The following is a 144,179-nucleotide window of genomic DNA, read 5'->3' on the forward strand; positions in this document are numbered from 1 at the left end:
CGTCAATGCTTTGGACGTGAATGTAACTTACGCACAGCCATATTCGCGAACGACTTACACAAACTACGTAAAACGTAAAAAAATTGACGGTGGCCCGACGTCCAGACTTAACATTGCATACGCCTCATATAGCGGGGTAACTTTACACCGGAAAAAGCCTAACATAAACGGCGTAAAAAAAAAAGCGCCGGGCGGACGTTTGTGGATCGGCGTATCTACCCAATTTGCATATTCCTCGTGTAAATCTACGGAAGCGCCACCTAGCGGCCAGCGTAAATATGCAACTAAGATACAACGGCGTAAGAGGCTTACGCCAGTCGGATCTTAGAAAAATTCCGGCGTATCTTGTTTTCTGAATACAGAAAAAAGATACGCCGGAGCATCCTAGAAATTACGCGGCGTAACTTCTTTGTGGATCTGGCCCATTGTGTTTTTTTCAAACTTATCACTATTCTTTTGTACTGAAGTGGTTAAGTAAAAAATTGGAGTCTTCGATTATTAGTTCCTCTTTAATTTTTTTGGAGAACAACATTTCCTAATGAGAGACCTGAATAGTGTCACAATGAGGTAGGTGGCCACAGTGAGGATGATGAAGAGGAAAAGGATGACATCCAGCAGCCAATACTGATACCAGGGCAGTTTGTAAGAATAGGGATGAAGATGACTGCCTCCACCCGATTGGATGATGTGCTCCACCCATCTGAGTAATTGCTGGTCTGGAGGAAAGGGCTGTGACCTCCTAATAGCTTGTAGCTTCATTGCTGATGTCTTGTAGCTGTAAACACATAATGAAATACAAGCAGGATCAGGGGCAAAGATTTTAGTTGATCTGAGTAATTTTACAACAGAGCCAAGGGAAATAAAGCAAGTTTTCTAAAGTAACATTTTCCTCCTGCTGTCCCCTAACCACATAAGTGGACTCTCTGTATAGCACAACTTTGAATAATCATAATATCACACTATTATTATTTTAGGTACTTATATAGCACTGTCAATTTACACAGAACTTTACATATATATTCAGGGCTGGATTTGCTCTCCCTGCCGCCTCAAGGCCAGGTTCCGCAATGCACCCCCTCCCCGCCAACCGAACCCACCCCCCCCCCCCAAATCAACAGGGAACGGCAACCGGATGGCAGGGGCGGCACGGTTAGTTCAAATAATTTTTTTTTTAATCACTTTTTTTTTATTTATTTTTTTAGCTTGTCGCTTACTTTTTTTTTTTTTTGTATAATTTTCTTATTATTTTTCTTATTATTTACTTTTTAATTACTTTTTTATTTTATTAATTAAATTATTATTTCTTATTATTTATTCATTTTTTTAGCAATTTTTTTTTACCTAACTTTTTTGCTATCACACAGGAGAAAACAATTCCCTGTGTGATAGCAATTGGAGGTGACATGTTCTCTTTATTGACCCTGTCACCTCCAAAACAGGAGTCCTAGCACTGTGCTATAACTCCTGTCACAGCTGAGATGGGAAGTGTTATACCTGAAGGGTTCCACATGTACTGGCTCTCCCCTCTCACTGTGTACATCGGCAGCAGGAACAGGAGACAGACTTGGTGGCCGTGGGGGGACACTTCGTCATCTCGCCGTTCAGCCAATAGCGGCGCGCGCGCCCTCCGCTCCCCCCTGACGCCGTCGCGTGTGCTCGGCGGGCGCGATCACCTCCGGCCGCCGGGCACCCGTGATCGCTTGTTACAGAGCAAGAACCGGGAGCTGTGAGTGTAAACACACAGCTCCCGGTCCTGTCAGGGGGAGAAATGCCTGATCGTCTGTTCATACAATGTATGAACAGCGATCAGTCATTTCCCCAAGTCAATCCACCCCCCCTTCAGTTAGAACACACCCAGGGAAAATACTTAACCCCTTCCTCGCCCCCTAGTGTTAACCCCTTCCCTGCCAGTGGCATTTTTATAGTAATCAATGCATTTTTATAGCACTGATCGCTATAAAAATGGCAATGGTCCCAAAAATGTGTCAAAAGTGTCCGAAGTGTCTGCCATAATGACGCAGTACCGATAAAAATCGTTGATCGCCGCCATTACTAGTAAAAAAAATATATTAATAAAAATGCCATAAAACTATCCCCTATTTTGTAAACGCTATAACTTTTACGCAAACCAATCAATAAACGCTTATTGCGACTTTTTTAACAAAAAATATGTAGAAGAATACGTATGGGCCTAAACTGAGGAAAAATCTTTTTTTTTATATATATATTTTGGGGGGATATTTATTATAGAAAAAAGTACAAAATATTCATATTTTTTCAAAATTGTCGCTCTATTTTTGTTTATAGCGCTAAAACTAAAAACCGCAGAGGTGATCAAACACCACCAAAAGAAAGCTCTATTTGTGGGAAAAAAAGGACACCAATTTTGTTTGGGAGTCACGTCGCATGACCGCGCAATTGTCAGTAAAGCGATGCAGTGCCTGCAGTGCAGTCAGTTAAAGCGATGCAGTCTCGCAGTTTTCCCGTCGGGAAACCCGGCCATGTGTGCAAGGCTTAACAGTGTATTTGGTTTTTGTTTTGTAAAGTCCATTCATTCCAAAATCAAATGTTAAAAGCAAACAACATTTTTTGTTATATCATCAAATGTGCTGAAAATATTTGTGAAAGTTCCAAAGTCTACTAGTGAATGGCCAGATTTTGATTTAATGACCTTCAGGGATGAGTAATTAACAGGTTTACTTATTCAGCCAGCAGGACTGTTCACTCAGCAACCAGCCATCATAGACAGTCATGCAAAAGTAATGCTGGTCATACATTATACAATTTTCTTCTATAGATTTCCTTTAGATTTACCAAAACCATATAATATGAGGTCAAGTCCAAACACTTTCAATTTGTGTGTAATCCGGCAAGCCCTTCTACTACACAGTTGAAGGTAAATCTAAAGGAAATTGAATAAGAAAATTGTATGGAGTATGGCCAGCTTAAAGCTGGCCATAAACTTTTCAAAATTCTGCAGGGACTAGCCAAACCTTGATCGGTGTATTGCAGGCCTTGCTCAACAGAAATCGATTGCTTGAAAGATTTCTGTCCAAGGAGCATGCTATAAAACTTTTGTTGATCAGCTGCAGGCACTTATCAGTGTATTCCATAGGTGTGCGCAGCCTATTGCATTAGGGTGTGCACCCCAAAGCCAAACACACACTACCGATCGTTCGTGGTGTTCATTCAGAAAGGGAAGGGGGCTGCAAATTACGTATTTACTGGCCCCTTCCCTACTCCTAAAACATCCCAGCAGCAATAGCCAATAGGAGAGAAGACTCAAGCTGGCAGTGCTGCAAGAGGAAAGATGGGAGCCAGGGCAGTAGGGGGAATCAGTGCTGCACAGGGCGATTAGGGTGTGCCTGGGCACACCTGGCACACCCTGTGCGCACGCCTATGGTGTATTCTGATATTGGTAAGTACAAGGTTTCTCCGAGGATTCCTCCATGCACCTCGTTTGTGTGACTGGAGAAATCTGTGACTAGTGAAGTCTTTTTTAACCACCCAGTTTTGGAAGGGGCGTCCATGCACACAGCTGATCACAGATTGGGGTAAAGGGTCAATCAGAGCGGCCCTTTACCATGTGATCAGCTGTGTCCAATAAAACAAACTTGCTTGTTATCATTTATTGCTTATTTGTTATCGCGCTGTCACAGCATAAGGAGAGGAGAGCCGGTAATCGGAAAGTGTGACAGGGCATTTATAATCAGAGCACTGATCAACAGCATCCCGATTATCAGTGCAGCCCCAACAGTGCCAATCAGTTCTCCCCATCAGTGACACCTCATTAGTGCTGCCTATCAATGCCGTCTCATCAGTGCCTCCTCATTAGTGCAGCTTAACAGTGCCGCCTATTAGGGCAGCCTCATCAATGCCTCTTCATAAGTGCGCATCGTTGCTTCCTCATAAGCGCCCATCAGTGCAGCCTTATCAGCGCACATCAGTGAAGGGGAAAAATTACTTGTTTGCTAAATTTTATAAAAAAAAAAAAAAAAAATCTACATTTGTAGTCTTTTTTCATTTGTTTAGCAAAATATATATATAAAAATGTGGTTAAATACCACCAAAAGAAAGCTCTATCTAGAAAAATAATAAAATTTTCATGTGAGTACAGTGTTGCATGTGTTGCAGTGTCAAAGTGCGATAGCGCTGAAAGCTGAAAAAATTCATCTGGGCAGGAAGGGAGTGAAAGTAGTGGTCAATTCAGCCAACTACAGTTTTGTTCAAAATTATTCAACCCCCCAATGCTGTAAAGGGTTTTAGGAAATTTAGTGTACATTTGTAATTGTATTCAGAATGAAATCCTACAAGGACTTCTTAAAGAACCATATGCAACTAAAATGACATCAATTGGTTTTGTAATACAGTAGTAAATGTTTATTTTGTGAATTCTTCATTTACACAATTATTCAACCCCTTAAAGACTACCACTCTGAAGAACAGAGGTTCATTGAAGTGTTTTCAATCAGGTATTGAAAACACCTGTTGATGTAAGGGAGCAGCAATAAAGCCTTATAAGCACCAATCAGGCAGCTTTAAAATGACTGTGATACTCAGCTCCTTCTAGACATTTATTGGTGTGGTTACAAACATGGTGAAGTCAAGAGAATGGTCCAGGAAGACAAGAGAAGAGGTGATTACTCTTCACAGGAAGGGCAATGGCTATAAGAAGATTGCAAAGATGTTAAACATACCAAGAGACACCATAAGAAGCATCATTCGCAAATTTAAGGCAAAGGGCACTGTTGAAACGCTACCTGGTCGTGGCAGAAAGATGCTGACTTCGACTGCTGTGTGCTACCTGAAGCGTAGAGTGGAGAAAAGTCCCTGTGTGACTGCTGAGGAACTGAGAAAAGATTTGTCAGATGTGGGTACTGAAGTTTCTGCTCAGACAATACGGCGCACACTGCGTAATGAAGGCCTCCATGCCAGAACTCCCAGGCGCACCCCCTTGCTGTCTCCAAAGAATGAGAAGAGTCGACTGCAGTATGCAAAAATCATGTGGACAAACCACACACGTTTTGGGATTGTGTTCTGTGGACTGATGAAACAAAATTAGAACTGTGTGGGCCCATGGATCAACGCTATGTTTGGAGGAGGAAGAACAAGGCCTATGATGAAAAGAGCACCTTGCCTACTGTGAAGCATGGCGGGGGGTCAATCATGCTTTGGGGCTGTTTTGCTTCTGCAGGTACAGGGAAGCTTCAGAGTGTGCATGAATTCTCTTCAGTACCAGGAGATATTGGATGACAATGTGATGCAGTCTGTCACAAACCTGAGGCTTGGGAGACGTTGGACCTTTCAACAGGACAATGATTCCAAGCATACCTCCAAGTCCACTAGAGCATGGTTGCAGATTAAAGGCTGGAACATTTTGGAGTGGCCATCGCAGTCACCAGACTTAAATCCGATTGAGAACCTCTGGTGGGACTTAAAGAAAGCAGTTGCAGTGCGCAAGCCTAAGAATGTGACTGAACTGGAGGCTTTTGCCCATGACGAATGGGCGAAGATACCCGTAGATCGCTGCAAGACACTTGTGTCAAGCTATGCTTCAGGTTTAAAAGCTGTTATAACTGTAAAAGGATGTTGTACTAAGTACTAAGATTGAATGTCAATTGGGGGTTGAATAAAACTGATAATGATGTGAGCACAGAAAAGACATTTGTGGTTATTTCATTATAAATGTTATGTTATATTTGTCTGACCTACACGTGTCTCTTTGATTTAATTGTAAGCAGGATGACTGAATGATCAAAATCAATGTCAAACTGGCCAAAAAAATCAATTTCAGTGGGGGGTTGAATAATTTTGAATACAACTGTACCTGTCTATGACCAGCTAAACATTGTTGCATGATCTTTTGGAAAACAGCTGGATCCTGTAAAGTGTTAGTAGGGTTTGGGTTTGGTCCCATGAGTCTGGTTCCTCCTACGCTCACTGTATACCTCTTCCCTGGGCCAGTTGTTAACCTCCCATGGCTTCCAATACCACCTCTATGCCGACGATACCCAGATCTATCTCTCCACTCCTCAACTCACCCCCTCGGTCTTCCCAATATTACATTGCCAACAATTACCTTTTATTTTCTATGATGTGTTGAATAGTGCTGGCAAAGTTTTCAGCTTTAAGTTGCTCGGGTGGAATATAGGTTCCCATTTCACGGTATTTTACTCTGGCCATATTTTCATGCTGATCCCCAAAAAGTGGAATCCCAAGAACAGGAACACCATGGTACACAGCTTCCATCAAACTGTTCATTCCTCCATGTGTCACCAGAAGACGAACTTTGGGGTGCCCTGGAATTGCAAAGACAATAAAAATAAAGAGTCAGACTAGAAGAGGAAAGCGTAGTGGGGAGAAGAGAGGGGTAGGAAGGACTGAGTTAGGGTAGGGAAGAGAGGGCAGATATGAAGCAGGAGAAGGTAGAACAGAATAAAGCTGTTCATACAGGGATCAAAAGTTGGCAGTGACCAGCCGAAAGTTGATCGCTGTGTGGAAGTCCTAGCTCAACAGAAGCCAGTTGTTGAATCAATGTCTGTCAACGGGGCACGATGTAAAACTTTTTTCGATCAAGGGCTGCGGCCATTGATCAGTGGATGGAGGAATATGTTTGAACAGAGAAGAACTAATCATCTATGATCATCTTTGGGGTGGCAGAAGGGAAGACAGATTTAAGGTAGGGGAAGGAAGGACAGAGTTAGGGTGGGGAAAAGTAGGACAGAGTTAGGGTGGGGAAAGGTAGGACAGAGTTAGGGTGGAGAAAGGTAGGACAGAGTTAGGGTGGGGAAAGGTAGGACAGAGTTAGGGTGGAGAAAGGTAGGACAGAGTTAGGGTGGGGAAAGGTAGGACAGAGTTAGGGTGGGGAAAGGTAGGACAGAGTTAAGGTGGGGAAAGGTAGGACAGAGTTAAGGTGGGGAAAGGTAGGACAGAGTTAGGGTGGAGAAAGGTAGGACAGAGTTAGGGTGGGGAAAGGTAGGACAGAGTTAGGGTGGGGAAAGGTAGGACAGAGTTAGGGTGGGGAAAGGTAGGACAGAGTTAGGGTGGGGAAAGGTAGGACAGAGTTAGGGTGGGGAAAGGTAGGACAGAGTTAGGGTGGGGAAAGGTAGGACAGAGTTAGGGTGGGGAAAGGTAGGACAGAGTTAGGGTGGGGAAAGGTAGGACAGAGTTAGGGTGGGGAAAGGTAGGACAGAGTTAGGGTGGGGAAAGAAGGACAGAGTTAGGATGGGGAAAGGTAGGACAGAGTTAGGGTGGGGAAAGGTAGGACAGAGTTAGGGTGGGGAAAGGTAGGACAGAGTTAGGGTGGGGAAAGGTAGGACAGAGTTAGGGTGGGGAAAGGTAGGACAGAGTTAGGGTGGGGAAAGGTAGGACAGAGTTAGGGTGGGGAAAGGTAGGACAGAGTTAGGGTGGGGAAAGGTAGGACAGAGTTAGGGTGGGGAAAGGTAGGACAGAGTTAGGGTGGTCAAAAGGTAGGACAGAGTTAGGGTGGTCAAAAGGTAGGACAGAGTTAGGGTGGTCAAAAGGAGGTCAGAGTTGGGATGGAGGAAAAGAAGACAGAGTTTAGGTAGAGGAAGAGAAGACAAAGTTAGGGTGGGCGGAATGGAAGACAGTGTTAACATAGAAGAAGTGAGGATAGAGTTAGGGTAGGAAAAGGGAGATTGAAGTTGTTAGAGAGGAAGGAAGGACAAAATCAAGGTGAAGAAGGGAGGACAGAGCAGGGCTAGGCCACGGTATAGAAAGAAGAGACGACATCCTAGGGTGCTTAAAGTGGTAGTAAACTGTTGGAAAAAAAAAACTGACGTCAGCGGCTGCATGAAAGAAGAATATCTCCTAAACCATGCTGGTCTCGGAGATATTAATTTTACCTACAGGTAAGCCTTATTATTGGCTTACCTGTAGGTAAACATAACCAAGCAGACAATACAACCACTTTAAGGAGTAGGCGACACATACTGCTGAAGCAGTCCACAGCTCATGGAGTCTGCATTTTCACTGTTGGCGCTATACAGTGGCGGTGCGTCCACAGAGGGCGCAGGAGCGCCGCCCCCTCTCGCTCCTGCACCGCCACTGAAAACAATACATAGATTCATGCATTGCATGAATCTATGTATTGTCGCCGTTGCCGCCCACTATTCAGATGGCCGGCCCCCTGGCGAGCGCCGGCCATCTGAACAACGGCAGCTGCTTGGCCGCGGAAGTGTCTATGAGAGCCAGAGGCCTGAGGGCTGTAATCGGCTTCCAAATAGTTAACCAGGGGCTGCACGGGGTGTGCGTTCCCTGGTTAACACTGACACGCATCTCAGCCAATCAGCGGATCTGGTTACCAGTAACCTGATTGGCTGAAGCGACATCGAGGGCGGGAGAAGACTTCGAGGGATCGTGGAGGAGGATGGCTGACCGAGCAAGGTAAGTGCCGGGCAGGTGGGGCAATCTTGTGGTATTTTGGGGCAATCTGGCAGCATTTTAGGGGCAAACTGGCGGCAATTAATGGGCACAGTGGCAACAGTGGCATGGCACAGTGGCTGTGTTTGGCATGGCACAGTGGCGACAATGGCATGGCACAGTGGCTGCGTTTGGAATGGCACAGTGGCGACAATTGCATGGCACAGTGGCTGCGTTTGGCATGGCACAGTGGCGACAATTGATGGGCACAGTGGCGACAATGGCATGGCACAGTGGCTGCGTTTGGTATGGCACAGTGGTGACAATTGATGGCACAGTGGCTGCGTTTGGCATGGCACAGTGGCGACAATTGATGGGCACAGTGGCGACAATGGCATGGCACAGTGGCGACAACTGATGGCATGGCACACTGGTGACAATTAATGGCATGGCACAGTGGCGACAATTGATGGCATGGCACAGTGGCTGCGTTTGATGGCATGGCACAGTGGCGACAATTGATGACATGAAACAGTGGTGACAATTTTATGGCACAGTGGCTGCGTTTGATGGGCACAGTGGCTGCGTTTGATAGGCACAGTGGCGGCGATTGATGGGCACAGTGGCGGCGATTGATGGGCACAGTGGCTGCGTTTGATGGCATGGCACAGTGGCTGCGTTTGATGGCATGAAACAGTGGCGACAATTTTATGACACAGTGGCTGCGTTTGATGGGCACAGTGGCGGCTATTGATGGGCACAGTGGCGGCAATTGATGGGCACAGTGGCGGCAATTGATGTTGTTCTTTTTTCGTTTGTTTGATGAAAGAACAGAGTTGATTAGGAAAGGGAGGGCAAAATCAAGGTGAAGCAAGCGAGAGCAGGTTTAGGGCAACAAAATGGAGGGAAGGATGTAGAAGGTACAACAAGAACCCCAATTTAAAGGAAAGGAAGTGCAGGCAATAACTAGCATTACAGTAACCATTTTTACTATACATTGCTACTTCCAGCTAAATAGGAAAAGATTTTTACCCAGTAAATCGTTCTGCGACAACCAGTCCATGATTTTCACATTTGGAGGAATTTCCACATCTTGTGGCCATTTTGACCTCTGATACCTCCAGATCACCTTCTGCTGAATCTTAGCAAATCCACCATTCATCTCCTTCATGAATTCCACTAGAGGGACTGAGGACAACATCGATCCCAGCGTCACCACAATGAACCCAGCATCTCCGGACTCAGAAATAAAGTCTTCCAGTTCCTGAATATAATAAAATAAACATATGGCTTTTTATATAATATCTATTGAATTGCTAACAGAACAGATAAACAGTACAAGGCACAAAGTACACACCACAATTCCATGAACAACTGTATAATGGCTGCAAAGCATTAGATATCACAAGATCATACTAATGTCGCGTACACGATCGGAAATTCCAACAACAAAACCATGGATTTTTTTCAGCTGAAACTCGTCTTGCATACACACAGTCACACAAATGTTGTTGGAAATTCCGAACCGCGTGGTCATGTACAACACTACGACGAGCCACAAAAAATTAAGTTCAATGATTCCGAGCATGCGTCAAATTGATTCTGAGCATGCGTAGTATTTTTGTGCGTCGGAATTGCATACAGACAATCCGAATTTCCAACAAGAACTTTTGCTGTCGGAAAATTTGAGAACCAGCTCTCAAAAAAGATTTCTTGTCGGAAATGCCGACAGCAAATGTCCGATGGAGCCTACCTACAGTCGTACACACAGAAACCCTTCTGTGCATTTACGTTTATGTCCACTTTTGCAGCCAAATTGAGACAACACCTACTTTATATTTGTCCTAACAAAGGGTTAAAAGGTGTAAAGACTGGGGCCCGGATTCACAAAGCACTTACGCCGACGTATCTCGAGATACGCCGCGTAAGTATAACTATGCCCCGTCGTATCTATGCGCCGTGACCACAATCTGAGATACGCCTAAAAATAGGCTTCCTACGACCGACGTAACTTGCCTACGCCGTCGTATCGTGGGCGCATATTTACGCTGGGCGGTTTGCGTAAGTTTTGCGTAAGTTGTACGTCTGGCGTAAAGTTATTCCCCATATATGAGGCGCAACTCATGCTAAGGTATGGACCAGGGAACACAGCCGTCGTATTTTACGTCGGTTACGTAGTACGTGAATATGGCTAGGCGTAGGTTACGTTCACGTCGTAGGCAGTGATTCGACGTATCTTAGGGAGTAGTTCCGACGTGATTCTGAGCATGCGCACTGGGATGCATCCACGGGACGGCACATGCGCCGTTCTTTTTAAGCACTTGTATGGCGCTCGGCCCATCATTTACATGGGGTCACGCCTCATTAGCATGGCTCACGCCCACTTCCACCTACAACGGCTTACGCCGAGGAAACCCATCGCAGTTTGGCCAGCGGAGGCTTTGTGAGATCGGTGCGTGCCTCTCTGCGCTGCGTCAGCGTAGCGTATATTAGATACGCTACGCCAGCATAAATATGCGCCAATGTATGTGAATCCGGGCCTGGGCCTCTTACATTGTAAATTACAAGGATAGACTTGGGACAGGCTAACACTACAATTGTTCAAAACACCTTGCAGTCAGCCATGACACCTCCTCCTGAGAAGCATCTAAAAAGGTAAGAAATATTTCAAAAAAACTATTTTTAAGGCATGCCGTGTGAATAAGAACATATATAGTGGTGTTTTCTCCAATTTGACTGCAAAAGTGGAAATACACCGTAACCCTCATTATAATTCTTAGTAATAGCGAAGTTAACAGATTTTTGGAACCTGGAGCTGTAAGTAGAAGTTCATAATAGTACATACAGTGGAACAAAAAAGGTCAAATTAAAGGATTCTTCCACCAAAAGTAAAGAAATGTCAGTTCCAAGCCACAGCATTTGCATACTGTCATGGACCTTGGGATGCTAAAGTGTTTCTACTTGACATCTGTTACACAGGAGAGGGTTGCTAATAAATCATAATTCATATATTACATGAGATGGGACATATTACAGGCGATTTCATGTGGGCCAGAGTGACTCATTCCTCTGCATAACAGACTGTTGAAATGCTAATGTTCCACCACCAGCCAGCTCTCTATTCTAAAGGTAATTGATCTATTGTGTGTGTGAGGAAGACCTTAAGAGTATTTGTATTGTATCGTGGGGAATTGCAGACGAGACGCCTATTCACCTCGTCAGGCTAAATGATTAGATAATTGGCTCAGGTTAATTATTCTGATTACTTCATTGTTGTTCTGTTATTCTGTATTCTGTTACAATTAGTAATTAACTTCACTGAAGTCATTATCTAAAGAAATGTGTCTTGTCAGGGTCGGCACCAGAGTGTCTACCTATAATCTGTATGGAAGTGTGTGAAAAGGGGGTGGAGATTTCATTGTTCTTTGATTGATGATTAGCTTGTAAACTGTATATAACCAGCTGAATGCTGGCATTAAAGAGAGTCATGTTTGAACTTACATACAGCCTGCCTGGTGTGTGTTCTTAATGGGTCCGAATGGCACATAGCTGTAATTCGGATCCCGGAACCTTGGATGACTGGACCATCAGACGTTGCAATCTGCAAGCTGACTCAATAGTAGCAGAGGAGTGTCGGGAGAGCAGAATCGAGCGAGCAAAGGGTCTAGTCACACATACATTTAACCACTTGTCTACCAGGCAATTATTTTATTTTTTGTACCTATGTAAAAATCTGCATTTTGCCAAAAAATTGCTTTAAACCCCCAAACTATATATATATATTTATATATATTATGAAAGCAGAGGCCATAAAGAATAAAATGGTGGCAGTTGTAATTTTTTTATGTAGCACAATATTTGAGCAACTCGTTATCCAACGTACATTATATTTTCATAAAATACACTAAAATAAGTTTAAATGCACACAAATACAATAAAATACCAAATTGGTTGGTATATTATACAATTTATTTGTTGGTAAATAATAAAATGTGGTGTTGCATCAAGTGAATAGATACCCAGCATACCAAGCCTTAAAATTGCATGCATCCATAAAACAGCAAAGAACTATGATACCCTAAAATTGTCCATAGACAATGCTTTAAAAGCCTTTTCTGATGATCACATTAGGCCCTGTACTCACTCTCGAACATGTCCGATAAAAACGTTCCGTGGACCGTTTTCATCTGACATTTCTGCTAGGAGATTTTGGTTGTACACACCATCAAACCAAAATCCCTGCAGACAAACAGCGCGATGACGTTGACGCCGCCACGTCCGCAAACCAGGAAGTAAAATGCTTCCACGCATGCGTCGAATCCATTCGGCGCATGCGGGAGATTTCGGTCCGCTGGTTAAGCGTACTAACCAGCGGACATGTCGGACGGATGGGTTTCCAGCAGATAAGTTTTAAAGCATGCTTTAAAACTTTTGTCTGCTTGAAACCTGTCTGCTAGGCTGTACACACGGTCGGATCTGTCCGCTGAAACTGGTCTGCGGACCAGTTTCAGCAGACATGTTCGATCATGTGTACAGGGCCTTAGAGTGAACTGTACATTATGGCCCAGAATTATTTCTCTCACTGCAAAGCTTCTGGTGGTACCTTACATGTGTGGTACCATTGCCATTTACATACATGTGGAGGGGTGTGAGGGGTGGAGCTAAAAGCAGCTGTGAGCTTGCTTTAACCCCTTCACTACAAGGCCTTTTATAAACATACTGGCCCAGATTCAGGTAGAGCCGCGCAATATTTGCGTGGGCAAAGGGCAACGATTTTTGCTCTGCGCCCACGCAAATATTTCGATTTGCCCGCGATTCATGGAGCAGTAGCTCCGTAAATTGCGCGGGCGCTATGCTAATTTGCCCTGCATAATGGCGCCTAATGTAAATGATCCTGCCGGGGGCGGGAATCATTTAAATTAGGCGCGCTCCCGCGCATAGCGAACAGCGCATGCTCCGTCGGGAAACTTTCCCGACATGCATTGCGGCAAATGACGTCGCAAGGACGTCATTTGCTTCTAAGTGAACGTGAATGGCGTCCGGCGCCATTCACGAATCACTTACGTAAACGACGTGAAATTCAAATTTCACGAGCGGGAAGGGTGGCTATACTTTAGCATTGGCTGCGCCTACTATGAGTAGGAGCAGCCTTATGCTAAAGTCGCCGTACGGAAACTCCGTACCTTGCGTGCGCAGGGCCCGCGCAACTTTTGTGAATCGGTGTTAGTATGCAATTTGCATACTATACACAGATCACAATGGCCGCGCCCCCTAGCGGCCAACGCAAGAATGCAGCCAAAGATATGAAGGCATAAGGAGGCTTATGCCTGTCATATCCTAGGCTGCAGTCGGTGTAACGAGGTTCCTGAATCAGGAGCACTCGTTACACCGGAGCAAGTAAGCACTTGCGCCGCGCAACCGCTTCTTCAATCTGGGCCACTGTATCTTGGAAGACAAGGAATTAAGGCCAGCCTGGCTGGGATCCAGTACCATCTAGAATACAACTTATAGCATGTCTTTTGCATTGAAAACATGGCCATAGAGGGATCAAAATTCGGCCGGGTCAGCAGAACGAATTTTAATCCCTCTATGGGCGGGCTGGTTGAACTTACTGATTAACATCAGTACAACCGGCCTGTTTTTTTTTTGGTTTTGTTTATCATTGTAGTCTGCCGGTGGAGAAGGCTCCCTGTGCTCCCCACCGGCAGAACAAACTAGTGCTGAGGGAGGGATTCCCCTGTCAACACTGACTGTGGTTAAGGGAAAGAAAATTGCATAATGTATGGCCTGCATTAGAGGAAACATGGACCAGTCTGGTTATTTTCATTTTATGACTTTTCAACAGCATAATACCACGGTCCTACATCAAGAAGAGGAGGAGCCAAGGGTGCCAGTGGGGGACCCCAAAAGAGGAAGTATGGGGATGCTTTGTGCAAAACTATTGCACAGTTAATCTCTCCCCATCGCCCATTAGTTTCGTTCTATTGCCACCCAGCCTTCTATCCTGCCTACTCCGACCCAGCTTCATTTAGGTTATGGCATTCTCTGAACTTAACCCGACTACTTGACTTGTCCACTGACTCAATGCTAAAAGCTTCTCCAGTTCTCCAAGAGCATGCTAGTTTACCCCAAGGGAATTCTTTCAGCTATTCCATTTCTTTGCTACGTACACCCGCTCATGCTCATCCCTTTCCAGTTTGTCTCTCTTTGAAGGTATTTGTAATTCAGACCCACATGCCCCAGGCCTTATCACTAAACTTTACTCTCATCCTAACTCACAACCCCCACCCCCTCTGCTACCCTCTTATGTCTCCAAATGGGCCTCCGATCTCAAGGTACAGTTGGAGCAGGAAGACTGGGATGGAGTCTGGACAGCAACTAAGTCCTCTTCGCAAAATATGCTAGCAGTGGAGTCTAATTATAAGGTTTTACTCTGATGGTACTTGGTCCCAAGAATCTCAAAATGTTTACCTGGTTATCCCACCAAGTGCTTTTTTAGATGTAAAGAGCCGGGCACACATGTCCATATATGGTGGACTTGCCCGATTGAGAGGCTGTTTTCTGCTGAAATATTCAAGATGGCCTCAACATTACTTCAACAAACTTTAGAACCCGTTGCCCCCCCCCCCTCCCTTTGGTCTTTATGGTTCTGGGGACCTAAAAGCCCTATTTCTATTCAACATTGATTTTTTGGATGATGCTACTATTACTAACAAGATTATGCGTTCTTTATTAAGAGGCTAAAATTTAATTCAAGATGGCCTCAACATTATTTCAACAAACTTTAGAACCCTATCCTGTTATTGCTATTTTGAACCACTGTTCACATGACTTTACAAAAGCACAGACAAAACTGCTACAGCAACTTATGACGCGCTTCTATCAATCTATCCAATGATGAGCCGAGAACCCCCTGGCATAGATCCAGCGCGTTCGCAATGCGGGACTTTTCAGGGCTCAGGTAAGTAAAACGGGGGTGGTAATCGCCAAAGGTTTTTTCACCTTAAAGCGGTAGTTCACCCTCACCCACATGATTTTACCATCGAGACAGGCATTGTAGCGCGAGCTACAGTATGCCTGTCCCGATTTTTTTAACCCCGGACTCACCTTGTAATCGTACATTGTAGATTTCGGCTCCCGCGGGGAATGGGCGTGCCTATGGAGAGGGAGGATGATTGACGGCCGGCCCTGGCACGTCACTCTCCCCGAAGACAGCCGGAGTAGGTCTCGGCTCTTCACGGCGCCTGCGCACAGGCTATGCGCAGGCGCCGTGAAGAGCCAAGCCTATTTCGGCTATTTCCGGAGAAGCGTGACGCGCCAGAGCCGGCTGTCAATCATCCTCCGTCTCCATAGGCACGCCCATTCCCCGGTATCTTCGATGTACGAGTACAAGGTGAGTACGGGGGTAAAAAAATCGGGACAGGCATACTGTAGCTCGCGCTACAATGCCTGATTTTATGGTAGTAGAAAAAAAATAAAATAATTCCGTTCATAGGGTGAACCCCCGCTTTAATGCATAGGATGCATTAAGGTGAAAAAACGGGAACCTTTACAACCCCTTTAGCCTCCATGTTCTCTATACTCTATTTTTTATACTCCATATTCTCTATATTCTCACAGTCGTGAGATCATTTGCGATTCTATATGTTTTTGTGTTACTACCAGTCAGGGTCAAATCCTGGGGAAAAATAGTGAGGGAACTCCCACCCAAGATCCACTCCCCCACCAAAAAAAAAAAAAAAATGATACGCTCATATGCATAATTACTAAACCGCATGTTTTTTTTTCTAAACAAGTTCTTTCTAAATCCCGCGATAACTCACGGCAGACCTCCACAATGTCTCCTGGGAACAATGACAAAAGGTCCCAGGAGACATTGCGGCATCGAGGAAGTGACGGAATACCCGCACACTACCCGATGAATCCAGGAAGCTGCCAGTAACATAAGGATTACTAAGGTTCGTCTGCCCCTGACAGTGACTCGAGCTGGGCATCGCCGCTTAGTGAAGGATTGGCTCGGGCGGCTCGACTGCTCTAGTCCTGCTGTGAAAAAAGTGCAGGAACTCCGTTCCCACGCGTTCCCGCAGGACTTGAGCCCTGCTACCAGTGCTAATTGCGCTATTACTGTTATATATATTTTATATTTCTTACAATAAAAGAAAAAAAAACATTGCACAGAGCAGGCAAGTAAACACGTTTGTTATTTTACAAAAATAAAATTGCATTTTTGACCTCTTTAACCACTTAACCCCCGGACTATATTGCTGGTCAAAGACCAGAGCACTTTTTGCGATTCGGCACTGCGTCGGTTTAACTGACAATTGTGCGGTCGTGCGACGTGGCTCCCAAACAAAATTGGCGTCCTTTTTTTCCCACAAATAGAGCTTTCTTTTGGTGGTATTTGATCACCTCTGGGATTTTTAGTTTTTGCACTATAAACAAAAATAGAGCGACAATTTTGAAAAAAATGAATATTTTTTACTTTTTACGATAATAAATATCCCCCAAAAATTTATAAAAAAACATTTTTTTTCCCTCAGTTTAGGCCGATACGTATTCTTCTACATATTTTTCGTAAAAATAAAAAAATCGCAATAAACTTTATTGATTGGTTTGCACAAAAGTTATAGCGTTTACAAAATAGGGGATAGTTTTATGGCATTTTTATTAATATTTTTTTTTACTAGTAATGGCGGCGATCAGCGATTTTTTTTCGGTACTACGACATTATGGCGGACACTTCGGACACTTTTGACACATTTTTGGGACCATTGGCATTTTTATAGCGATCAGTGCTATAAAAATGCATTGGATTACTATAAAAATGCCACTGGCAGGGAAGGGGTTAACACTAGGGGGCGGGGAAGGGATTAAGTATGTTTCCTGGGTGGGTTCTAACTGTAGGGGGGGTGGCCTCACTAGGGGAAATGACTGATCGCTGTTCATACATTGTATAAACAGACGGTCAGGCATTTCTCCCCCTGACAGGACCGGGAGCTGTGTGTTTACACACACAGCTCCCGGTCCCCATTCTGTAACGAGCAATCGCGGGTGCCCGGCGGCGATCGCGCCCGCCAGGCACCCGCACGGGAGTCACGGACGCGCGGGGGGTGCGTGTGGCCTCAGAGAGAGCCAGTGTTATTGTACAGGCTCTCGCGCAGGGGAGCCGACCTGCCGCCGTAGAACTGGGGGAAGTAGTTAAGATTATGGTTATAGTGACAGTAAGTTACGGTTAGTGCCAGGGGCTGAAGTAAGTGAAGAAAGAGCTTCTCCCAAGTTTATGTCCTTGTCTGCTTCTTTCTGTTCAATTGACCCAACAATGAAAACCTGCCAAATACTCTGACCCATTATCACTCTATCCAAAACCAATAAAAAAATGCTTGCATGAGAATTTAATATCTATTGAGCATGTTTTATTAAGATAAAGGTTATTCAGTCATACTCACTTGTGATATTGGTTTTACAGGTTTGGCCAATAATCCCCCAATGTACTGAACGTGAGGCAGAAGTGGACGAGGATACTCAAGGGTGAAGTCTATATTGTACAGCCAGAGCTCAGCTTTCAAGATAAGATCAGCTATAGTTGGTCTAGACTCAGCAGGAAAATGCTCTTCGATGACATCATCATACAGCGAGTCCATCTTTTTCTGGATTACTAATGAACCCAGAAACATCATTGTGTTCTTTAAACGTCCAAAGAAATCCATCTGGTCAGAAAGCTGCGTCTGGAACAATGGAATATACGACAGAGGAGTCGGCATTCCTACACGATCAGCATTGGCCATCATCCCAGGAAAGAAAGCAATAAAAGGGAGTCCCAGCTTTTCAGAGACCAAAAAAGTGCAAGGGTTGAATGCCTCCACCACCGCAATGTCATAATGTTCCTCCTTCAAGAAGTTTAAGATTTCTGTCTGGTGCAATGTTATGTTGCACTGGTAAGACAGATCCTTCAAAAATGTAAGGATAGACTGAATTCCTTGACTGAAAAAGAGAAGTTTATTCCACCTACTTAGTTGAATGGATCATAAATTACAACTATATTTATATAAAATAGCAATTAATAACATTTGTAAATAATGGTAACAAAGATAAATCCGCCCTTCCTGTGTTCCCACCACTGCGCTTATGAACAAATAGTGATAATCAAATTGGCAAAAGAGTGAAGCGGCTACTTCAAAATCAAACTGTGAAAACATATTCTAAAACCCTAAAATTAGTGTAATAAAATATAAGCAGCGCTAACTGCCTCTTGGGGCTTCTGTTATTTATATTAATATGAACTTACTGTAACCCTATTGATAAATCTCAATAAAAATTATTGAAATCGAAAGAACAAAAAAAAAATATATATATATATAAGCAGCGCTGTAAACAATGTAAGATGAAATATCCGTTTTCACAGGTATTCAAAAATAATACTAATGTCCATAAACATCACCATGTGACAAAAGTGAATATGTGCACAATATACAAAAAATATATATAAATGTCTTTAAATATTAATTAACCGAAAACCGAGTATATTGGTCACAGCAGACCCAAGGTGTCCCAAGGTGTCAACTGATCGCTCACCACCTCCCCGCTGTTCCTTCCTGGATCTCTGCTTCCTTGATCGGCCTTGATATGTCACACGTTCACTTCAGATGGTTGCCGCACAGCCACGCCCCGACATGTTTCGTCATAAAAGACTTAGGGGCAGATCCACGAAGAAGTTACGACGGCGTATCTATTGATATCCACAAAACAAGATACGCCTGAAGCTGGGCTAGATCCGACTGGCGTACGTCTTAGTACGCTGTCGGATCTAAGGTGCATATTTACTAGGTGGCGTTTCCGCGTCGAGTATGCAAATTAGCTAGATACGGCGATCCACGAACGTACGTCCGGCCGGCGCATTTTACGTCGTTTCCGTAAGGCTTTTTTCGGCGTATAGTTACCCCTGCTATATGCGGCGTATCCTATGTTAAGTATGGACGTCGTTCCCGGGTCGAATTTTGAAAATGTTACGTTGTTTGCGTAAGTCGTTCGCGAATAGGGCTTTGCGTAGAATGACGTTCACGTTGTAAGCATTGGCTTGTTGCGGGTTAATTTCGAGCATGCGCATTGGGATACCCCCGCATGCGCCGTAAAAAAAAAACGTAATTTACGTCGGGTCAAGACGTATTAACATAAAACACGCCCCCATCACATCCATTTGAATTGCGCGCCCTTACGCCGCCAAAGTTACACTACACCGCCGTAACTTACAGCGCAAATTCTTTCAGGATAAGGAAAATACGCTGTAAGTTACGGCGGCGTAGTGTATCAGAGATACGCTACGTCGGACGCAACAATGCGCCACGCTACGTGGATCTGGCCCTAAGTCATGGGATTGATCAATATACTCGGTTTTCGATTAATCTCTGAAAGAGTGTTTGCTGTGCAGTGTATTGCTCTATTTTTTTGAGATTCATGTGAGTGCTATATTTGAAGATTCAAGTGTGTTATTAAACTGGTTTTACGGTATCACCCTATTTTGAGCACTTCTTTTATTTACATGCGGAGCTTTCTGGCAGTGAATCGGTTGGAACTGGAATTATCTGCTATACCTACCAGTGAGTTCTTTTTGTACACGTTTACACGCCGAACACGAGAGTGTAAGGCAATTTGAGTTGGTGAGTTTTGCATCTGACGGGAGAGGATTCACTGACACCGGGTGTGGTGGAAGATTGGAAGCTATTATCATTATTTTTTCACAAACCTACTTGATGTGTTTTCATGGGCGTCTGCTGGTATGGGCAAGGGGCGTCAAGTGACCCCCCTGGAATCGGCAAGGTGTCTGCACACAGACAGTGATGTTTGTGAGCAGTCCTTGCAGGCACGGCGTGGAGGAGAGGGGGCACCAGATGCGAGCTGCACTATGCTCAGAACACTCAGGAGAAGCTCTTCAGCATCTTATCTTGCCCAGCTGTCACACTACCCCTTGTTCTGAACTCTTATACAGCCCGCACACTGAACTGAGTGCCTCCTTCTCTGTAGCTGCAGCCGTACCAGACAGGAGAAGGACAAGAAGGACGATCCCCCCCAGGCTTGACTGCTGTCCAAGTCAGAGAGATCACAGTCAGAGCAGCATACCTCGCAACTTTTCAACTTCAGAATGAGGGACAAATGAGCATACCCCCCAAACGAAGTTGTTGAGCGGGGTCCGCGGATCAAAGTTGTTGAGCGGGGGGGGTCCGCGGATCAAAGTTGTTGAGTGGGGGGGGGGGGGCGCGGATCAAAGTTGTTGAGCGGGTGGGGGGGCCACGGATCAGAGTTGTTGAGTTGTTAAGCGGGGGGGGGGGGTTTACCGCGAATAGCACTGCTCGCGGGACCGCGGGGCATTCCCGCGAAATCCGGGGCGGTTGGGAGGTATGAGTGAGTGAGTGAGTGAGAAACTTATATAGCGCAAACAAATGCGAACTTAATCGCCTCAAGGCGCTGACTTCCAGAGTTGTACAGGTCTTTCAGAAGAGGTGGGTCTTCAGTTTTTTCCTAAAAACCCGATGGTTTTCTTCCAAGCGGATGGTCGTGGGTAGAGCATTCCAGAGCCGTGGTCCTTGGACCGAAAATCTACGTTCTCCCTTAGATTTGTAGCGAGATTTGGGGATTTGGAGAAGGTATGAGAGCAGCAGTGAGGGTGGGCAGAGCAGGAAGATAACGTTCACTCAGCAGCCACTTTCCAGCACAGCAGTCACCAGAGCTCACCACAGGCCAGCTAAGAAGTTCCTGAATCAAGCCATGGAAGCTGCCAGGTGAAATGCCAACTTATATTTGCAGAACAGGTTAGGTTAGTTTCAGCTTGTTTCTGTGCCATGGTCTGTCTGTAATCAGTGTTTGTAGATTACTGTTAAATTATCAGTATCCAGCAACTCTGATAAGACCCCAGACCAGGACAATTCTACTACTTCCCAGGCTCATTACAAATCTGTAATGGACATTTTAAAGGCTACATGTTTTGATTGCAAAGGAGGTGAGCATCTGCAAAAAAATCATTTCTGACCAAGCATGTGATCAGTTACATATTATTTAAGGTCAGTTACAAATGTCTAAAAAATCTCTCTCTTGCTCAGTATAAATCATTTTGGGCATTCTGTATGTAGCTGTTAATTTTTTACAAGAAATCTGTATTTTAGGCTAACTGAAGACAGTCCAAATTTAGCGTACTTTGGCATCTTCACCCTGGTCACCAGATAACCTTGTCCCGACGCTGGCAGCACTGCAAGGTCAGTGTCACTGGGCACAATAGGAGACAGTAGCATTTGTATGGCCACAAAGAGTTATATGGACACAATATCATCGTTATGCCATTGTGCCCATATAACTGCTATTGTGCACACCAGCATCTATATGGGCACAAAAGCAGCTATATGGGCATAACAGCATAAAGATGCTATTGTGTCCATATAGATTTTAAAATCTCCACTGGCTTGAGCCAATGCTGCACCATGCAGGTGTAGTTTTTTTTTTTTTTTTGTAATTGATTGACTGTAACTTAATTGTATGTTTATTTATACCTTTACTTGCTGTGGTCGCTCGCAGCATATTTTTCATGGTTTTGCATGTGGCTCAGATCGCCACAGCAAATCCAGGTACACTCTATCCCCAAAAAAATGCCAAATGTGGCAGAGGAAGGGGGGGGGGGGGGGGGCAAACAAGTGGAGCTTCCCCTTTTGGGTGGAGCTCTGCTTTAAAACTGCCACAAGCCACCAATAAGGAGGGTAGATTGAAAGTAGAATTCCAGCTTGCGCTAGCCTTAAAAACTTCCCCCGCCCCCTTACCCCTAACACCTATGCGGACTAACCTATTTTCAGGCTGTTCCAATCTGGCCATGTTATCTCACCTGTGTGATCCAGCAGCATATGCAGGGGAGACAACATGGGAATCTATGGGTAACATCTGCTCACCAGGCTTTGCCCAGGTTCACACTGGGTACGATTTGGTACGATTTGAGATGCGATTTCACATGTCAAATTGCATCTCAAATCGGCGGCATTTGCCGGCTATTGTCGGCAATGGCACTGTCCTAATCAGTGCGACGCCGCTGCACCGATTTCAAAAAGTAGTTCCTGTACTACTTTTTGCGATTTCGGGCCGCGATTTACATTGAACACTGCACAGATGTCTGTTAAATCGCGGCCGAAATCGCGGCAAAATCACAGCCGCAAAATCGCGATTTTACCGCGATTTTGAATTCGCAGCAGTGTGAACCTAGCCTTTATCAGCCATCGCCAAGCACTTTCTCCCCTGTAGCCGCTGTTGACTGACAAAGGTAAGATCACACGACCAGACCTTAAAATGTTGCCCCCCTCTGAAAAAAGTTCTGCGGACGCTCATGTGTGTTTTATGGACTTAAATTTAATTTATATTTAAACACATTTATATATATTTTTTGGATATTGTGCATATATTCACTTTTATCACATGATGATGTTTATGGACATTAGCATTATTTTTGAATACCTGTGAAAACGGATATTTCATCTTACATTGTTTACAGCGCTGCTTATCTTTTATTACACTAATTTTAGGGTTTTAGAATATGTTTTTCACAATTAATAACATTTACAGAATACGTGTTTACTAGATCACAGGGAAATTTGCACTCTGTCTTCTGGAATCCTAGGTCTTGTGGGAGACTGGGACACTCATGGGTGAGATGGAGAAAAGCGGGAGGCCAAGGCAAGTTTATTGCCTAGTTTTTCTCCCAAGTAACACTCACTAGTTCAGAGATGTCAGACCCCAACTGCAAAAATGGCAGATCCTGGAAAGTTTGTACTCTTTCCTCTTTGGACATGGCGTGGAGAAGGGATCAGGGATCTAATTGACCCATGATGCCTTTATAAAGAGTACCTGCCTCCTCAGATATGCTGTTACATATGGTGTTTGTCAGTTATTGTGTGCAAGCAATGTCATTTAGCAAAACTGTTTAAAAAAAATTCTAATATATTAAAATAAATGAAAAACAAAAACAAAATGTAATTACATACAAACAAACACAAACAAGCACAGATGAGGCGCATGGGTATGTAAATGGCAATTGCCCAACACACACTGGGTATTGCCGTGCACACTGAAGTGAAAGGAAAGATTCATAGGTCACCATTTCTTGTTAACTCTAAGGCCGAGTACTCACGACCAAACATGTCCGATGAAAACGGTCTGCAGACCGTTTCCATCGGACATGTCTGGCCGGGGCCTGCCCGGGGACTTCTGTTCGATGGCTATACACACCATCGAACAGAAGACCGCGCGTAAACAATACGCGGGGCGTGTCCGCGGTGTCGACGCGTCGATGACGCGGTGTCGCCGCGACAATGACGCGCCGGCGTGGGCGGCCTGCCTTGAAAATGCTTCCACGCATGCGTCGAAGTCACATGGTACATGTCCGGGCGGACAGGTTTCCAGCGGACTGTTTTAAAGCAAGTCCGGGAAACAGTTGTCTGCTCAGAAACGGTCTGTCAGACAATTGTTTGCTGGAATCCTGTCCGCGCGGCTGTACACACGACGGAACATGTCTGCTGAAATTGGTCTGCCGACCAGTTTCAGCAGACATGTTTGGTCGTGAGTACGGGGCCTAAAATGATGACAGGCTTTTAAAGTCTCACCTATGGACAATTTTGAGGACAGTAATTTGCCACTTTTTTGTGGATGTGTGTATTTTTGTGGCTTGACATATTTGGTATCTATTTACTTGACACAGTCTCATCTCATCTTTAACAAAACATTTTGAGTTTGCGTTTTGTAAAAGAAAATTTGGAGGGTATTTTTTTTTCAGAAAATAGAAGATTTCTTAAACAGATATGCACATGTCTTTTTATTCTACAAATTCTTTCAGAAAATATTTATTGTTTTGGGTTGTTTGAAGTTCATTCATGTAAAAAGAATGTTTGGTTGTGTGTAAAAAATAAAAAAAATAAAAATCTGTGTTAAAAAAAAGGTGTTAAAGCCCAAATGACCTTTCTGTTGTAATCGGAAAAATAATTCAAAATTAATTAATAAATTAAAGTTCATCCAGAGAAAAGGTGTGCAGTTTGATGCAAAGCCCAGCTGGGACTATTTTCAAGCAAAGGCCATGCTTTACCAGGCAGGGCTGCACAACAAAGATCTCAAAGGAAGAGCTAAAGGTAAGTATTTGGTTTTCCCTCCTACCAGGCAGGGACATGCGGTGAGGTCAGTGACTGGTCAGGCACTGGCTAGTATCAGAGCCGGATAAACACAGGTTACATACGCCACGAACGTTAGAGAGCGAGAACAATAATTCTAGCACTAGACCTCCTCTGTATCTCTCAACATGTAACCTGCACATTTTTTTTAAAGTGTTGCCTATGGAGATTTTTAAGTACCGAAGTTTGGCACCATTCCACAAGTGTGCGCAATTTTAAAGCGTGACTACAAAAAAAAAAAATCGGGCTAACTTTAGTGTTTCTTTTTTTTTTTTATTCATGGAACAGTTTCTTTCCCAAAAAAAAAATGCACTACAAAAATTGCTGCGCAAATACTGTGTAACATAAAAAGTCGCAGCGACCACCATTTTATTCCATAGGGTGTCTGCTAAACAATATATAAAATAAATGAAATAATAAAATGTTTGGGGGGGTTCTGAGTAATTTTTACATGTAGGAGAGAAGTGTCAGAATTGGCCTGGGTAGCAAGGGGTTCATTACCATAAGTAAGTAATATACAAATAATTATTATATATTATTTTTAAGGTACTTTACAATATTTTCAAAAACTGTGCTCAAGCAGGTAACTTAAAGCGGAACTTCAGTTATTTTTTCATCTTTCCATCTATTAAATCTTCTTGTTGTGGACATTAAAACATTTTTTTTCTGCCAGTAAATTCCTTATACAGCCCACTTCCTGTTTCTTGTCTGGAAAAAAAGCACAGGCTTATGACATCATGCACAACTCTCTCTCTTACACTCTTGAGAGTTTTCCAGAAAGGGAGGAAGGGGCAGTGAGTCACAAGAGGGTCAATGAGAGCTGCAGAGCTGGAGGTGTGCCTCTGTGTGTCTGTGTAAATCCAGGATGAGAACAGGCAGCAGCTTCAGCTGCCCACAGTTAAAATGGCTGCAGCCAGACTTGGTGGAGGGAGATTTCTGCAGCATATTTGGCAAGTCCAGAATCACAGTATATATAAAATAATATGCAAAGTGGTTGGAGGGAAGCTTCAGAATGGCAAAGATGTTTTTATCACAAAATTACATGAGCAGACTGCAGTTCCTCTTTAACGGACAAATTACTGAAGTTTGAAGTTATAACTTCAAACCAGTAATTTCACAGTATCTAGATAAATAATAAATTATTATCTTATAACATATTGCATAATAATATATGATTTAGCTTGTACCTTTTCAGCAGAAAATTCTCATTCTCCCTCTTAACTGTGTGAGAAAAGCATGGGATTGTGGGTAAATCTCATACCCATAAACACATGTTTTTCCCTTGTAGTTAGGAGGGCTGGGCTGGAAGGGAGCATGTGTCTTTAGACACATGCCCCCTTCTATGAGACTGCAGTGAGAGGCATGCCTCCACTGCAGCATTTTAATTCGACAGCTTGGGCCAATGATACTTTACCATTGGTCCAAGACTCCAAGCTGTCCATTGAGCTCAGTGCCTCTGACAAGAAGCAAGGAGAGGCACTGTGAGCTCATCCTCTCAGTCTACTGCAAACAGAATGTGACAGCTTGTATTTAAACTGGCTGCTCTGTATGTAGCTTCTGCGCAAAGAGCCCCGTATCTCCGGAGCCGTAGATGATAGGCTCAGTGCCTCTGACAAGAAGCAAGGAGAGGCACTGTGAGCTCATCCTCTCAGTCTACTGCAAACAGAATGTGCCAGCTTGTATTTAAACTGGCTGCTCTGTATGTAGCTTCTGCGCAAAGAGCCCCGTATCTCCAGAGCCGTAGATGATAGGCTCAGTGCCTCTGACAAGAAGCAAGGAGAGGCACTGTGAGCTCATCTTCTCAGTCTACTGCAAACAGAATGTGCCAGCTTGTATTTAAACTGGCTGCTCTGTATGTAGCTTCTGCGCAAAGAGCCCCGTATCTCCGGAGCCGTAGATGATAGGAGTCCTAAATTGACCAGTGGTGGGGTAGGGCTTCAGCTACATACCCCCCAAAAATTCTCTTTTTGGTCAAGCTATGGCCCTCGAAGTCGATCGTTATTTTTATGTTCATGGCAGGTGAGGCTCTGCCTCCACTGACTGAACGTCCCTGCTACCAGGTATGTTTTCCGATTTCCACCCTGAATATGTTTCTGGTCATTCTCGTCCCCACCGCTCAACCCTTCTGGACCCCTACTGAGTACTTTTGACCATACCTGCCCGTAAGGAACTTTTTCTGATTTTCTACAAAATGATCCATAAATTCCTGAAGATATTTCTCATCCAGGGAATAGGTGGTCACTGGATATGGACTTGGTTGTCGCTTGTAACCTGAACATCAGAAACAGTTTTTTAGTTATATGCACTATTACTTTTTCCATAGATGACCCTGCAGACAATAAGTCATCTATCTGTTAAATTACACCCTGAAAATGCATATAATATTTCTTTCTATGGCAGGCGCTAGAACAAACAAGGAAACCAACAAAAGTCAAGACAGTTGTTTCAGCATTTTTGATCAATCACTATCCCATATCTGGCCATCCAAAAGTGGCCCTGGGTTGTCTGTACACAAAACTCTATAAAAGAAAGGACAATATAGTGCACATACCTTTCTGGTTGCCCATTTGTTCAAACACAGGTGCTTTGCTTCTCCGTAACCCCTGCAGGTATTTGATCTATTGGGTAGGTGGAATATCTGAGTGAGTGAATTACTTATATAGCGCTACAAATGCGAACTGAAATGCCACAAGGCGCTTGGCATCCGTTTTCGTTCAGTTTAGCCCTCAGAATAGATGGGTCTTTAGTTTTTTTCTGAAGGCCTGGTGATCAATTTCCATTCGGATATTAGTTGGTAAAGCGTTCCATAGTCGAGGTCCTTGAACTGAAAAACAACGTTCTCTTTTGGTCTTATATCGGGCTTTGGGAATTTGTAATCATTTTTGGTTAGATGATCTAAGAACTCGATTTGGGTTTTGTTGCTTTATTTTCTCACTTAAATATAGGGGCACGCTTCCGTGTACACATTTGTGCGTTATGCATAAGGCCTTGAAAGTGACTTGTTCCTTTATGGGCAGCCAATGGAGGGATCTCAGGGACGGGTTGATTGGCTCCCAGGGTTTTTTCCCTGTTACCAGTCGAGCTGCCATGTTTTGGATGATTTGGAGCTGGTCGAGTTGGTACGAGGTAAAGGGCATTTGCATAATCCAATCTGGAGTTAATGATTGACCCTACCACTACCGCTGTGTCTTCTTTAGGGATGAAGGGATATCTGTACCCCCGTTGCACACTGTGGTTTCTCCTACTAGCATACACATTGTAGAGATGTACATGCCACAGGGAGAAACCACAGTGTGTGGCTGGAGAGCAGGTATTCATACTTGAAAATATGGAATATTTGCAGCGGCCAGGAAGAAGCAAAGCAATGGTGTTTCAGGAAAAGGAGTTTTGGAAAGGTATGTACTGTATATTGCCTAATCACAAATTACTCTGTGGCTACAAGGTCACTTTAACCGCTTAAGGACCGCCTCCTGCACATTTACGTCGGCAGAATGGCACGCCTGGGCACATGCACGTACAGGTACGTCCTCTGCTAGTGCCCAGCCGTGGGTCACGGGCGCGCGCCCGCGACCCGGTCCGAAGCTCCGGGACCCGATCGACGCTGGAGTCCCGCGATTGGTCCCTGCAGCTGAAAAACGGGGAGAGCTGTGTGTAAATACAGCTTCCCCGTTCTTCATTGTGGTGCTGTGATCGATCGTGTGATCCCTTTTATAGGGATACACAATCGATGACGTCACACCTACAGCCACACCCCCCTACAGTTAGAAACACATATTAGGTCATACATAACCCCTTCAGCGCCCCCTGTGGTTAACTCCCAAACTGCAATTGTCATTTTCACAGTAAACAATGCATTTTGAATGCATTTTTTGCTACGAAAATGACAATGGTCCCAAAAATTTGTCAAAATTGTCCGAAGTGTTCGCCATAATGTCGCAGTCATGAAAAAAAAAAAAATCGCTGATCGCCGCCATTAGTAGTAAAAAAAAAAAATAATTAATAAAAATGCAATAAAACTATCCCCTATTTTGTAAACGCTATAAATTTTGCGCAAACCAACCGATAAACGCTTACTGCGATTTTTTTTACCAAAAATAGGTAGAAGAATACGTATCGGCCTAAACTGAGGAACAAAAATATTTTTTTACATATTTTTGGGGGATATTTATTATAGCAAAAAGTAAAAAATATTGCATTTTTTTTTAAATTGTCGCTCTATTTTTGTTTATAGCGCAAAAAATAAAAACCGAAGGGGTGATCAAATACCACCAAAAGAAAGCTCTATTTGTGTGAAAAAAAGGACGCCGATTTTGTTTGGGAGCCACGTCGCACAACCGCGCAATTGTCTGTTAAAGCGACGCAGTGCCGAATCGCAAAACCTGGCCGGGTCCTTTAGCTGCCTAAAGGTCCGGGTCTTAAGTGGTTAAAGCAAACCTACTTAAAGAATATGTAAATCCAACATTTCACATTTCTGATATGTGCCTGCTGTACCATGTACTTGTATGAAAAAGTATCCTGTTCTCTTTAGATTGCTTCCTTTGTGTGAAATACCTGGTGTTCCTTTGTTTTTCTATTAAACTGACCACACTAGGAATTAGAGAAAAGTGTGGTCAGTTCTCTAGCTGTGCAGACTTCCTGATAAACGCCCCTTGCACAGCCAATCACTGGCAAAATCAGTGTGCTGCTGTTTCTCCTCCGCTAGCTCTTATGAAGCTGAGAACAAAGGATATGTGATCATTTATAGAAAATGTTTATAAATTTATAGAAAATGTATAATGTTTTTTATATCTATACATAAATATTTTGCCTTTCATTTCTATTTTAAACTGAATGAATTGTTGTACAAGGTAAGGGTTAACATATATTTAAAGCCCTGCTTATTAGCAAACACCAAAATGCCTTACAATTGTTATGGACTACAAAAAGCTCCCCTGTGTGCTTCACATAAACTAATTTCACTTTTTTCTTTTCTTTTTTACTCATATCTGTCTGGACAAGAAGCAAGTACCATGGGGATATCCCAAATTTATGAGCCCCTACATGTAGCGCTCAGCCCCGAAGGAGCCACTGAGAATACATAGGTTTTCCAACAATAAAACAGAGACTGCCATCCACAACCAACGTTCCATGCACACCGATAATACACGCGCAGTCTAGGGGATGTCTTTTTAGAATTTATTGCTGAGTAACTTGAAAGTGGTTGTAAACACACTTGGCCCTACAGGTAAGCCTTCCTGTAGGTGCAAGTAATATCTCCTTAACCTACATGGTTAAGGAGATATTTGCAGAAAAGACTGCACCAATGCAATGATCGTGCCGTTAATGAATGGGACCGTGCCGTCCCTGAAGGCTCCCACGCGCATTCGCGGGGGTAACGTCATCGCTGCTCCAGCCAGTCACAGCGCCAGAGCAGTGATACCCGGAAGTCACTCTGGGTATCATGGCGGAGGAGAGGAACGAGGGTCGCTGCGGGGGCTTCGATCTCAGGTAAGTATTTCATAATGAGCTAGTATGCTATGCATAGGCCGGCGTAGGTGGAAGTGGGCGTGAGACGGACGTACAACTTACGCGCACATCGCGTAGCCTGCGTCGGGTGCACATACGTTCGTGAAACCGCGTATTTCCCTCATTTGCATATTTGAATAGAAAAATCAATGGGAGCTCCACATGCGTCCAGCCTAAATGTGCGCCCACGCTACGCGGGCGTAGGCAAGTTACGTCGGCGGGATGAAGCCTATTTTTAGGCGCATCTTAGTTTGTGGGTCCAGCGCACAGATACGACGGCGCACATTTCCACTTACGTCTGCGTATCTTGTTCTACGTCGGCGTAAGTGCTTTGTGAATCCAGGCCGTAGTGTCTGACTGATTATTTTACACTTTACTGTGCACCACACATCCCCCCCCCCCCCCCAAATAAAGAGATCCTTTCACCAGGGTACCTTCACACAGCACCAACACAATTGGAGCTTGACCCCAGGAATTAGACACCGAACTTGAAGAATCCAGGCCCAGTCCTTTCTTCCTGACACCCTGGCAAACCCCTTAGGCCCCTTTCACATTGAGGAGTTTTTCAGGCAGTACAGCGCTAAAAATAGCGCTGCTATCGCGCCTGAAAAACTCCTTCACTGCAGACTCAATGTGAAAGCCCGAGGGCTTTCACACTGAGGCGATGCGCTGGCGGGAGACAAAAAAATCTCCTGTCAGCAGCATCTTTGGAGCGGTGAGAGGAGCGGCATGTATACCGCTCCTTCACCGCTCCTTCCCATTGAAAACAATGGGAAACCGCGGCAATACCGCCCGCAATGCGCCTCTATAGAGGCGCATTGCGGGCGGTATTAACTCTTTATCGGCCGCTAGCGGGGGTTAATACCGCACCGCTAGCGGCTGATACCCACGGCAATTCCGGCGGTATAGCGCCGCTATTTTTAGCGGCGTTATACCGCCACCGCAGCTCCCGCCCCAGTCTGAAAGGGGCCTTATGGTTGCCTGCCAGCTCAGGGTCAGCTATAATCCCCCCTTTCACCGCACAGCCAGGTGTGCAGCCCAGTACTACACATTGTACGCGGCATGAATGCTGAGGTTTTAGTTTCAATACCTGCTGGTGTTGTATTTGTTATTTGTGTATTGTCCTTGTAGCAGTTCTGGTCAAATGCTAGGTGTAAGGGATTACTAACCAAAAGGCAAAATGTTCTATGTTTTCTTCACTGTATAAATTCCTCCTATTGAATGTACTGGATAATGTGTCATATGGTACTGTCTGGCAATGTAATGTTATGCAATTCTATAATAAAGTTCTTTATGGGAAAAAAAAGATAAATCATTTTGCTGTACACCCACCTGGAAGTGTTCCTTCTGTGGACTGCAGAAACATTCTCACTTCATGTCCATTGTTATGGAGGATCTGGGAGATCTGATCCATTAGAAGGTAATGACTCCCACCTGCAAACACAAACAATGAAAAGCTCTTAGGCTTGGTGATTTTTGCCTTGTAGCACTAGGCACAGTGGTTCAAACCCCAACCATAAGAGCCGGTTCACACTGGGGCGACTCGTCAGACTCGTTGTCGCGTCCCATTCTATGCAATAGAACCGTTCTAATGGGAGCGACGTAAGTCGCTCCGACTTAGAAAAAGGTTCTTGTACGACTTCGGGGGCGGCTCGGGGCGATTTGCATTGACTTCTATACAGAAGTCATTTTGCTAATCATCTCTGAAGTCGTCTTCAGGATGACTTGCAGAGTCGCTGTCATGATCTGTGTCATGACTCTGGTCACCTGCTGGTGGCACTGTTCTCTTCAGTAACAGGGGTGCAGTTCTGGTGGCCTCCAGCAGGTGTCGCCCAATACAGATTTGCACAGGTATTTAAGCCCGCCCTAAACTGGAGTTCAGGGCTTCAGTATTTTGCTTGTCAGCTTTACCCTGTGAGAGAACCTTGAAACCTGAATACCCTGACCTGTTTTGACCCGGATTGGACCTTGACTATTCTCTGCCGTCTCCTACCCTTGACCCCTGCCTGCTTATCGGATTTGCTGTTGTCTCCTGCCCCTTGACCTTGGCTTGCTCTCACGGACTTCCTCTGATCTCTCCAACTCCTGAGCCACGGCCTGTGACCCGGATTTGCCTTGTTTCCTGTTGGTCCCTTCTGGACTTACCTGCCTGTTCCTGCCTGATCAACGACTGTCTCCAGTCCTCTGCACCTGCCCTGTTTTCGTCAGCTGCACCAAGTCTGCCTACCAGTTCCCGGCAACGGTGCCTCCTTGTGCCGTCCCTCCTCTGTTCTAACTCCAGGGAGTGGTCTGCACAGGGTCGCAAAGGTGAGCCGCCCTCAGCATCTCGGCCTCGGTGAGTACTTACCTTAATGGTCCTGACAGTCGCCCCCGAAGTCGTGCTGCCGCAGTGTGAACCGGCTCTGACTCTATCTGCATAGAGTTTGCATGTATTCCCTGCACTTCTGCAGGTTTCTTCTGGCACTTCAAAAGATGCTGGTAATTTGCCATAGCATGTGTATGTATGTGAGCAGTGGTGGCCCGTCCATTAGCGGCGCCAGAGCGCCACCCCCTCTATCCACTGCCGCCACCCCCATGCTCTATCCATGGCCGCTATTTTGACAGAACCCAGCCACCCCCTATTCATGCGTCCGGCCCCTTTCAGGATGCTAGGCACATGAATTACAGCCAAAAGGGGTGTTTTTTTTAAGCACCTGATTAGAGCCATAGGCTCTAATAGGCTTCAAAATAGGGTGGGCTTGTGGCGCAGAGCATTGCGCCAGGAGCCCACACAGGTGTTACAACAACAAATGAATATTCGCTATTGAAACACTGACCCTCAATATGGCCAATCAGAAGTAGTTCTGAGACCTGTTTTCTGATTGGCCAAAAAGAAAAGAGTCCCAATTTGCCACGAGAAGGAGGGAGGAAACGGAAGCTGCAGCGATGCCCATGGAGAGCAGGGGAAGGGAAAGCCGTCTCTGAGCAAGGGAAGCTGCCCACCATAGATGCACCAGACCCACCCGACTGACTGTCTGGGGGGGGTCACTGTTTGCCAGCCCCCCCAAAAAAATGACCACCGGCCACCACTGTATGTGACATAGGGACCTTAGACTATAAAGCTCCTTAAGGACAGGGACTGGTTTCCATGTACAATATATGTACTTTATGTATAGTGCTGTGCAAATCCCCCCCAATCCCCCCTCCTAGCCCATCCAAATTTTCCCTCCTAGGTTGGCTCCCCTGCGCAAATTGCCATTGCTGTACATAGGAGCTGATGCATGTGCCTGGCGGCAGCGATGTCTGCTGGGCACCCACGATTGATTCTGAGAGACAGAACGGGGGTCTGTCAATGTAAACAGACAGATTTCGGTTCTGTCAGGGAGAGGAGACAGATCTACTGTTCATACTGATTATGAACAGTGATTGGTCTGTCCTAACAGAGGGGTGCAGAGGAGAAAGAAGGTACATCGGCAGAACACATGAGCAGGGCGTTACAGTGGTGGGGCATAAGAGCAGGGGGAACAGATGTGGGGCAGATGTGCTGGAGGTACAGTGGTAGGGCAGATGGGAAAGGGGGTTACAGTGGTGGGGCAGATGAGCAGATTAGTTCAGTTTTAGGACAGATGAGAACATGGTTCAGCGGTGAGACAGAAGAGCATGGGGGTACGGCGGTGGAGCAGATGTGCAGGGAGGTACAGTGGTAGGGCAGATGAGAAAGGGGGAACATTGGTGGGGCAGAAGAGCAGGGTGATACAGTGGTGGGACAGGTGATCAGGGGGTTACAGTGGTGGGGCAGATGTGCAGGGGGGTACAGTGGTGGGGCAGATTTGCAGGGGGTTACAGTGGTGGGGCTGATGAGAAAGGGGGTACATTGGTGGGGCAGACGAGAAAGGGGGTACATTGGTGGGGCAGATGAGCAAGGTGGTACAGTGGTGGGGCATAGGTACAGGGGGATTACAGTGGTGGGGCAAATGATCAGGGGGTTACAGTGGTGGGACAGACGAGCAGGGGGGTACAGTGGTGGGGCAGACGAGCAGGGGGTACAGTGGTGGGGCAGACGAGCAGGGGGGTACAGAGGTGAGGCAGAGGAGAAGGGGGGTACAGAGGTGGGGCAGATGTGAAGAGGGGTGCAGAGGAGAAAGAAGGTACATTGGCAGAACACATGAGCAGGAAGTTACAGTGGTAGGGCAAAAGAGCAGGGGAACAGAGGTGGGACAGATGTGCAGGAGGTACAGTGGTGGGGCAGATGAGAAAGGGGGCTTCAGTGTTAGGACAGATGTGCAGGGGATTCCAGTGGAGGGACAGATGAGAAAATGGGTACATTGGTGGGGCATATGAGAAAGGGGGTACATTGGTGGGGCAGATGAGCAGGGTTACATTGGTGGGGCAGATGAGAAGGGGGTACAGTGAATGAATGAATGAATGAAAAACTTATATAGTGCGGCACATGCGAACTAAATCGCCTCTGGGCGCTCGTTGTTCCTGTCTCTCTTGATATCAAAAGAGATGAGTTTTGATCTTTCTTCTGAAGGTCAGGTGGTTTTCCTCCAACCGAATGCTGGTTGGTAAAGCATTCCATAGTCTGGGACCTTGGAGTGCAAATCTTCTTTCTCCTTTGGACTTGAATTTGGCTTTGGGTATCTGGAGCAGATTTTGGTTGGTGGATCGCAGAACGCGATTGGAGTTGTGAGCTTTTTTTTTTTCTTTTCGCATAGATATTGCGGAGCAGATGAGCAGGGGGTACAGTGGTGGGGCAGATGAGCAGGGGGTACAGTGGTGGGGCAGATGAGCAGGGGATACAGTGGTGGGGCAGATGAGGGGGGGGGTACAGTGGTGGGGCAGATGAGCAGGGGGGGCAGTGGTGGGGCAGATGAGCAGGGGGTACAGTGGTGGGGCAGATAAGCAGGGGGGGCAGTGGTGGGGGAGATGAGCAGGGGGTACAGTGGTGGGGCATATCAGCAGGGGGGACAGTGATCTTGGGGCTGATCTGAGGCATGAGAGTGCAGGATGTTAATTTCTCACTAAAGTTTTTTACAGAATTTACTTTATTAAAAAAAAAAAAATCCTCTTCGTGATTGAGAGTGAATTTTTTTTTTTTTTTTTTTTTTAAATAAAATTGGCACACTGTGCTCAAAGGGTTGCCTACCCCTGCTTAGAAAATAAATGTAACCACTGATTACATGGTAAACAATTGTATTATTGTATTGTATCTCTTGTTACAAAGACAAATGACTTTCCTCTGCTCCTCAACTCAATTTTGTGATCATAAGGTGGTACTTTAATACTGCCCATAATAAAATAACATTTGTTCAGAAGAGAAAATAGGCTAAAGAACCTTAAAGCGGGGAGTTCACCCGAAAAAAAATGTTTAACATTAGATTGAGGCTAATTTTAGTAAGCAGAATCGGGTGTTCTTTTTAAAATGAATGCAGTACTTACCGTTTTAGAGATCGATGTTCTCCCGCCGCTTCAGAGTATGATCTTCGGGACTGGGCGTTCCTATTTGATTGACAGCCTCCCGACGGTCGCATACAGCGCGTCACCAGTTGCCGAAAGAAGCCGAACGTCGGTGCGGCTCTATACGGCGCCTGCGCACCGACGTTCGGCTACTTTCGGGAACTCGTGACGCGCTGTATGCAACTGTCGGAAGGCTGTCAATCAAATAGGAACGCCCAGTCCCGCAGTCCATACCCGGAAGCGGCGGGAGAACATCGATCTCTAAAACGGTAAGTACTGCATTCATTTAAAAAAAAACACCCGATTCTGCTTACTAAAATTAGCCTCAATCTAATGTTAAAAATTAATATTTTGGGTGAACCTCCACTTTAACCCTCCAAACCCCCCCCCCCCCAATTGGCACAAAACAAATGTACATGCAGAACAAATGTATATTGTAAATAGTTAACCCCACACTAAGGTTGAAAAAGCAGAAACTGCAAACTTTGCAAAGTTCTACAAACACTTTGAAAATATGATAATGAATTAAATGCAGTTCATTTCTGGGTTGCACATTGCTCAAAATAGCAGATTATGTCTAAAAATGCAGTTTTACTGGATTTGCAAAATACCTAAAATTTCATGAACTATGTCAAAGTACATAACACATAGGACATAGGCAATAAAAAAAAAAGGTATGGGTAATACAAGAATAGTTTTTAATTTTCCGTCTCCATAATTCAGTAGAATTTAACATTTTATAAACATGTTATATAGAAAATACTACAGTATATGTAATATATATGAAATAACTCACCAATTAAGCAGATTGTCAGGATTTTGGCCCCATCAATAAAGAGGAACTGCAGTGCAAAGATCAGAAGGATCCCAGCCTGCTTCTTACATGCAGCCATTGTAGTGAGGAATCAGAAGGAATGGACTGAACTCTACACTGTACAGAGATCATTGATAGAACTGAGACTGGGAGGGGCCAGAACAGTAGCCACACCCCTCCTGGCATTATGCCATTTGACTCCAATAGTTGAACTGAACCAAATGAAATGTGTTCTTGGAAAAAAGCAGAGAGAATAACTATTCTCACAGTGCAAAGTCTGAGGCTGTAGAGAAATTGCCTTGTACACACAATCGGTTTTCCCGGCGGTAAAAAGTCTTCCGGGAAAACCGAGGGGAAAATCAAGAATCTGCTCAGTAGCTTTTTTCCCCTACACACGGTCGGGTTTCCCACGACAGGAAAACTGCCATGAGAGCTTTGGTCGGGAAACTAGACATGTGCACACTGAAATATTTTGTTTCGTAATTTCGTTTTCGTCCGAAAAATATATTTATTTAGTTACTCCCGAAATTCGTTTTTATTTATTTTGTTTTTCGTAAAAAAAATGCATTCGTCCGAAAATCCAAATTAAGGTCGAATCTGTTATTGAAGGCGTATGGTGTCTGTCGAATGTTCTAAGAAAAAAAAAAAGAAGATTGGACAGAATCTTAAAAAAAAAATAAAAAAATTTGACTCTTCATGTCTCTCTATGTCGAATCTTCATGTCTCTCTATGTCGAATCTTCATGTCTCTCTGTCGAATCTTCATGTCTCTCTATGTCGAATCTTCATGTCTCTCTATGTCGAATCTTCATGTCTCTCTATGTCGAATCTTCATGTCTCTCTATGTCGAATCTTCATGTCTCTCTCTGTCGAATCTTCATGTCTCTCTATGTCGAATCTTCATGTCTCTCTATGTCGAATCTTCATGTCTCTCTATGTCGAATCTTTTCTCTTTATGTCGAATCTTCTTCATGTCTCTATAATGTCGAATCTTTTCTCTTTATGTCGAATCTTTTCTCTTTATGTAGAATAATATTGGACTAATAGAGTTAAGGTTAGGCACATTCGACCGCAATGAAAACGAAAATAAAGCATTTGTTTATGTCGGATCTTTCGGTTTTCGTTTTCTGTGCTTTTGTTATCGTTTGTTAAAACGAAAACGAAAATACCTGAAATTCGGACGAAAATGCATTCGGACAAAAACTAATGCACATGTCTACGGGAAACCCGGCCGTGTGTATGCTCCACCGCAGGTTTTCCCCAAAGGGGATTCCGCTGGGAATCACGGCGGGAAAAAAGAGAAAATGTTCTCCTTTTTCCCACCAGGATTCCCAGCGGGTTTCCTGTCGGGAAAACTGTGATTGAGCATACACATGGCCGTGATTCCCGGCCAAAAGCTCTCATGGCAGTTTATCTGCCAGGAAAACCGGTCGTGTGTACGAGGCATAATGCCGCGTACACACAACCATTTTTCATGACGAGAGAAATGCCATTTTTTAAATTGGTTGTGAAAAACAGTTGTGTGTATTCTCCAGAGCATTTTTCTCGACGAGAAAAATGCCCGGTAATAATTTAGAACCTGCTCTGTTTTTTCTCGTCGTTTTTCACGTCATGAAAAACGGTCGTGTGTGCGCTTTTACGAGGCACGCATGCTCAGAAGCAAGTTATGAGACGGGAGCGATCGTTCTGGTAAAACTAGCGTTTGTAATGGACATAGCACAATCATCATGCTTATTGCATCGTTTAATGCAGCACATTCATTTCTTCTTTATAATGCTACAATAATGAACTTCTTTTGCTGCTGATATTCACATAGAGTTATGACAAACTTGTTTCTTTATTATTTATCGTGATCTCATGAATAATCTTTATTTTTTGTAAGCCATATCTCCATAAAAATTGTTTTAGTAATTTTTTCAATCTTTTAATGAAGATCTTCTTTGGTTACTAATTGTATAATATTTTAGACTAATTTCCATTTTTTTTTTTTTTTTGTGTGTCAAGTTACCACAACAATATTATTATTTAGTATTATTTACCCTCAAGGAGGTTAGCGTCCCTTGTTAATTTTAAAATGTATTTTTGCAATGTCCCTGCCTACTCACTAGTAAACTCTCTATTTTGAATAAAAACACATGGTCAAGTTTTTACAGTAAACCAAAAAAACATTTATTCTGGCACAAAAAAATAATTAGAGATGAAGGCAGCACTGGAGACCCTGTTTGAATTTGTGCAGACACAGATCCCCACAGCAAACAACCAAGAATATAAATCCAAAATTGGGACCATGAGAAGCACATATCTTTGGGACCACAATAATTTTTTTCTTTTCTTTGTAGCCTTCTCTGCAGCCTTTGTTAACCGCGGCTGTGTCCCTGGAGGAGAGCTTGTGGCAGGAGCAGGTGCAGGAGCAGGAGGAGGAGGCCCAATTTTTCTGTTTAACAGGGGCATATAATTACAATTCTTGATATAATATTTCACAGCGGGGCCCGTTCCTGTGCCCAACAAGAGTAACTGTGAGGGCTTACAGTGTTCTGGTAGCATCAACACCTAAGGCCCAATATTCTGCAGAGTATATAGGGCAGGCCATATAGTATATATACTGCTATTCAGAGTATATAGTGCCTGGGGGACCCCAAAAAGAAAATCGGGTGTGGGATTCCCCTTAATATTCATACTAGACCTGAAGGGCCTGGTATTGATTTTGGGGGGGACATCCATGCCATTTTTAGGGGGGGGGGGTATTTTTGAAATTTTATCTTTACTGCGGGGATCCAACAATACATTACAGCCGTGAACAGTTTTTCCTTTAGACATTTTTTTTTGTGGCACTGTTATAAACATGGGAAAGATGCCCTAAGGACAGCCCCCGCCTCATGATAATTAAAGAAATATTACATTTTTATTGTTTCACTTTAAGCATTATTAAAATCACTGCTCCCGAAAAAAAATTACATTGCATTGAACCCAGGTTCCTAAACACTTTTTATGGCAATAACGTGCATATAATGCCGCGCACACAGGGCCGGATTAACATAGGGGCTTTTGGAGCTGCAGCTCCAGGCCCCTTCCTCAAGATAGGCCCATTTGCTAAAAAAAAAAAAAAAAGATCGACTTTGAGGATTGTAGCTCGGCTACCAGGGGTCACAGGGACCCCACATTTGGGGGGTATGTAGCTGAGGACCCACCCCACTCACTATCATACCCTCCATACTTCTCTCCTGAACATACTGCCCACATTCATAAACTCCTCTATTGTACATAGTGCCAGCTGTCATACCCTCCACACTCCTCTCCTGTAGATACCGCCCACTCTGATACCCTCCACACTCCTCTCCTGTACATACTGTAACCCAAGCTTCACACTCTACATACTGCCAGCTATCTTTCCCTCCACACTCCTCTCCGGTACATACTGCCCTCTGTCATACCCCCCAAACTCCTCTCCTGTACATACTGCCCACTGTCATATCCTCCACATTCCTCTTCTGTACATATCGCCCACTGTCAAACCCTCCACACTCCTCTCCTGTACATACTGCCCCCTTTTATACCCTCCTCTCTGGTACATACCACCCTCTGTCATACCCTCCACACTCCTCTGCTGTGCCTACTGCCCACTGTCATACCCTCCACACTCATCTCCTGTACATAGTGCCCACTGTCATACCCTCCACACTCCTCTCCTGTACATAGTGCCCACTGTTAGACCCTACACATTCCTCTCCATCACCTGCACATACTTCCCAGTTTTATACCATACATACTCCTCTCCTACGCCTCTTATCCACAAAAACAGTTCTTTAAAATTATACTGACAATCCTTAATGTTACCAGCTCTAGAATGGGCACACTTTTGTTAGTTCAACTAAAATAAATCTTCTCAGTCCTCATATTTGTTCTGCCCATTATTAGTACTCATTTTGTGATTACTACTGTGATGTATAGAGGAACATAGGGGATCTCAGCTACTCTAAATATAGCACTTGTAAAAAAAGTGTCCCTTAAAAATATTTTTTAAATATTGGCAACTATGCACTTAGGCACTGCCCAAGGGTCAGTAGGCTCCTGGGATCCGTGATAATAAAGCGGTAGTAAACTTCGCTAGACATTACTACTTTTTAGAGGTCCTGAGGTAGGTTATGCCACAATGTACAAGAATGCACAGCATATTAGCACATTAGGGTACACTTAAATTGTCAGACTGAGCCCTCCAGTGCTGCATTGTGATCAGTCCGGCGGGTCTTCCTTCTGGGCTCTGTGCCTTCGGTCACTTGCCTTGGCTGGGCTGCGTTGATGTCATTCCCATGCATGCTCATGCGCATTCTCTCTCATCCCCCCTTTCTCTCTCATCCTCCCTCCCTTACCGCTATCCCCTCTCTCATTCCCTCTCTCTCTCTTTAATTTAATTGTTTATAACAAAAAATTGTTTGTATATTTATTTATTATTTATAAAAGGCCCACCAAAATCCTCAGCACCAGGCCTGTGATGTTCTTAATCTGGCCCTGACCTGGGCCCCTTTAAATGTGACTCTACATCCACAAAGATTTGACTCCCATGTCAGATCATGGCAAAGAGAGCAATATCTAAATAGAGTGAGCTACATCACAAAGGACGTTCAGAGAAAACCGGGGAAGTCTAGTTCTGGCAGCCTTGCAAGTTATCATGATCGGTCTGAACCAGACTACAACCCTCATCACCCATATCCCAAGTTACAGTATGCTGAGCTGATTGCCTCTTGTGACATTGTCAGGATTACTAGTGGAATGGATAAACAAAGCTTTCCTTTATAGGCTAGGTCGATGAATGAGGAGTTTAGAGAGAGTCACAGAAGAAAGAGTAAAAAAATCAAGCACACTGCAAGCTGTGTGTAAAGTATTTTAACATTTTTCTTCCATTTTTCTATAGCCTTCACTGGGTGTTTTGTTTTTTTGTTTTTTGTGGGGGAAGAAGAGCTGCAATATAAGAGGACCTTGATTTTTCTTCTTCAGTAATTTTTATTGAAATGTTTACAATAAAAACTATTATTTAATAACATAATTTGCCATGTATATGGGTCAGGGTTATTAGAGGCAAGGGCTGGATGACTCATCATGGCAGCTCTCTGGTCCCTCCCCTGTTTCTAAAATGTAGGAGAATGTTCTGGAAGATAGTGGGTGGAGGCTACTGTGAATATTTAGGGGCCTTAGCCAATCCCCAGGAGTTGGCCTGGCAGGGGAGAAAAAAAGACCTTAAATAGACATAAGCCATGCCAGCAGGGGAGACGGGTGGAAGATGGAGAAGCAGTGCTGAGGGAGCTGGCCATTGAGGGACCCCTTACCAGGGGGGATTTACCTTGGGCTGGAGCTCGGGAGGCTGGCCTGGAAGGATCCCACCACAGGAGGCAGGTTGAGGGATGATATGCATATTGCTGCTTTAAAATCTAATGGAAGCTTTATACAGTACAATAAAACTGATAATGATGACTTTGATCAACCCATGAAGGTTGTGTAAGAAAAAAAACAATTGTACTGGGTCATTCAATGGTGTTTTTTTGTTTTTACACCCTTACATGTAGATTGATCACAAGAGATTTACAAGGACACATTAAAAAAGCCATCAATCGACCCTGCGTGATTGTTTTTTTCCTGCCACAACCTACTGACTTGGGTTGATTAAAACCATCGCTGTCTGTTGCTCGTTGCTTGACCATGCAATTTTTGAACGTTTCGTTGAATCGAATGTCAATCATTCAATTGTGTCGTACCATGTATGGCCATCATGAGTCTTAGGATCACAGCAATGTCCCTGAGGTTATTGATCAGCGGTTACAAACTTTCAATGACACTTGAGGTATCCATGTTGTGAGCACAATTAAATCATCTTCAGTTCTAATACAAGGCCAAGTTTCTTCAGTTCCTCTTTAGTTTTCCTGGAGAACAACATTTCCTAATGAGAGCCCCGAATAGTGTCACAATGAGGTAGATGGCCACAGTGAGAATGACAAAGAGGAACAGAATAACATCCAGCAGCCAATACTGATACCAGGGCAGTTTGTAAGAATAGGGATGAAGATGACCGCCTCCACCCGATTGGATGATGTGCTCCACCCATCTCAGTAATTGCTGGTCTGGAGGAAAGGGCTGTGACCTTCTAATGGCTTGCAACTTCATTGCTGATGTCTTGTAACTGTAAACACAAAACATAATGCAATAAGGGTCAAGTACAATGCTTTTACGACTTATTGTCTAATGTGATTTTACAAAATAATTTTAAAGCCTGGTGCATACTAAGATTTTTTTTCGTTCAACCCAGCGGGCTGAATGAAAAAAAACTGCAGAGCTTGGGAGGAGCTGCCGTACCAACAACGCAATGTTAGCACAGCATTGTACTGAACACCCTGGCCAGCCATTGGCTGAGAACGCTGATCGGATGTCGGCTTCTGTTGGACCGGCTGTCATACTCACGGGCTGAATGTCGGATGTTTTGTTATTGAACCGACCGATGCAGCCGGATATTTGGCCCGTGTGTATTAGGCTTTAAGGTGAATTCCATAGGTATGGCAGGTTTTGTCTTGTATGTATATACCATAGCTGTGGGATCCCTCTAGAGGCTGGAAATCACTGTAGTGGCTATGCTACTCCAGTGATCTCCCACTAGCTTCCGAGTCCAGTGCCAACCAGCTGCCCTGCTTCAGCTGTCCATAACACATTCTATGTCTGTTACAGTTAGCTACAGTTAGCTACTCTGTCTAACGCATAGATGTATCTATGGGAATGCTCCCCATTATCTATGCAAAAAAATAAAAGCTCATAATCCCAATCGCGTTCTACGATTCACCAATCAAAATCTCCTCCAGATACCGAAAGCCAACTACAAGTCCAAAGGAGAAAGGAGATTCGCGGTCCAGGGTCCTAGACTATGGAACGCTTTACCAACCAGCATTCGGTTGGAGGAGAACCACTTAGCGTTCAGGAGAAAGATCAAGACTCATCTCTTTTGATACCAAAGGAGACAGGAACAACAAGCGCCCAGAGGCGATTAAGTTCGCATGTGCTGCGCTATATAAGTTTTCATTCATTCAGTTATCTGATGTCTAACCTCACAGATATCAGATGTATGTTGATCGGTGCAAACCCCACAGATATTAAATAGCCAACAATTACCATTTATTTTCAATGATGTGTCGAATGGTGCTTGCAAAGTTGTCAGCCTTAAGTTGGTCCGGTAGAATAAAAGTTCCCATTTGTTTGGCTTTTACTCTGACCATGTTTTCTATCTGATCCCCAAAGAGTGGAATCCCAAGAACAGGAACACCATGATACACAGCTTCCATCAAACCGTTCATTCCTCCATGTGCCACAAAAAGACGCAGTTTCGGGTGCCCTGAAATTGGTAAAGGTAATACAAAAAAATCATTCAAAGAGGGGAGTGGCAAGTTGGCAACAATAAGTGATGGGGAGAGGAAAGGTGCAGTGGGGATAGGAGAAGTGGGGTGGGGAATAGTAATTATTGGCAGTGAAGGAGAGAAGTGCCAAAATAGGCTTCTTACCCAGTAAATCATTCTGTGGCACCCAGTCCATAATTTTCACATTGGGAGAAATTTCCACATCTTGTGGCCAATTTGACCTCTGATACCTCCAGATCACCTTCTCCTGAATCTTGGCAAATCCACCATTCATCTCCTTCATGAATTCCACTACAGGGAGTGAGGACAACATCGATCCCAGAGTCACCACAATGAAACCAGCATCTCCGGACTCGGATATAAAGTCTTCCAGTTCCTGAATATAATGAAAATACATTTCATTTGGCAGGAAGAGAATGTCCGTCTGGATTTTTTTCCATGAATCCTTGATAAATTTAAGGAAGAAGAAATCATTCCAGCAGACACTAAACATGCCTATATTACAAAGTCCTGCAGGCTAGTAAAACACATGAGTATATAAACCCAACATTTCATATTCTTGATATGTACTTGCTGTATTTTGTACTTGTATGAAAACGTATCTTACTCTGTTTGTATTGCTTCCTTTGTGTGAAATCCCTGGTGTTCCTGCCAGTCCCTCTGCTTTCCGGACCAAAACATGTACAACACTAAGACCTCTCTTTACACTGAGGGCGTATTGCAGGCGCTTAAAAATAGCGCCTGCAATCCGCCCTTAAAAAGCTGCTTCATTGGCTATAGCCGCTGGCAATAATTTCATTAAAAATCGGACAGAATAGTGTACTCAAGCTGATCGATCAATCAACTTGGCTGCAATCAGTCTGCCCATACATGGTTTAATGTCAAACTGTCCCTGCTAAGATTCAAACAATCTATGGCTGGCTTTAGACCCATTTGATTAGGCATGTTAATTCTGTAATGCACTCTTCAGGGACCAGGAACGATGATTGCATTTGCAGTCCTGAGCACTCATTTCACATTAAAACTACCAAGGATGCTGAGAATCATTTCTTGTAAGTGCTGGTGACCCTTGCAAACATAGGATTGGACTTAAAGCGGAGTTCCATCCGGTGTCACATTAGGCACCTTTCGGGGGGAGCACATGTCCGGCCCCTCCTCTGCCCCCCCCGCTGTCTTCTGGGAGACACACAGGTCCCAGAAGACAGCAGGGACCAGTGAGGACATGCAGCGCGACTCGCGCATGCGCAGTAGGGAACCAGGCTGGGAAGCCACAAGGCTTCACTTCCTTATTTCCTTACTGAAGATGCCGTCGCCTGCACCCGGGAGCTGAGGGACAGATCGGCTTAGGGTGAGGACATTGCGGGTGCCCTGGACAAGGTAAGTATCCTAATATTAAAATAATTAATTAATTATTTTGTTTTATTTTTTCGGCTGAACTTTGCTGTATTTTTCCACTTTTGATCCAGTTTTTTTTTTACTGTTGCTTAATTATATTTAAAAACATTAAAGCTGAATTTTTGAATGCTCCAATTAGACATGAAAATACTTTGCCTTTAAACGTCACCATAGTGTAAACTCTGTTACACGCCAATCTGGGCATGGCAGCAAGGTCAGAAAAGTCAGAATAGCTCCCACTGGGGTAGATAGGGTAACTAATCCGACATGAATTCCTATTTATGGATTTTCTTTGCCTGTCCGATTTAAAAAAATTTAAGTTTGTGGCTTCTCTCTTTCCGGACCAAAAAATGTACAACACTAAGACCCTTTTCACACTGAGGGCGCATTGCAGGCGCTATAGCGTTAAAAATAGCGCCTGCAATCCGCCCTTAAAAAGCTGCTCTGTTGTCTCTGGCTGAACTTTGCTGTATTTTTCCACTTTTGATCCAGTTTTTTTTACTGTTGCTTAATTATATTTAAAAACATTAAAGCTGCATTTTTGAATGCTCTAATTAGAAATAAAACACTTTGCCTTTAAAGGTCACCATAGTGTAAACTCTGTTACACGCCAATCTGGGCATGGCAGCAAGCTCAGAATAGCTCCCACTGGGGTAGATAGGGTAACAAATCCTACGTGAATTCCTATTTATGGATTTTCTTTGCCTGTCCAAAATGTAATCTCGTATCTCTGAGTCCGAGCGGTCCTATCTATGCGCCTGATTCTTAGAATCAGTTACGCATAGATTTCTATTAGATCCGACCGGCGTAAATCTGTTACGCCGTCGGATCTTAACTGCATATTTACGCTTGCCGCTAGGGGCGCGTACGCTGATTTACGCCTAAAAATATGTAAATCAGCTAGATACGCGAATTCACGAACGTACGCCCGGCCGAAGCAGTACAGATACGCCGTTTACGTTAGGCTTTTCCTGGCGTAAAGTTACCCCTGCTATATGAGGCGTACATGCGGCGTACCAATGTTAAGTATGGACGTCGTTCCCACGTCGAATTTTGAATATTTTACGTTGTTTGCATAAGTCGTCCGTGAATTGGGCTGGACGTCATTTACGTTCACGTCGAAACCAATACGTCCTTGCGGCGTACTTTGGAGCAATGCACACTGGGATATTCCACGGATGGCGCATGTGCCGTTCGTGAAAAACGTCAATCACGTCGGGTCACAAGTTATTTACATAAAACACGCCCCCCTGTTCCAAATTTGAATTAGGCGGGCTTACGCCTTCCTATTTACGCTACGCCGCTGCAACTTACGGAGCAAGTGCTTTGAGAATACAGCACTTGCCCGTCTAAGTTGCGGAGGCGTAACGTAAATCGGATACGTTACGCCCGCACAAAAATACGCCAAGCTACGAGAATCTGGCCCTGAGATTTTACAGCCTGGGGTGCTAGCTGGAGTGACCAAATACACTAAAACCAAAACATTTACACTGTTATACAGCTAAACAAATTCTCTGCTTCTAGGTTGGGTTCACACCGATACTACACGATAGTCATATGACTGTCATCCTACTTCCTACATCCTGTTCTGCGACATCAGTCCAACATCGGTCCTACATCCATCCAACGTAAATGAACAGGATACTACTTTGATCCAACTTTGCGATAGTCTGACTTGTCTTTTGACCAATCCAAAACAATCCCAATGTGACATAAATTCCTTTTACTGCTGCTGTAATCACCATGTCGGATGTCACAAGTCGGATGACAAGGACAAGGATCCTACTTTAATCCGACTTCAATGATATTCAATGGGCTGAAGTAGGACCAAAGTCGGACCAAAGTAGTGCAGGAACCTTTTTCAGCCCTGGTTCACACTGGGTACGATTTGAGATGCGATTTGACATGTCAAATCGCATCTCAAATCGGCGGCAATTGTCGGCAATGGCACTGTCCTAATCAGTGCGACACTGCATCTGCGATTTCAAAAAGTAGTTCCTGTACTACTTTTTGCGATTTCGGGCCGCGATTTACATTAAATCGCGGTAAAATCGCGCATTTTACCGCGATTTTGAATTCGCAGCAGTGTGAACCTAGGCTCAAAGTCGGATCTGACTTGTGTCGGACCAGTTAAGATAGCTCTCATAGGAAACCATTGATTTACACACGTCGTGCGACATGTGCTTCCAAAGTCGGAACGTTTGTCGTACCAGTGTGAACCCAGCCTCAAAGGGTGATCAGTGATTAGTAACAGTTGTGAAGTCACCTCCTATGCATCTGACTTCAGCTGTTCTTGACTGGAATTGCTGCAGGGGGTATAGAATCAGTGTCAACGGCCACCTCTGCAATCCTTAAAGTGGTAGTTAACGCCGCTATATATTTTTCTTTTTAGGGGCCCCCAGCATATTAATACATTATGGCAGACTTACCTGTCATATGGTGCCCTCCAGCGCTGAGGTGGTATCGATCCGTCGGGCTCCCGGCGCTTCCATCTTCGCCCAGTCTTCCTCCGGTTTCTGTGCCTTTGGTCGTTTGATAGATCCAGCCGTGATGACATTACTCCCCATGCAATGGCGATTGGCGACAGGTGCTGCAGGATTTTGGGGGGGCGCAAGCGGGCCACTCCAGGTCTGCATTAACCCTACGGGTGGAGCCCTTTCAGTGGTCACGGCTCTCCTGGTGTCCAATGCCACAGCTTCTGTATTGACCTGGTCTTCTTTCTGGGTTCTGGGTGTTTAGCCTCCTGTCCTGATTGGCCTGATTGGCCTGATGTTGATTTGCTGGTATCGCAGGGTGGGAGGAATCGGGGTACGTCCCGAAGACAACATGAAACGGGCCAATTGGGGCCTTGGGCACGTGCTTGTGAGGGACCTGGTAGAGACCTGTTGCTCTGACGCCCCACACGGTGCACAGCCACATACATGGATTGTGCAGTCCTGGCTTCTCCCCCCCCCAAGTGTCCCCAATAGCAAGCCTCTTGCTATGGGGGCACTCTAACAGGCTTTCATGCGATCCTCACTCCTGTGAATGGATATTGTCCATTCACACACAGCTCATCCTGGCCCCCCACTTTCTTCTCATTAGATCACTGGCTGTGATTGACCGCAGCATGTTCCAATGGATCCTGCTGCTGTGTGAGCCAATGAGGAGAGAGAGACCTGGGAGCGTTGCTGCTCTCAGCAACATTGCTGGATCGAGATAGGCTTTAGAGTTTGAAGAAAATAAAAAAACACTACTTTTTTTTTCTAGTAAAATGAAGAAATGCTAGAACCTGCTAGTTTATTTTTTTGCTGTCTGTCTTTCTGTTCTATTAACCCCTATTCCCTTTATTTCTAATCCTAGTGGTGGATCACTGTCTCCAAACTAATAAAAGGTTTGGCTTGAGTTGGACTTTAATATCATTTTAGCTTGTTTTATTAAAACAGAGGTCATTCAGTCATACTCACTTGTGATATTGGTTTTACAGGTTTGGCCAATAATCCCCCAATGTACTGAACGTGAGGCAGAAGTGGGCGAGGAAACTCAAGAGTGAAGTCTACATTGTACAGCCAGAGCTCAGCTTTCAGGTGAAGATCAGCTATAGTTGGTCTAGACTCAGCAGGAAAATGTTCTTCGATGACACCATCAAAAAATGAGTCCATCTTTGTCTGGATTACTAATGAAGCCAAAAACACCAACGTGTTCTTTAAACGTCCAAAGAAATCCATGTGGTCGGTGAGCTGTGTCTGGAACAATGGAATGTAGGACAAAGGACTTGGCATTCCTACACGGTGAGCATTGGCCATAAACGTAGGGAAGAAAGCAATAAATGGGAGTCCCAGCTTCTCACAGACCAGCATTGCGCAGGGGTCAAATGCAATCTACAACTGCAATGTCATAATGTTCTCCCCTCAAGAAGTTCATGATTTCTGACTGGTGTAATGTCAAGTTGCACTGGTAGGACATTGTGTTCATTAATGTCAGGACAGTCCACATTTCATTTCTGAAAGGAAAATTAGACAATTATGGGAATATTATGATAATGCATTATCCAGATTGCGTTCCAGGAAAGCTCATTAAAGACTAGGGCCCGGATTCAGAAAGCACTTATCTTTCTATACGCCGCGTAAGTGCACTGATGCGCCATCGTATCTATGCACCTGATTCTTAAAGCTAGATACGCCTGAATTTTGGCTCCATCCGACCGACGTAAGTCTCCTACGCCGTCGTATCTTGGGCGCATATTTACGCTGGCCGCAAGGGGCGCTTCCATTGTTTTTTACGCGTCGAATATGTAAATGAGCGAGATACGCCGATTCACGAACGTACTTACGCCCGTCGCAGTAATCTACGGCGTTTACGTAAGGCGTACATCCGGCGTAAAGTTAAGCCTCATAAAGCAGGTGTAAGTCATGTTAGGGTATGGACCAGGGAACAGCCGTCGTATTTTACCTCGTTTACGTAAGTCGTACGTGAATGGGGCTGGGCGTAGGTTACGTTCACGTTGTAGGCATTGAGCCGTCGTATCTTGGGGAGTATATGCAAAGTGATTCTGAGCATGCGCGCACATGCGCCATTCGTTCTGCCCTTCATTTGCATGGGGTCACGCTTCCTTTTAATAGATCACGCCCACTTCCTTCCTACTTTGAATTAGGCGGGCTTACGCTGGTCAATTTACATTACGACGGCGCAACAAAGGGAGCAAGTGCTTTGTGAATACTGTTCTTGCCTCTCTATGTTACGTCGGCGTAGCGCATATGAGATGCGCTACGCCGCTCTAAAGATGCGCCGATCTACGTGAATCCGGGCCTTATTGTATTGCTGAGAATGTGACACAACCATAGGTTGGAATCAGCACATTGAGATGACATAATCAATCTGTAGATGCTGTAATGCCGTTATCCGAAAAACTTGAACACTCCAAATATGGAGAGTCTCAAGGTGGATTTAGCTTGTGTTCTGTCAGAGAAAGAGATGTCCACATATGCACTTCAATAGGGACCACTAAGACAGCATTTATATAGTTGGTACAGTATTTTACAGTCTCTAGGTGGAGTTAACCTGTCATTGGCATTACACAGATGTCCACATGCAGATCTCTACAGGGACCACCAAGACCTTGTATGCAGAGCTTAGATGGCACCCAAATTATTACGAGCTCTTTAAGCAGATTGCCATAGAAGAGAAAAATACAAAATACTCCACGCACCCAAACAGAAATTCAAATTGTATAGGCTTCGTACCACATGTAAAAGCAAAAGTCCATCCACCATGAAGGAGTATGGAGAGCACCACCACTAGATCGAATGGGAGAAAGACTGATGTCTAATTTACAATCTCAGAAGTGTAGGCAGACAGGTAACTAAACAGGATGACACCTTGAAGATCTTTTAAGTTGAGGTTTAACCCAAAACTGTGCAGATTTTAAAAACAGTGAACATTGAGATAGTGGATTATAATAATAACCACTCCAGCAACACACACGTGGATGAAATAGTGACTGGAACATAATGCAAGAAGGATGGAATTACCAACAGACAGAAAAACTAGTTTACGGGAGGGGGGAGTTGGGACAAAATACTAAGAGGCAAATTGAAACAGCAATTCACAGTGAACGTATAACATGGCACGTAAAGAGCAGGGGTCTTTCACTACCGCATTTACCATACCTGCCCTGAAGAAATGCCTTCTGGATTTTTATAAATGTAACCATAAATTCTTGAAGAAATTTCTCATCTAAGGAAAAAGTGGTCACTGGATATGGACTTGTTGGCCGCTTGTAACCTGAACATCAAAAACAAAGCACAGTTTCTTTATTAGTTTGGACCGTGGCAACTAATTTCATAGTGGCTTGTGCAGCCAATACCACTCATATAATAATCTTTAGACTAGTTGGAGTGAGTGGTGATCAGTTATGGAGGCCCTGTTGGAGAACTGGACAGATGCCTGTTTAATCTACCATTCTTAGTAGATGGGACCATATCTTAGCACCCACTGCGGAATGTAGCTCTCCAGGGGCTGGGCTTGGACCATGAATGTGTGAGGCCTTGCAGAGTATTTGGTTGTTTTCTTCAATGCCATGTAAGTAAAGAAGAACTGGTGGAGGATAATCAGTGTTCTGCAGGATTTTCCTCAAAATTACTCTGAGGTAGTTGCCGGGACAATTGTCCCTGGTGGATGAGAAGACATGTTCCTTCTGGTTTGAGGCCTGCTGAGGTGGTCTGTTTAGTGACCACAGGTGTGAGAGAACTCACACATTAATCGGGTAAACCGAAAACTGCGGAATGCAGTTCCACTGTGCTGCCAACGTCCTGTTTAATAGACAGCAATAAAATATTGAAAGAGGTTCTAACACTTCCACGTTCTACAAAAAAAAGAAAAAAAATAAGTTTTGGCTAGAGTTGGATGTTATATAACTTTTAACATATAATTTTCACAAAGCTAAACATATATCTAACTACATCTGTAATTATCATCAGAGATCTTGTTAATTTTATTGTACAATCACCTGGTGGCATTTGGTCTGCATACTGCAGGAACATTCTCACTTCATGCCCATTGTTTTGAAGGGTCCCGGAGATCTCATCCATCAGGAGGTAATGACTCCCACCTGAAAACACAGAATGTGAAGCCGACATCACTGGACTACCACTGGAAAATCTCACAATGAGGAAAACAATGCAAACTTGATAAAAATTCTTCTACAGAGAAAAATAGAGAGTATTGTCATTACTGAGTATAATCCAAATTAGAAGCTGCACTCCTTGCAGTGCTTGACCTTAATAGTCTTCCAACTTTTACAGGGGTATATACTTCAAGTGCTTGTTGTAAAAGTCTCCAGTCAACAAAGTTACTTAAGCACCTAAATCAAGGAGAGCAATTGTGTAAAACCCTTCCACTAGCACAGGCAGCACTGGGAAATCAACTTGCCAGGTATTCTGGTAGTTTTGATTGACGAGGCAGGTCTAGTCAACATAACTTGTTTCATTCTTCGGCAGTGCCCAAAGCAGGGTTTTCTGACAATGTTTTGCAGACTGGTGGATGTCTCCCTCTTGATCAGCTTATACAGAAACAGCTATCCCCTGTTGTCTCTTTGGGGTGTCAGCTGAGGCCCTACTAAAGAGCACAGGCCTATCCCTCTCTCTTGTATCATAAAATGATCTGAAGCTGGCTGAGTTAGTCAAGCATCTGGCCAACTCTTGGGAAATTCCCTGTCTCCTCTCTGCCAGTGGTCTTCCCCTTTTGGCAGACTTGGGCTTTCAAGTTGGTAGTGGCCTACATCTCCACATTTGTAGCAGATCACCAAATCTGCTGAACGTTTAGGATAAGTAGCTTGCGTTATCTTCCCAAGTTGCTCACTGAACCTCTCCGACAGCAGGGTTATAATTTACTTCAATTGGGACACTGCCACCTTCAGTGTAGCTATTTCTGGGTTAACCTCAACAGTGCTGGCTGTCTTGTACGTCTCCAGATCAGTCTACCTCACTTGAGCCAGCTGATCTTGCAATGTTGGATCAGAAGCCACTTGGTGAGGGGTCTGTCTCGGCAGCCCAACACCTGGCTTAAGCACTGACTTGTCGTCATCCTTCAGGGAGTACTCTTCTGCCGGAGCAGAGCGTAGGAGGACTTCCCCTTTGAGCATTTGCTTTGTCCTGTTTTTTTTTTCTCTTCCGTCAGAGCCTTTTTCTCTCTGACTTCCCTCATCAACTCTGGAAAGGTGAAAGTGATTTTGGAGCCCCCCGGGAGAAACTTTAGGACAATAGGATGGTTTGGATGGGCTCCCTGTAAGATTTGACGAGCTAAACTCTGTTGGTGTCCCGTGGCACATTCCCTTTCTCCTGGATGATCTGGTGTAGAATCTTGTCCAATTAGACTATGTAGTCAGACAACTTCTATCCTCTATTGATAAGTGGGTTCAAACTTGTACATTAGGTAAGAAAGTTTCTTGAATCTCCCGAACACAGCCAATAACGCCTCAGTTTTGTGTGAGGTTATACAGTTCTGTTTTCCCAACTTTAGGTTGCCAATTGCCTCTGCAGCTAGTGCTCTCAGACTCTCCTCGTTGATTCTCTGTTTCTTTAGGGCCTTGGAGATATCCTATTCCTCTAATGCTTGAGAGGCTAGATCCATTCATGCTTTAAAGTCCTCTTATCCTGATGGGACAGGGACTTCCTGAAAAGACCCTCGGTTTCCTATACCCATGGTTAAGGGGGATGGAACCATTCTTCACAAAGTTCTCCACCAGCTTTCCCACATCTACTGACCATGGGTGCAACGTTTTGTAACGTTTTGTAGGCTGCTGTATATATAAAAGAAAATTATATTTTTTACCTGTAAAATATTGCAGATATTTTGTTTTTAAAGGAAAACCTATCCTTTAAGAAGAAATGGTCATGAGATGTCTGAGGAGACTGGGCAGCATCCATTGGCATTTGATTATTTATAGACTCAATCATAACCAGCTAAATCTGGTCAAGATCATCTTATGACATGGGCAACTTGAGAAATGATTGGGATTAGGGCAAATAGCATAAAAGATCCATGCCACTTAAAGAAGAATTCCAGGAATGGATATTTTTACATTGTTCCAGCTTGGAAAATTGCAACTGTGCACATACACTTGCCCCTGGTGACGGCTCTCTAAGCCAAAACGCGTCAGGTTCCGCTTTACAGCATCCCATACTGCTTTTACAATTGTTCACTTTTTTATTCATGTTTTTTGTTATATGAATTTTAAAATAAAACCTGTTACGGTTTATTATTTGACCTGCACCATTTGGAGCACTTTTTTTCATCTTCTTTCCATTGTTCTGTGAGTCCGTTTGGAGTTCTCTATCCACATCCTGCATTGGAAGGTCCACCCGTCCAGTTACTGTGGCTTGCGGCATCCATTCCACCTGATTGGAACACCACCGTCTGGGGAGATCCTCTGTGCAGAGATCCAGGTCTGCTGAGACCATCAAGCTTATGAGACTAATGCCGCGTACACGCGGTCGTTTTTCAGCATGAAAAAAACGTAATTTAAAATCATTGTGTGTGGGCTTCACATCGTTTTTCGGCTTCTGAAAAACGACAAATAAAAATTTGAGCATGCTGCATTTTTTAATGTCGTTTTTTGGGTTGTAAAAAATGATCGTGTGTGGGCTAAAACGACGTTTTAAACCCGCGCATGCCCAGAAGTGAGTTATGAGAGGGGAGCTCAAAAAAGCGCAAACCGTCTTTTACTAACAAGGAATCAGCTAAAAGCGGCCCAAAGGCGAATAGAACTTCCCCTTCAGAGTGCCGTCGTACGTATTGTACGTCACCACGCTTTGTTCATCATTTTTTAAAAACGATGGTGTGTGGTCAACATCGTTTTTAATGAAGTTGAAAAAACTTTGTTTTTTGGACATGCTGAAAAATGTTGTTTTTTTTTCATGCCGAAAAACGACCGTGTGTACGCGGCATTACTGTTGCAAAACAGCTGAGTCCACACCCTCTGGTAAGAGTACCTTATCATACTTATATCTCCATTGTGATGCCTTGGTGATGCCTTCAGGCAACTATATATTCAGCATTTACGTCAATGATTGAAAAGTATTTATGGACTAGTATTTCACACACTAGGTTGTGTGATCATTTCACTGATCCAGTATCACATTTATTGTGATATATGGTCTTTATATGGACTTTTTTACATTTATATAGCTTGCATTTTCATATCATTTTTGATCCCGTGTCACCATAACTATTGTGCACAACATATTTTAGCGCTGCACTATTGTTCCACATGTGCACATACACTACCTGTAGGATACTCGTGGAAGTTGGAAATCACTGAATTAGGCACCAGTACTTCAGTGGCTCCCAGACAGCTTTGCATTTTCTCAATAAATGCAAACCATTCTCTGATTCGACCAGGTGGTGAATGTGATCTCATCTCCCTGCCTCTCCACTTCAGCTAATCAGATTATGCTTTGAATTCACTGAGCATAGGCAAAGCATTCTCCTAATGGCACCCGTGCCAAGTGCCCAACCTCCTGTGTTCACAATGCATCAGACTGGCTGCTTAGCAAAGCACCCCGAAGCAAGTGGCGATCGCTGATATAGCAGTGTGTACTTCAGTGATTTCCAGCTTCTAGAGGGATCCCACAAGTATGGTACCAAGCTGGACCAATGTAACAATATTTATACCTGGAATAGATCTTTCACCCAGGAAATGCTGCAGGTTGTGCAGCATCCACCACACATGCTATCTCACATTCTCTTTTCTTGAAATCGGACATGTAATGATAACTAAAAGATGTGTGACAGTCCCGTATGACCTATTACCTGCATAGTAGAAACACACAACATGTCCTGTGTAACCTCACCTGCTGGGAGAGTCTCTGCTCTCACGCACGCTGCCTGCTGCTGCCACACCACATGAATGATTATTCTCTAAAAACTGTGAATGTCGCACCAATATCGTTAGGAGAAATCATAGATTCAACTCATCACCTGCTGGACAGGTAAGTATTAAAACTATTCTTTTACTTTATTACATAATATACAATCACACTTACTAAGACTGGAGCAGATATGGCAACCAATCAGCTTCTACCTTTCATTTTCAAAGTGTAACTGAACAAGTTGATTGGTTGAGCTCAACTATGTCACAGTAGACAACACATGATGCTGAAAAATACATACATGGGCAGCGCAGAAGTAGATTTTGCTTCAGGCCTTATGCACACAGCTTATAGAAAATGTTACAATATGTCTGCGCATATGGCGTTTGAGTATAAATGCATTCTACTGGCCAGAATATTTACAGTGCTTTGAAAAAGTATTCATGCCCCTTGAAATTTTCCACATTTTGTCATGTTACAACCAAAAACGTAAATGTATTTTATTGGGATTTTATGTGATAGACCAACATAAAGTGGCACATACCGTATTTATCGGCGTATACCGCGCACTTTTTTCCCCTTAAAATAAGGGGAAAATCGTGGGTGCGCGATATACGCCGATACCCGCTTCCGGCGCTCAGTTTGAATGCCTGCGCCGACATATACCGAGTGCAGTACACTCAGCTACATTCAGCCAGGCTCGGCTTCGCTCGTGCTCACGCATAAACGTCACTGAGCACGAGCGAAGCCGAGCCTGGCCGAATGTAGCCGCGTGTACTGCTCGACGGTATATGTCGGCGCAGGCATTAAAACTGAGCGCGGGAAGCGGCGATTCGACGTGTAACAGCGCGGGAGAACACCACCGAAGCCGCAGACGGACACCGGACCCGACGAGGAGGACACCACCAAAGCTGCAGATGGACGCCGGACCCGACAAGGAGGACATCACCGAAGCCGCAGACGGACGCCGGACCCGACGAGGCCTCCGATGGACGCCGGGCAAGACACCAAAACTGTAAGTACTAAAATGTTTTTTTTACAGGAATGCGGGTCCACATTAGGGGTGCGCACTATACGCCGGAGCGCGCAATACCCCGATAAATACGGTAATTGTGAAGTGAAAGAAAAATGTTAATTTTTTTTTACAAATAAATATCTGAAAAATGTGGCGTGCATTTGTATTCAGCCCCCCTGAGTCAATATTTTGTAGAACCGCCTTTCACTGCAATTGCAGCTGCAAGTCTTTTTTGGGATGTCTCTACCAGCTTTGTACATCTAGAAAGTGAAATTTTTGCCCCTTCTTTGCAAAATATCTCAAGCTCTGTCAGATTGGATGGAGAGCGCCTGTGAACAGCAAGTCTTGCCACAGATTCTCAATTGGATTTAGGTCTGGACTTAGACTTGGCAATTCTAACACATGAATATGTTTTGATCTAAACCATTCCATTGTAGCTCTGGCTGTATGTTTAGGGTCGTTGTCCTGCTAGAAGGTGAACCTCCGCCCCATTCTCAAGTCTTTTGCAGACTCCAAAATGTTTTCTTCTACGATTGCCCTGTATTTGGCTCCATCCATCTTCCCATCAACTCTGACCAGCTTCCCTGTCCCTGCTGAACAATATGCTGCCGCCACCATGTTTCACGGTGGGGATGGTGTGTTCAGGGTGATGTGCAGTGTTAGTTTCCCACCACACATAAGCCTTTTGCTTTTAGGCAACAAAGTTCAATTTTGGTCCCATCTGACCAGAGCACCTTCTTCCACCTGTTTGCTGTGTCCCCCACATGGCTTCTCGCAAACTGTAAACAGGACTTCTTATGGCTTTCTTTCAACAATGGCTTTCTTCTTGCCACTCTTTCATAAAGATCAGATTTGTGGAGTGCACGACTAATAGTTGTCCTGGGGACAGATTCTCCCACCTGAGCTGTGGATCTCTGCAGCTCCTCCAGAGTTACCATGGGCCTCTTGGCTGCTTCTCTGATTAATGCTCTCCTTGCTCGGCCTGTCAGTTTAGGTGGACAGCCATGTCTTGGTAGGTATGCAGTCGTGCCATACTCTTTCCATTTTCAGATGAAAATGGGAAGAGTATGGTTGTAACATGACAAAAAGTGGAAAAAATTTCAAGGGATATGAATACTTTTTTAAGGCACTGTATCCTGGTCATTGGAATACATATACATGTACGTTTAGAGATGTGCATTTTTTTCTGCTCAAAAGGACCTTTCAGAACGCACCCTTTGTGACTTTTTTTTTCCTGCCTGTAAATGCTCCTCTTCAAATACACCTGTAAACTCCTATGTATGCATGACTACACAGGCTAACATGGGTTCTTTTACAGGCATAGAAAAAAAAGCTGAATGCTTGTAGCGGAGATTGCCTAGGGGTGTTTTTTAACCACATCCCACCTGGCCTATAGCAGAATGACGGCCAGGCAGGGGTTCCATTATCCTGACTGAACGTCATATGATGTCCAGCAGGATAAGCCACTTGTGTGTGCCCAGGTGGCGCATAGCGATCGGTAGTGTGTTGCTCTGGCACAACTATGACATAGGCTCTTTACCATGTGATCAGCTGTGTCCAAACACAGCGTAACCAAGAAGTGCCGGTTATCGGCTTTTCTCTATTCGCACTGACAGGGTTCCGAGTAGAGGAGAGCCGATAACGGGGTGGGGTCTGCACTGATAATCAGAGCATTGATTAAAAATGCAGCCTCATCAGCGGTGCCCAACAGGATGCCCACAAGTGCCCACCTGGGATGCTAATCCATGCCCACCTAGAATGTCAGTCAGTGCCCATCAGCAATGCCCGTCAGTGCCACCTATCAGTGCCACTTATTAGTGCCGCCTATCAGTACAAATTGATGCTGCATATTAGTGCCTCCTCCTCAGTGTCCATCCGTGCCCATCAGTGAAGGAGAAAACGTATTTATTTCCAAAAAAAAAGAAACAAAGAAAAAACGTTTTTTTTTTTTTTTTTTAAAGTTTGGTCTTTATTTTATTTGTTTAGCAGCAAATTAAAAAACAAGTGGTGATCAAATACCAGCTAAAGAAAGCTCTATTTCTGATGGAAAAAAATAAAAAAAATGTCATTAGGGTACAGTGTTGCATGACCGCGCAATTATCATTCAAAGCACTGAAAGCTGAAAACTGACCTTGGCAGGAAGGGGGTGAAAGTGCCGGGTATAGAAGTGAATAAGCTCCATGTGGCTGAGGCCTTCGCTTTGGTAATTCAGGAATGTTAACTTATCTAAAGAGGAAAAATAATATAATAACAATAATAAGGAAAAAGACTCACCCAGGAAGCAGATTGTCAGGATTTTGGCCCCACCAATAAACAGGAAGTGCAGTGCAAAGACCAGAAGGAACACAGTCTGCTTCTTACATGCAGCCATTGTAGTGAGAAGTCGTAGGGAACCAAGTCGTTTCTGCTCTGTGTGTACAGAGATCATTTACAAGACTGAGGATGGGAGGGGTCAGAATATTAGACACACCCGTTCTGGCTTTATGTCATTAAGTCTAACAATTCAACTGAACTGATTGAAATGTGTTCCTGGAAGAAAGCCCTGAGAATAGCTATATAGAGAAGTCTAATTTTTCACAGCAGAAAGTCTGAAGTTGTAAAGAAATATATTTTTTCTGCAGGCTAACAAAGCAAGTCTGTGGCATGCATGTTGAAGCACTTCACATTATGACCATCCATTATAACTACCTGCCTAATATTGAGCAGGCCCCCCTTTTGCCACCAAAACACACCTGACCCATTGGGGCGTGGACTCCACTAAACAAAGCATCACACTCGCTTCTCGGCCTTTTGGCTAAGATCAAGTGTAGTATCTGTTCTTATCAGTTGCCAGGAGGGGGCGCTATGCTAAAGGTCCTTAGTACACGGCGAGGTGGAAAGGGATTGCGGTGGCAGATGCAGAACCTGCTGGCGTGGAGGTGAAAGCCTTTTGATCGGGACGGAGAAACATGCGGTCGAAGCGGAGGGCCAAGGGTTTTTCCGGCCTTCTGGCTGGTGTTGGTGTTGGCGATGCTCCTATCAGCATCCGGTGGAGGAGCTGGTGAACCTGGTCCGGGAAGGCGAGCCTGGCCTGGGTTGAGCCATGTTAATCTGCTGGATTGTAGGGGGCCTGTAAGGGTTAGTACCGGTGGAGACTGCTGGATGTTAGCCAGCGGTTCTCCCTGAGAAAACCCAGAAGGGCTTTCGATCTGGTAGGAGAGGAGTGCCACACTGATCCAGTCAGGGGGTCAGATGGGAACCGAAAAGCCTATGGTGAATGTGCCCCTGGAGTGGCAGTTCAGGGGTGCCATAATTGCACTAGTGTTTCTCTCAGCACTTTTGCTTTTTGGCACCATGGTCACTTCATCATACACACTTTTTTAGCACCTGCCTCTAGGGCCGAGTCTTTAGGGCTGGGACCAGAGGAATTTTTGATTTCAGGCCGGAGGGCCGGCCATCGTATTGCACGATGGTCATTTTCACTCTCCCTCATCTTTCTTCTCCCCCACTTTCTTTAATTTACCCCCGTGTCTGGAGCCTAACGCCCTGGGGGATCAGGGTCAGGTCCTTTGTAATGGAGGACCGATTGACGCAGCACCCGTTGCACGTTTTTGTGTTTCACTCTTTATGTGTGTGCACATTTTTTTGGCACCGGGTGGAGTTTTTGGGGGTGTTTTGCACGCCATAGGCTTTTCAATAAAAAATAAATAAATCAAACTCCGCTGGCTTGCCTTCTTCCCATAGCGCATCCTGGTGCCATCTCTTCCCCAGGTAAACCAAACACACACTCCGGCCATCCACATAATGTAAAAGAAAAGGTAATTCATCAAATATGACCAACTTCTTCCATTGCTCCATTGTCCAGTTCTGATGCTCACATGCACATTGTAAGCACTTTTGGTTGTGGACACAGGGGTCAGCATGGGCATCCTGACCAGTCTGTGGCTACACAGCCCCATACACAACAAACTGCAATGCATGGTTTGTTCTGACACCTTTCTATTGGAACCAGCATTTACTTTTTCAGCAATTTAAGCTACAGTACTATTGGATCACCCCCTGCTCCCCGCCATGTCAATCAATGAGCCTTGGCCATGACCCATGCATTACTGGGTCACCAGTTCCCCATTTTTCCTTCCTTAGCCCACTTTTGGTAGATCCTGACCACTGCAGACCGGGAACATCTCACAAGAGCCCCAGTTTTGGAGTAGCTCAGACCCATTCGTCTAGCCATTACAGTTTGGCCCTTGCCAAAGTCAATCAAATCCTTATGCATGCCCATTTCAACACATCAACTTCAGGAACAATATGTTCACTTTCTGCCTAATATATCCCCCCCCCCTTTAAGATGGAATGGTAATGAGATAAAAAAAAGTATTCTCTTTACCCGTCAGTGGTCGTAATGTTGTAGGCAGGTTGCCTATTTCAGCCTAGCTAGGTGCTGCCCCAGATGGGATGGATAGAGTTAATTGTGTTCCCGGGTTTTTCTTGGCGGGTTTCTTGGGTCCGACCCACTGATCCTGTGTTAATATAAAAAGTGAAAATATTCCAGGTCCAAGAGGGGGACTCTTGGCTTTTTGCAGCTGTCGTCGTTGGTGTTCCTATTCCTGATACCGTGGCTGGAGTCCGTCCAGCCAACCTGTTGCATCATGCCTGAGTGCCTGCTAATAAACATCTGGCTTTAGGAACTTTCCTCAGTGTAGGGGGAATGCTGGGACCTGCATTCCACCCTGGAGATCTACCACTATGGACTCTATCAAAGATGAACTCTTTCTTATACAGGTATGCTGGGGCAGCCACAAGCGTGAGTTAGGGATTGGTTTAGGGAAAGACTGTTATCCTTGTTCTACTGTTTTGCCACATTATTTACATTAAGCTTTTGAAAGGTTGGCCTTGCCTGGTCTGAAGTTACTAAAGGAATGCAAAGCAAGTAACTGGCACACATAGTCTACAGCTCCGGTCAGTTAAACACATTGTGGTATGAAGACTTTTAGTTACACAAAGCCACAGATTTTCATTGAACAACCTTCTAGCTGCCAACCACCTAACGACCAATGACATCATCAGTTGATAAGGAGGATGTCAGTCGCCTGTATAGCATCCTTATTTGACCCACCCCCTGCCTCTCTCCATCAGCTTTGAGGTCACATTAGCTGAGTGATGGCGAGGATTGTCTTGGCCGAATTCTAGCGTAACTGATTCTAAGAATCCGGTTGCATAGATACGACGGCTCTCATTCGGACTTACGACGGCGTACGTGGAGATACGCCATCGTAAGTCCTTTGAGAATCTGGCCCATCATCTCTACGTTTTAGAGACTCTTTAAAGCGCAACTTCAGTTTAATAAAAAAATGAACAAAATCAGTGCCCAGGCACTTTTACTGCCATACTCACCATCAATTAGAAGACGCTCCCTGCAGCACATCCTGTCTGCCACGAAACGTCACCAGTCTTCAAGGATAAATGATGACCACCATCACCAGAATTCTGGTACTTTTATTAAAGGAGTTGTAAATAAAAAAAACATTTTTGCTGAAATTACTGTTTACAGGGTATAGAGACGATTAAAAATAGAAAATAAATCAATCATATAATGTACCTGTAGTTTCTAGCTCTCAAAATTTTCTTGGCGGAAATTACGATGGAGCCTACACACGGTTGGAATTCCTGACCAAAGGCTCACATCGGACTTTTCTTGTCGGAATTTCCGATCTTGTGTACGCGGCATAAGGGTACAGTTAACAGTGGACAGATCAAAGTTTGGTTTTCAGAAAGAAGCAGGCATTGTGGAGGCAGCAGTATCACCTCCTAAATTCCTGCAAGCCCCCTCTGAAGGCATGTATGACAGAGGCCCTAGTTTAACCACCAAAAATGTAGCTGTTGATTTTCCAAGCAAAATGCTGTGAAGTTCATGATTCAACAAGCTGATGAGCATAAAACTGCAATGTCTGGTCACCTTTGACTTGGAGCTGAACACCCATTCCAAGGTACCCGTTTTCCCCATAGGTGCCTGATGTACTACATCTGTGAGTATATAGCACACCAGTGCCAAACCTGCAGCCCTTTGTTATACGATGTGCAGCCCTTGGACCTCAGTAGCCTGTAGTGGAAACATTGACATGGGTAATCGTATTGATCTCTTCTAGGCTCATGTAACATGTTCCCAGTTTGGTATTTTCTTCTACATCAAATCCCCAGCCAACAATGTAACATGTCCACACTCTATGACCTTCATTTTCTCCATTAGCTCTGCAGTTTCTGACAGTCCTCTCAAGCATTACATATATTGAGCATCTGCTCCATTAGGGGTGCAGGACACCACCCCCCCTAATCTCCATGCAGGGCGCCGGACACATGGATTTCAATGGGGCTTTTTATTTTTATTTTTTAGAAGGCACATGATTAGAGCAGTTCCCAATTGGCTTAAAAAAAAGGTGGCCCCAGTGTGCAGAGCCCTGAGCCCACTCAGTTGTGCGACAATAGCGAATTAATATTAGTTATTGTCTTCCGGAGTCTCCTCCCAGCCAATCAGGAAGCAGGTCTTAAGACCCGATTGCAAAACAAACATGTAGTGTAGCGCATAAAAATGGAAGATCACCCAAATGATGCGACTGCTGCCACTTTGTACATTTGAAAGCGCTGATCACCTTTTAGAATGTAAGTGTTTTTACCTACATTAAACATCGGTACCTTTCAGTATTACGCTGCGGTACAGTATTAGGATATTGGAGAACTGGAGAAAGTGCAGAGAAGGGCAACCAAACTGATAAGAGGCTTGAAGGAGCTCAGCTATGAGGAAAGATTAGAGGAACTGAATGTATTCACTCTTGAGAAGAGGAGAATAAGGGGGGATATGATCAACATGTACAAATATATAAGAGGTCCATATAGTGAACTTGGTGTTGAGTTATTCACTTTACGGTCAACACAGAGGACAAGGGGGCACTCTTTACGTCTAGAGGAAAAGAGATTTCATCTCCAAATACGGAAAGGTTTCTTCACAGTAAGAGGTGTGAAAATGTGGAACAGACTCCCTCCAGAGGTGGTTCTGGCCAGCTCAGTAGATTGCTTTAAGAAAGGCCTGGATACTTTCCTAAATGTACAGAATATAACTGAGTACTAAGATTTGTAGGTAAAGTTGATCCGGGGAAAATCCGATTGCCTCTCGGGGGATCAGGAAGAAATTTTTTCCCCTGCTGTAGCAAATTGGATCATGCACTGCTGTTTTTTTTGCCTTCCTCTGGATCAACTGTGGGTATGGAGTTGGGTGTATGGGATTGTACAGTGTTTTTTATTTTGTTTGTTTATTTTTTTGTGGTTGAACTGGATGGACTTGTGTCTTTTTTCAACCTGACTAACTATGTAACTATGTGCCTTTCTCTTCTTCTCCTACATCTCTACATATTGGTTTAAACTTTTGGCCCGCATTGGGTACCCCTGGAAGCGACCTTTTACCTGATTCGATCTCTGGGTTCCTCTCTGATTGACGTGCGAGATGTCTCCATGAGAATTGCAGCCGACGATCCAGGCCTGAGAGTGGTTCATACCCTGCTTTACTGACCCCTCTGGGCATATGTCCATTAGGATACAGTATTTCTGATAAGCCTTCCATTCAATGATCGGTGGTGGATTTCTTTATTGAACTTCATTCCGAGGCATTGGGACTATTATCACCAATTCTTACCACATTGGACTTTTTTTCACATACATTTTTATTTAAGATATTAGATATACACCATCTAGTGTTTATACATATATATCCTTTTTTTGTTTGCTATATTGTCATCATAATTTTTTCACCATTTGTTTGATGCACTGTTTATTCATCCTTTCATTTGGGTGATCTTCCATTTTTATGCACTACACTTTTTATGTTTGTTTTGTATTCCACCATTGTCCATTGGTAGTGTGAGCTGCTTACTAGTGTTGAGCAGAATATGCCATATTCGATTTCGCGATATATCTCGAATATATATTCGAATATTCGAGATATATTCGCTAAATTCGAATATTCGTGATATTTTATCGAAATTAAATGATTGCGATTTTTCGCTATTGCGAATGCGAAAATAATTGCGATTTTTTGATAACTGCGGTAGGAGCACTCTGATTGGCTCAGAATATTCGTGATATTTTATCGAAATATCGCAACATGCGAATGCGATATTTATTGCGCAATTTCGAGAAATGCTGGAGGAGCGCTCTGATTGGCTCAGAATATTCGTGATATTTTATCGAAATATCGCAACATGCGAATGCGATATTTATTGCGCAATTTCGACAAATGCTGTAGGAGCACTCTGATTGGCTCAGAATATTCGTGATATTTTACAATACAAAATAATTGCGAATATTCGGCAAATGCGGAAGGAGCACTCTGATTGGTTCAGAATATTCTTGATATTTTACAATACAAAATAATTGCGAATATTCGGCAAATGCAGAAGGAGCACTCTGATTGGCTCAGAATATTCTTGATATTTTACAATACAAAATAATTGCGAATATTCGGCAAATGCAGAAGGAGCACTCTGATTGGCTCAGAATATTCGTGATATTTTACAATAGAAAATAAAAAGTGTTTTGCATTGGTGGTGATTCTTTACTCTATCCATCTGTCACAGCCGTTTGTCAATCAAACACCTTGAAGATTGAACACGTTCATGCTGCATGCTTTGGACTTTTTTTCACTTCACATATCAAAGACATTTTTATGAAAGATTATTTTTCTATTATTGGGACTATATTTCTTTATATATTTGTTTCACTGTGTATTTCACAAGTTATTTGCGCTTGCTTATTTTAAAATTTGCCCACATGTCTTGTCACTAGACATATTTTTTATTCTTGTAGAGCGACTCCATTTTCTGTCTTGTATTAAATTATGTTGTATAACATTTTTGAGTTGCTGCTGTATTCTCCCCTTTTTTTAAGGTATGCGCAATTTTTTCCTTCTTACAAAAAAAAATAATATCAAACATACAAATATTCATAACAGAAACATACACAAAGCCCCCCCCCTTTTGCATCAGAGACAATCAGAGTTCTCCTACCACAGTTATCGAAAATTCGCAATCATTTTCGCATTCGCAATAGCGAAAAATCGCAATGTTTTTTTTTATATATTCGGCAACATAAAAGGATCGCCTCAGCTTAGCTACTCGGCCCAGGGTCTCTAATCATACCAGCAATGCTTTTAGACGTCGATAGGATGTGATCTGTTTTAAAAATCAAATTGAAAAAATGCGAATATTCGGAATTGCGAATATTCACCGCGAAATTCGAAATATAGCGCGATTTCTCGAATATGCCATATTCGAGCCGAATATTCGCAATGCGAATATTCGTGAGCAACACTACTGCTTACTATTGATAGCGCGGAATTTTCTGTTTTCTTAAGACCCGATTGGCCAGAAGGAGAAGCGACTGTCCAGTCTCCAGAAAGTCCTCCTCTCCTCCGGTGACTGGTCGGAGCTCGGTGTTCCCCCCATCACCTGGCCCGAGCCAGCTTCTTCTATCTGGGTACTTCCTACAAGTCCCTTTTTATGGGGAACTGAGCCCAGCAACGTCCCGATCCCCCTGCAACCAGACGGACACTGGGCAGAGACTGCCCGGGGAGCAGGAAAAGAACAACCCCGCTGTCTACCCTGAGTTACTGTACCTTCTATACCGGCATGTAATGGGCACCTCCTTAATGCCTGTTTTAACCCCATTGCGACAAACGTGCCACAACTGCATGCATTCCACGCGGTTGCAGGGTGTTTGTGTCGCTTTCTCATTTGCTTGAGTGTGTAGCGTTCAGCAGGCTTGCCGCCCACCGATCGCTACATGTCGGGTAAACTTTGCTGCAGGTTCAAGCAATTGCATGTAAATAACCTTGTCCGCTGCCTATTGGATGTAAAGGCTCAAGGTTGTGGCTGTGTGTGAATGGACACGTAGAGCCGCGACTCATTAGCCCCCATTGCAATACAAGCTGCTTGCTCTGGGGGCACTCGGCAGACAGGAGGGGCCAGAAGTGCCAGCGAGGAATCCGAGAAGAGGAGGATCGGGGCTGCTTTGTGCAAAACCACAGCACAGAGCAGGCAAGTATAAAACATTATCAGGATGACAGCAATGTCATCCTAATAATATAAACCTGAAATGAGTTCCCTTGGTTTCAACAGCAGCAGCGATTACTCATTATTAATCATCCAGGTGCGGTTCACAATTAATTCTCCCCGAGTATAAAACATGTAATTTAACCACTTCCCGCCCGGCCTATAGCAGAATGATGGCTGAGCGATGGTTCAGTTATCCTGACTGGTTGTCATATGACATCCAGCAGGATAACTGCCGGCGCGCGCCTGTGGGGGCGCACATCGCGGCGATCAGTGGTGCGGCGTGTCAGTCTGACGGAGGCTCTTTACCACGTGATCAGCCGTGTTCAATCACGGCTGATCACAATGTAAACAGGAAGAGCCGTTTATCGACTTTTCCTCCCTCGCATCTGACAGATGTGAGTAGAGGAGAGTCGATCAGCTGCTCTCCTGACAGGGGGGGGGGGTCTGCGCTGATTGTTCATCAGCGCAGCCCCCCGATGATTGCCCACCGGGGATGCCGCCAGGACCACCAAGGAAGCCCTCAACATGTGGATGGCCAGGTATGTCCCCCATGGCAAGCAGGGATGCCACAGTGTGCCCAATATATGCCAGTGCCCACAAATGGTGCCAGTCCGTGCTCATTATGAATGCCTGCCAGATCTGTGATGCCCAGCTGGCAGCCAGCAAAAACATGGCACAACCCCACATTTTTGCCACCCCTCCCTCCCAACCACACGTCTAAATGAAGCCTAAGGCTGCTTGCTTAATCAAAACATTTTTTAACTTTACAATAAACTTTGGCTCGTCCCTCCACAAAAGTCCCAGATTCTCATGTAGCCCCTAGGGGAAAAATCTACTGCCCACCCCTGCTCTAGAGGAACCCATGTGTAACGGAATGACCCGTGACACCCAGAGACTTTTGAAGGATGGGGGGTACTCCTGTGCCAGCGTCACTAATGACTCTTGGGTCTAGGGCAGGGGTGGGCAAACTTTTTGACTCGAGGGCCACAATGGGTTCATATATTGGACACGGGGGCCGGACCAAGAGTAGATGGACGGTGTGTATGTGTGAATTAATATAAATTAAATTTAAATTTGTAACATTAAAGGTTTAGATTAATTTAAGGTATAAAAGCATAAAGAGAGTTATTTTACAAAAATTTTAAGCAATGTATTTCTTTCATAAAATAGTACCTTCAATTTTAGTGGGAACAGTGTTGTTGGTCTCCCTTTTTTTTTGATGGCATGGCACAGTGGCTGCATTTGGCATGGCACAGTGGTGACAATTGATGGCACAGTGATTGCTTTTGATGGCATGGCACAGTGGTGACAATTGATGGGTATGGTGGCTGCATTTGTTGGGCACAGTGAGGCTGCATTTTTTTTTTCGTTTGCGCCCCCCCAAAATTTGAGCACCAGCCGCCACTGCCCCCTAAGTGCATTTGAAAAACTATATAATGGGCACATATATAAAAGTGGATATAAGAGTGGATATAAATGATGGTTTTAAATTAGTCTTTTTGACCTCTCTTACCATATCCAGCTGTTCGCGCGCTGTGGTCATGTGACCGCCGTGTTATCTGCAGCCTCCGGCCAGCACCTTTCATGTGTCTCCCCGTAGGTGGCACCGCCCTCTCAGAGGAATTCCCTAATCCCCCAGAGCGAGAGGCGGCTGGAGGCGGAGCGCCCGCAGCCTATCTGCGCTCTCTATTTATATCATCCCCGACCCCGCACAGCTGACGGCGGCTCCATGAAACTCGAAGCATAGGCCACAAAGTGGGGGGGGATGCACGGCCAACGCTCACAGGATACCCTCAGCTCTGCTGCCCTGTTAGCTAGCGCTCCGCGGGCCGGATTAAAAGGTCCGCCGGGCCATATACAGTCCCCCGGGCCGTAGTTTTCCCATTCCTGGTCTAGGGTCACCCTGTGCCCCTTTTGGGCATAGGGTGACTGATAAACGATAATTCATGTTTTGCAGGATATCTTGAAATATTACAAGTTGTTCTGAACTCAACAGGTGAATTGAAAGATGTTAATTCCCTCCAACTCCCTGGCTGTAGTGATGAAAGCTGTGATTGCATTCTGTTGTGCTAATTAGGTCTGCTCCTAAGACATTCTATTGTGTGATGCTAATGACATGGTTTGTGTGAAAAGTCTATTGATGATACTATGTGATGGGAATAGCAGGTGAGAGTCATAACGTCTGACTTCTCAGGTGTAGTAATTAGGTCATGTTAATTATGTCAGACCGGTGCTGAAAAGTCTGTGGAATGTGATTGAAGCCCCATTGTGTGATGTGTGGGTGGAGTGTGTCTTTGTCCCTGTGATTAACTGTAACATTCTTGTACTGTATATAAGAAAACTAAGATACCATTAAAAGTATTCATTCATTTTGAAACCAGAGAACAGAGTGTATGTCTCGTTTATTCTGGGAAATTAGATGGATCGTGTCTGCTGGCTTGTCGGACTGTCGGATAAGCTGCCGTGGGGCGATGGAATGGATATCGTAAATGGTGGTGACCGTTACACCATGGAACCCTGGTTGAGAAAAGTTGGTCTATAGACATACTGTACAACCGTTTCCTGATTCAACCATAACCTGATAGATCAGTCTACAAGGTTATATCTGTGGGTACCTAAAGATCAGTGAAAGACAAAACAAGCAACACAAAAGGTGTAAAAGTATTTACAGTATTTTATTTCATGCAGATCATTGTACATGACAAAGAGAAATCTCAGCAAAGGAAAGGTATCAAACACACTACTAAAATAACTTAACAGTTAAAAGAAAAATCAATAAATTATCCCAGCATCCTTCACCCCCGGCTTGAATATTAAGGCAAAGAAAAAAAGTTACATGTCATCTTCTAATAAATGATGGTACGTACGTCACAGAGCAAGACTGATATGACAATATCTTGTCCCCCCAGAGAGGACCTGAGCGAAGCTTTAGCCACAATGGTGAACAAACTTCCATATGCAATATAAAAGGTTTTAAATCTACCCCAACAATATATACAACCTATGAAAGGCCCAATGTCCTATTTAACAGCAGAACAGAAAATAATTGCAACACAAATAAAAAAAAAAAGGGGGCTTTTCCTGTAACCGACACCCCGACTTCATTAATGAGCACCGAGCAGGAAAATGTTAACAATTCGTCAACAGAAATAGTGTTTTTTTTTTTTTTTTATTATTATTATGTATCAGGAGTTTTTTGGATACATTGGGGCTGATGTACTAAAGGTAAATAGACTGCACTTTGCAAGTACAGTTGCACTCTGCAAATGCAATTTCTCCAAAACTTAGTAAGTGAGGGGAAGCTCTGCCGACTTCAATCATCAAATCATGTGCAAGCAAAAATGCGTTTTTTTTTTTCCTTGCATGGGATGGTATATGCGTTGCAAAGTGAAGCTTAACCTATCGGGAGCTACTACACTTGTAAAGTGCACATTCTATTTGCCTTTAGTAAATCAACGCCATTAGGTATGCAGTCACAGCTTCAAGCTGAGTGGATCATCAGTATGGCTGATGTTCAGTGACCTCAGAGGGATGGTGCATCAAACTGAAGGTTCTTTAAAGAGCATCTAAACCCCCCCCAAAAAATGTAGTACAGTGGAACCTCGGTTTACGAGTAACGCGGTTAACAAGCGTTTTGAAAGACGAGCAACTTTAAAAAAAAAAATTCTGACGGTTTGCGAGTGTTGTCTTGCAAAACGAGCAGAATGCAAGCTAATGGGGTGTGCAATAGCGCATTTGGCCAGAGGTGCAGGGGCGCCGGTGACACTTGGAATGGTTCAAAGCCGTTCAGAAATACTGCGTTCCTGGGTGTTTCCAAGATCAGCCGAGCTGTCCCTGAGTATTTCTGAGGCTCTCCAAAGCCTCCCCCCTCACCTCTGGCCACATGCGGCATTGCATGCCACAGAACTCAATGCGGAACAAATTATCTTTGTTTCCATTAACTTCTATGGGGAAACTCGCTTTGATATGCAAGTGCTTTGGATTACAAGCATTCTCCTGGAATGGATTATGCTTGTAATCCAAGGTTTTATGGTATAGGTCAACTTAATATTCATTAGATGAGGTGGCTGCTTTCGTTTTCTGTCATTCAGGATGTTTTCCTTTCTTTTCACCTACGAATCCTGCAAATAACAAATTTCCTGTTCTAGGGTAATAACTCAAGTAAGCCAGCCATAGATGGTTCGAATCTCAGCAGGGACTAGCCAAAATTCAATCTAGCTATGAGCAGGCTGGTTGTATCCAAGTCATTCCATCTATCGACTTCAGAACAATCAGCCTGTCAGATTTTGTACATGCGATTACTGCTGGCGGCTGTAGCTGCTAGCAGTAATCATTGTGTTCTGCCAGCCAGGAAGGCTCTCCGCCGGCAGAACACAATAGCGCTGCCATTATGTTGATGGGGGAATTGAGCGATTTTCTTTCCTTCCACCCGTGGTGGAAGGAAAGAAAATCTCATAATCCGTGGACTTCTGTACTGTGAGGGAGCAGCATTATCACACTAGGCCGCTCTTTTGATTTGGACGTCCTCTGGAGGTATTTGTAGAAGGACAGCTTGAAAAGGAAGAGATACTCAGTGCACAAGTGACAAGGCATTGCATTGCCAAAGTGCCACATAACGGTAATGTGCAGTAAAACAAGTTCATCGCATGTTACCGCAAGGCATCGATCTGAAGCCAGTCTGATGCCGCGTACAAACGATTGGTTTTTCCGACGGAATTCCGCTCAAGCTTGGCTTGCATACACACGGTGTCTGAACTTTCGTCCGTCAAGAACGCGGTGACGTACAACACTACGATGAGCCGAGAAGATGAAGTTCAATGCTTCCGAGCATGCGTTGAATTGTTTCCGAGAATGCATCGGAATTTTGAGCGTAGGGATTGCTACAGACGATCGGATTTTCAGATAGGAATTTTTTCAGTCGGAAACCAGCTCTTAATCTTTTGCTGGAGGAAATTCCGCCAAAAAAGTCGGATGGAGCCTACACACGGTCGGAATCTCCGTTCAAAAGCTCACATCGGACTTTTGCGGTCGGAATTTCCAATCTTGTGTACGGGGCATTACAGGATGCAATTAGAAACTTTTTGTTCTGGGTAGGTGCTGGTAGGCAGAGACATTCTCTGGCATCCAATGCTTCTCGAGGACTGATCAGGGGGGCACTTTGGTTCCTCAAATCCACCGACTCAATGAAGCCACTACAATAGGATCTTCACGCTATTTTTTATTTATTTTACATCCTGTAAAAATTGTGAGAAAAGCGAGATGGAACACTCCACACGGCAAATCTCGCAGCTATGGGGAAGAGGAAGATTCTCGATTCAGACCACCCGCATGACCTATAACCGAGTTAACAGACTTCCAGATAAAAACCTGTCTAAATAAAAAGTCCTTTCCTCTCTCCTTGCTTTGAGTGACAGGTTATTTACATATCTAACTTGGACATGTTTATCATATGTTATGTTTATCATAATATGAGGTGATCCACAGTATAAATAGTGGGAAATCCACCCCTCCCCCACATAACACATCCTGGTAATATACAATGAACTGTGGATCACCTCATATTATGATAAAGATGTCCAAGCTAGGTATGTAAATAACCTGTCACTCAAAGCACGGAGAGAGGAAAGGACTTTTTATTTAGACAGGTTTTTATCTGGAAGTCTGTTTATTTTCACTAAACAATAAAAGAGGATTGCTCAGAGCTGGATTAACTCTGTGTGGCAAGACTGGGCACAGATGATAGGAAATCTTATACTCTACATTGTGACATTAAAAAAAAAATGTTGGGTTTACATCCACTTTAAAGCAGCCATTCCCAACCAGGGCTCTGCGACATGATAGGGTTCCTTCAAAGTTCACTAGAAATTCCTGGGGCTGTGGCTGATTGAACCCCCATCTGATGGTGCCTGCATAGTGCCAGGGCCAACGCCATTTGGCAGAACCAGCTGAATGAACCCAATGATCTTTTTAGCAGTTTGGAAGGAGGCAATTTTCCTACTGACCACCAACGTAGGGGGAATTTTACCCATTAATCCCTGATGAACTGATTTTAATAAGGGCCCCGCGTGACCTGAAAATTGTTTTAGGGGTTCCCCTTGGGGAATTTTTTTTGCGAAAGGCTGGTTTAAAGAAGGGGTTGAAGACTGAGTTGGGAAAATATGGGATGTGGTTACAGTCCTGCAGAAATTTGACACATAAGTGCAAAATCAGTCGATAAATAAAGTTTCTGAAAGCAATACACAGAACAGACTAAAACAGAAGATTTACATAACTTTTTCATAAACAGTTACAATACTTGACAACCGATAGGAAAGGGTAATGATACATATATGTACAGCGTTTATATACAAAGTTCTCTGTGAAAACATAAAAAAAAAAAATCCTATAGACAAAAAAAACGTAATATTTTTTTTCAGTTTTGGAGCTTAAACTGCGCATTTCCCACCCTGTATATGTTAAAAATACTATCCACATATTCCTATAAAATCTTTTCTTTTAGATTTATCTGAACGCTTCTCATAGTGTGCCCATAAAATACAAAAAGTCATTTGTTTGCTTAAAGTTGACCGGTGTCCACAATTGCAAACATAAGTGGATTCTGCTGGGGTGAGGGGTTCCAGGCAAACAAGGATTTCTACTACAAGGACTCATCCATACTGGACGTTTTTAATGTGGCTGTTGGGGGTATCCAGCATTTTTTTCCCTTTTCTACCTCTAAATGCCCCTGCATGTTAGCCTATGTGTTCATGCACACATAGGCATTTACAGGCAGAAAAAAAAAAAAAAAAAACCCCACAGCCAGGAGCAGCGAAGTTTTAGCAAAAAAAAACCCTTAACCCGTGTAAGCGCATCAAAACTTGTGTTAAAGGGGGGTTCCACTCGCAATTTATTTATTTTTTCCTTAAAAGTCAGCAGCTACAAACACTGTAGCTGCTGACTTTCAATAAGGACACTTACCTGTACTACTCGCTCCGTGATGTCAGCCTCCCCCGAGGCCGATCCCTCGATCCTAGCAGCTCCCGGCGCTGTCATCCTCAGTAAGGGAAACAGGCAGTGAAGCCGTGCGGCTACACTGCTCGTTTCCTACTGCGCATGCGCGAGCCTCGCGGCTCTTTGTGAATGGGCCGGCTGCTCTCTGGGATACACACAGTTCCCAAAAAGCAGCGCGCCCCATTCACCAGAAGACACCGCGACTAGGACAGAGGAAGAAGACCCACCGCAGACGATGAAGAGGCAGATTACGGACTTCCGCATAGCAACCGCTATTTCTGGTAAGTATAAAAAAAATATATTTATATTTTTTTCTATTTTGTTTAGGATTTTTGGTAAAAAAAAAAAATTCAGGGTGGAACTCCATTTTAACAGCAAACCCGTCCCCACCCCTATCTCCACTAACCTGAACCAATACTGGAATTCTCCCTCCCGCAGATTACTGCATTTCATATGCTGCCGCTACCTCTTGTATCTGCCTGAAGAGCTGATTGCCTTTATAACATATGTGCCTTACCGGCCGACTCTCTGGCTAATGTGCATCCCATACTCCAGCCAATACATGTTAAATGAAACACATCGCTTTTGTAATATCCAATGTTATTCACATGTTAAATGATGTTTTATCTCAATAAACATTCCTTCTGTTAACAGTAGACGAGTTTAGCACTTGAGCGTCAATTCATTTCAATGGCCATAATGTGTTACGCACGTTAACAAATAAGGAAAGGCATCTAGAAGGGATAGTAAAAAGTACTGGGGTAGATTCAGAAAGCAATTACGCCTGCGTATCCATAGATACGCAGCGTAATTGCTAAGTAGCGCCGACGTATCTACTTTCTGTATTCAGAAAGCTAGATACGCCGACTGTAGCCTAAGATACAACTGGCATAAGTCTCTTATGCCGTCGTATCTTAGGGTGCATTCTGACGCTGGCCGCTAGGTGGCGCACCCGTAGTTGTCAGCGTAGAGTATGCAAATTGCATACTTACGCCGATTCACAAACGTACGCGCGGCCGGCGCTCGTTTTTTACGTTGTTTGCGTACGTCGTTTTCGCCGTAAGGCTGCTCCTGCTATTAGGAGGCGCAGCCAATGGTAAGTATGGACGTCGTTCCCGCGTCGTGATTTTCATGGCTGGACGCCATTTACGTTCACGTAGAAGCCAATGACGTCCTTGCAACATCATTTACCGCAATGCACGTCTGGAAATTTTCCCGACGGAGCATGCGCAGTACGTTCGGCGCGGGAACGCGCCTAATTTAAATGATCCACGCCCCCTACGGGATCATTTAAATTACGCGCGCTTACGCCGGCCCCTTTTACGAAACGCCACCGCAAATTACGGAGCAAATGCTTTGTGAATGCAGCGTAGCTCCAGTAGTTTACGGAGGCATAGCGTAAAAACGATACGCTGCGCCGCCGTATCAGTGCGCGCCCCTACCTGAATCTGGGCCACTGTGTGCATGAGGCGGGGTCTGTTTCATGCGGCCATCTGATTGGCCGAGCTGCGATGACACATCCGAGTGGGAGTCACGGACAGTGGTATGGAGCTCTGAAGGGACGGCTCTGCCGTTCCTTCAGAGAGCATGCGTCGGTGACGTCACCAGGTTTAGGAGATATTCACTGTACCTACAGGTAAAACCCTTCTAATAATATTAATTATGAAGAAACAAGCAGATGGCGCGGCACCCACAGGACCTGCACTAGCAGAATGGATGAGAATATGGGAACAGTCTATGGGGATAGCAAGGGTAGGAAAAAAACAAAATACTGCCGTCGGTAAAAAAGAAGAGATATATTGCAATAATTTCTTCAATTTTTTTTTACATGCAATTAGGTAGATTCAGGTACGTGAGCCTAAAGATGCGGCGGCGTAGCTTAGCCTGTTTAGGCTACGCCGCCGTAAATTAGCTAGGCTAGTAATGATTCTAAATCAACTTACCTGCTAATTTACGGCGGTGTAGCCTAAAACGAGCGGGCGTAAGGGCGCCTAATTCAAATTGGTTGGAGGGGGGCGTGTTGTATGGAAATGAGGCTTGACCTCACGTTTTTTGACGTTTTCTTACACTGCGCATGCGCCGGGTGCCTACATTTCCCAGGGCGCATTGCGGCTAAGTACGCCGTACGGGCCTATTGATTTCGACGTGGACGTAAACGACGTAACTCCCGATTCGCGGACGACTTACGCAAACGACGTAAAAATTTCGAACCTCGCGGCGGGAACAGCGGCCATACTTTAAGATTGTTATTCCGCCTCATAGGCGGAATAACTTTAGGCCTACTAACTGATTTACATAATCTACGCCGGCCGCAATGGAAGCGCCACCTAGCGACCATCCGAAAAATTGCAAGCTAAGATAGAACGGGGCAAGCCGTCCTATCTTAGCTTTGTTTAAGCGTATCTCTGTTTGAGCATACGCTTAAACATACGGCGGCGTAGATTCTGATTTAGGCCGGCTTATCTACTGATAAGCCAGCCTAACTCTTTGTGAATCTACCTAAAAGTGTTTACCTTAATACATTCTCTGCACCAAGTTAAAAGGGCATGGCATTTAGTACTTCTTTAAGTTGAATCAGGCACTGGGAATTTTAAGTTTCTAACATACACTAAATATGAAAGATTTTGCCCGATCAGCACTGTAACTGGCTGAAGGGGCTTAAATAAAGCTACTTAATGCTTCCGGAAAGCTTTGCAAATACTTGTTCTATATATTACTAAATCAGATTAGCATTTGAAAACTGAAGCCCATGTAAACTGGGCAAACCTAAACGTGTGGCGAACTACAGTACATAGCAGGGGATCACATGTTCAAAAACCCATGAATAAGATATGCAGGCCGAGGAAGAAATATGCCATTACTACTCATCAGAAAGCCAACAGCAGGCGTGCATTCCCTCATTAGGAGAGGTGTCCCCCAACTAGCTCCCCCAGCCTGACCAGACCCTGAAAATTGTTCCAAATACAGACCATTAATAGTCTCTGGACACACATGGGATCTGGGAGAGAGCCACGTTGTGACTGCCAGCTCCAGCACCTCCCCTCCTGCCGTGATAGAGCAACTATTACCCAAGAAATCATGTAGGCAAAAAAAGGTCTGAAGCTCATTTACATCAGATCAGAATAACAAAGCATGCAGAAACTTGTGCAACTTGTAGGGATAACATTCTTTATCGTGCATTGTAATGCTAAGATCGGGGTCGCTTTACTAAAACCAAAGAGTGCAAAATCTGCTTCAGCTCTGCATCAAAACCAATGAGCTTCCAGGTTGTATTTGTCAAAGCTTAATTGAACAAGCTGACATTAGAAGCCGATTGGCTACAATTAGAGATTAGCTCAGGCATGTTCGAAATCCCACGTGCCCGATCCTGCCAGGAAGCCGACACTGCCAGGATGCCGACACTGCACATGGCTAATCACAGGCATCGGTAATCACAGGGGTGGCGAGCACGCGGGTCTCAAGGGGGGTTTGCTGGACAGATTTTTTGGTTATGATGGCTCTGAGGGATTGTTGAATCTGATACAATTGAGCATCTGCTTTGTTTGACTGCAGTTTGGGCTTTCTGTTTTAATGTATATATATATATATATGGAATTAGTGTTTAATAGATGTCCATACTACTGAGGCTTTATGGTTTATATTGTCCAAGGGGCACACACAGGTCCAAGAAGCCGGCGGGATCATTCAGAAAGCGCAGCACGACTCACGAGTGCGCAGTAGGAAACTGGCTGTGAAGCCTGAAGGCTTCATTGCTGGTTTCCCTTTGTTAAGATGCCGGCGTCTGCACCCAAAGTCAATTGACAAATTGGCTTGGTCTCCTGGACAGGCAAGTGTCCTTATATTAAAAGTCAACAGCTACAGTATTTGACTTTATTCGTTTTTTTTTTGCCCAGACTGGAGCTCCTCTTTAAGACCCCTTTCACACTGAGGCAGCTTTCAGGCGTTTAAGTGCTAGAAATAATGCTTGAAAACCACCTCCCATTCATTTCAGTGTAAATTTTCACACTGGGGCGGTGCGCTTGCGGGACCGTAGGAAAAGTCCTGCAAGCAGCATCTTTGGGCAGATTTGTATGTGCTGTATACAGCGCTCCCAAAACACCCTGCTCATTGAAATGAATGGCCAGCGTTTTCCAAAGCGCCTGAAAAGCGATTTTGAAGGGCCGCATCACAGGCCCTTTAAACCCCTTCTTCGGCCACTAGTGGGGGTTAGAAGCGCCCCTCTAGTGGCTGAAAAGCACCACTTAAACATTGGTAAAGCGTCGCTAAAATGAACGGCGCTTTACCGCTGACGCTTTACCCAGTGTGAAAGGGGTCTTAGTGTATGATAAAGCTGCTTGTGTGAAGCTGCCCTTTAACCTCCTGGGACCCACGCTATAGTCAAATGACGGCTTCAGCGCGGATCTGAATATCCAACAGGCTGTCAATTGACGTCTGCCCATTTGGGCGTTCCCCGCGCGCGCTCCAGAGCACGCAGTGGGGAAACTCTGTGTTGGCCGTGTCCCTTGGACACAGCCAATTACAGATCGCTGCGAACGGCCAATCAGAGTGGCCGTTTGCGATGCGATCTGTGCGGCCAATGAGAGATGATCTCATATGTAAACATATGATATCATCTCTCATTGCCGTTTTACACAGAGACAGCGGCGCTGTCTCTGGAGAGGAGAGCGATCTGTGTCCCTTGTACATAGGGACATAGATCGGTCACCTCCCCCAGTCACCCCCCTCCACCTACAGTTAGAACACAATGCAGGGATACATTTAACCCCTTCCTCACCCCCTAGTGTTAACCCCTTCCCTGCCAGTCACATTTATACTGTAATTAGTGCATATTTATAGCACTGATCGCAGTATAAATGTGAATGGCGCCAAAAATGTGTCAAAAGTGTCCGATGTGTCCGCCATAACGTCGCAGTCCCAATAAAAATCGCAGATCGCCGCCATTTCTAGTAAAAAAAAATAAAAAATAATAAAAAAAAATAATTCTGTCTCCTATTTTGTAGGCGCTATAACTTTTGTGCAAACCAGTCGCTTATTGCGATTTTTTTTTTTTTACCAAAAATATGTAGAAGAATACGTATCGGCCTAAACTGAGAAAAAAAAATGTGTTTTTTTTTTTTAAATTGGGATATTTATTATAGCAACAAGTAAAAAATATTGTATTTTTTTCAAAATTGTCGCTCTTTTTTGTTTATAGCGCAAAAAATAAAAACCACACAGGCGATCAAATACCACCAAAAGAAAGCTCTATTTGTGGGGAAAAAAGGACGTCAATTTTGTTTGGGAGCCACGTCGCACGACCGCGCAATTGTTAAAGCGACGCAGTGCCGGAAGCTGAAATTTCACCTGGGCAGGAGGGGGGTATATGTGCCCAGTAAGCAAGTGGTTAAAGAAGAACTCCAGACTAAAAAAAAAAAAAAAATGTTTCCAGAGCTGTTCAGAACTATAAATGCAATCAATTACAAATTTCAATCAGTATCTAAAGCTGCTCACATTTATATTTGATATGCAAATAAAAAAATAACCAATACACATCCTTCAAAGCAGACCCACTCATCCGAGTTTGTTTTAGGCAGCTTTGATTGCCCCTCACTAGATAAATATGAATCCCTGGCGGTTTCAATATTGTCATTTACTGAACGCAGACTATTGGCTATTAAGTGGGTTTCTACACTATGCCCCACCATTGAGGAATGGGTACAAGAGCTCAGCTAATGTCTGGTGTTCCAGAAACATACTTATTTACGTAACGTCACTTGTAAATTCAACCGCATTTAGTCGCAATGGCTAGCCACAGCACTTCTCACTATCAATTCAAGCATACAAATGTATAAAGTTTTGCTCTTTTACGGTCTGGTTACATTGATGACATAAACCTAGAATACCAGCGGTGAAAAAACTATAAAATGATTGTTTGTTATATGACCTGGAGCTGTAAATGATAGATATGGGGGTCGATTTACTAAAACTGGAGAAATGAACATTATCGCTCGGACGGAAAAAAAAATGTGATGGCTCCCTCATCACACTACTGTCTTTGTACTTGACATACAGTATCTTTCAATAAATTCTCTAAAAAAAAAAAAAAAAAATGGAGTGCAAAAATAAATCGGAACCCAATCAGCTTCCAGTTTTTTTTTTTTTCAAGCTGAAGTTAGAATCTAATTGGTTACCATGCAGAGCTACCCCAGAATTTGCACTTCAGTTTTAGTAAATCAACCCCATTTTCTTTTCTTTTTTTCCTGTGTGTGTTTTGTTTGACATGTTGTGTGCTTGTATCTATATTGCAAAAAAAAAGTACAAAGAGAATCTGATTTTGAAAAAAAAAAAAAAAGAAGATCTCCAATACCCAGGACCCACAATAATTAGGGGCCTGTGTTCTGTCGAGAAGTGACAGTTATCGAGAAGTACCCGGGAAGTACTGCGCATGCAGCGTACAGAACAGCAAACAGTTGATTTTACAATCAGCTGTTGTGCTAGGACGTATGGCGCATGCGCAGTTCAACCCGGGCACTATTCGATGGGGGGCACTTCTCGACAGAACACCGCGCCCACCCAGCTTTATTGACAGCTGATGGGAGTCATGACAAGAAGAAAGCCTCCCGTTAATTCACAGGATCAGAGCTTTTCCATCATCCTGGTTCAGACAAGCTATCATGTTGCGGAGTAGCAGTGACCACACACAAGTTCTAACTTTTTTTAAATAGTTCCACATGTGCACGATTGTTCCGCCTCCAAGAAAGGGTTACCATCTTTGTGAAATCATTCCAAGGTCAGTTTTCTCTTCCATTTTGAGGGTAAAAAAAAAAAAAAATGCTTCGTATAGGAAAATACATGACGGAGGATGTACCACCTCCCCACGCTTTCCAGAGTTTTGTCTGGAGTTCCACCTCAGTATTAAGGACGAGAGGAAATCAAATAATAAAGCTGCAGTACCCATTTTGTGCCTCAGCAGCTAAAATGATCAGAAATCATTCAGATTTTGTACAATGACGAAGCAGTTCATCTGCTTATGCTGTGCAGGCAAGGTAAACTATATATTAAAGCTGAACTCCAGGATTTTGTTTTTCGTAAACACCACAAGTTATACAAGTGTCCTCCAATTAGGACTATTTTAGGTCCAGATGGGTGCTGGTTACTGCAAAAACAATAGCTGTTCTGATGTGAGCTGTGTCTACGATAGTGAAGAGCTCCCATTGTTTGACTACACTTTTCTCTCCACTCATCTATTCACAAAAAGCCTTGTGTTCTTCTCATGTTCGTCTACAAGGCAATCTGTGAATAGGCAGGGAAATATCTTGTCATCTATTCACCAACTCCTCTGCCTTTGTCCATACACAGAACACTATGCATTCCGTGAGAAGAACACAAGGCGCTTTTTTTGGATGAAAAAGGGGAGGGGAAAAGGGTGGGTGAGCAAGGGGAGGGGAAAAGGGTGGGTGAGCAAGGGGAGGGGAAAAGGGCAGGCGAGCAAGGGGAGGGGAAAGGGGCGGGCGAGCAAGGGGAGGGGAAAGGGGCGGGCGAACAAGGGGAGAGGAAAAGGGCGGGCGAACAAGGGGAGAGGAAAAGGGCGAACGAACAAGGGGAGAGGAAAAGGGCGGGCGAACAAGGGGAGAGGAAAAGGGCGGGCGAACAAGGGGAGAGGAAAAGGGCGGGCGAACAAGGGGAGAGGAAAAGGGCGGGCGAACAAGGGGAGAGGAAAAGGGAAGGCGAACAAGGGGAGAGGAAAAGGGCGGGGGAACAAGGGGCGAGGAAAAGGGCGGGCGAACAAGGGGCGAGGAAAAGGGCGGGCGAACAAGGGGAGAGGAAAAGGGAAGGCGAACAAGGGGAGAGGAAAAGGGCGGGGGGACAAGGGGCGAGGAAAAGGGCGGGCGAACAAGGGGAGAGGAAAAGGGCGGGCGAACAAGGGGAGAGGAAAAGGGCGGGCGAGCAAGGGGAGAGGAAAAGGGCGGGCGAACAAGCGGAAGGGAAAAGGGCGGGCGAACAAGGGGAAGGGAAAAGGGCGGGCGAGCAAGGGGAGAGGAAAAGAGCGGGCGAACAAGGGGAGAGGAAAAGGGCGGGCGAACAAGGGGAGAGGAAAAGGGCGGGCGAACAAGGGGAGAGGAAAAGGGCGGGCGAACAAGGGGAGAGGAAAAGGGCGGGCGAGCAAGGGGAGAGGAAAGGGGCGGGCGAACAAGGGGAGAGGAAAAGGGCGGGCGAACAACGGGAGCTATTCGCTGTCACAGCAGCAGTTCTTCATCACTTCTAGCGCTGTGTGTAGGAAAATAAGGAAAGGCTGCACACAGCAATGAAAACGATCCAACGTGATTTATTCAATCCAATATAAGTTACACATGACAGCCAACAAGACACGGAACCCAGGAGGTGACGCGTTTCCAGGTTTGAAGAAGCACTATTGACAGTGTGAAACGCGTCACCTCCTGGGTTCCGTGTCTTTGTTTTGGCGGCTGTCATTTGTAACTTATATTGGATTGAATAAATCATGTTGAATCGTTTCCGTTGGTGTGCATCCTTTCCTTCTTTTCCTATGGTCTTCGGTGGCGAGCCGTGGCTAGCACCCAGAACATGCGGATTGCACCGATTTGATCACCTGGAGCGCGTTCTTTCCTCTTGAACTTTGCTGTGTGTAGGATACAGCATCAGAGCTACTATGATTTTTGCAGTAACCAACAACCCTCCTGCAGATTCATTAGAGATAACTTATTGAAATTGTGTTTAAAAAATAAAAAAACGTTCAGGTCAGAGCATGCCCCTTTATATACAATGTTACAGTTCTTAGTCATTAATAAATACATATGAGTACAATATCGCAAATGCCTCTCCAGTGTAATACCATGACGCGCGTCTGGATGAATGTCAGATGAAGAAGTCCGCAGGGCTACAAGCATTTGCTCGCGTGCTCTTTCATTCCAGCTCAGGATTATACGTCATCAAATATTCTGCTGTTTGATTTAGACATTGATAAATAGCGTCCGGCTGGCTGATATCTACGAAACACGAAATAAAAAAAGACAGCAAAGTCAAATGGTTGAGCCAAATATTGAAGAGGAACTTTCCCCGCACCGGGTTTTGGTGTGAACCGGCCCTGAATGTAAGTGATGTCACACCTTCTATTGTCATATCACCTTGTGTTATAGATGGTTTGGGTAAGTCAGGGCTCAGAAGCTGGACTCAATTGTTGGATGGTGGCTGCAATAAAACACATGTACTCTCATGACCTGTACACACAACCGTTTTTTCCGTCGGAATAAACTCGGTCACACCAAATTCCGACTGTCAAGAACGCGGTGATGAAAAACACTACGACGAGCTGAGAATAATGAAGTCCAATGCTTCCAAGCATGCGTCGACTTGATTCTGAGCATGCGTGGTTTTTAGTGCGTTGGAATACCATACAGACGAACAGATTTTCCGATAGGAATTTTTTTCTGACGGAAAAATAGAGAACATGTCCATCGGAATTTCGGACGGTGCACGATTGGGCATACACACGGTCTGGATATCCGATGAAAAGCTCCCATCAGACTTTTTCCATCAGAAATTCCGACCGTGTGTACAGGGCATACGAGAATTGCTGGTACTTTAACCACTTGCCTCCCGCCTTATGCAAAAAGACGTTGGGGCAAAGTGGTTTCAATATCCTGAGTGGACGTCATATGACGTCCTCAGGATATTGAGCCGCTGCGCGCCCCCGGGGGCGCGCATCGCGGCGATCGTTGTTGCAGGGTGTCAGTCTGACACCCTGCAACACCGATCTAGGTAAAGAGTCTCAGACGGAGACTCTTTACCACGTGATCAGCGGTGTCCAATCACGGCTAATCACGATGTAAACAGGAAAAGCCGGTAATCGGCTTTTCCTCACTCGCGTCTTTCAGACGCGAGTAGAGGAGAGCCGATCGGCTGCTCCTCTGACAGGGGGGGGGTTTGTGCTGATCGATTATCAGCACAGCCCCCCCAAGGATGCCCACACTGGACCACCAGGGATGCCACTAGACCACCAGGGATGCCCACCACAGGTATGCCACCCTAGACCACTAGGGATGACAATCACAAATGGATGCCAATCAGTACCCACAATGAATGCCAATCAGTGCGCATCACTGATTGGCAGGCATTGTTTGGCACTGATTGGCATCCATTAGTACAACACATACTATTAGTACATTTGTGCCACCTATCAGTGCCCATCCATGCCGCCTATCAGTGCCGCATATTAGTGCCCATCAATACCACCACATCAGTGCCACCTCATCAGTGCCGCCTTATCAGTGCCCGTCAGTGCAGTACCATCAGTGCCCATCAGTGAAGGAGAAAACATACTTATTTACAATGTTTTACAACTAAAAAAAAAACTTTTTTATTTCTAAATTTTCAGTAATTTTTTTATTTATTTTTTGCAGAACATAAAAATCCCAGGGGTGATCAAATACCACCAAAAGAAAGCTCTATTTGTGGGAACAAAATGATAAAAATTTAGTTTGGGTACAGAGTAGCATGACCGCGCAATTGTCATTCAAAGTGCAACAGCGCTGAAAGCTAAAAATTGGTCTACACACTACACACTCATGAGGCCAAGTGTGTGGCATTCTAGGTTGGCATTCCACCATTGGATCGTCCAGGTCTGACATTTAACCCATCAGTGCCCCAGTCAGCTCTGCAGCCAATGTGGTAATACTACTGTTTTCATCATCCTCTTCACAAATAAAGTACAGTGGAACCTCGGATTGCAAGTATCGTGGTAAACTTGCGTTTCGCAATACGGTTTGCGAGTGTTATCTTGCGAAACAAACAGGATTCAAACCAAAGCGGTGTGCAGTACCGCGTTTGACCGGAGGTTGGAGGGGGGGGGCGCGGGAGTCGGATGGCGCAGTTCAGAAATGATCGGAAAGACTTGGAAATATGCCGTTCCCGAGGTCAGCTGAGCTGTCTTCGGGCCTTTTCGTGTGTTTCCGAGGCTCTCCGGCGTCTCCCGACCTCTGGCCTCATGCAGTATTGCATGGCATCGAAGTCAATGCGGAACAAATTATTTTCGTTTCCATTAACTTCAATGGGGAAACTCACTTTAATATGCGAGTACTTTGGATTACGAGCATTCTCAGGGAACGGATTATGCTCGTAATTCGAGGTTCCACTGTACCAGCAATTCTCTGAGAGTACATGTGGTTTATTGCAGCCACCATCCAAAAGTTGAGTCCAGCTTCTGAGCTCTAACTAACCCAAACTATCTATAGCATTCCAGTATTTAATCCCATGACCATAGACAGTAGCACAGCCTAGCAGCGCTTACTATCCAATTGGGTGTATCACCTGTGATCAGTGCCTCAAACCTTTTTTTCTGTCTTTTTATATCACTTTGTGCGCCTCCTTGGCTTCTAGTCTCATGACAACACAAGGCTGCAGATGACCCAATCCACAATACAAACCGCCATCTACCGCCCAGCCTGAGCAAACCGTCCCAAAAGCTGTTTTTCCACAGAACTTCCAATAGCTCACCTGCTTCCAGACTCAGACTCCAATGGGTCATCTGTAAAATTTTCTGCATTAAAATCCTGCGGTTCAATATCCTGAAGGAGTTCAATTCGATCCCTCTCTGTTCGGTTGTTCTGTCTTGTGTACTTTGATGCTGTGAAAAGTAAAAAAAATATGGCCATTAATGGAAACAATTCTTGAGAGTAAAAGCAATAGAAGAGACAATAAAAACAGAATACAGAAACCACATGATGGATTTCTTTATCAGAACAGCTAGCAGGGAAATTCCTAACAGAGATCTCACAATCTGGTGGTCCGATATAACACGGGAATGGTAGGCATTGATGAAAATACACAATGGATATCTCTGGGGGTGCATCTAGACCAGGGGGGTAGGCAACCTTGGCACTCCAGTTGTGGCGAAATTACAAATCCCATCATGCCTCTGCCTCCAGGAGTCATACCTGTGATTGTCAGGGTCTTGCACTGTCTCATGGGACTTGTAGTTTCACCACAGCTGAAGGGCCAAGGTTGCCTACCCCTGAGCTAGACTCTGCAACAAATGGAACACACTACAAAGACTCCCATGTAAAGAAATGGGGCATTTCAAAGAATAAAGGTGCAACCTCCCAGGGCACCAAGTTGTAACCGAGGCTTCAGCCTCCTATCTGGAAGATGCAACCCCCAAATGAGAGGTAACCTTTTACTTAGGGCCTTATGTACCAACACATCCTTATTATTTCACCATAATCACCAATCAGATTCAAACTTTCAGGGACGATCTGATGGTGAGAACAAAGTCCCTAGTAATAACTGGACTGAGGGTAGGGAATAAGACTACTATGGATATTACTACAGAGGGCTTTGGTGTCCCTCAACAGATAATACAAGTTGATATCGGACAGCACGGTAATGGCACATATCTACTATAAGCAACATCTCATTAAAGTGTATATAAACACTTACCACAAGCATATTTGCTTCTTTTTGGTCTGTTAGGTATATGATTAAACAGGTTTTGTAATAGCTGCTCAATAAATGCAAAAATATAACTGTTGATCCTGCCAGAAATCTTGAGCTGGTAACTTTAATGTGCAGTTCCACCCTATTTTTTAACTTCAGCCCCAGTTGTTGCTGATCGCTATGTCATTAATGTTAGGAATTTGTTTTTTTCTTAAAGTATTACTAAACCCACAACAGTAAAATCAGTGGGGTAGATTCAGGTAGCTTTGCGCTTTTCTTACGGAGGCACAGCGTACCGTTTTGCTGCTGCGCCTCCGTAAATTACCTGCGCTACGCTTGATTCACGGAGCAGTAGCTCCGTAATTTGCGTGAGCGCTCCGGAAAACTGCCCGGCGTAAGCGCGTGTAATTTAAATGATCCCATAGGGCGCATGGATCATTTAAATTAGGCGCGTTCCCGGGCCGAGCGTAGTTCGCATGCTCCATCGGGAAACTTTCCCGACGTGCATTGCGGCAAATGACGTCGCAAGGATGTCATTTGCTTCAAAGTGAACGTAAATGGCGTCCAGCGCCATTCACGATTCACTTACGCAAACGACGTTAAATTTTAAATTTGCGACGCGGGAACGACGGGTATACGTAGCATTGGCTGCCTCTGCTAATAGCAGGAGCAGCCTTACGCGGAACCCGACAAACGGAAACAACGTAAACTGCATACTATACGCTGACCACTACGGGAACGCCCCCTAGCGGCCATCGTAAGAATGCAGCCTACGATACGACGGCATAAGGAGCCTTATGCCAGTCATATCTTAGGCTGCAGTCGGCGTATCGAGGTTCCTGAATCAGGAGCATTCGAGGCGCCGGCGCAAGTAAGCAATTGCGCTGCGTAACTATGGTTACGCAGATGCAATTGCTACCTGAATCTACCCCAGTGTGTATATGCAGAATAGCATGCTTGGTATACTCACTGTGGGGCTTAATGGGTTAATCCTCTGCTTCGTGTAAAAAGGCTGTTCTATCCTAGATGCACAGATCCGCCCCTCTCCTGCAATTTCGACCTTGGAAAGAACAGGCAAGGTAGCCAACCTCAACCTGCACATGCTCAGCTGTATCTTTTATGATGGAGAGAACAGTTTCTTGTTCTCAGAGCTAGCCAGGTCACATGATATTGACATCAGAAATGTGGTCGTGTAAACAGACAGTAGTGAAAAACTCCACCTTCCTGAACTCTCAGCACTGGAGAAACTCTGCAGTTTATCGCTGAATGTGGTATACAGATCATCCAAAAAGGAATATAGTGGCAGTTATTTTAATGTAAAAAGAAGATTTATAAGCTGTGGGCTGTAGGAGGATGAACTATTTTCATATTAATGGGTTAAGTAACACTTTAAGGTTTAGTACTTGTAGGGTTAATAAAGACCTCCACTTCGGTCCTACCGTACATCATACCTTTCCACCCATTGGCTCCTGGTATACAAGTGTCATCAATCCCAGGAGTCGATTGGCGGATTAATGGACAGGTTGCCATAACAAAAGTGGGAACTTCCTCTGACACCGCCATTGCTATGGCAGCCTGCAATACACAGAGTGTGCCACACTTTTTTTACACTGCCCATGTGTGAGATCGGGAGGTGCATGCTGGGTAGCCAGCTGCACCCTATCCCTGAAGAAACTCTGAGCGGGCTACACTCAAGATGAGAGCTTACATGATACAGAGGGTGCAGTGAATACATTAGATTTATAAACAACTAAAACTATGACATATACAGCATATGCAGAATAATAAAAAATTTAAAGTGTTAAAGCTCCGCTTTAAAGCGGAGTTCCACCCAAAAATGGAACTTCCGCTTATCCCACTCCTCACCCCCTTACATGCCACATTTGGCATGTAATTTTTTTGGGGGGGGAGTGGGGGCTTCAGGAGAAGGGGACTTCCTGTCCCACTTCCTCCTTCCGCCGAGGGGCTGCAAAGGCGATTAAGCTTAATCGCCTTTTGGCAGCCCCTCTCTATAGGCGATCGCCTAGGACACATGACAGGTCCTAGGCGATCGCCTGTCCAATCAAACAGCGCAGCGCCGGGCCGCGCACGCACGGGCAGTGCCGCTCGCGCATGCACAGTGGGTGCCCGGCCGTGAAGCCGAAAGCTGTCACGGCCCGGGTGCCCACAGTGACAATGAAGACGCCGGCTGGGGAGGGGGGGAGAGGAGCGGAGCCCCGGCCGATGCGTCGCTGGAATAGGTAAGTGTCTGTTTATTAAAAGCCAGCAGCTACACTTTTTGTAGCTGCTGACTTTTAATAAACATAAATATTGGCTGGAACTCCCCTTTAACACTGTCTGTGCGGACTCAGCATTCCTAACAGTTTTCTGTGGACTACAAAACAGCTCCCCCTATATTATGTAGATCAGAGGAGAGAGTTGTTCTGTAGTCTTGTCCTAGGATGACAATGATCCTCCTCCACAGATACAGTAAAGTAAGTGAGCGTTGCCACCCTAGGACAGGAAAGAATTTACTGGCAGCACAACCGGGTAAAAATAAAGGGAAAAAACCTGAACAAAAAAAGAATACAGCAACATCTGAAGACAGATAAACGGCATATTACATTTTTATTCTTGGATTTGGACACTTTAAAGTCTTACAATGTAATAATATCAGTGGCATAGAAAGGCTGGTAATTCCTCAGTTTCACAATATTCATTGACAGTTCTACTCACATCGGTTGGTGGTCATCTCAGTGTATGTGGGCTCCTTCTGTTCAGTGCTGACATTTCTGTTCCGGCTGGAATCCTCCCTGTTGGTGGCATAGCGCTCCTTCCATTCCTGCAATACAAGACCGGTCAGAGAGAAGAATGATCGGCCTCTATATGGACAGTATAGGAACTCTGCCCTGCTCTAAAACAAAATGAAGAAGCAACACTGGATGTTTTGGCCATAGCAGCCAATCAGAATGCAACTACTTTTAATCTATTTAACCACTTGCCTACTGGAGCAATTAAAAAAAAAAGGTCACATACATGATAGAATTCTGCATTTTTGCTAGAAATTTACTTAAAACACCCAAACATTATCTAATTTCTGAGAGCAGAGGCCTTAGAGAATAAAATGATTGCAATTTTTAATGTCACACAATATAAGCACAGACCTTTATCAAAGTCAATTTTCCAGAAAAAGTTCACTTAAATGAATTTTAGAGCACACAAACACAACATAATACAACATTTTTGGGTAAAATCTACAATATGATGTTGCATCGAGTAAAAAGATACCAAACATGTCAAGCTTTAAAACTGTGCACGTTTGTGAAATGGCAACAAACTTTGGTACCTAAAAATTTCCATAGGCAACACTTTAAAACCTGTTACAAGTTATCATATGCGCGTGGGACCTATGTGCACATTAGCATGTGAGAATGGGGGGGGGGCAGGGGTGCTTTTAAAAAAAAAAAAAAATTATTTAATCACGTCTGAACCGGCCATCGCACTTATACTGCGGCAGGGTGGCCCGGCTGCGCAAACTGACACACCTGTACATGGAGTCGTGCATTAGATATAGCAGACATGCGCCGCGGGTCCAGAGGCCCCGATGTCCGCCGGCCACCAGCGATCGCGGTGAGGAGAGGCAGAACGGGGATCTGCCTATGTAAACAAGGCAGATCCCCATCCTGAGAGGAGAGGGAGAGAGAGGGGGGAAAGGGAAAGGGGGAGAGAGGGGGGAGAGAGAGAGAGAGAGAGAGAGAGAGAGAGAGAGAGAGAGAGATGGGGGAGAGAGAGGGGGGTGGGGGGGGAGAGAGGGGGATGGGGGGGGAGAGAGGGGATGGGGGAGAGAGAGAGAGAGAGAGAGAGAGAGAGAGAGAGAGAGAGAGAGAGAGAGAGAGAGAGAGAGAGAGAGAGAGAGAGAGAGAGAGAGAGAGAGAGAGAGAGAGAGAGAGAGAGATGTTCCTAGTGATCAGGAACAGCAATCTCTCTTTATTTCCAATGAGTGCACCCGACCCCCCCCCCCCCCACAGTTAGAAAGCACCTCCACACCACTAGTGTTACCCCTTCCCTGCCAGTGTCATTTATACAGTGACCAGTGCATTTTTTAAGCACTGATCACTGTTTTGGTGTCAATGGTCACCCAAAAAGTGCCACTTGAGGTCAGATTTGTCTGCCGCAATGTCGCAGTCCCACAAAAAAAAAAAGAAAAAAAAAATCGCTGATCCCTGCCATTACTAGTAAATACAATTAAAGTAAAAAAAATTCCATAAAGCTATCCCCTATTTTGTAGACGCTATAACTTTTGCGCAAACCAATCAATATACGCTTATTTTTTACCAAAAATATGTAGCAGAATACATATTGGCTTAAACTGATGAATTCTCCTTCACTGATGGGCACTGATGAGGCTGCACTAACGGGCACTGATGAGGCAGTACTGATTGGCACTGATAGGCGGCACTGGTGGGTGGCACTGACAGGCAACACAGATGGGCACAAAGTGCCATCCCTAATGGGCAATGATTTCCATCCCTGGTGGCCATCCTTGCTGGCCATCCCTTCTGGCCATGGGTGGGCATCCCTAATGGTCTTGGGTGGGTTGCACTGATGATCAGTGCAAACCCCCCCCCCCCCCCCCCCCCATCAGGAGAGCAGCCGATTGGCTCTTCTCTAATCACATCTGTCAGCAAGAGTAGAGGGTGCAGCCATAATCCTGGTATAACCACTTACTGCCCAGGACTTTTATATTCATGTGCTAGGCAGCAAACAGTTAAAAAGGGACATGTTTATTATAAACATTGTATTATTACCAATCCTGAATCTGCCTAGATGTGTGTTATATTGAAAAAATAACAAACATGTTATTCTTACCTGCTCTGTGCAGTGATTATGCACAGAGCAGCCCAGATCCTCCTCTTCTCGGGTCCCTCTTCAGTGCTCCTGGCCCCTCCCTCGTGCCCCCACACCAAGCAGCTTACTATGGGGGCACATGAGCCGAGCCGCTGCTCTGTGTGTCCATTAAGTCCCTGTTCGGCCCTGCCCCCTCTCGCTCCTCATTGGCTCACGGACTTTGATTGACAGCAGCACTGGCACTGCGCTAATGTCTCAGCCAACAAGAAGGGAAAGCACCAGGCAGCCGAGTCTCTCCTGCAACATTGCTGGATCGAAATGGGGCTCAGGTAAGTATTGGGGGGGGGGGGTAGTTAAGATAAAAACCTTCTGACTTTACAACCACTTTAACCTATGATCAAGTAGCTACAGTAGGATATCACAAAAACAATTACAGATGTTGCACAATAATAGTTTTTCAAAAATAAAAACTATTAAAATGTAATGAACTAACTGAGCACACGTGTTTATATTTAGTATATCATCGATATAACTGGTAATTTTCTGTTCCGGTTTTCATGGTTGGGCTCTCCTGCCATCCCCGTAACCACTTAGAAAACCATAAAAACTTAAAAACAAACCAAGATGACGCACCCGCCTGCGAGTTTCACCATCTTCATGCCTCTGACGTTTCCTCTTTTCTAAAGTAGAAAGACAAAAAGTATAAATCTGTAAATTCCTATGAAGGATAATGAAAGACTTCTAGTTTAAACATAGATTAAACATTCCTAAAATGTAAACCCCAGGAGTGAGCTTCTCTTATTTGTTCCTCTTTGGTCAGTTTAATAAACCTTTGGAAGGGTTTTGTTATATCTGTTTCATAAAAAATAACAAAAAAAACACAACTATCCTGTCAAAATCTCAGGTCTGTCTTGTGTCCTCTGCTCACTTCTTGTGTAATTTCAAAATGCCCTCCTCCCATATTTCATCTTAGACTACACAATACTTTCCTTTTTGTGCTGTAGATCTGACAATGGGAGTGGTTAATTTGTTTAGCAAAAAACAACTGGGCAGGGCTTACACCACTCAGTTCACAATAAATGTTGTGTTGGCAGCCTATAACAGGAAATTAAGAGCTGTGTGTATTAGGGGGGTCGACCGATTATCAGAGCAGACGATTATTAGGGCCAATGGGCCAGATTCACAGAAGAGATACGACGGCGTATCTCCTGATACACCGTCGTATCTATGCGGCTGATTCATAGAATCAGTTCCGCATAGATAGCCCTAAGATCCGACAGGTGTAATTGACTTACACCGTCGGATCTTCGGCCGCCGCTGGGTGGAGTTCGCGTAGTTTTCCTGCGTCGGGTATGCTAATGAGCATTTACGGCGATCCACGACGGTTTTCGCGTTCGTTACATCGTCGCTAGTAATTTTTTCCCGTCGCAAAGTTAAGCCTCGTTTTACATGCCTTAACTTTACACAAGCCATGTTAAAGTATGGCCGTCGTTCCCGCTTCGAATTTTAAATTTTTATTTTTTTGCGTAAGACGTCCGGGGATACGAAAGTACGTTACGCACATCGCCGTTCAAAAAAATGACGTCACTTCGCGCAAAGCACGGCTGGAATTTCCTAACGGAGCATGCGCAGTACGTCCGGTGCGGGAGCTCGCCTAATTTAAATGGTACACGCCCCATTTGAATTGGGCGGGCTTGCGCCGGACGTGTTTACGATACACCGCCGCAAGTGCTTTGTGAATCAGGCACTTACGCTGAAAACTTGCGGCGGTGTAACGTAAACGGGATACGTTACACCGCCGCTAGTGTACGTGAATCTGGCCCAATATTCGCAAATTTTCAAATAAATCGGTATCTGTCAGAAACTTACCGATATTGTGTGCAGTTTATAGGTATTTATGTCATGTTTCTATGTTTTAGGAAGCTATTTAAAGGGGAGTTCCAGGCATTTTTCATGTTTATTAAAAGTCAGCAGCTACAAAAAGTGTAGCTGCTGGCTTTTAATAAACACACACTCACCTGCTCCACGTTCCAGCGACGCGCCGACCGGAGCTCCTCCCCTCTCCCACCCTATCCAGCCGGCGTCCTCATTGCTACTGTGGGCACCCGGCCGTGACAGCTTTCGGCTTCACGACCGGGCACTCACTGCGCATGCGCGAGCGGCGCTGCGTTTTCTGATTGGACAGGCTATCTCGCCTGGGAACTCTCACGTGTCCCAGGCGATCGCCTACAGGGAGGGGCCGCCAAAAGGCGATATGACGTATCGCCTTAGCGGCCCCTCGGCGGAAGGAGGAAGTGGGACAGGATGTCCTACTTCTCCTGAAGCCCCCACTCCCCCCCCCCCCCAAAAAGAATTACATGCCAAATGTGGCATGTAAGGGGGCGAGGAGTGGATTAAGCGGAAGTTCCACTTTTGGGTGGAACTCCGCTTTAATAAGTTATTATTTTTCAAGTACTTTATTTTTCACAGTTGTTTACTTTTAATATTTAAAATCATAATAAATGTTCAGTTTATACCAAATTTGTGTAGAAATGGTGTTGATTTTTCAAAACTTTAAAATGTACAGAATATCGGTACCCGCTATTGGCCTGAAAGGCGGCCGAAAATCGGTATCGGCCTTGAAAAAACAATATCAGTTGACCCCTAGTGTGTAGATCAACAGGCATTGTTCTGTACTCCTAGGGACTTCAGATGGATAAAACACTGGGAAATATATTGCGGAAATGTAAGGCATTTTTTTTTGGCTTTAACATACAGCGGAGAAAATAGTTATTTGATCTCCTGCAGATTTTGTAAGTTTGCCCACTTACAAAAAAATAAAGGGTCTATCATTTTTTATCATGGGTGTATTTTAAATGATAGAGGCACAACCAAAAATCCAGAAAAAAACACATGGTATAAATTGAGTTGCAGTTCAGTGAGTAATATAAGTATTTGGGGCCAGATTCACAGCGGAGATACGACGGAGTATCTCAGATACTCCGTCGTATCTCTCAGAGTATCTATGCGACTGATTCATAGAACCAGTTATGCATAGATAACCCTAAGATCCGACAGGTGTAATTGTTTTACACTGTCGGATCTTAGGATGCAATACCGCGGCCGCCGCTGGGGGGAGTTTGCGTCGTAAACCAGCGTCGGGTATGCAAATTAGGAGTTACGGCGATCCACAACGTTTTTTCTCGTTCGCTACGTCGCTGCTAGTCTAGTTTCCTGTCGCAAAGTTAGTCGTCGTTTTGGGTGCCTTAACTTTACACAGCACACGTATGTGCTGTATAAAGTATGGCCGTCGTTCCCGCGTCGAAATTAAAAAATTCAAGTCGTTTGCGCGGGCTTACGCCGGAGGCCGCCAGCGTAGGTTTTTATTGCAAGTGCTTTGTGAATCAGGCACTTGCGATGAAAACTTGCGGCGGTGTAACGTATCTACGATACGTTACGCCGCCGCTAGTTTACGTGAATCTGGCCCTTGGTTCCCAAGCAGAACATGACTTAGTACTTGGTGGAGAAACCCTTGTTGGCAAGCACAGAAGTAAGATGTTTCTTGTAGATGGTGACCAGGTTTGCACACATCTCAGGAAGGATTTTGGTCCACTCTTCTTTACAGATCTTCTCTAAATCCCTAACGTTTCTTGGCTGTCGGTTGGCAACTTAAAGTTTTAGCTCCCTCCATACATTTTCTATAGGATTAAGGTTTGGAGACTGGCAAGGCCACTTCATGATCTTAATGTGCTTATTTCTTTGGCCGCTCCTTAGTTGGCTTGGTGATATGTTTTGGGGCATTATCATGCTGAAAGCTCCATCCATTATCCCATCTTCAGTGTTCTGGCTGAGGGAAGAAGGTTCTCATCCAAGATTTTACAATACAGGCAGTCCCCTAGTTACAAACATCCAACTTACAAATGGAGGGAGGCAACAGGAAGTGAGAGGAAATCTACCCCAAGGAAAGGGAATTTACTCCTATAATGCCGCATACACACGATCGGTTTGTCTAATGAAAAACGGTCTGATGGACTGTTTTCATCAGACTAACCGATCGTGTGTGGGCCCCATCGGTTTTTTAACCATCGGCTAAAAAAATAGGAACTTGTTTTAAAATTATCTGATGGTTAACTAACAGATGGTCAAAAAAAACGATCGTTTGTAGGCACATCCATCGGTTAAAAATCCACGCATGCTCAGACTAAATTAGGGGACGGGAGCGCTCATTCTGGTAAAACTAGCGTTCTTTATGGAGATAGCACATTCATCGCGCTGTAACAGACAGAAAAGCGCGAATCGTCTTTTACTAACACAAAATCAGCTAAAGCAGCCCCAAGGGTGGCGCCATTGGATTTGAACTTCCCCTTTATAGTCTCCTCTGACCGCAACACTTTCTCCCGATCCGTCTCTGAATCATTTAGATGTTCATTGGCAAACCTCAGACGGACCTGTACTTGTGCCTTCTCGAGGAGGGGGACCTTGCGGGCGCGGCAGGATTTCAATCCATTGCAGTGTATTGTGTTATCAATAGTTTGTTTGGCGACTGTGGTCCCAACTGACTTGAGATCATTCTCAAGTTCCTCCCGTTTAGTTCTGGGCTGATCCCTCACTTTTCTCATGATCATCCTTACCCCATGAGGCAAAATCATGCACAGAGCTCCAGACCAAGGTCAATTGATGGTTCTTTTGTATTTCTTCCATTTGCGAATAATCGTTCCAACAGTTGTCTCCTTCTCACCAAGCTTTTTTTCGGATGGTCTCGTACCAATTCCAACCTTGTGCAGGTCTACAATCTTGTCCCTGAGGTCCTTTGGCAGCTCTTTGGTCTTGCCCTGATGTTGAGGTTTGAATGGAAGAAAGATTCTGTGGACAGGTGTGTTTTATACACATAACCAGTTGTCATTAGGAGAACCTTCCTAAATTGACAGGACTTCGGTGTACCACATTATCACATACTGTAGCCAGACTGTTGGGTCCAGAATTATTGTTGGTTGGCAGGAGATCAAATACTTATAAAATTGAGTTTAGTGAGTAAAATAACATTTGTATCATGTTTTTTTTTTTTTTTTGGATTTTTGGTTGATATTCTCTCTCCGTCAATTAAAATACACCTAAAATAAAAATTATAGACCCTTCATTTACTTGTAAGTGGGCAAACTTACAAAATCTGCAGGGGATCAAATAATACATTTTTGCTACTGTATGCTTTAATTCAGTGGTCTCCAAACTGCGGCCCTTTGCTTGCCTTTATCCGGCCCTTGGGGCACTATCCCTCCCACTGAAACGAGACACTATTCTGCCATCTGACACCGACAATGGAGCACCATTTCTCCCACTGACACCACTAATGGGGCACTCATCCTCCCTATAACAGCAATGGGGCACTCATCCTCCCCCTAATACCAGATGTTTACTCCCACCGACGCCAGGAAATGTTTTACTCCCGCTGGCCAAAGTCCGGCCCTCCAAGAGTCTGAAGGACAATAAACCAGCCCTTTGTTTAACCACTTCCCGCCCAAGGACATCATAAGACGTCCTGGACTTTCAGTGGGGATATCTGAATGATGCCTGCAGCTACAGGCATCATTCAGATATCCATCTCTTCAGCCGACGAATCCCTGCACCATAAGAACGATCATAGCGGCAGTTCCACCGCCATCCGGTGCTTCTCCGGGCTCTCCTTTGCCATCGGAGACCCGGAGAAACGATCCGCCGGCGTCCGATGGAAACCATAGAGTAGACTGGTGACCAGATGGTCACCAGTCATCTCTATGATCGTCGGAGGCCCGGGCGCGATGTTATGACGTCACGCCCGGGTCCTGGAATGTAAACACTGCCGCAATCGCGGCTGAAAGCATTAGATCGGTGAATTTTTTTTCACGATCTAATGCTTTCCAGCCTGGAGGAGAGATGTGGGGTCTGTTTGACCCTGCATCTCTCCATAAAGAGTACCTGTCACGAACCATTCCTATTACAAGGGATGTTTACATTCCTTGTAATAGGAATAAAAGTGATAAAAAAAAAAATGACCAAAAAAGTAAAATAAAAAATAAAATAATACATTTTTCTTTTTTTTTTAAACGCCCCTATCCCCGGTAGCTCGCGTTTAGAAGCGAACACACACGTAAGTCCCGCCCACATATGTAAACGCCGTTCAAACCACACATGTGAGGTATCGCCGCGTGCGTTAGAGCGCCAGCAACAATTCTAGCACTCTAGTACTCTGTAACTCTAAATTTGTAACTTGTAAAAAAAAAATAAGCGACGCCTATGGAGATTTTTAAGTACTGACGTTTGGCGCCATTCCATGAGTGTGCGCAATTTTAAAGCGTGACATGTTAGGTATCTATTTACTCGGCGTAACTTCATCTTTCACATTATACAAAAAAATTGGGCTAACTTTACTGTTTTGTTATTTTTTAATTCACAAAACTGTTTTTTTCCCCAAAAAAAGGCGTTTGAAAAATTATTGCGCAAATACGGTGCGAGATAAAAAGTTGCAATGGCCGGCATTTTATTCCCTAGGGTGTCTGCTAAAAAAACATATATAGTGTTTGGGGGGTTCTGAGTAATTTTCTAACAAAAAAATTATGATTTATGCATGTAGGAGAGAAGTGCCAAAATAGGCCCGGTATGGAAGTGGTAAAATGTTTGGAGACCCCTGTTTTAATTGAATGTTCTTGTATTTTAAATGTCAGACGAGCCACAATATTTGTGTTTGTCAGATGCTGGAGATTTAAATGTAGATTACTTCTTAGCCTCAAGTCACATTATGAACTGCACCGTATTCCTGTTCAATTCACATGTGATTCAGTACAATGCAATTTGTGCACAGTCATTTAGACTGAGCTCAAACCTCACCGTATCGCACCAAAGTCGTGCATGCAGCAGTTTTGGAAATGCACTGCACACAGATCTAATGGTAATTTTGTACCGTGTGATCTGGTGCCGGCAAAACACACAGCATTTGCGACCTGCATTTGGAGCATTGTTAAGATTGCACCGACACCCTCTGCGGATGGCAAGGGCAGTGCGATTTGAATGCGGTGAGGGAAATGTGCACGGATCGTGGGGTTTCCCGCACCACATTATTGTGAACCTAGGCTTAGGAAACATGTTGATGTCAATTGGTCAGATATGTAGATTTTACAGCTTTCTTAAAATAAGAGAACCTACCTCTTCTGATCAACTCTTTCCCTTCATCGGTCAGGTCGGAGGTCATGTCGTTATCCCCCATAAACTGCTGGAAGCCCAGTAAATTTAAGCAGCGAGTACCCAAACTAACAAGAGAATACAGAGAAGTAATCAGACTATACAGCATAATATGTAAAACACACAGTATGTGAACCATTGGTATTGTAAAAAAAAAACATTTAATTTAAAAAAGGAATTAAAAGCAAAAATGTTTTCTTATTCGGGACGTCAGCCTTGAACTGTATCTATTCTGTTTGTTGCACACCCTCATGTTATCGGTTATACTGTGGTTGTATGTAATGATATGTATGCACCTTTTTGTTATAATAAAGTTGTTTTAAAAAAAAAAAGCAAAAATGTTTGTGGTCTGTGCGCATATTTTTTATTATATACACACACACACACACACACACACACACACACACACATATATATATATATATATATATATATATATATATATATATATATATATATATACACACACACACATACAGTATCTCACAAAAGTCAGTACACCCCTCACATTTTTGTAATTATTTGATTCTATCTTTTCATGTGACACCACTGAAGAAATGACACTTTGCTACAATGTAAAGTAGTGAGTGTACAGCTCGTATAACGGTGTAAATTTGCTGTCCCCTCAAAATAACTCAACACACAGCCATTAATGTCTAAACCGCAGGCAAGTAGCTTTTACAGTAGTGAACCCTCTATGTAGTTTAAGGTTAAACCCATTTTCTTGCCGACCGCCGCACGACCATTTACATCAACAACATGGTACGGGCAGGCAGATTGGCGTAGAGGTACGTCCCTTTAAATCTGCCATCCAGCGGGCGCGCGCACGCCGCCTGCCTTGCGAGTGCGGTTTGCGGGTCCCGGAAACTTGATGTTCCCGGGCGGCCCGCAATTGCGGACGGCAAGGGCAGAACAGGGGGATGCCTCTGTAAACAATTCATTCCCCTATTTTGCCTAGTGACACTGTCACTGATGACCGTTCGCCGTGATCAGAAACGGTCATCAGTGACATGTCACGTGTAGGCACGCCCCCCCCAACAGTAAGAATCACTTCCTAGGAAACACTTAACCCCTGCAGCGCCACCTAGTGATTAACCCCTTCACTACCAGTGTCATTTTTAAAGTAATCAGAGCATTTTTATAGCACTGATCGCTGTAAAAATGACAATGTCCCAAAATGGTGTCAAAAGTGTCCGATGTGTCCGCCATAATGTTGCAGTCACGATAAAAATCGCTGATCCCTACCATAACTAGTAAAAAAAATAATTAATAAAAATGCCATAAAACAAAACAGTTCCCTATTTTGTAGACGCTATAACTTTTGCACAAACCAATCAAACGATTATTGCGATTTTTTTTACCAAAAATATGTAGAAGAATACATATGGGCCTAAACTGTGGGAAAAAAAAGTATTTTTTGATATTTTTGGTGAGATTTATTATAGCAAAAAGTAAAAAATACCGCAGAGGTGATCAAATACCACCAAAAGAAATCTCTATTTGTGGGGAAAAAAAGGACGTACATTTTGTTTGGGAGCCACGTCGCACGGCTGCACAATTGTCAGTTAAAGCGATGCAGTGCCAAATCGCAAAAAGTGGCCCGGTCTTTGACCACAAAAAATGGTCGGGGGCTGAAGCAGTTAATGTGCCACGTCTCTTGTTAACCACTTAAGCCCCGGACCTTTAGGCAGCTAAAGGCCCAGGCCAGGTTTCGTGATTCGGCACTGCGTCGCTTTAACAGACAATTGCGCGGTCATGCGACGTGGCTCCCAAACAAAGTTGACGTCCTTTTTTTCCCACAAATAGAGCTTTCTTTTGGTGGTATTTGATCACCTCTGCGGTTTTTATTTTTTGCGCTATAAACAAAAATAGAGCGACAGTTTTGAAACAAATTCAATATTTTTTACTTTTTTCTCTAATAAATATCCCCCAAAAATATATAAAAAACATTTTTTTTCCCTCAGTTTAGGCCGATACGTATTCTTCTACCTATTTTTGGTAAAAAAAATCGCAATAAGCGTTTATCGGTTGGTTTGCGCAAAATTTATAGCGTTTACTAAATAGGGGATAGTTTTATTGCATTTTTATAAAAAAAAATTTTTTTACTGCTAATGGCGACGATCAGCGATTTTTTTCGTGACTACGACATTATGGCGGACACTTCGGACAATTTTGACAAATTTTTGGGACCATTGTCATTTTCACAGCAAAAAATGCATTTAAATTGCATTGTTTATTGTAAAAATGACAGTTGCAGTTTGGGAGTTAACCACAGGGGGCGCTGAAGGGGTTATGTTTCACCTAGTGTGTGTTTACAACTGTAGGGGGGTGTGGCTGTAGGAGTGACATCATCAATTGTGTCTCCCTATAAAGGGGATGACGATCGATGCAGCCGCCACAGTGAAGCACGGGGAAGCCTTTTTTACACGCTGCTCTCCCCGTTCTTCAGTTCCGGGGACCGATCGCGGGACCCCAGCGGCGATCGGGTCCTGGTGCTTCGGACCGGGTGGCGGGCGCACGCCCGCGACCCACGGCTGGGTAGATGTACAGGACGTGCCGGTACGTCCATCTGCCCAGCCGTGCCATTCTGTGGACGTATATGTACAGGCGGCGGTCGTTAAGTGGTTAAACTCCCTTCCGTGAAAAAGTTTTATCCCTACTGTGGGGTCACCAGTACGGTGTTTGTAAATTGAAATCGTATCCCCTCTCAAGCGTCTCTTCTCCAGAGAGAACAAGTTCAATACAGGAGGAATCAGAGGGCCCTGCTCTTTGGAGCTTACATTCAAAAAGAAAGGATTGTGAACACAGAATCATAAAAAAAAAAAGAAAAAAGGATCATGGATCTCCGAATGATACAACAAATCCCAGTGCTAATCATATGATACAACTAGATAGTAATGTGCATCGCTTACTTGAAATACGTGGCAATACAGAGGATGACGACCAGCATGGGGTAATAGATATAAAAGACATCAGCAATAAGTGGCAGAACCTTTAAAGATCCCATAATCTATAAAAGGAGAGAAAAGCCATTTAGGGACAAAGCAGTGTTATCGTGTATGTGTTGTAATGATAGGATGACGTACTTACGGAAGTGTAGGCAGTCTGCTCTGAATTCTGGTGAGAAATGGATCCATCCATATGAGTCAGACCCAGGAAATTCAGACACAGCGGAGGAGTCAAACGGCAGAACAACCTGCGGAATAGAAACCATTAATAAAAAAAATAAAAGGCAGCAAAAAGAGAGTATTATGACTCTATTGTAATTAGAGGCTTCTAAAAACACTTGGTCTGATTTAATATAACAGGTGACATTTTCTAACCTACTCTTATGGCCCCTTTCACACGATTGGACCGTTCAGGTCCACCTGTCATATTTGACGACGGACCTGAACGGCCGCTCCATACATCTCTATGGAGCTTCGGATGTCAGCGGAGACATGTCCCGATCTGCTAAAATCAGTCGGATGGTGATACGTCGCCATCCGTCCATGGCGGATCGGGTGAGATCTGATGAAAAGGGACGTGCTGTCCCTTTTCATCAGATCTCTCCATAGGAGACAGCGGCGCTGCACAAGCCCCTCCCCGCTCAGTGAGCAGAGAGAGACTTGTCATCCGCCTGCTCAACGGAGATCAACGGAGAGATCTCTCGCTGAGCTGTCAGACTCCGCTGAGACAAGGTCCACGTAGTGTGAAAGGGGCCTACAAATCTGATTGGTTAGCAGTAGAGCTGCACTGTACAATAAGGCCCCTTTCACATGGGGCGGATCAGTAATGATCCGCCCCGTGAACCTCCGCTTGCTCAGCGGGGATCGTTCCGTCGATCCCCTCTGAGCTGGGCGGATGACAGGGCGGTCCCCGCACACTGTGCAGGGACCGCCTTGTCTTTTCTCCGCTCTCCCCTATGGGGGGGATCAGATTACCACGGACCGTCTGTCCGTGTTCACCCGATCCGCCAGAAGGATGGAAAAGTTATTTCCTCCGTCACACTTTGGCGGATCGGATGTCAGCGGGCATGTCACCGCTGACATCCGTGGCACCATAGAGGAGCACCCGTTCAGGTCCGCCTAAAAAACTGGCAGGCGGACCTGAACGGTCCGCCCGTGTGAAAGAGCCCTAATCGTGAAGAATCGAAATCCCAATATTTTTCCCTTCCCGATCTTCAAAACAACATGTCACGATCATTCTAACAAGTGCAGAGAGTTCTCACAGCTGGAAAAACAAAATCCCGGCAGCCTGCCAAGTTTTAATACAAACACCCAAATAAGTACAAAGGCCCAGATTCTCAAAGGGCTTACGACGGCGCAACGCCATTTACGCCGTCGTAAGTCCTAATCTGGGCCGTCGTATCTATGCGACTGATTCTTAGAATCAGTTACGCATAGATATCCATTAGATCCGACAGGCGTAAGGCTCTTACGCCGTCGGATCTTAACTGCAATTGTTTTTTTGCCCGCTAGGTGGCGCCTCCGTAGATTTTCCCGTCGAGTATGCAAATTAGCTAGATACGCGAATTCCCGAACGTACGCGCGGCCAACGCAGTAAAGTTACGACGTTTACGTTAGGATTTTCCGGCGTAAAGTTGCCCCTGCTATATGAGGGGCAACCAATGTTAAGTATGGCCGCCGTTCCCGCGTCGAAATTTAAAAATTTACGTTGTTTGCGTAAGTTGTCCGTGAATGGGGCTGGACACCATTTACGTTCACGTCGAAACCAATGACGTTGTTGCGACGTCATTTGGATCAATGCACCCTGGGAAATTTTATGGACGGCGCATGCGCAGTACGTTCGGCGTGGGAACGCGCTTAATTTAAATGCTACACGCCCCCTACCCGCCTATTTTGAATTAGGCGGGCTTGCGCCTGGGTGATTTACGCTACGCCGCCGCAACTTTACAGGCAAGTTCTTTGTGAATAAAGCACTTGCCTGTAAAACTTGCGGCGGCGGAACGTAAATGAGATACGTTACGCCCGCCCTAAGTTATGCCATTCTACGAGAATCTGGGCCAAAGTATCTTTTTGTTCTTTTATCAAAAGGAAAGAACTCCGTCTGTGTAGATGAAGGAAGTTTAACCATTTAAAGACCAAACCTTTTCTGACATTTGTTGCTTAAGTAAAAAAATCATTATTTTCTGCTAGAAAATTACTTGGAATATCCAAACATGATATATTTTTTTTTTATCAGACCCAAAGAATAAAATTGTGGTTGTAGCAATATATATAAAAAAAAAAATACACTTTAATGAATTAAAAAAAAAAACCTAAACAGCGAAGTTAGCCCATTTTTTTTGTGAAATGTGAAAGATGATGTTACGCCGCAAGAATCGTAAGAGAATCCTGATCTTTATTCTAAGCAAAAAAATTCATTTTAGTCAGAATCATGCAGCTCTAGCTAGCAGTAAAAATACAATGGAAGCTTGGAATCATTGATGTAGAGAACTATTCTAGTGATCTCCACTTACTTCCAGGGCCTGTGCCGAGCGGCCTGCCTGATGCATTGTGAACACAGAAGGTCGCCACCTAGGCATGGGCACCAATCAGAGAATACTTTACATTCTCTGAATGAATGCACAACTTTCCCTTTTTGGATGATATGGAGAGGCGGGGCATCCATGCTTTCCAACTTGTCCAATCAGAGAGCACTGTGCATCCATTTAGAAAATGCAAAGCATTTACTGAATGGTGTCCATGCTGATCGGCCGACCTCCTGTGTCCACAATCCAGAAAAGCAGCTGCTCGGCACAGAACCCGGAAGCAAGTGCAAATCATTGGATTAGTGGTGCCTACTTCAGTGATTTCCATCTGGCGGGGGGGGGGGGGGGGGGGGGGTATCAGCCAGGTAAGGTGTATACATAGTTATATTGATCAGACCTGGATTGATGCAACTATGGAAAAATTCACCATGCCTTGAATTCCTTTTTAAGCTGCAAGAACACCTTAGAGCAGGGGTGGCAAACTCAAATTCATCGGGGGGCGCATTAGCAGTATGGTGGCCCTCAAAGGGCCGGTTGTATCTATAAGAGTGTATAATGTGACCTCTATTTATTATGGGATGGAATGAGATGGGATGGGGTATGGTGGGGTGGGGTGAGATGGGATGGGGTACCTGACATGCATGGACCTACCTGACATACATAGACTTCACCTACCCGACATACTGACCTCACCTACCTGACCTACATGGACCTACCTGACATACACTGACCTACATGGACCTACCTGACACACATGGACCTACCTGACATACACTGACCTACACTGACCTACATGGACCTACCTGACATACACTGACCTACCTAACATACATGGACCTACCTGAAATACACTGACCTCACCTACCTGACATACACTGACCTCACCAACCTCACCTACCTGACATGCAGCCAGCCAGAAAGGAGAGCCCCCCGTCCGAGCCGGGATCTTTGCAGTGCATGGTATGGACTGGAGGAGGCTTGTAATTGCCGCCTTGTGGAGTCTGCGGCGCCTATGATGGACGTCACACGTCCCGCGGTCCGGGGATTGGATCTCCGGGACGTCAATCATAGGAGCTGCAGGCTCCAGAAGGTGGGACCTAGGCAGCCGACGCCGCCGGGTGTACCAAGATGGCCGAGCGCTCCGGCGCTAGGCCGAAGCCACGGCCTTTCCTGAGGCCGAGGCAGCGGTGCGCTCCGCGGATCGACCCGTTCGGATCACGGATGCGCGGGCCACATGGCAAGGTCTGGCGGGCCGGATTCGGCCCGCGGGCCTTGTGTTTGCCACCCCTGCCTTAGAGGTTGAATTTTTTAGTTAAAACAACAAACAACAAGCTTTGAACCTGTTTAGTGACAGTTCATGCTGCCCCACCCCCACAAAAAGATGATGATTTTTGACATATTTTTTGCCGACTTTTGGGGCAGGGACGTATGAAATCAGCAGGCCCGTGCGCAAGATTTTGGTGGGACCTTCCTGAGATACAAATGAAATCCTGTGTATCCGGACTAAGGGTCTGTTTATACCAGAATGCTGTGAGGGAATCCTGCGTTTTGTGTGCACTCCCATAGCGATCTGTAGTGGGTGTCAACTTAACCTTTTTACACTTTGCCTCCTGGCACATACGATCCAAAAACTCCTGATTGCTTGCAGCGATCGCAAGCTTTCGCTTAGACGCCGGTAACTGTGAAGGGGGTGCTCAGGGCGTGCGCTCTCGGCACAGCGCTACTGATCGCAATTCATTCAAATATGTGACCTCTCTTCTGCCAAGGCCCAGGCACAGAGAAGCCACATATTTGTGTGTGGCCGGTGCCAAGGGATTAACTACTTAACCCCCGGACCATATTGCAGGTCAAAGACCAGAGTACTTTTTGCGATTCAGCACTGCGTCGCTTTAACTGACAATTGCGCGGTCGTGCGACGTGGCTCCCAAACAAAATTGGCGTCCTTTTTTCCCCACAAATAGAGCTTTCTTTTGGTGGTATTTGATCACCTCTGCGGTTTTTAGTTTTTGCGCTATAAACAAAAATAGAGCGACAATTTTGAAAAAAAAAAAATATTTTTTACTTTTTGCTGTAATAAATATCCCCCAAAAATATATAAAAAAACAATTTTTTTCCTCAGTTTAGGCCGATACGTATTCTTCTACATATTTTTCGTAAAAGAAAATCGCAATAAGCGTTTATTGATTGGTTTGCGCAAAAGTTATAGCGTTTACAAAATAGGGGGTATTTTTTTACTAGTAATGGCAGCGATCAGCGATTTTTTTCGGTACTGCGACATTATGGCGGACACTTGACACATTTTTGGGACCATTGCCATTTTTATAGCAATCAGTGCTATAAAAATGCATTGGATTACTATAAAAATGCCACTGGCAGTGAAGGGGTTAACACTAGGGGGCAGGGAAGGGGTTAAGTATGTCCCTGGGTGTGTTCTAACTGTGGGGGGGGTGGCCTCACTAGGGGAAATCACTGATCTTCTGTTCATACGTTGTATGAACGGAGGATCAGCATTTCCCCCCCTGACAGGACCGGGAGCTGTGTGTTTACACACACACAGCTCCCGGTCCCCGCTCTGTAATGAGCGATCGCGTGTGCCCGGCGGCGATCGCGCCCACCGGGCATGGGAGTCGGGGGCGCGCGCGCGCCCCTAGGAGCCTGTGAGAGAGCCGACGTAGAGCTACGGGCTCTTGCGCAGGAGAGCCAACCTGCCTGCAGCAGGTCGGCAAGTAGTTAATGACTACCCAAATGCAGGGTTTGCCTGCACCAGAATGTATGATCAGCAGTACCATGCGATCCAGTTGCTGTGCGTTCTGTAAAGTAGCGCATGCACAGCTCTTGGTGCAGACCGACATGGTTTCAGCCCATTCAAATGAAAGGGCTGAAATCGCACAGCACCTGGAAGGCATGTGAATTGCAAAGGAACGCAGAGCATGTTCCTATGTGATTTGTGGTGTGAACCAGTCCTGAGTCTTGGAGCCAGGGCCGCCGATAGGCCAGTACAACTGGCCCTGTTGTACTGGGCCCGGTCAGGAGAGGGGGCCCAGGCAATCTGCACAGAGACCGAATTGATGCAGAATAATAAAAAAATTATTCTCATCAACCGACCTCATCCCCCCTTCCGACTTTTCATTTAGGGGCTGAAGGAGGGACTAGGGGCGGGATCAGGGGTGGGGCTGAAGGGGCCCCATGCATTTTATCAGCGCCCCTGCTTGGAGCCCATTGCTGAAAAAAAAAGAGATTTTTAATACAGCTTACCTGTAAAATCTTTTTCTTGGAGTACATCACGGGACACAGAGCGGCATTCATTACTATATGGGTTATATGGAGTACCTTCAGGTGTAGACACTGGCAATCTCAAACAGGAAATGCCCCTCCCTATATAACCCCCTCCCATAGGAGGAGTACCTCAGTTTTGTAGCAAGCAGTATGCCTCCCAAAATGGTCCTCAAAAAAGAGGGGTGGGAGCTCTGTGTCCCGTGATGTACTCCAAGAAAAAGATTTTACAGGTAAGCTGTATTAAAAATCTCTTTTTCTTTATCGTACATCACGGGACACAGAGCGGCATTCATTACTATATGGGATGTCCCAAAGCAATGCTTACAATGAGGGGAGGGAGAACATCTCCAAGACAAAAGGATTTAATTTAGAGATATACTCAAATCATAATAAATCCAACTTAGTTGAGAAAAATAAAAATTTTAAATTTAACTCGAACAAGAGGAGCCCCCGGAATCCGAGGGTCTCAAACTGCAGCCTGCAGCACTGCCTGCCCGAAGGCAGTATCAGTATTCCTTCTTACGTCCAACTTGTAGAATTTTGTAAACGTGTGGACAGAAGACCAGGTTGCCGCCTTGCAAACTTGAGCCATAGAGATCTGGTGGTGTGCTGCCCAGGAGGCGCCCATGGCTCTAGTAGAATGAGCCTTTAATGATACTGGAGGAGGCAACCCTTTCAAGCCGTAGGCCTGAGTGATTAATTGCTTAATCCACCTAGAAATGGTGGACTTTGCAGCTGCCTGCCCCTTCTTGGGCCCATCCGGTAGAATGAACAACACATCTGTCTTCCGGATCTTCTTTGTAGCTTTAAGATAGGCCTTCATGGCCCTGACAATATCCAAGGTATGCAGCAACCCTTCCTTTCTGGAAGTAGGTTTAGGGAAGAAGGATGGTAATACCAAATCCTGGTTCAAATGAAAACTGGATATGACCTTCGGAAGGAAGGAAGGATGAGGGCGGAGAACGACCCTGTCCTTATGAAAAACAAGATATGGTTCCTTACAGGATAAGGCTGCCAGCTCCGAAACTCTTCTTGCGGAAACTATGGCAACCAAAAATACTAACTTCCTTGTCAGTAGAACCAAAGGAATATCAGCCAACGGCTCAAACGGTTGTTTCTGTAAACTTGACAGAACAAGATTTAAATCCCACGGACAAAGCGGGGATTTAACTGGAGGTCTAATACGTAAGACCCCTTGAAGGAAGGTCTTAACCAGCGAGTGGGTGGCCAGCGGCCGCTGAAACCACACTGACAGAGCAGAAATCTGTCCTTTGATTGTGCTTAATGCCAATCCTTTATCCACTCCTAGCTGGAGAAAACTTAATACTCTATCGATGGTAAATTTGCGAGAAAGCCATCGCTTGGACTCACACCAGCCTACATAGGCCTTCCAGACCCTGTAATAAATCACCCTAGAGACCGGTTTCCTGGCTCTGATTAGGGTAGAGATTACTTTCTGAGACAGACCTCTACCCCTGAGAATCAGGGATTCAGCTTCCAGGCCGTCAAATTTAGATGCCGTAAGGCAGGGTGGAGGATCGGACCTTGCGATAGCAGGTCTGGCCGTAGAGGAAGAGTCCACGGGTCTCCCACTACCATCCTTAAGATTAGTGAGTACCATGCTCTTCTGGGCCATGCTGGAGCTACCAGGATGACTGGTATGTGCTCCACCCGGATCCTGCGCAGCAGGCGGGGTAGTAACTGGAGCGGGGGAAACGCATAAAGAAGTTTGAACTGATGCCAAGGGCAAACCAACGCATCGGTTCCGCAGGCCATCGGATCCCTTGAGCGGGACATGAACCTGTCTAGTTTCTTGTTGAGTCTCGATGCCATGATATCCACATCCGGCACTCCCCATCTTTGGCAGAGTGCTTGAAAGACTAGTGGATGCAGAGACCATTCCCCCGGCCATAGAGTCTGGCGGCTTAAGAAGTCCGCCTGAAAGTTGTCCACTCCTGGAATGAATATTGCCGATATGCAGGGCACATGAGCCTCTGCCCATAGAAGAATCAAGCTCACCTCTCTCTGAGCGGCTTGACTCCTGGTTCCCCCTTGGTGATCTATGTATGCCACGGCCGTGGCATTGTCTGATTGAATTCTCACCGGGAACCCCTGCAATTTTGACGTCCAAGCCCTGAGGGCTAGTCGAGCAGCTCTGAGCTCCAAGATGTTGATGGGCAACTGCTTCTCTGGCTTTGCCCAAGTACCTTGGCGAGTGCAACCATCCAAAATTGCTCCCCAGCCCGTCAGGCTGGCGTCTGTGGTCACTATCTTCCAAGCCACTGGGCTGAAAGACCTCCCCTTCAGTAGATTCTGAGGGTCTAACCACCAACACAGACTTTGTCGGACTCTTGATGAGAGCGGCAACGGGATATCCAAGGCCTGTGGCCTTCTGCTCCATGCTGACAGGATGGCTGCCTGTAGGATGCGAGTGTGGCTCTGGGCGTATGGTACCGCCTCGAATGTGGCCACCATCTTGCCTAGTAACCTCATACATAGGCGAATAGTCGGTTCTTTCTTGCTTAGAACCAGTAGGATTAATTCCTTGATGGCTTTTACCTTCCTCAGAGGTAGGAACACTCCTTGTTGTTCTGTGTCTAATCTCATGCCGAGATATTCCAACTGCTTTGTGGGCTGGAAAGCTGACTTTTCTCGATTTAGGACCCAGCCGAACCTCTCGAGGTATTGGACCGTGAGGGCCACTGCTCGCTCCAAGCCGGGAGACGAGTGATCTATGACTAGGAGGTCGTCCAGGTATGCTAGGATCGTGACCCCTTGGATCCTTAGTTTGGCTAGGATTGGAGCTAGGACCTTCGTGAACACCCGGGGGGCCGTAGCCAACCCGAAGGGAAGCGCCACGAATTGGAAGTGACGCGAAGCCACCATGAAGCGTAGATATCTTTGATGTGGCTGATAAATTGGAACATGAAGGTAGGCATCCTTTATGTCTATGGACGCCATGAAGTCGTCCTTCTGGAGTGTGGCAGCTGCTGACCGCACGGATTCCATCCGAAATGAGCGGATCTTTAGATATGCATTTACCATCTTTAGGTCCAAAATTGGCCTGACATCTCCATTGGATTTTGGGATGATGAATAGGTTGGAGTAGAAACCCAGCCCCTGTTCCAGGACTGGTACCTCTACTATTACTTCCTGGGAAAGTAGATGATCTAATGCCGATCTTAATGCGGCTCCCTTTTCCGGATCGTTTGGAATCCTCGACTTCTGGAAATGAGGAGGAGGAAACCTTAGGAAATCTAATTTGTAGCCTGTGGCCACGGAAGACCGTACCCACTCGTCGGGAATGCTGGCTTCCCAAATCTCTGAAAAGAGTCGCAGCCTTCCCCCCACCTTCGTGGGTGGGGGCGCCCCTTCATAAGGTTGGCTTGGGGGCTGGTTTTGCTGGTTTGCGAAACCACTGCCTTTTGCCTCTAACAGCCTGTCCTTGTGATCTGCTGTTGAAGCCGAAGTTTGCTTTTGCAGGAGGCCGTCGATACTGCTTGGCATTAGAGGGCCCCTGCCCAGGGGAATACTGTCGTTTAAACGCAGGTCCCTGAACCTTCTTCTTAGTTGGCAAGAGAGTACTCTTGCCGTTTGAAATGGTCTGAATGTATTTATCTAGGTCTTCTCCGAAGAGTCGTCCTCCATGGAAGGGGAACCCTACCAGGAGCTTCTTGCATGGGGGCTCAGCCTCCCAGCTTTTTAACCATAAGAGTCTTCTCATATGGATAAGGGATAACGATAAACGTGACGCTTGCTGGATAGAATCCTTGATTGCGTCTACCGTAAAACATATGGCCTTAGGGACATCCGAAAATTTTTCTGCCTGCTGGGCCGGAATAAGTTTAAGCATCTGCTTAAATTGATCCGATAATGCTTGAGCGACCCCAATCGCAGCCACAGCTGGCTGTACTACTGCCCCTGCAGTAGTGAAGGAGTTCTTAAGTAGTGCTTCCAAGCGCTTATCAACTGGATCCTTGAACACCTGTATGTTTTCTACAGGGCATGTTAACGATCTGTTAACACATGAGATGGCTGCGTCCACTGCAGGAGTAGCCCATCTTTTGGAAAAATTTTCTTCCATAGGATATAGGACAGAGAACCTTTTAGGTGGTAAGAAGATCTTATCTGGCTTGTTCCAATCTTGGAACAAAATTCCCTCTAATAGAGGATGGATCGGAAACACAGCATTGCTTTGAGGCGCCCTCAGTGAGCCCAAAGCTGAAACCGTCGATACCTGGAGATCTGGTACTGGCAAGTTGAATGTCCTATGGACCAAGTCCGACAATCCTTGAATCCACCAGCTCTCCCTCAGGGAGACTGCCCCAGACTCCTCTGTATCCGGGTCTTCGATCCCTGAACCTACTTGGTCCGTGTCCAAGAGGTCGTCCAATTCCCCTGAGGAAAGGACCTCCTCTTCTGAGGGTCCGCGCTCGGGCGACGGAGATCTATTCCGCTTACTGCCCCGCATAGCTGCGGATATCATTTTTCCCATGCTTTTCTGCATCTCTTTTAAAGAGGTGAGTAATACCTCCTCCGTGACCATCTTAGGGTTGGACTGACCCGCGTCAGCTCCAGCCCCAGATCCTGATGGCCCCAAGGCTCCCTGTAGGGAAAACAGCGGCATACCATGGTACAATACCGAGGTACACCTGCTACCTATTGGTATTTGGAACTATAAAAGTTAATTGTCCAAACACCTGTTTGGGGGATAAAAAAAAATGCTTCCTCTCCCCTAGATGACTTTTTTTTTTTTTTTTTTTTCGTTTTTGTTTCAAATCCAGGAAAGAAAAAACAAACATTCTGTCCCCCTGAGTAGTATTGCAAAGAAAAACTATGAGATGGAAAAGAAACAGCCTATTTCTAGGCTTGACAAAACAGTCCTCTGAAGACTGCAATATCCTTTCTGGCCACTGTGTGTCCTCGGCGCCCCGTGCTGCCGCTCTGGTCTTTCTCCTCAGTTCCAAAGTATTGATGGAACAAACAAGGAAGGGCCGCCCCTTCCTTTAAGCCACTGACCCGCCCTTCCCCCCCAGCAACCTCAAACAGGAAATGCCCCTCCCGACAGGGGGAGGGGGGGGGGGATTTTGGGAGGAAGGGACCTCTCTGTTCCAGCAAACTGCAGCCTGCAGCCTGGAACCATGAGGAGGTCAGCGTTTTGCCTGCTTGCAGGCTCTGAGGAGGAAGACTGAATGGAGCATCGCCTGGAGGCCTGCAGGTAAGCAAAGCTCTCTGACACACACATATATTTTTATATAACACAGGCCCCACTCAATGCTTTTCCAACACTACAAGGGAGGTCACATCTTATGGGGAATAATACATAGAGAGCCATCCTATCTTTATGATATGTGACTAGTTTGCCAGATGCAGTGCATAACTTTAGGCATGTCCCCTGTGACCCCCCAGAAAAAAACCTGCTAAGAACCAAGTTCCGCAAGTTTTCCCCTCACTTACCTGCTCCATGCCGCAGGACTTTGCCAAGCAAGAGGCCCAATCTTCCCCCATCTCCGTGGGGATGTCTAGACCTTCAGGCCCTGGGTTCCTATGAAGGATCCACTGTCCTGGGCCCATATAGCACCCTGGCAACAGAAAACTTTAGGTACCCAAAGGTTTCTAAGTTCTGGGCCCAGGGTCCAGCTCTCTAAAAAGAAAAGCATTATGGGCTATACCCCAAGGGTTTGGGGTCCGGTTACTGACCACTTTAGCGCTGAGGCTTTTTTGGACAGAACCGGTAGCTCACCTAATCCCAAGGATGCGGAGGCAAGCTAAACCATGACTAACACCTAAGACACTGGCGTAAAAACTGAGGTACTCCTCCTATGGGAGGGGGTTATATAGGGAGGGGCATTTCCTGTTTGAGATTGCCAGTGTCTACACCTGAAGGTACTCCATATAACCCATATAGTAATGAATGCCGCTCTGTGTCCCGTGATGTACGATAAAGAAAAGGTCAGGCACTTGGCTTCACTAACTTGCCCGACAGGGTGGCATTGGCACCTGGAGCAAGTGCCCTGAATGTCTAGCAAATTTTCCAGATGGTACAATTGTCCCCTCAATAGCAGACAGCTTGTCTTTGAAGATGGGGAGGGGGGAAGTTGTCAAAGAAGAATACTGGCAGTGATTTTGGGGATAAGAGCTATATGTGCTAGGGGGGGCACACTTTGGGAGGGGAGAGGAATTGTGCTGGAAGGGGGAGTTGAATCAAAAACAGTTTCTCTCCCCTCCTAAAGTGCCCCCCCCCCCCCCAGCACATACAGCATGCTCTTCTCCCCAAAATCACTGCCAGTATTCTTTTTTGACAACTTGCCCCCTGTCTCTGCGTCTCCTTCTGCTACAAGTGCCAAGCATTAAGATTTTGTGTACTGACCTCAGATTAGCATGTCCTGTCCTCCTCCTGAGTGCTGTGTGTCCATTCTCCTCCCCCTCCTGTGACATCCAAGTAGGGTTGCCACCTGTCCGGGATTCACCCGGACAGTTCGGGTTTGGAATCATGTGTCCGGGTTTCAGACTGCCTGAAACCCGGACACATTATACAGACTGGACTATGGCTTCCCAGCAGGGTTGCTGACTGCAGTTGTCTTAGCTGAGAATGTCTGTTACACTCTCGTTCATGCTGCCCAAAGCAAACGCTAACAATCCCCCCCCCCCCCCCCTAAACACACACAGACAGGAGAGGAGAGAGGACTCGATCTGCACCTCTTCCCCCCCCGCTACCCCTCTGTGTCTGCCCACACTCCAACCCCCACTGCTGTGCCTCAGAAAAGGAAACAAAAGGGGGGAAATTTGAAGTCCAGCAGCCTCAGATACATCTGGATGAGAGGTGTTGACTGCCAAGGGGTGAGTGAGCTCACCATCCATCCCTGTCTGTGACTGAAGTCTCCCCTCTTCTCTCTCCTGCCTCTGAGTGAGTACACTAAGGTAAATCAGGGTTCTCAGAGCACCCCTTACATCAGAGTTCCCCTTTACACCAGAGACCAGAGTGTCCCCCCTTACATCAGAGTTCTCAGAGCACCCCTTACATCAGAGTTCCCCTTTACACCAGAGACCAGAGTGTTCCCCCTTACATCAGAGTTCTCAGAGCATCCCTTATGTTAGAGTCCCCAGAGTTCTCCCTTACATTAGGGTCTACAGAGTCCCCCCTTACAGTAAAAGGGAACTCTGTAAGTTCAGATGTAAAATGTACAGTGAAGGGGAACTCTGTGGACTCCGATATAAAGGGTGGCTCTTTTTATTAACTTCATATGATTAGAAATGTTATTTATTAGAAAAATATATGTATAAAAAAATTGTTGCGTGCCACTAAAGTGTTCGGGTTTGACTTGAAGAAAAGGTGGCAACCCTACATCCAAGCCAAGGAGAAGGGGGGGGGGGGACTTCAGTCTGTGTGTTAGTGTGAGGTGGGCAGGAGGTGAGAGGGAGAGATGCCTCGCGGCTGTGGGAACAGAAACACCCCACAGAAGCACAGCAAGCCAGTCACTGGAGCGGAGGTGAGAGAGCCAGCAGTGACTCCCCAGCAGCACTAGCGCGGGGAGGAGGAAGAAGTGAAATCCTCTTCCGCTTTCAACGTGGGCAGTGACGTCACTGGTTGCCAGACGCCAAGCGGCTATAGCAACCAGTGATCAGGAGTAGGTGGAGCCAGAGCCATTGATATGGCGGCTCGGTCCGCCCTTGTTCCCAGACTGAGTTTCATTGCGGGACACTGTATTGTCCCGCAATGAATGTGTCCGGGACCGGGGACAAATATGTACATTACAGGACGATCCCGGGCAGACCGGGACATGTGGTCACCCTACTCGGGACTCCAATACAGAGATATTGTGGTGCACAGTTGCTCGGGACTCCAATACAGAGATATTGTGGTGCACAGTTGCTCAGGACTCCAATACAGAGATATTGTGATGCTCAGGACTCCAATATAGAGATATTGTGACGCACAGTTGCTCGGCCCATGACATAAAACATTACAATGACCACAATTTAATTCTGTAGGTCCTTCTGCTAAATATATATTTCTACATGTAAATAAAAGTGTCAGAAATGGCAGATAGGAAGCTTCATACCCAGGAGGAGGGATCATCACAGGGCAGGGTGGGACCCGTCAAACGCCTCTTACCCCCCCGTCCACATTGGGGCGAGATTGGGGCAGATAGGAAGCTTCATACCCAGGAGGAGGGATCATCACAGGACAGGGCGGGACCCGTCAAACGCCTCTTACCCCCCCGTCCACATTGGGGCGAGATTGGGGCAGATAGGAAGCTTCATACCCAGGAGGAGGGATCATCACAGGACAGGGCGGGACCCGTCAAACGCCTCTTACCCCCCCGTCCACATTGGGGCGAGATTGGGGCAGATAGGAAGCTTCATATAAAGAAAGCTCCGCCTCTGATCACCCAGGAGGAGGGATCATCAAAGGACAGAGCGGGAGAAGACACTTTTGGTAAGTATTAGAATAGAGAAATATAATGCAAGCACTATAGAGGAATATAATGTACTGAATGCCCTCCCCTCTCCCCACACAGGGCCGCCTTTAGGGGGTACAGGCAGTACACCTGTAAGGGGCCCAGATGGCATCCCCTTTTGTATTTTTTTGCCAGCATCCAAAGCCCCCCGCAACCTCTAAGGGGCCTGATGGTCCCTAGGAGCCCGGATGGCATCCCCTTTTATTTTATTTTCACCATCACCCAAAGCCCCACCCCTGACCTTTAAGGGGCCCGATGGTCTCCCCTGCCCTTTTTTTTTTCCACACCCAATGCCCCCCCTGATGATCATGTACTGATTAATGCTGGTTCTCCATCAGGACTGGTCGATGGAAGGCGATCATTAGACCGGACTTTGTACAACAGACAGGGGTACATATGAATTGGGGCCTCATGATTCCTAACAGCAGCCCTTGTTGGCTTAAATCACAAGCACTACCAAGCAGGAAGCACAGCCTGCATATGTAATGTAGCAGATCGGCGCTCTTTATTACCAAGATCTCAGCGCAGTGAGAGATCCCATTAGGATTTCTACCTTTTGGTGGACAGAAGGTTGAAGTCTGGGTATTCGGGGGGGAAAAGCTGGGAGAGATTCCACAGGGACTCCAACTTACACTTATATTGGCACAGAAATCCGTGTCCTGAGAATGGAATCTCAGGGACGGGAACCCCCATATCCTCCATGTTTATATAGAATCCTTATAAAGAGAAACGCGTCACATGAGATCATTTCCATAACTCGGATGACATTCACTTACATGTGTTAAAGGAAACCCATTTAAACAGTCACAGATTATGTGTGATATCAATGAAGTGTAAATAGTAGGAATGGAAATAATTGTTTTTTTCTCTATCCACAGATGGATATAATGACCCAGCCCCCAATGAAATGGGATCGATTCTACTGGTTGAATCCATCAGTGACAAAACCCAAGTGGTTCCAATAACCACAAAGGATGGGAAAGCATCACACGCCAAGACCACGGAGGAGACACGTGTCACACCATTCACCAAGGATGAGCAAAGACAAGTGACTCCATCCACCCATAGAAAGAAACCACAAGTGATAGTAATTCCATCCACCCAGGATGAGAATGCACGGGTGGTAGTGATTCACTCTTCCAGGAGCCAGCAAGTACAAGTGATCGTGATTCCATCATCCAAAGGCCAGGAAGTAGACGTGATAGTAGCTCCATCCACCAAGGAGAAGGGAAGACATATGACAACATGCACCAAGGAGCAGGGAACGCAGGTTACAAAACCCGCAAAGAACATGGGAATACAGGTGAATGTGCCTAAATCCACGATGAATCAGGAAATACAGGTGACCCCATTCACCAAGGAGCAGGGAACGCAGGTTACAAGACCCACAAACAACAGAAGAACACAGGTGAACATGCCTAAATCCACTATGCACCAAGATATACAGGTGACCCCATTCACCAAGGAGCAGGGAACGCAGGTTACAAGACCCACAAACGGGAGAATACAGGTGAATGTGCCTAAATCCACTATGGATCAGGAAAAACTGTTGAACCTAATCAACAAGGAGCAGAGAATGCAGGTTACAAAACCCACAAACGGGAGAATACAGGTGAATGTGCCTAAATCCACTATGGATCAGGAAAAACAGAAGAACCTAGTCAACAAGGAGCAGAGAATGCACGTTACAAAACCCACAAACGGGAGAATACAGGTGAATGTGCCTAAATCCACTATGGATCAGGAAAAACAGGTGAACCTAGTCAACAAGGAGCAGAGAATGCAGGTTACAAGACCCACAAACGGGGGGATACAGGTGAATGTGTCTAAATCCACTATGGATCAGGAAAAACAGGTGAACCTAGTCAACAAGGAGCACAGAATGCAGGTTACAAGACCCACAAATGGGAGGATACAGGTGAATGTGCCTAAATCCACTATGGATCTGGAAAAACAGACAAACCTAGTCAACAAGGAGCAGAGAATGCAGGTTACAAGACCCACAAATGGGAGGATACAGGTGAATGTGCCTAAATCCACTATGGATCAGGAAAAACAGGTGAACCTAGTCAACAAGGAGCAGAGAATGCACGTTACAAAATCCACAAACGGGAGAATACAGGTGAATGTGCCTAAATCCACTATGGATCAGGAAAAACAGGTGAACCTAGTCAACAAGGAGCAGAGAATGCAGGTTACAAGACCCACAAACGGGGGGATACAGGTGAATGTGCCTAAATCCACTATGGATCTGGAAAAACAGACAAACCTAGTCAACAAGGAGCAGAGAATGCAGGTTACAAGACCCACAAACGGGAGAATACAGGTGAATGTGCCTAAATCCACTATGGATCAGGAAAAACTGGTGAACCTAGTCAACAAGGAGCAGAGAATGCAGGTTACAAAACCCACAAACGGGAGGATACAGGTGAATGTGCCTAAATCCACTATGGATCAGGAAAAACAGACAAACCTAGTCAACAAGGAGCAGAGAATGCAGGTTACAAGACCCACAAACGGGAGAATACAGGTGACTGTGCCCAATGTGAATGTGGCAGCTCCAAAGTCCAGCAACAGAGGCCATAATGCACCTCCACTAGTCCCAATTGGACGTGCCATGGTGGAACAGCCATGCATACTATCGTTGGAAAGATTAAATTTCCATGGAATACTTGGAAAGGGGGCCTTTGGGAAGGCGGTGTTGGCCTCCCATGCTGCCATTCGACAGAAGCTGGCCGTGAAGATCATTAAAAAGCGACAAGTACTTCATGATGGTCCCAGCCTGGCCACCAAAGAGCGTCACGTACTGATAAACTACAAGAGAAATCAATATATCACCCATCTATTTGGAGCATTTCAGACAGAGGTAAGTCTTTCCATCTTCTATGTTTTCATCCCTTTTCTGTACTGTGCTCCACTACTAATCAGACCCCCTAAAATATTGTAGTTATTCAAATCACAACCCTGTTGGGAGTCAAAACTTATACAAGGTTAGGCATCCCCCCTTCCCCGGTGATGGGCTTCAGGTCTGTCAATTAGTCCTTTAGGCATTGAGTGCCGAATTGGAGGAAGTGGATGTTCTGAGGGCTCGCTGTAGTCGGGGAAGTAGTATAGGTAAGAGCAGAACTCTAGAGCGCCTCCTACAAGGCTGGAGGCCGGTTAGGTAAACTGTACAGAGTAGAGGATTTCTTTACAGTAACCGTTTACTGAGAGGCTGCCATTTCTGACCTTTTTTGGAAATTGCTAGTTGCTTGGCTGTCTTTGGTCTCAAAACATTGAGTCACTAAGCCAGAGCCAGTCTGCAGCTAGGAGGACAGGAGAAGTCAGGACTCCTGATCTATATGGGACTTCCATGCTGGTGACCAAAGTATTGAAGTCACTGGATCACCATAACATCCAGACAAAACTAGTATTGTGATCAGGATAGTCCAGCCATGGCTGCCTATGCATTTTCTCTGTTTGGTTTCCCCAAACTCTTAAAGTGGTTGTAAACCCACTATTTGGACTTTTACCTACAGGTAAGCCTATAATAAGGCTTACCTGTAGGCAAGGAGAATATCTCCTAAACCTGCACGGTTTAGGAGATATTCCCCCCGCAATGCGGGCGGCGCATGCGCAGGGGGAATCCACGGCTGAAGGACCGGCATCCGCCGGACCCTGCCGATTTTAAATCTCCCGCGCGCACGCGACGTCATCGCCGCTCCAGCCAATCACAGCGCTGGAGCGGCGATACCCGGAAGACACGCCGGAGCAAGATGACATCCTGCTCGGCGTGGACCAGGTAAGTGGTGCACACCTCGTTCCGAGGTAAGTATTTCATAATAGGCTAGTATGCGGTGCATACTAGCCTATTATGCCTTTTGCATTGCAGGTTTGGGGAAAAAAAAAAAAAAGTTTATGCGGTTTACAACCGCTTTAAAGGAACATCCCACATTGCACTGTCTGTCGGTATGTGTGTGTCTTCCTATATTCCCCCATAAAATGAAATCTAACTTGTCTCTAATGTAACCTTTATCTCTTCTTTTCACACAGAATCATCTCTTCTTTGCCATGGAATACCTGGGCTGAGGGGAGCTTCGGAATCTACTATTGGCCTACAAATTATTTGACGAGAACATCATAAGGTAAGTATAATGATGGGGCCATGACGGAGTCAGGGGTGGCTGGCCAATGAGAACAGGCAGTGACACAGCCAGGCCCCTCCCACTGAGCCCCGTCCATCCACACCCCTATGTACTATAGAGGGAAGTCACTAAGCTTTACATTTCTTGGTCTGTGATGATTGTGAATGGTAATTCATATTTTTCTTTCTCCTTTCAGAGGTCTCACTGCGGAGATTATTTGTGGACTGCAGTACCTGCATGCTGGAGGGGTCATCCATAGGTAAGTATTGGATTATCTGACTAACACTCACCCCTTAAGGGGCTTCTGTTATTTTAGGATGAATCAGGAAGACGTTCCACCGTTGTGAGTTCCCAGTTGTGTTGCCTCCCGTATAGTCTCATTCATCTGCTGCAGAAGTCTCCCTGCTCATGTCATATTCTGCTTAATGTAACTGTTCACTCTTTTTTTTCCACAGAGACCTCAAACCGGAAAACATTCTTCTGGACGCCGCCGGTCACGTTCGGATTGCCGATTTTGGCTTGTCTGAGATAGGAGTCTCCGAGTCCAATAAGATCAGAGGATTTGCGGGGACATTATACTACATGGCCCCAGAGGTAAGACTGGTGATTTTCTGATATTAGACTTGGTTGTAATGCTTATTATGGGATATAAAAAAGAGCTATGGGGGGAGGGGTGGGGCTTCCTCATTCATTGAATGGAGAATTCTATTGTGTCCTCATTAGGGGGAGTCACACTCTTTATTTGTACCGGTGATCATTGATAGAGAAAATTAAGGGAAATGCAAAATATTAGAGCTGTCCCCACAACAGGTATAGAGGGAAAGTCTTCCAATGGTGGGTGAAAGACTCTAAGGCCCCGTACACACGACCGGATCGATCCGCTGAAACTGGTCCGACGGACCAGTTTCAGCGGATAGATCCGGTCGTGTGTAGGCCCGGACGAACAATTGTCCGGCGGATCGGACAGTTTCCATCGGATCAAAATTTCTTAGCATGCTAAGAAATCTATCCGCTGGAAACCTGTCCGTCGGACGTGTTCGGTCGTCTGTACAGACTCACCGGACACGTCCGACCGACCGCCATCCCTCGCATGCGTCGTACTGATTCGACGCATGCGTGGAAGCTTTGAACTTCAAGGCCCCCCACGTCGCCGCGTCATCGTCGCCGCGTCATCGTCGCGGCGCGGCCACGCCCCGCGTATTGTTTACGCGGGGATTTCTGTCTGATGGTGTGTACAACCATCAGACAGAAATCTCCGGGCGGACATGTCCGCTGAAGACGGTCCGGCGGACCGTTTTCAGCGGATTGTCCGTCCGTGTGTACGGGGCCTAAGAGTAGAATGCCCCTCGCTGTGGGAGATTTCCTTTGACTTCCTCTTGTATCTCTGAAACAGGAAGTGTAGGGAACTTTCCCCCAATGGTACACAGACAGTAAAAATAAACTGGCAGGGGTATTAACCCTTCTGTACTCTGTCCTGCCTGAGGTGATTGTAGTTGTATTAGTACACTTTCAACAAGAAGAATCGAGTACTGTCTGTAAAACTTTGTTTTAATTTCCACCAACATCCACATTTTCAGGGAAAGCTTTTGGGGGGGGGTCCCTTTTCTGCCCCAAACGGTACTCTTGGACCTTGATGAAGGGGCCACACCACAAACTCTTGTCCTGAAAATTTGGATGTTATTGCAAAAAAAAAAAAAAGTATCATGGATGTGAATGTAAAATATATATGTGTAAAGCGTTGCATAGAAATTGATTGGTGCCATACAAGAACCAGTAATAAATAAATGGAAAATACTCTATTGTCTCTGTCCTCTGCCTGGCCTACAAACTCGCTCATCCTTCTTTCTCTCTCTTCTATTTCTACAGATCATTACCAGAGAACCATACTACACCATGGCAGACTATTACTCCCTGGGAGCAATCGTATACGAGATGGCCATGGGCAAGCTTCTACATAAGAATTTACAACACAACCTCTTAGACCTTTGGAAAGAAATCGATCAACCCACAACGACTCCTCTCCAGGATCTCCTATATAGGGTGAGTATTACCTTCTCATAACAGACAAAACCCTTTCCAGGTCATATACAATCCTTCTCAGGATATTAGGAAACACGATTGCACATTCATGTGGGTTATAGCAGTACTTTCAGCATGCTGACTGCTTAACCGTGGCCCTCAGAGCCCTCTGATGTGGCCCCTGGCCTCAAACCAGGGAAACGCATTCTGGGGGGGGGGGAGGGAGTCAGCGATCGCAATCTGGCCGTGGAGGGAGCAGGAGCCGCATAAGCCGATGCTTCCTCTGCAGCGCCACCTCCTGTCCCAGGGCGAGTGATACCAAGTGCACCTCTCCTGGGATCTTTCCAGCAGCCTGGAGAGCGATGGCAGAAGAAGCTGGAAGAGGAAAAGGGAGGTCAGTGTATAAAACACATACAATGGACATATTAGCACCTATAAAAGGGGTGACAACTATTAGGCTGCTATCACACTGACCCGCACTGAAAGATCTTCTTCATAACAATTCATTGCCAAAAATCTTGTTTTATTTTTAGTGCTATACTACGTTTTCCTTCCTCCCGATCCAATATTACACAATAGGGTGCCATGCTACGACCCGATCCAATATTACACAATAGGGTGCCATGCTATGACTCGATCCAAGCATGACATAGTAGGGGGAGTAAAAGCAAGATCACAGAAGTTGAAATATGTCACTGTCAGTATCCAATCATAAAACGGGGGTTGTATTGTTCACATATCGCTATTACTCTCACGTGGTTTCTTATCATGTTTCTTTCTCCTTTACAGCTCTTACAGGTTGACCAGAAAGATCGATCAATCGAGGTACAGGGCATCAGATATCACCCGTTCTTCAGCACGATCAACTGGAAGTACATAGAGAAAGGAATATCACCCTCACCGCTTCCAGCAAGGATGGTAAGTATACGAATAATGGAGGAGTCCATGTACAATGGAGGGGGGGGGGTTCAGCCCCAGGCTCTTCTTTACCTCACATACATATAAAACGTATGTTATGTACAGAATCCTCACATTTCTCTGGGACTTTGCAGTTGCTGCACAATCACATGGTCTGAGACAATCACATGGTCTGGGAACTTAAGCCAGCCTTAGATGGATTGAATCTCAGCCGGTTCAGCCGAGATTCCATCCATCTATGGGCAGGCTGGTTGTACTGAAGTTGATCCATCGATTGGGTACAACCAGCCTGTCTGATATTCTGCATACGATCACTGTCAGTGGCTTCTGCCACCAGCAGTGATCATTAGTTCTTCCAACATTGAAGCACCCCACCAGAACACAATAGTGCAGTGGGGGGGGGGGGGGATTGCTCTATCATCACTGAATGTGTTGATGGGGGGAATCGAGCGATATTCTTTTCTTCCACCTGTGGTGGAAGGAAAGAAAATTGTATAATCTATGGCTTGCTTTACAAGGACACTACATTTCTGGCAGGATTAACAGGTATTGTCCTGTACCTGCACTTATCCTGAAATGAAACAAAGAGAGTGAATGCAGCCCCCACATCTAAAGACCTCACAGGAATATGTGACATTTCGGTCCTTGGGTGTGACAATGCAGTGTAAGGCTTCTTCTGACCACTAGAGGGAGATGTGGTTGAAGGAGCCTTCTTGGGGTAATTGGCTGACATCGGGGGGTTGGGTTCACCAAGCTTTGTTACCATTTCCTGTATAAATCAGAAACATTGATGAATGTCTTTTTCCCTTTTTCAGCTTCCCAAGAAACCGGAACCTAGAAGAATGAAAATAGAGGAATGTTTGATCTGCAACGAAAATGAGATGAGGATAGAGAGGTGGGAGCAGAAGATCTTTGAAGGCTTTTCCTACATCAGCGAAAGTCTGAAGCCGTAGCCAATGGTCTCATCTCCAGCACCATCAGAGGGCCATTAAAGCATATACACCAGACAGGAGGGGGCGCACCCATCTAAATATAGACTGTTGCTGCAATGAAACAAAATGAAAAGAAAGGCGTCACCAAGTGGTGGAACTCAAGCCACATCCCACAGCTGCGCGGCTTTTGGCAAAGGCTTTGGGATTCACAAGGATGAAATCACCACGTTGGGGGACGCAGTGACATCATCCTCAGGAATCCGCGAGCCTTTACCGAAGGCCACACAACCGCAGGATGTGGCTTGAGCTCCACCACTTTGTGAATGCTTTCCCTTTGGAAAGTTTCGGAGGTTTTCGCCAACGGCTCCAATATTTTCTAAGGATGACATCAGCATGCTGGGGGGCATAGTGACATCATCCTTGGAAATCTCTGAGCCTTTCCCGAAAGCCACCACTTGGTGACAGCTCTCCCGCTCAAGCCCCACTACATCCGGAGGCCGCATTGCAGACACAGTCGATTGCTGCCGCTCCCTGCCGCACAGAACAGCTGCCAGCCTGCAAGAGCAAACAACTCATCGGGGCCACAGCCTGACAGCTCTCCCGCCCAGCTCATCAGCATACCGGCCCTGCTCCACGGACTCAGCTGCTTGACTGCCATTTTCTGACTGGGGGAGATTTTTACTGGCAGACCTATTTTGTTCTATTTAACCACACCCCTGAAGCACCTCCCAGCAATGCAAATCAACTATTGGAGGGATGTAGTAGGGTGCAGTCTGTTCCCCAGTACAGAGGGGGTGCCCATTTGGGCCTCATAGCTAGGTTTAGGAAAATCCTAGCATCATGGGACAATTTACCACATGGACTTTGTCTCACGGAAAAGGTGAACTAACACTTTAAGTAAAGAGCGCTATTCTTTACTCTACACCACAGACGGTTGATCCAGGGAGTAATCCGATCGCCTTCGGGGGTCAGGAAGGAATTTTTTCCCAGTTGGAGCAAATTACGCGATGCTGCGATGCTGCACAAGGGTTTTTGCCTTCCTCTGGATCAACTGTGCATTCCATAACATACCATCACCCAAGACCCAAGTCCTGTACATACAGAAACCACCACGAATTTATGTCCTACACCTTTTCATAGAAACCGCCAAGCTTGGTGCCTGGTGTCATAAGACACTGTGAGAATTTCTTCCCTGTAGGTGCAGAGATTTTATACTGTAACCGCTAAACTTTGCTCTATATGTATTGAAAATAAAAAGCTTCATCCTGGAAAAGGACAAAGAAGAGTAGGGACTGGCCAGAGAGGGTTAACAATTGGTCGACTCTGCAAAAAGTCTGAGGAACCCTCCCAGGGACCAGGTACGGCTGTACCAACACAGGTCACTACAGGTGACTGATTATGTTTGATTTATGTATTGTAACGCGACATCAAGTAATTATGTTGTGAAGTTTGGAGGTGGGTAGGCTTTTGAGGTATGTGTTGGACCGGCTTAGAAGAAGGTTGAAGACCGGTATGTTTTTGAGGCGTGTGTTGGACCAGCTATGAGGGAGGTTGAAGGCCGGGATGTTTTTGAGACATGTGTTGGACCAGCTATAAGAGGGGGTTGGAGGCCGGTATGTTTTTGAGACGTGTGTTGGACCGGCTATAATGGGAGGTTGGAACTCTTTTTTTTGTCTTCAGAGGTGTGAGGAGTCCTCTCAGCTTTCTTTAGGCTTTCCCACCAGTGAGGTCCTTCATGTAGAAGTCCAAGGCCTCACTCACACGGGGTGTATGAATCTGTACCCTGTGTGGGGGCATCCATGTGGGTGCAGTTGCACGGATGCACCCTAAGTGCATTCGGGGCCGTGCAGCGGCACCCACACAGATGTCACATTGGGTTTTTGAGGCGTGTGGCTATAAAAGGGGAAGTTGAAGGCTGGTATGTTTTTGAGGCGTGTGTTGGACCGGCTATAAAAGGGGAAGTTGAAGGCCGGTATGTTTTTAAGGAGTGTGTTGGACCGGCTATGAGGGGACGTTGCAGGCCGGTATATTTTCAAGGTATGTGTTGGACCGGCTATGATGGGAGGTTGAAACTCTTTTTTGTTTTCAGAGGTGGGAGGAGTCTTTCCGGCTTTCTCTTCTGAAGAAATAAGAACTCTTCCCACCAGTGAGGTCCTTCATGGAGAAGTCCAAGGCCTCACTCACACGGGGTGTATGAATCTGTACCCTGTGTGGGGGCTGCGTTAACCCCAAAAAGGACATCCATGTGGGTGCAGTTGCGCGGACGCACTCTAAGTGCGTTCGGGGCCGTGCAGCGGCACCCACGCAGATGTCACATTGGGTTTTTGAGGCGTGTGTTGGACCAGCAATTAGGGGAGGTTGGAGGCGGTATTCTGGTATCCTGGTCTTTGTATTGGTGAATGTTTTGAACGCTTCCACACACAAGTTAATTATTAGTGTAGGGTAAAACATTTCACAGGCTAAGTACACTTACACAGGGTCTCCCAAGATGCCATCGCATTTTGAGAGACCCAAACCTGGAACCGAAAAGTTGAACAGTTCGTTACAAAAAAAAGTGTTAAAAAAAAAAAAAGGAAAAAAAAAATAGTTGTCGTTTTATTGTTCTCTCCCTCTCTATTCTCTCTCTATTGTTCTTCTCTTTTTTACTGTATTCTATTCTGCAAAGTTTTATTGTTATGTTTTTTCATGCTTGCTTTTCAGGTATGTAATTTACTTTACTGTTTTCAGGTACGCCATTCAGCTGTTGCGCGGACTTATTTATCTTGACAGCAACAGCGTTTGCTCCCACGATATATAAAGCCGCGACTCCAGTGCTGTAGGAGGTGATTTCACCACCACAGTTAAAAAAAAGAGCATATATGCCGAAGCATGGGGGCAGCAGGGGCGGAGGAGCGATTTTGCTCCTAATGCCGCGTTCATACGGTTGACATTCCTACGGAGGCTTTCCCGTGGAAAAGTCTGACCATGTGTACACGGCATAGAAAAGTCCGACCGTGTGTACACGGCATAGAAAAGTTCGACCGCGTGTACGCGGCATTACTTTTTTGCGGGAGGATGCCCCCATGCTTCGGCATGCATATATATATCTCTATATATATATATATATATATATATATATATATATATCTCTATATATATATATATATCTCTCTCTCTCTCTCTCTCTCTCTCTCTCTCTCTCTCTCTCTCTCTCTCTATCTATCTATCTATCTATCTATCTATCTATCTATCTATCTATCTATCTATCTATCTATCTATATATATATATATATATATATATATATATATATATTTTAGGCACAGGTTGCGTTAAAAAATGTTTTATTTTTTACTATGTTTTTTTTATTGGTATTTGCTTTGCAGGTATGGTATGATCTTACTGTTATACTGTAATGTTACTTTGTTTTAATGTTAACCATCATTTGCTTAGCAGGTACGCCATTCAGTTGCAGCGCGGATTTATTTAGCGTGACAGCAACAGCGTTTGCTCCCACGATATATATAAAGCCGCGACTCCAATGCTGTAGGAGGTGATTTCACCACCACAGTTCAAAAAAGAGCATATATGCCGAAGCATGGGGGCATTAGGGGCGGAGGAGCGATTTTGCTCCTAATGCCGCGTACATACGGTTGACATTCCTACGGAGGCTTTCCCGTGGAAAAGTCTGACCATGTGTACACGGCATAGAAAAGTCCGACCGTGTGTACGCGGCATAGAAAAGTCTGACCGTGTGTACGCGGCATAACTTTTTTGCGGGAGGATGCCCCCATGCTTCGGCATATATAAATGGTGCATGTATGCCCATCATTAGAAGTGGGTGGATGAAGGGAGGTATTCTAATGGTGGGCATACCCACAGATCAATCTTTTTTTCGTTCAGCCAACAGGCTGCATGAAAAAAAAAGGTTACAATACATGTCCAACAAGAACCATCAACGTACTGGTATGAGGTTGAAGGCCGGGATGTTTTTGAGACATGTGTTGGACCAGCTATAAGAGGGGGTTGGAGGCCGGTATGTTTTTGAGACGTGTGTTGGACCGGCTATAATGGGAGGTTGGGACTCTTTTTTTTAATCTTCAGAGGTGTGAGGAGTCCTCTCAGCTTTCTTTAGGCTTTCCCACCAGTGAGGTCCTTCATGGAGAAGTCAAAGGCCTCACTCACACGGGGTGTATGAATCTGTACCCTGTGTGGGGGCTGCGTTAACCCTAAAAAAGACATCCATGTGGGTGCAGTTGCACGGATGCACCCTAAGTGCATTCGGGGCCGTGCAGCAGCACCCACACAGATGTCACATTGGGTTTTTGAGGCGTGTGGCTATAAAAGGGGAAGTTGAAGGCCGGTATGTTTTTAAGGCGTGTGTTGGACCGGCTATGAGGGGACGTTGCAGGCCGGTATATTTTCGAGGCATGTGTTGGACTGGCTATGATGGGAGGTTGAAACTATTTTTTGTTTTCAGAGGTGGGAGGAGTCTTTCCAGCTTTCCTTAGGCTTTCTCTGCTGAAGAAATAAGAACTCTTCCCACCAGTGAGGTCCTTCATGGAGAAGTCCAAGGCTTCACTCACACGGGGTGTATGAATCTGTACCCTGTGTGGGGGCTGCGTTAACCCCAAAAAGGACATCCATGTGGGTGCAGTTGCGCGGACGCACCCTAAGTGCGTTCGGGGCCGTGCAGCGGCACCCACACAGATGTCACATTGGGTTTTTGAGGCATGTGTTGGACCAGCAATTAGGGGAGGTTGGAGGCGGTATTTGTTCGAGGTGTGTGTTGGACTGGCTATATGAGGAGGTTGGAGGCTGGTATGTTTTTAACCGGTTTCCGGACCGCCGCATGTACATATACGTCGGCAGAATGGCACGTACAGGCACATTGGCGTACCTGTACGTCCCTGCCTAGACGCCGGACGGGGGTCCGATTGGACCCCCCCCCCCCGGTACATGCGGCGGTTCCGTAGGCTCCAGAAGCGATCCGGGATGAGGGGATGGCTGTCCGTTTTCAGCCATCCCCTTGCGATCGCTCTGAGCCAATGCCTGAACTCCCCCCTCCTCTTCCTGTGTTTAGTGTAAACACAGGAAGGAGGAACTGTGTGATCTCTTCTCGTGGTGGTCATATCGACCACCGCTGCGGAGAGAAGACATCACACAAGTAATTTGCACCCCAACACTACACTAACACCTGTACATTTAGGCACATTTAACCCCTCCAGTCACCGCCGATCAACCCCCCAGTCCACTGTCACAGTGTCACTGAATGCAGTGTCATTTATTTTCTGATTACTGCATTTAGTGTCAGTGTGACAAAAAAAAAGTGTTAGGGCAGTTAGTTTTAGCCCCCTTTAGGTCCAGGGTAGCCCCCTACCCCCCCTAATAAAGGTTTAACCCCTTGATCACCGCCCTAGTTAACCCTTTCACCCCCTATTGCCAGTGTCACTAAGCGATCGATTTTCTGATCGCTATATTAGTGTCACTGTTGCCGCTAGGCAGTTAGTATTTTTTGAGGTTCGCCGCCAGGTTCTATAGCGTTAGGTACCCCCATAAATAAAGTTTTTAACCCCTGATTGCTACCTAGTTAACCCTTTCACCAGTGATCACCGTATAAGTGTTACGGTTGACGCTGGTTAGTTAGTTTGCTGTTTATAGCATCAGGGCACCTGCCGTATATAACCCAATAAAGGTTTAACCCCCTGATCGCCCGGCGGGTGATATAAATTAAATTTTAGCGTCAGTCAGGGTCTGCGTCGCCCCAGGCAGTGTTAGGTTAGTGCCAGTACCGCTTACACCCACTCGCAAAGCATACACCCCCCTTAGTGGTATAGTATCTGAACGGATCGATACCTGATCTGATCAGATCTATACTAGCGTACCCAGCAGTTTAGGGTTCCCAAAAACGCATTGTTAGCGGAATCAGCCCAGATACCCGCTAGCACCTGCGTTTCCCCCCCTCTACCCAGCCCAACCCACCCAAGTGCAGTATCGATCGATCACTGTCACTTCAAAAACACAACACACAACTGCAGCGTTCGCAGAGACAGGTCTGATCCCTGCGATCGCTAACAGTTTTTTTGGAAGCGTTTTCTACATTTTCTTTTCTATAGTCAGGTGCTTTTTTTACCCGTGAATCATCACCAGTGTACCACTAAATTTAGAGCCCAAAATGGCAAAGCGAATGTACACTGGTGAAGAGGCCGTCAGGATTCTGTGCATGTCAGATAGTGAAGAAGAGGAGGTCACGCATCTGACAGAATCTGGTTTAGAATACGAACCTGTTTACGACAGCGGCTCCATGTCACATAGCTCGGACGACGGAGTTGTGGTCCCTGCTAAGGCCAGGCGTACCCGACCCCGTTCTGATGTTGTTGAGCAGCAAGAACCGCAGGACCCTTGTATGGAGCAGAGAGCCAGTACTAGCGCCGCCATTCCTTCTGGTGGATTGGCAAGCACCAGCGGCCTAGTACACCCTGGTCGTTCATCCAGCACTGCAGTAACACTTGGTGACGTGGCGAGTCCCATAAGTGCAGTTCAAGCTGGCGAGGTGGCAAGCACAAGTAGTGTCCCGCTGCCACCAAGAAGAAGACAAAGACAGGCCCGTCGTGCCCATAGTGCCCTTCCTGCAGAATTCGCCTATCCTGATTGGGTCCCCACCACTTCTGCAGCACCCGTACTTCCCCCATTCACTGGCCAACCCGGTATTCAGGTGGATACAGCTAATTTTATGGCACTTGATTTTTATTCGCTGTATTTCACGGAAGATCTCTATAGATATATTGTGGACCAGAGTAATTTATATGCTGGTACCTACATCGCCGCTAATCCCCAGACCCTCCTTGCCAAAGAATGGAAACATATTGAGGTTTCCGAATTTAAGACCTTTCTGGGCCTTACCCTCAACATGGGCATACACCAATTTCAGGAATTGCGGATGTATTGGTCCACACATCCAATTGACCATATGCCCGTGTTCTCTGCTCACATGGCCAGGAAACGATACAAGGCGATCCTGCGGTTCCTGCATTTCAGTGACAATGCACTTTGTCGTCCACGTGGAGACCCTGAATTTGACCGGCTCTACAAAATTCGGCCCCTCATAAACCATTTCAACGAACGTTTTGCAGCCTTGTTTAATCCCCAGCAGGTTGTATGCATTGACGAGTCCCTAATTAAATTTTCTGGCCGCTTGTCTTTCAAACAATACCTTCCCAACAAGCGTGCCAGATACGGGGTCAAGCTCTATAAGCTCTGTGACAGGGCCACAGGCTACACATGGAGCTTTAGGGTTTAGGAGGGCAAAGATAGTGAGGTAGAGCCGGAAGGATGCCCAGATTACATGGGGAGCGCTGGCAAGATCGTTTGGGACTTGGTGTCACCCTTATTCGGAAAGGGGTACCACTTATACGTGGACAATTATTACAGCAGCGTGCCACTTTTTAGTCACTTGTTTGATCATCAGATTGGAGCATGTGGCACCGTGCGACCTAATCGCCGGGGCTTCCCCCAGAGGCTTGTAGATGCCCGTCTTAGCCTGGGGGCGAGAGCCTGCTTCAGATGTAAAAATTTGCTCGCTGTGAAGTGGCGGGACAATAAGAATGTTTTCGTTCTTACCACCCTTCACGCAGACACGACAGTACAAATTCGTACGGCGACTGGTGTTGTGGAGAAACCCCTCTGTATCCACGAATATAACCAAAATATGGGAGGGGTGGACCTCAACGACCAGTTGATGGCGCCGTATCATATTGTCCGTAAGACGAGACGCTGGTACAAAAAAGTGTCTCTACATTTATTTCAATTGGCTCTACTGAATGCTTTTGTCTTATACAAAGCTTCAGGACAGAATGGATCCTTCCTTCAATTCCAGAAGGATATCATCACAGAACTCCTGTATCCAGGCGGTACTGTACCTCACCATCCCCTACCAAATGCAGTAAGCCGACTGCATGAGAGGCATTTTTCGTATGCCCTCGAGAGTACCCTTACCCAACGAGCACACCAAAGAAAATGTTGTGTCTGTAGAAAGCGCGGATTTAGGCGTGACACCCGTTATTTTTGTCCCCGCTGTCCTGACAATCCTGGTCTTTGTATTGGTGAATGTTTTGAACGCTTCCACACACGAGTTAATTATTAGTGTAGGGTAAAACATTTCACAGGCTAAGTACACTTACACAGGGTCTCCCAAGATGCCATCGCATTTTGAGAGACCCAAACCTGGAACCGAAAAGATGAACAGTTCGTTACAAAAAAAAGTGTTAAAAAAAAAAAAAAAAAAATAGTAAAAAAATAAAAAATAGTTGTCGTTTTATTGTTCTCTCCCTCTCTATTCTCTCTCTATTGTTCTTCTCTTTTTTACTGTATTCTATTCTGCAAAGTTTTATTGTTATGTTTTTTCATGCTTGCTTTTCAGGTATGTAATTTACTTTACTGTTTTTAGGTACGCCATTCAGCTGTTGCGTGGACTTATTTATCTTGACAGCAACAGCGTTTGCTCCCACGATATATAAAGCCGCGACTCCAGTGCTGTAGAAGGTGATTTCACCACCACAGTTAAAAAAAAGAGCATATATGCCGAAGCATGGGGGCAGCAGGGGCGGAGGAGCGATTTTGCTCCTAATGCCGCGTACATATGGTTGACATTCCTACGGAGGCTCTTCCGTGGAAAAGTCTGACCATGTGTACACGGCATAGAAAAGTCCGACCGTGTGTACGCGGCATAGAAAAGTCCGACCGTGTGTACGCGGCATAACTTTTTTGCGGGAGGATGCCCCCATGCTTCGGTATATATATATATATATATATATATATATATATATATATATATATATATATATATATATTTTAGGCACAGGTTGCGTTAAAAAATGTTTTATTTTTTACTATGTTTTTTTTATAGGTATTTGCTTTGCAGGTATGGTATGATCTTACTGTTATACTGGAATGTTACTTTGTTTTAATGTTAACCATCATTTGCTTAGCAGGTACGCCATTCAGTTGCAGCGCGGATTTATTTAGCGTGACAGCAACAGCGTTTGCTCCCACGATATATATAAAGCCGCGACTCCAATGCTGTAGGAGGTCATTTCACCACCACAGTTCAAAAAAGAGCATATATGCCGAAGCATGGGGGCATTAGGGGCGGAGGAGCGATTTTGCTCCTAATGCCGCGTACATACGGTTGACATTCCTACGGAGGCTCTTCCGTGGAAAAGTCTGACCATGTGTACACGGCATAGAAAAGTCCGACCGTGTGTACGCGGCATAGAAAAGTCCGACCGTGTGTACGCGGCATAACTTTTTTGCGGGAGGATGCCCCCATGCTTCGGTATATATATATATATATATATATATATATATATATATATATATATATATATATATATATATATATATATATATATATATATATTTTAGGCACAGGTTGCGTTAAAAAATGTTTTATTTTTTACTATGTTTTTTTTATAGGTATTTGCTTTGCAGGTATGGTATGATCTTACTGTTATACTGGAATGTTACTTTGTTTTAATGTTAACCATCATTTGCTTAGCAGGTACGCCATTCAGTTGCAGCGCGGATTTATTTAGCGTGACAGCAACAGCGTTTGCTCCCACGATATATATAAAGCCGCGACTCCAATGCTGTAGGAGGTCATTTCACCACCACAGTTCAAAAAAGAGCATATATGCCAAAGCATGGGGGCATTAGGGGCGGAGGAGCGATTTTGCTCCTAATGCCGCGTACATACGGTTGACATTCCTACGGAGGCTTTCCTGTGGAAAAGTCTGACCATGTGTACACGGCATAGAAAAGTCCGACCGTGTGTACGCGGCATAGAAAAGTCCGTACACACGGCATAACTTTTTTGCGGGAGGATGCCCCCATGCTTCGGCATATATAAATGGTGCATGTATGCCCACCATTAGAAGTGGGTGGATGAAGGGAGGTATTCTAATGGTGGGCATACCCACAGATCAATCTTTTTTTCGTTCAGCCAACAGGCTGCATGAAAAAAAAAGGTTACAATACATGTCCAACAAGAACCATCAACGTACTGGTATGTTGCTGGACTTTAAATGGTTATACCAGAATGATGCCTGCGGGTTTAGGCATCATCTTGGTATCATTCTTTTCAGCCAGCGGTCGGCTTTCATGTAAAAGTAGTCCTAGCAGCTAATTAGCCTCTAGACTGCTTTTACATTCAGTGGGAGGGAATGTCCCCCCCCCCCCAGATATAAACAGCGCCATTGGGAATATGGGAAAGCATTTTATCACACCGATCTTGGTGTGGTCAGATGCTTTGAGGGCAGAGGAAAGATCTTGGGTCTAATAGACCCCATTTTTTTTTTAAAAAGAGTACCTGTCACTAACTATTGCTATCATAAGGGATATTTACATTCCCTGAGATAACAATAAAAATGGTAAAAAAAAAAAAAAAAATGGAAGGAACAGTTAACAAATAAAATAAAAAAAGCGAAATAAATATATAAAAAAAAAAAAAAAAAAAAGAAAAAAACATCCCTGTCCCCCCCTGCTCTTGCGCAAAGGCGAACGCAAGCGTCGGTCTGGAGTCATATGTAAACAGCAATTGCACCATGCATGTGAGGTATCACCGCGAAGGGCAGATCAAGGGCAGTCATTTTAGCAGTAGACCTACTCTGTAAATCTAATGTGGTAACCTGTAAAGGCTTTTAAAAATGTATGTAGTTTGTCGCCACTGCGCGTTTGTGCGCAATTTTAAAGTATGTCGTGTTTGGTATCCATGTACTCGGCCTAAGATCATAATTTTTATTTCGTCAATAATTTGGGCAATATAGTGTGTTTTAGTGCTTTAAAATAAAAAAAAGTGTATTTTTTCCCCAAAAAATGCGTTTGAAAAAACGCTGCGCAAATTCTGTGTGGAAAAAAAAATTGCAACACCCACCATTTTAATCTGTAGGGCCTTTGCTTTAAAAAAATATATAATGTTTGGGGGTTCAACTTAACTTTCTTGCAAAAAAATAATATGTTTTTATGTAAACAAACAGTGTCAGAAAGGGCTTTTTCTTCAAGTGGTTAGAAGAGTGGGTGATGTGTGACATAAGCTTCTAAATGTTGTGCATAAAATGCCAGGACAATTCAAAACCCCCCCCAAATGACCCCATTTTGGAAAGTAGACACCCCAAGCTATTTGCTGAGAGGCATCTCAAGTCCATGGAATATTTTATATATAAGTTGCGGGAAAAATAAATATATATATATATTTTTTTTTTGCGCAAAGTTGTCACTAAATGATATATTGCTCAAACAGAGCAATATATCATTTAGTGACAACTTTGCGCAAAAAAAAAAAATATATATATTATATATATATATATATATATATATATATATATATATATATATATATATATATATATATATATATATATATATATATATATATATATATATATATATATTTTTCCCGCAACTTGGGTCAAAATATAAAATATTCCATGGACTTGAGATGCCTCTCAGCAAATAGCTTGGGGTGTCTACTTTCCAAAATGGGGTCATTTGGGGGGGTTTTGAATTGTCCTGGCATTTTATGCACAACATTTAGAAGCTTATGTCATTTGCTATGGTTATATGTGGAATTGCACCCCAAAATACATTCTGCTGCTTCTCCTGAGTACGGGGATACCACATGTGTGAGACTTTTTGGGAGCCTAGCCGCGTACGGGACCCCAAAAACCAATCACCGCCTTCAGGCTTTCTAAGGGTGTAAATTTTTGATTTCACTCCTCACTACCTATCACAGTTTCGAAGGCCATAAAATGCCAAAATAGCACAAAACCCCCCCAAATGACCCCATTTTGGAAAGTAGACACCCCAAGCTATTTGCTGAGAGGCATGTTGAGTCCATGGAATATTTAATTGTTTTGCCCCAAGTGATTGAATAATGACCAAAAAAAAATGTTCAAAACATTGTCACTAAATGATATATTTCTCACACATGCCATGGTTATATGTGGAATTGCACCCCAAAATACATTCTGCTGCTTCTCCTGAGTACGGGGATACCACATGTGTGGGACTTTTTGGGAGCCTAGCCGCGTATGAGACCCCGAAAACCAATCACCACCTTCAAGATTTCTAAGGACATACATTTTTGATTTCACTCACACAAATCTTGAAGGCGGTGCTTGGTTTTCGGGGCCCCGTACGCGGCTAGGCTCCCAAAAAGTCCCACATATGTGGTATCCCCGTACTCAGGAGAAGCAGCAGAATGTATTTTGGGGTGTAATTCCACATATGCCTATGGCATGTGTGAGAAATATATCATTTAGTGACAACGTTTTGTAATTTATTTTTTTTGGTCATTATTCAGTGACTTGGGGCAAAAAAATTAAATATTCCATGGACTCAACATGCCTCTCAGCAAATAGCTTGGGGTGTCTTCTTTCCAAAATGGGGTCATTTGGGGGGGTTGTGTGCCATCTTGGCATTTTATGGCCTTCAAAACTGTGATAGGTAGTGAGGAGTGAAATCAAAAATGTATGCCCTTAGAAATCTTGAAGGCGGTGCTTTGTTTTCGGGGTCCCGTACGCGGCTAGGCTCCCAAAAAGTCCCACACATGTGGTATCCCCGTACTCAGGAGAAGCAGCAGAATGTATTTTGGGGTGCAATTCCACATATAACTATGGAATGTGTGAGCAATATATCATTTAGTGACAACTTTGTGCAAAAAAAAAATCAGTTTGTCATATTCCCGCAACTTGTGTCAAAATATTAAATATTCCATGGACTCGACATGCCTCTCAGCAAATAGCTTGGGGTGTCTACTTTCCAAAATGGGGTCATTTGGGGGGGTTTTGTGCTATTTTGGCATTTTATGGCCTTCAAAACTGTAATAGGTAGTGAGGAGTGAAATCAAAAATTTGCACCCTTAGAAATGCTGAAGGCGGTGCTTGGTTTTTGGGGTCCCGTACGCGGCTAGACTCCCAAAAAGTCCCACACATGTGGTATCCCCGTACTCAGGAGAAGCAGCAGAATGTATTTTGGGGTGCAATTCCACATATAACCATGGCATGTGTGAGAAATATATCATTTAGTGACAACTTTTTGTAAAAATTTTTTTTTTTTGTCATTATTCAATCACTTGGGACCAAAAAAAAAAATATTCAATGGACTCAACATGCCTCTCAGCAGTTTCTTTGGGGTGTCTACTTTCCAAAATGGGGTCATTTGGGGGGGTTTTGTACTGCCCTGCCATTTTAGCACCTCAAGAAATGAGATAGGCAGTCATAAAATAAAAGCTGTGTAAATTCCAGAAAATGTACCCTAGTTTGTAGACGCTATAATTTTTGCGAAAACCAATATATATACGCTTATTGCGATTTTTTTTACTAAAGACATGTGGCTGAATAAATTTTGGCCTAAATGTTTGACTAAAATTTTGTTTATTCGATATTTTTTACTTTTTGTTATAAGAAAAATCATTTTTTTTCAAAATTTTCGGTCTTTTTCCATTTATATCGCAAAAAATAAAAATCGCAGAGGCAATCAAATACCATCAAAAGAAAGCTCTATTTGTGGGAAGAAAAGGACGCAAGTTTCGTTTCGGTACAACATTGCATGACCGCGCAATTACCAGTTAAAGCAGCGCAGTGGCAAATCGTAAAAACACCTTAGGTCTTTAGACAGCGTAATGGTCCGGTCCTTAAGTGGTTAAGGAATGTGTTGGACCGGCTATATGAGGAGGTTGGAGGTCGGTATGTTTTTAAGGCGTGTGTTGGAACGGCTGTATGTGGAAGTTGGAGGTCAGTATGTTTTTAAGGCGTGTGTTGGACCGGCTATAAGGGAAGGTTGGAGGCCGGTATATTCGAGGCGTGTGTTGGACCGGCTATGAGGGTGACGTTGGAGGCGGGTATATTTTCGAAGGCGTGTGTTGGACCGGCTATGATGGGAGGTTGGAACTCTTTTGTCTTCAGAGGTGGGAGGAGTCTTTCCAGCTTTCTTTAGGCTTCTCTGCTAGAGAAATGAGAACTCTTCCCACCAGTGAGGTCCTTCATGGAGAAGTCCAAGGCCTCACTCACACAGGGTTTATGAATCTGTACCCTGTGTGGGGGCTGCGTTAACCTCAAAAAGAACACCCATGTGTGTGCAGTTGCGCGGACGCACCCTGGGTGCGTTCGGGGCCGTGCACTGGCACCCACACAGATGTCACATTGGGTTTTTGAGGCGTGTGTTGGACCAGCAATTAGGGGGGGTTGGAGGCGATATGTGTTTGAGGCGTGTGTTGGACTGGCTATATGAGGAGGTTGGAGGTCGGTATGTTTTTAGGACGTGTATTGGACCAGCTATATGAGGAGGTTGTAGGTCGGTATGTTTTTAGGGCGTGTATTGGACCGGCTATATCAGAAGGTTGGAGGTCAGTATGTTTTTAAGGCGTGTGTTGGACTGGCTATAAAGGGGAAGTTGAAGGCCGGTATGTTTTTGAGGTGTGTGTTGGACCGGCTATGAGGGGACGTTGGAGGCCTGTATATTTTCGAGGCGTGTGTTGGACCGGCTATGATGGGAGGTTGGAACTCTTTTTTGTTTTCAGAGGTGGGAGGAGTCTTTCCAGCTTTCTTTAGGCTTTCTCTGCTGGAGAAATGAGAACTCTTCCCACCAGTGAGGTCCTTCATGGAGAAGTCCAAGGCCTCACTCACACAGGGTGTATGAATCTGTACCCTGTGCGGGGGCTGCGTGAACCCCAAAAAGGACATCCATGTGGGTGCAGTTGCGGACGCACCCTGGGTGTGTTCGGGGCCGTGCACTGGCACTCACACAGATGTCACATTGGGTACAGCCGCTGCACCCCAGATGACAGCAATGGGACTGCCTACACGGGATGCTGGGAACACCTGTGCATCCCCATTCTAATTTGGGGACCACTGTACCCCTCTTTGTTATTTGTGTGTGTCTTATTATAGGAGTGTCATATATTGTAGGTTAGGATTAGTTTGGATTTCTTCTGGAGGTGTGTTGAGTTGACATAACTGATGTACCCCGCTCAGCGGGCCTTAGAGAACAGTGGCCCGCATATGGGCAGCACAGAGGCTTATTGGTGAGCCTTGCAGCACTGGGGTCCTTGGTTCAAATCCTGACCAGGACACTATCTGCATGGGAGTTTTCATGTTCTCCCTGGTACTCCTCCGGGTACTCCGGTTTCCTCCCACACTACATGCTACCTTTGTGTTGGTGGTGCAGTGGTTAGCATAGCCGCTTTTCTAAGCAGCTGACCCGGGTTCGATTCCCGGCCAACACAATCTCCAATACTTGGAGTACTCAGAGAGCGGTGGAATAAAGAATGAAATGAATGTGTGGAGTTTCTGAATCAACCAATGTAAATGGACAAACAAGACGATTGGCTGTTCCTAGAAGACGACTCAACAAAAAGTCTGAGGAACCCTCCCAGGGACCAGGTACGGCTATACCAACACAGGTCACTACACTAGTGGTGGCTGCCACTAGAGTAACCGGAGGGTCTTCCCATCAGCCCTCCATTTTTGTTTTTGGAGCTTCTGAATCACCAACTATCAATGTAGTTGGATAAACAAGACAATTGACATTACTGATATACCCTACACAGCGGGGGCGGGCCTTAGAGAACAGAGGCCCCATATGGGCAACACAGAGGCTTAGTGGTGAACCTTGCAGAACTGGGGTCCATGGTTCAAATCCATGCAGCTAGGACACTAGCTGCATGGAGTTTGCATGCTCTCCCTGTGCTTGCGTGGGTTTCCTAAGGGTACTCCGGTTTCCTCCTACACTCCAAAGACATGCTACCTCACATTGGTGGTGCAGTGGTGAGCATAGCTGCTAACCGAGCTGACCCTGCCAATGCAATCTCAAGAGGGATGCCTCATCTGGTAAAGTGTCACCCCATCCCATCATATTTGTATATACAATGTTCTCTCTACAGTACTGTGCAAAAGTTTTGGCCAGGTGTGAACAAATGCTGTAACCTTAGGGGCCATGTGATCCCTTCCTGGCCATGTCCTGGTCAGAGATCACTATGAACCTACCATAGAGGCCATTTGATCCCTTCCTGGCCATGTCCTGGTTGGAGATCACTATGAACCTACCATAAAGGCCATGTGATCCCTTCCTAGCCATGTCCTGGTTGAAAATCACTATGAACCTACCATAGGAGCCATGTGATCCCTTCCTGGCCATGTCCTGTCAGAGAGCACTATGCACCTACCATAGGGGCCATGTGATCCCTTCCTGGCCATGTCCTGGTCGGAGATCACTATGAACCTACCATAGAGGCCATTTGATCCCTTCCTGGCCATGTCCTGGTTGGAGATCACTATGAACCTACCATAGGAGCCATGTGATCCCTTCCTGGCCATGTCCTGCTCAGAGATCACTATGAACCTATCATAGGGGCCATGTGATCCCTTCCTGGCCATGTCCTGTCAGAGAGCACTATGAACCTACCATAGAGGCCATTTGATGCCTTCCTGGCCATGTCCTGGTCAGAGATCACTATGAACCTATCATAGGGGCCATGTGATCCCTTCCTGGCCATGTCCTGTCAGAGAGCACTATGAACCTACCATAGGGGTCATGTGATCCCTTCCTGGTCGGAGCACACTATTAACCTACCAAAGGGGCAATGTGATCCCTTCCTGGCCATGTCATGGTTGGAGATCACTATGAACCTACCATAGGGGCCATGTGATCCCTTCCTGGCCATGTCCTGGTTGGAGATCACTATGAACCTACCATAGGGGCCATGTGATCCCTTCCTAGCCATGTCCCGGTCGGAGATCACTATGAACCTACCATAGGGGCCATGTGATCCCTTCCTGGTCGGAGAGCACTATGAACCTACCCATAGGGGCCATATGATCCCTTCCTGGCCATGTCCCGGTTGGAGATCACTATGAACCTACAATAGGTGCCATGTGACCCCTTCCTGGCCATTTGCTGGTCGGAGATCACAATAAACCTATCATAGGGGCCATGTAATCCCTTCCTGGCCATGTCCTGGTCAGAGAGCATTATGAACCTACCATAGGGGCCATGTGATCCCTTCCTGGCCATGTCCTGGTCAGAGAGCACTATGAACCTACCACAGGGGCCATGTGATCCCTTCCTGGCCATGTCCTGGTTGAAAATCACTATGAACCTACCATAAGAGCCATGTGATCCCTTCCTGGTTGGAGATCACTATGAACCTACCATAGGGGCCATGTGATCCCTCCCTGGCCATGTCCTGGTCAGAGAGCACTATGAACCTACCATAGGGGCCATGTAATCCCTTCCTGGCCATGTCCTGGTTGGAGATCACTATGAACCTACCATAGGGGCCATGTGACCCCTTCCTGGCCATGTCCTGGTCAGAGATCACTATGAACCTACCATAGGGGCCATGTGACCCCTTCCTGGCCATTTCCTGGTCGGAGATCACTATGAACCTACCATAGGGGCCATGTGATCCCTTCCTGGTTGGAGATCACTATGAACCTACCATAGGGGCCATGTGATCCCTCCCTGGCCATGTCCTGGTCAGAGAGCACTATGAACCTACCATAGGGGCCATGTGATCCCTTCCTGGCCATGTCCTGGTCGGAGAGCACTATGAACCTACCATAGGGGCCATGTGATCCCTTCCTGGCCATGTCCTGGTTGAAAATCACTATGAACCTACCATAGGAGCCATGTGAGCCCTTCCTGGTTGGAGATCACTATGAACCCACCATAGGGGCCATGTGATCCCTCCCTGGCCATGTCCTGGTCAGAGAGCACTATGAACCTACCATAGGGGCCATGTGATCCCTTCCTGGCCATGTCCTGGTCGGAGAGCACTATGAACCTACCATAGGGGCAATGTGATCCCTTCCTGGTCGGAGAGCCATGTGATCCCTTCCTGGCCATGTCCTGGTCGGAGATCACCATGAATCTACCATAGGGGCCATGCGATCCCTTCCTGGCCATGTCCTGGTCGGAGATCACTATGAACCTACCATAGGGGCCATGCGATCCCTTCCTGGCCATGTCCTGGTCGGAGATCACTATGAACCTACCATAGAGGCCATTTGATCCCTTCCTGGCCATGTCCTGGTTGGAGATCACTATGAACCTACCATAGGAGCCATGTGATCCCTTCCTGGCCATGTCCTGGTCAGAGATCACTATGAACCTATCATAGGGGCCATGTGATCCCTTCCTGGCCATGTCCTGTCAGAGAGCACTATGAACCTACCATAGGGGTCATGTGATCCCTTCCTGGTCGGAGCGCACCATTAACCTACCAAAGGGGCAATGTGATCCCTTCCTGGCCATGTCATGGTTGGAGATCACTATGAACCTACCATAGGGGCCATGCGATCCCTTCCTGGCCATGTCCTGGTCGGAGATTACTATGAACCTACCATAGGGGCCATGTGATCCCTTCCTGGCCATGTCCTGGTTGGAGATCACTATGAACCTACCATAGAGGCCATTTGATCCCTTCCTGGCCATGTCCTGGTCAGAGATCACTATGAACCTACCATAGGGGCCATGTGATCCCTTCCTGGCTGTGACCTGGTTGGACATCCCTATACGGACGCACTATTAACCCCCCAGCATTGGTGTCAGCAGACACACTAATAACCCCCAGCATTGGTGTCAGCGGACGCACTAATAACCCCCAGCTATGGTGTCAGCGGACGCACTAATAACCCCCATGATTGGTGTCAGCAGACGCACTATTAACCCCCATGATTGGTGTCAGCGGACGCACTATTAACCCCCAGCATTGGTGTCAGCGGACGCACTATTAACCCCCAGCATTGGTGTCAGCGGACGCACTATTAACCCCCAGCATTGGTGTCAGCGGACCCACTAATAACTTCCAGCATTGGTGTCAGCGGACGCACTAATAACTTCCAGCATTGGTGTCAGCGGACGCACTAATAACCCCCCCCCCAGCATTGGTGTCAGCGGACGCACTAATAACCCCCAGCATTGGTGTCAGCGGACGCACTAATAACCACCAGCATTGGTGTCAGCGGACGCACTAATAACCCCCAGCATTGGTGTCAGCGGACGCACTAATAACCCCCAGCATTGGTGTCAGCGGACGCACTAATAACCCCCAGCATTGGTGTCAGCGGACGCACTAATAACCCCCAGCATTGGTGTCAGCGGACGCACTAATAACCCCCAACACTGGTGTCAGCGGACGCACTAATAACCCCCAACACTGGTGTCAGCGGACGCACTAATAACCCCCAACACTGGTGTCAGCGGACGCACTAATAACCCCCAACACTGGTGTCAGCGGACGCACTAATAACCCCCAACACTGGTGTAAGCGGACGCACTAATAACCCCCAACACTGGTGTCAGCGGACGCACTAATAACCCCCAACACTGGTGTCAGCGGACGCACTAATAACCCCCAACACTGGTGTCAGCGGACGCACTAATAACCCCCAACACTGGTGTCAGCGGACGCACTAATAACCCCCAACACTGGTGTCAGCGGACGCACTATTAACCCCCCGCATTGGTGTCAGCGGACGCACTAATAACCCCCAGCATTGGTGTCAGCGGACGCACTAATAACCCCCAGCATTGGTGTCAGCGGACGCACTAATAACCCCCAGCATTGGTGTCAGCGGACGCACTAATAACCCCCAGCATTGGTGTCAGCGGACGCACTAATAACCCCCAGCATTGGTGTCAGCGGACGCACTAATAACCCCCAGCATTGGTGTCAGCGGACGCACTAATAACCCCCAGCATTGGTGTCAGCGGACGCACTAATAACCCCCAGCATTGGTGTCAGCGGACGCACTATTAACCCCCAGCATTGGTGTCAGCGGACGCACTATTAACCCCCAGCATTGGTGTCAGCGGACGCACTATCAACCCCCAGCATTGGTGTCAGCGGACCCACTAATAACTTCCAGCATTGGTGTCAGCGGACGCACTAATAACCCCCCCAGCATTGGTGTCAGCGGACGCACTAATAACCCCCAGCATTGGTGTCAGCGGACGCACTAATAACCACCAGCATTGGTGTCAGCGGACACACTAATAACCACCAGCATTGGTGTCAGCGGACGCACTAATAACCACCAGCATTGGTGTCAGCGGACGCACTAATAACCACCAGCATTGGTGTCAGCGGACGCACTAACAACCACCAGCATTGGTGTCAGCGGACGCACTAATAACCCCCATGTTTGGTGTCAGCGGACGCACTATTAACCCCCATGTTTGGTGTCAGCGGACGCACTAATAACCACCAGCATTGGTGTCAGCGGACGCACTAATAACCCCCAGCATTGGTGTCAGCGGACGCACTAATAACCACCAGCATTGGTGTCAGCGGACGCACTAATAACCACCAGCATTGGTGTCAGCGGACGCACTAATAACCCCCAGCATTGGTGTCAGCGGACGCACTAATAACCACCAGCATTGGTGTCAGCGGACGCACTAATAACCCCCAGCATTGGTGTCAGCGGACGCACTATTAACCCCCAGCATTGGTGTCAGCGGACGCACTAATAACCACCAGCATTGGTGGACCCCTTTCCCTTTTTTTTGCAGCTCTCCCAGTATTGGCTGTTCCACACCTCAGCATGATTGGATATGCTAAAGTCATGTGGTTACTTGTCTGGGTTTTGACTGGATGTTAGTGATCATAGCTGAATTTTGTGTAAGAACTACACAGGAGAAAATGCATGCTGACAAGGGAAGTGTAAAGGTGGGCGGGGAGTCTACTGACGCACTAATAACCACCAGCATTGGTGTCAGCGGACGCACTAATAACCCCCAGCATTGGTGTCAGCGGACGCACTAATAACCCCCAGCATTGGTGTCAGCGGACGCACTAATAACCCCCAGCATTGGTGTCAGCGGACGCACTAATAACCCCCAACACTGGTGTCAGCGGACGCACTAATAACCCCCAACACTGGTGTCAGCGGACGCACTAATAACCCCCAACACTGGTGTCAGCGGACGCACTAATAACCCCCAACACTGGTG

The 144,179-nt window shown here is 45.4% G+C and overlaps 3 protein-coding genes and 1 pseudogene across 4 annotated transcripts in view; 1 reads left to right on the forward strand and 3 right to left on the reverse strand.

The window, feature by feature from the left end:
- Nucleotides 1-490: 490 nt before the first annotated feature.
- Nucleotides 491-36,450, reverse strand: LOC120927562 (UDP-glucuronosyltransferase 3A1-like). Of its 2 annotated transcripts, XM_040338329.1 has the most exons (7): nt 36,307-36,449; nt 31,404-31,505; nt 26,723-26,837; nt 17,829-18,363; nt 9,415-9,646; nt 6,080-6,299; nt 491-775 (listed from the first exon to the last, which is right to left on the reverse strand). In XM_040338329.1, the coding sequence occupies exons 1-7, from the start codon at nt 36,401-36,403 to the stop codon at nt 499-501; spliced, it is 1,578 nt and encodes a 525-aa protein (XP_040194263.1). In that variant the 5' UTR covers nt 36,404-36,449; the 3' UTR covers nt 491-498. The 2 variants fall into 2 exon arrangements, with proteins under 2 accessions (XP_040194263.1, XP_040194271.1); XM_040338337.1 differs by lacking the exon at nt 31,404-31,505 and having other exon boundaries at nt 36,307-36,450.
- A 4,851-nt stretch (nt 36,451-41,301) lies between these two features.
- LOC120927574 (UDP-glucuronosyltransferase 3A1-like) lies at nt 41,302-58,885 on the reverse strand. The gene is given in 8 exon segments (XM_040338350.1): nt 41,302-42,492; nt 43,470-43,689; nt 43,856-44,087; nt 48,553-48,963; nt 48,965-49,088; nt 50,755-50,869; nt 51,594-51,695; nt 58,745-58,885. Coding segments are annotated over 8 exon segments (1,578 nt in total). The 5' UTR covers nt 58,842-58,885; the 3' UTR covers nt 41,302-42,215.
- Nucleotides 58,886-59,244: 359 nt separating this feature from the next.
- Nucleotides 59,245-59,379, forward strand: LOC120925219 (annotated as a pseudogene).
- A 22,890-nt stretch (nt 59,380-82,269) lies between these two features.
- The window catches only part of LMBRD2 (LMBR1 domain containing 2), a 133,701-nt gene continuing 71,791 nt past the window's right edge, over nt 82,270-144,179 (reverse strand). The window contains exons 13-19 of the mRNA XM_040338362.1: nt 101,077-101,182; nt 100,899-100,996; nt 97,951-98,054; nt 91,429-91,475; nt 88,684-88,789; nt 85,030-85,159; nt 82,270-82,523 (exon numbers count right to left, since the gene is read on the reverse strand). Of these exons, the coding sequence (XP_040194296.1) occupies nt 82,457-82,523; nt 85,030-85,159; nt 88,684-88,789; nt 91,429-91,475; nt 97,951-98,054; nt 100,899-100,996; nt 101,077-101,182 (658 nt within the window). The 3' untranslated portion in view covers nt 82,270-82,456. The remainder of the gene's footprint in view (nt 82,524-85,029; nt 85,160-88,683; nt 88,790-91,428; nt 91,476-97,950; nt 98,055-100,898; nt 100,997-101,076; nt 101,183-144,179) is intronic.

This window comes from Rana temporaria, chromosome 1 (genome assembly GCF_905171775.1).
Source record: "Rana temporaria chromosome 1, aRanTem1.1, whole genome shotgun sequence".
Lineage (NCBI taxonomy): Eukaryota > Metazoa > Chordata > Amphibia > Anura > Ranidae > Rana > Rana temporaria.

Bases quoted from the DNA above. Each gene is read 5' to 3' on its own strand.
- LOC120927562 (XM_040338329.1), bottom strand. From the start codon at position 36,403: ATGGCTGCATGTAAGAAGCAGGCTGGGATCCTTCTGATCTTTGCACTG. The intron at 6,300-9,414 runs GTAAAAATCTTT...TTGCAATTCCAG, and splicing joins GTCGCAGAACGATTTACTGG to GGCACCCCAAAGTTCGTCTT. The intron at 776-6,079 runs GTAATTGTTGGC...ATGTGTTTACAG, and splicing joins CACATCATAGAAAATAAAAG to CTACAAGACATCAGCAATGA.